Source organism: Triplophysa rosa, linkage group LG2 (genome assembly GCF_024868665.1).
Source record: "Triplophysa rosa linkage group LG2, Trosa_1v2, whole genome shotgun sequence".
Taxonomy (NCBI): Eukaryota; Metazoa; Chordata; class Actinopteri; order Cypriniformes; family Nemacheilidae; genus Triplophysa; species Triplophysa rosa.
In genome coordinates this window covers 25,150,051-25,294,229 of record NC_079891.1, presented here as the reverse complement: position 1 = coordinate 25,294,229, position 144,179 = coordinate 25,150,051, and the positions used below count along the sequence as shown (strand labels likewise).

General features: G+C 37.9%; 8 protein-coding genes across 11 annotated transcripts; 2 read left to right on the top strand and 6 right to left on the bottom strand.

Annotated features, from left to right (window-relative positions):
- Positions 1-11,225: 11,225 nt before the first annotated feature.
- tcima (transcriptional and immune response regulator a) lies at positions 11,226-12,609 on the bottom strand. Its single transcript, XM_057324032.1, has one exon. It carries the CDS (start codon positions 12,101-12,103, stop codon positions 11,801-11,803), a length of 303 nt encoding a protein of 100 aa, XP_057180015.1. The 5' UTR covers positions 12,104-12,609; the 3' UTR covers positions 11,226-11,800.
- A 13,189-nt stretch (positions 12,610-25,798) lies between these two features.
- adam28 (ADAM metallopeptidase domain 28) lies at positions 25,799-38,336 on the top strand. Its single transcript, XM_057323988.1, has 22 exons — positions 25,799-26,021; positions 27,316-27,404; positions 27,599-27,672; positions 27,848-27,926; positions 28,064-28,140; positions 28,655-28,850; positions 29,181-29,243; positions 29,393-29,464; positions 29,579-29,748; positions 30,048-30,129; positions 30,530-30,660; positions 31,152-31,329; positions 32,300-32,389; positions 32,480-32,675; positions 32,762-32,867; positions 32,963-33,125; positions 33,285-33,365; positions 34,425-34,512; positions 34,591-34,699; positions 34,785-34,872; positions 35,357-35,437; positions 35,998-38,336. The coding sequence occupies exons 1-22, from the start codon at positions 25,961-25,963 to the stop codon at positions 36,028-36,030; spliced, it is 2,307 nt and encodes a 768-aa protein (XP_057179971.1). The 5' UTR covers positions 25,799-25,960; the 3' UTR covers positions 36,031-38,336.
- A 126-nt stretch (positions 38,337-38,462) lies between these two features.
- Positions 38,463-75,657, bottom strand: ppp3cca (protein phosphatase 3, catalytic subunit, gamma isozyme, a). 2 transcript variants are annotated; one of them, XM_057323996.1, is made up of 14 exons: positions 74,944-75,657; positions 69,269-69,466; positions 66,970-67,094; positions 61,619-61,730; positions 50,036-50,181; positions 49,800-49,939; positions 48,668-48,745; positions 48,117-48,211; positions 47,719-47,844; positions 47,318-47,395; positions 46,004-46,088; positions 45,324-45,421; positions 41,284-41,310; positions 38,463-39,614 (listed from the first exon to the last, which is right to left on the bottom strand). In XM_057323996.1, exons 1-14 carry the CDS (start codon positions 74,996-74,998, stop codon positions 39,460-39,462), a joined length of 1,518 nt encoding a protein of 505 aa, XP_057179979.1. In that variant the 5' UTR covers positions 74,999-75,657; the 3' UTR covers positions 38,463-39,459. The 2 variants fall into 2 exon arrangements, with proteins under 2 accessions (XP_057179979.1, XP_057179988.1); XM_057324005.1 differs by lacking the exon at positions 41,284-41,310.
- Positions 75,658-76,582: 925 nt separating this feature from the next.
- vps37ba (VPS37B subunit of ESCRT-I a) lies at positions 76,583-95,234 on the bottom strand. The gene is made up of 4 exons (XM_057324018.1): positions 95,057-95,234; positions 89,458-89,629; positions 79,016-79,098; positions 76,583-78,852 (listed from the first exon to the last, which is right to left on the bottom strand). The coding sequence occupies exons 1-4, from the start codon at positions 95,159-95,161 to the stop codon at positions 78,352-78,354; spliced, it is 861 nt and encodes a 286-aa protein (XP_057180001.1). The 5' UTR covers positions 95,162-95,234; the 3' UTR covers positions 76,583-78,351.
- A 433-nt stretch (positions 95,235-95,667) lies between these two features.
- abcb9 (ATP-binding cassette, sub-family B (MDR/TAP), member 9) lies at positions 95,668-104,265 on the bottom strand. 2 transcript variants are annotated; one of them, XM_057327347.1, is made up of 12 exons: positions 103,863-104,265; positions 103,153-103,793; positions 102,343-102,457; positions 101,908-102,038; positions 101,552-101,757; positions 100,916-101,113; positions 100,622-100,750; positions 100,351-100,539; positions 100,056-100,229; positions 99,710-99,869; positions 98,479-98,615; positions 95,668-96,256 (listed from the first exon to the last, which is right to left on the bottom strand). In XM_057327347.1, the coding sequence occupies exons 2-12, from the start codon at positions 103,781-103,783 to the stop codon at positions 95,954-95,956; spliced, it is 2,373 nt and encodes a 790-aa protein (XP_057183330.1). In that variant the 5' UTR covers positions 103,784-103,793; positions 103,863-104,265; the 3' UTR covers positions 95,668-95,953. The 2 variants fall into 2 exon arrangements, with proteins under 2 accessions (XP_057183330.1, XP_057183323.1); XM_057327340.1 differs by having other exon boundaries at positions 103,969-104,265.
- A 117-nt stretch (positions 104,266-104,382) lies between these two features.
- Positions 104,383-109,140, bottom strand: zgc:113436 (uncharacterized protein LOC503528 homolog). 2 transcript variants are annotated; one of them, XM_057356605.1, is made up of 8 exons: positions 108,641-109,140; positions 108,302-108,495; positions 108,095-108,206; positions 107,874-108,015; positions 107,733-107,787; positions 107,390-107,647; positions 107,174-107,284; positions 104,384-107,012 (listed from the first exon to the last, which is right to left on the bottom strand). In XM_057356605.1, exons 1-8 carry the CDS (start codon positions 108,807-108,809, stop codon positions 106,758-106,760), a joined length of 1,296 nt encoding a protein of 431 aa, XP_057212588.1. In that variant the 5' UTR covers positions 108,810-109,140; the 3' UTR covers positions 104,384-106,757. The 2 variants fall into 2 exon arrangements, with proteins under 2 accessions (XP_057212596.1, XP_057212588.1); XM_057356613.1 differs by lacking the exon at positions 107,733-107,787 and having other exon boundaries at positions 104,383-107,012; positions 107,390-107,624; positions 108,641-109,139.
- A 77-nt stretch (positions 109,141-109,217) lies between these two features.
- ogfod2 (2-oxoglutarate and iron-dependent oxygenase domain containing 2) lies at positions 109,218-111,486 on the top strand. The gene is made up of 7 exons (XM_057356626.1): positions 109,218-109,468; positions 109,553-109,609; positions 109,704-109,814; positions 109,897-109,996; positions 110,090-110,214; positions 110,343-110,600; positions 110,982-111,486. The coding sequence occupies exons 1-7, from the start codon at positions 109,355-109,357 to the stop codon at positions 111,249-111,251; spliced, it is 1,035 nt and encodes a 344-aa protein (XP_057212609.1). The 5' UTR covers positions 109,218-109,354; the 3' UTR covers positions 111,252-111,486.
- A 94-nt stretch (positions 111,487-111,580) lies between these two features.
- On the bottom strand, positions 111,581-140,571 carry slc4a5a (solute carrier family 4 member 5a). Its single transcript, XM_057356592.1, has 26 exons — positions 140,523-140,571; positions 138,460-138,515; positions 136,443-136,664; positions 133,228-133,360; positions 131,763-131,923; positions 130,854-131,006; positions 130,477-130,572; positions 128,772-128,827; positions 127,059-127,216; positions 126,825-126,912; positions 125,882-126,036; positions 125,669-125,797; positions 122,369-122,543; positions 120,960-121,093; positions 120,512-120,783; positions 119,228-119,262; positions 118,768-118,959; positions 118,402-118,515; positions 118,150-118,311; positions 117,624-117,802; positions 116,488-116,560; positions 115,565-115,633; positions 114,761-114,934; positions 114,326-114,496; positions 113,994-114,049; positions 111,581-112,672 (listed from the first exon to the last, which is right to left on the bottom strand). Exons 2-26 carry the CDS (start codon positions 138,512-138,514, stop codon positions 112,483-112,485), a joined length of 3,402 nt encoding a protein of 1,133 aa, XP_057212575.1. The 5' UTR covers position 138,515; positions 140,523-140,571; the 3' UTR covers positions 111,581-112,482.
- Between the last annotated feature and the right edge of the window lie 3,608 nt (positions 140,572-144,179).

The following is a 144,179-nucleotide window of genomic DNA, read 5'->3' as shown; positions in this document are numbered from 1 at the left end:
TATTGTGTATGATAAAAGAGTAAGGTTCTGTTTATTATCAAAAAACTTTTTATTTTTAGTTTTGGCTAGAAATTATATATCTGTGGCCAAAACTTTGACATTATTCGAACAATGATAGCAAAGGAAAGGAAGGAAATGATAGCAATTTGTGGGTGCACTTGTTAGTGCGGTGGAAAAAAACTTTTCAAAAACTTTTGATTTAAATGGATTTTTAATAGACACTGTAGTTGCTTATGACATTATCTATGCAGTTCTGTTTCCAGAAGTTGGACTTTCATCAGAACAGCTGTAACTGTAAATATAAAATGATTTTAAGAGTCAAATAAAAAAATCAGTTCCTCTGATTTGACCTGATTCACTTTTCATTCTCACCATCCTAATCCACCACTCCCCCAAGCTGCAGTGGTCATACTTTCATCATGTGGCCCTCGTGCCCTGCGAGATGCCTTACCCGACATACCACTACATTCATCGCTCTTTTCCCTTATAATCTCTTGCTCACTTTGTCTTTGATTTCTCTCTAGTCTAGACAATACACATGAAGATAAAACGAGAGAGAGATTAATAATAAAAGAACCCCTAACCTTATCCCAAAATAAATCACAGATTTGTAAAAGACTGTTCTAAAATAAGACAGAGGATTTTGGTAACTAAAGGGAGTGTGAGTTTATAGTGAGGAGTGACTTAGCAACACCGATTGCATCGTTTCGAGGACACATGGAGGAAGCGGCCACGCACTTCACAAAGGGAAGCTCACAATAGCAGACATAATTAATGATAGCTGTTCCTTGTGATGTTATCATAATGGCTTCAGCTGTGAACGCCTTGAGTCTACAACAATGTGATTCAGAGTGATAGCATCTTGTAGAGGAAGTTAAGAGCATTTGCAGTCTCACTATGGTGCAAGACCAAACTGGAAAAAGGTGCCGGCGCCTGGTCACCATATCCTTTCACTTCCTGCTGTTGGTATCTGTAAGTTCTTATATGGTTTAAACTACACAGAGCATCAGAAACATGAATGCCTGTCATGTGCTGATGCACAGCAAACTATTCTATAGAGCTGACAACGCTGTTAAAACTAGCTCAAAAATTTGCATTTGCCAACATCTCAAATTTGTGGTTAGTGTAAAGAATTATTTGCGGAGCTAAAAATATACGGTTTTTGAACATCTTCAAAAAAACATTTAATAGTTGTGTTGTGCAATGAAATGACTTCGTTTAAGTTAAATGTGCATTTGGACAACAATAATCAAGTTTTGCATAAAATAGTGCAAGAGTCTGTTGCTAAGATGTGGAAAACATTTTACATGGATTTGATCACTTGATCAATACCTACAGAAGGTAAAGGATTGCAGAAATCTAGGCAAAGTCAAGTACAAATGTTAAACACATACACTGTAAAACTTTGCTGTAATTTTGCAGCAGATTTGCCAGTAACGTACTGTAGATTTAATGTACAATTTTGTTTTAAGCATACACCTGCCTAGTTTATATAGTTTTCTTTCATAAAACAACTCTCTCCTTGCTCATTTTGAATCTCAAAAGTCAAAGTGTTGTAATTTTGATTAAAGTAATGGAAAACAGTACTAATTGGAAAGTAGTAATTAAATCTACAGTAGGTTACTGGCAAACCTGCTGCAAAAACTACAGCAAAGTTTTACAGTGTACATAAGTGAATACGACTTAGAAAACCATTTCCTTGGCCAATGACATGGTCAAGATGGATAATCTACCACTGGAATGCTGATGGGATTCCGTTACACATGCCACATCTAAAAAGTGACCACTGAAATGCAGTGGATGTATTACAATATTATCTACAGGAGGTAAACAAGTAGCATTTACCAGGTTCCCCAGGCAACACTCTATGAGTCACAGAACACACATAAGAAAGGGGCAAAAGGGCAGCTCAGATTTGTGTAACACTAATATGTGGTGTCATCTGATTTCCTAGAATCCCAGTTTTTGTGTTACTTTGATGAGACCCCCTGACTAACAATGTCTGTTCAATAAATAGTGCATTTCTTTCTCTCTCCCCCACCCCAAATCCCTCCAAATCTCATTGCTTCCCATCCCATAAATCCAACTCTCTCTCTCTTAAGAAGGGGAAGTTTAAAAAATGTTACCATACTGGAAAGAGAAAATATAGACAGACAGAGATCAGGCATCTCCCTTATGAGCTTTAAAACGTTTAGATCTACACCAATACAACTGCAAACAATCAGTACTTTAGATATTCTCATCTGTTCATGATAAGTGAGAAGAGACTAGTCAACCATTGAGAGATTGTTCAGGTCTGTCACTGCATAACACACCTACAGGTATACCTCCAATGACTAATATCAGCAGGATTACTAAAGACTTCGTTTTCATATTTTTGGGTTTAGTATCAAGTTTTGAAATCAACAAGCAGATGCCCATTCAAACAGAGGGGAAGTGCACCCTCAGATTTTTGAACAGTCACTTTTGCATGCAACATCCAAATGACGAGTTAGGCATCTATGAATCAGTTGCGCGATTAGAAAGAATCCGTATCAGTTATGTGCTGCACCCTTCTTCATCTTTTGGACATTTTCGCCGTTTTGATCACGTACAGGAGCTTAACATTAATCATTCCGGCTACAGAAGCAATAGCGCTGGCTAATGATGCTAATCAGCGTCTGCGCGCGATCAGGAGCTCGGCTCACGGAAACACCCGCATTCCCGAAACCATAACAAGATTATCAGACTCGTTATACGCTAGTAAGCGCCGTCGTTTAGGCAAAGCGACCAAACGCTGGTGCAAGATCTGGACCCATGAAATGGGTTTTTGACTTAAAGCGGTGCTGCCCAAACCGATCCCTGTATGTCAGAAGCTACTGTGAGAACATGCTGCCTCGTATGCTTTTGAACGGCTCGTTGGTTTAGTCTGCACAGTCAAACACACCTCTTGGCAGTTGGCATGCAGGTAGCATCGTTTAAAGTGAATAACTTTTATGTTACAGTATCAACACTTCAATTTCATGGTGCAAAGACTGACAATCTTAAAGAAAATATATTTTCCTCTAAAGAATCAATAATTTATAAAATCAATACATAGTGGTAAAATAATATATTAAATAATTCATACAGAGTTGACACTTTTCATTATGTAATATATTGCATTATATATTTTTGTTTCATAATAGAAGGAATTTTATAATCGACAATAGATTTGTATTAAAGGCAGTTTAACAAAGGGTAATTGCTTCATTTTTTTTTTTTGCTTTTACTTTTGTGCTCTGTTCATTTGTATGCAAACAATAACTCTTTTACTACTAGCACAAAATTGCATACAAGATATTTGTTCTCAAAATACACCAGACTTTACCTTAAAAGGTACATAATTTTTTTTACAATCAGATGGTTTGTGCGATGTTTTGAATACGCTTAAGAGATGTTCTCAATAACATTGCTTTAAATGTATGTATTTGTACGTACAGGACATGTTTCTGTGTGTCGTGCACACTGTGCCCCTTCAAAAAAATAGGTGCATGACGCCCCTGCCAACAAGCAATGCCTTTTGCCTCATTCAGCCTGATGTATGTGGCTACACACCAACATTTGTTTTAATGCAGGTTGGAGTCTCAAGCTCACCCAAGTTATCTTACACCAGAGTGTTTAGATTTCCATGAAGTATGACTGAATCACAGGCCCACACAAGATATGTGCTTGCTGAACTACAAATTTTCAGAATTTCAACTATCATTCAATTTTCAATAAATGAATATAAACTGAAATTGTTTCTAAAATGTACAACTTTTTAAAGTTTTAACTAATTACTCAAATAAAATGAATTTGTAAAAATAACATTTTATGTAGTGATTGAAGTACCAGGTGAGCTAAAAAAAACATGGGTGTCAGTTTTAGTTTTGTACATAAAATCTTTTTGTTAAACAAATTTACTTAAGTTAAAATATTAGAAACATTTAAATTAAAATAACATAGATTAAAATAGCCTTATAAAATTGAGGAATAGCATACAGTACATAAAACACTTTACACTATGGCAACAAATGTAAATAGCACAGAAACCAGTCAAATACACATGAAATATCACATAATCAGATGTGTTCATGTGCCGTTTGACATTCCCAGGCAGTATATTTCAAGAGAGTGTTGATTGTGTATGTATGGTAATAATTTTACTCTTCCAGCTTATTTCTAACTGTTAAACTTGATAGTGTTAATCCATGGTCTCCCTTATAACCATCAATAAAAGTTATTTGTCTCTATAGACTGTTTCATTGGACGCACTCGCCTGGCCCGAAGTTAACTTTCGGTCTGTGTTTGGTTATAATATAACCATTTATTTTATTTATACTAATATTAATTTAAATTCATATTTTATTGTGTTAAATTAAATTAAAACTACTCTACAGTATAGATTCTTTTCAGAGGTCTACCGGAAGTTACGTTTGGGCCACATAATGTTTGTTTATGTTGTTGCTGCTGAAACGTCTATAAATGAAACAATTATACAGCATTACCCCATTATTATTAAATCACCTCTCCTCTGCACAATCAGCAACGCTCTAAAATTACCCAGGAGAATAAATAAATAAGCAGAGAAATGGATATATAAATAGGTGGCGTGTAGTGCCATTGTGTGCTACGAAAGGGCTTCCTCCTCAACACCTGCAGAGAGAAAGAGGACATATAGGGAGTAGGGAGAGAGGCGAACAGGACAAAGGAGAGAAGGGTCTGAACAATGGCAAGGCCGGTCGGTGGAACTGCTGTGAGACAGAGTGTCTGCAGACCGCGACAGCCGCCCTGCCCCGGGAGGCAGCCAAAAGAGCCACACAGGAAGAAGCTTCACTCGGTTGTTCACAACAGACATGACAAGCCAAAAACAATAGAGAGGAGATCCCCTCCAGAGAGAATTCTGTTGAAGTCTGTCGGGTCTATCCGAGGTCCAAGAGCAACATGGTGTTAAAATGTCAAGGTCACTAATAATGCAGGACAATAAATGTACAATATTGTGTGCCGTAAATGACTTCCCTGTTCTTATAGGATCATGTATGCATTTAGCAGATGCGTCTATCCAAAGCGACTTAAGGTCATTCAAACCTTTTATGAGTACATGTATTTCCATGCAATCCTGAAATTGGCATATTGAGTAATACTGTATTTAGTTATATACTTCACTTTTAAGTTTTTGTTCACATTGCATTTCATATTTTCCATGAGGCACTATTTGTATCATTACCTTAAAAACATGACATTGTACACTTGTTTTCGATCCTCACTCATTTTTACCAAGCACAATCGTTACCTCATCACTTGTGGAGCTGTGCCTACAGGAAGAAAAACTGCAGGAGTATGGCTGAAATTTCCCAAATATTTTGCCTGGGATGTGAACTTTGCGTCTGTGAGTCAGCATAGCAGCTCTCGAGTGACGCCAGGGCTGCAGAGGTCAACTCCATCGCATGGTACTGACGTACCACATATACGCACATGCACATACAAACAGACACAAAGAATTGATTCATCCATGGTAACAATGAGCTTTTATCAACAATATCTCTCACTCAATTCCATACAGACCTGTACAATGTTGCAATGACGTCCCAAAAAAATATGTGGCTTTGAAAAACAAAAAAAATAATGTCCGCATGTGTAGCGGAAAAGAGTCTGAACATACCACTTAACGCATAATCCCTTCTTTCCTGTAAAAGCGGCCATTTCTCATCCTGTCTCGCCTGACGTCTGTTCTATGGTCACAGTGTTGTGGTGGGAAACCTCCACAAAGTGGAGGTTTCCCAGGCAGATCTGATCTGAAATCAGCCAATTCAATTCAATTCAATTTTATTTTATTTATATAGCGCTTTTCACAATGTGCATTGTTCCAAAGCAGCTTTACAGGAGCAAATAAGAAAAACACAGAAAGGTAAAACACAGCACAGTGCATGGTGTTTATAGACCAAGCAAGATCATTATAATAAATAATATCTAATAAATAAATGAATAAATAAATAAATAAATGCAGTCTCCCGGTGAGCAAGCCAACACTGCACTGCTCTGCTGTGGCGAGGAACCCAAACTCCAATGCTGAATAATGGAGAAAAAAAAAACTTGGGAGAAACCAGGCTCAGCCGGGAGGGCCAGATCTCCTCTGACGTGTCATAGCTGCATTCAGTGACCCCGACCAAAGCCACCGAGCAACGTCCACGAAGAACAGGGAGAGCCCACGAGCCGCGACCCAGGAAGCCCCACCTGCCGAAACCGTGCAGGTCCAACCCGGTCCCATTCCGCGATCAACAACAGACAACAGAGGAACAACCAGGGAAAAGTAGTAATGGCATAATTAACTTTATTCCTCTGTTGTCCGACATTGACCACAAAACAAGACCAACCAGACCAGACCCACACAGTCCCAACAAATGAAACGCCCCGAACCACAACCAACAAGCCCCCCCACTCCCTACAACACCCACCCAGCTACCGCCAATCAAAGTCACTGAGTGCAGCCATAACTTCAAACTGCTGTCGTGTGATGTAAGTTTAGCATTAAATACCAAGTATTGTAAATTTAGCATTTATGTGACAGGTAGTCCGTCTTTGCTCTCGGTTGGGGATGGAATTGTCTGAGCTGGGCCGGCCAGATGGTCGCCTTTTTTTTCGGTGGTGATGGAATTGCCTTGGATGGAGCTGGATGGTCAGTCAGTCCGCAGGCTCTCGCAGGAGGATGGCACGGGATTTTCCGATGTAGCTGGCGTAATCTCTAGTTGTGGATGGGCATATGACGTTCATCTGGGCCTGGCGGAATCTCTCCCTACCTCGGGATGGGCATCCCGAGGCGAGGGCAGAAACAGAAAGAGAATAATTAGCGTAGCTGCTGTTCATTAGCTATGTATTAGTGAATGCTTGGCTGAAAAGATGTGTCTTTAATCTAGATTTAAATTGGGAGAGTGTGTCTGACCCTCGAATAGTATCGGGGAGGCTATTCCAGAGTTTAGGTGCTATGTATGTGAAAGCTCTACCCCCTTTGGTGGATTTAGTTATTCTAGGTGTTATCAAAAGTCTGGAGTTTTGAGATCTTAGAGAGCGTGATGGGTTGTAGTGTGGTAGAAGCTCTGTTATGTAGGTAGGGGCTAAACCGTTTAAGGCTTTATAAGTAATTAAAAGAACTTTAAAGTCAATACGATACTTAATGGGTAACCAGTGAAGGGTTGATAACATTGGGGTTATGTGATCGTATTTTCTGGACCTGGTTAGAACTCTGGCAGCTGCATTCTGAACTAACTGTAGTTTGTTTATTGATGCTGCAGGACAACCACTAAGCAGTGCATTACAGTAGTCAAGTCTTGATGTCACAAATGCATGAATAAGCTTCTCTGCATCAGCCACACATAAAATATTTCGCAATTTGGCAACATTTCTAAGGTGGAAGAAGGCTGTTTTTGTGACATTTGAGATGTGATTTTTAAATGACAGGTTGCTGTCTAATATAACGCCGAGGTCTTTAACTGTATTTGTTGGAGTAACAGTGCAGCCTTCAATTTGCAGGTCATAATCCGAAATATTCTGCTCACGTGTCTTTGGTCCGATAAGTAATATTTCTGTTTTATTAGAATTTAAAAGAAGGAAATTACAAGTCATCCAATGCTTTATATCGTCGATGCACTCTGCCAATTTGGATAGTTGGAAGGAATCATCTGGTCTTGATGAGATATATAGCTGAGTATCATCTGCATAACAGTGGAAGCTAATTCCATGTTTTCTAATAATGTTTCCAAGGGGCAGCATGTATATGGAGAATAGCAAGGGTCCTAAAACCGATCCCTGAGGTAATCCATAATTTACTTGCGTTAGATTTGATGATTCCCCATTTAAATGGACAAATTGATGTCTGTCTGATAAGTAAGATCTGAACCATTGTAGTGCCTGTCCCTGAATACCGGTATAATTGTGTAAGCGATCTAGAAGTATTTTATGGTCTACAGTATCGAACGCAGCACTAAGGTCGAGCAGGACTAGGAGTGAGATGTTACCTTTATCTGATGCTATAAGCAGGTCGTTTGTAATTTTAACGAGCGCAGTTTCAGTACTATGATGCGGTCTAAAGCCTGACTGGAATTTTTCGTGTATGTCATTATTTTGTAAGAAAGAGCACAACTGAGTGGACACTACTTTTTCTAGTATTTTAGACAGGTAAGGGAGATTTGAAATCGGTCTATAGTTTCCTAGTTCATTGGGGTCTAAGTTTGGTTTCTTGATAAGAGGCTTAATGACGGCCAGTTTAAAGGGTCCTGGGACATGGCCTAGATTAATTGACGAGTTGATAATGTTATAAATGGGCTCAATTGCAACGGGTAATAACTCTTTTAATAATTTAGTTGGTATGGGGTCTAATAAGCAAGTTGTAGGTTTAGATGTTGCAATAAGTTTAATTAAATCTTCCTGTTTTATAGGTGAAAAACACTGTAGCCTTTCTTTTGGGGCGATGGTTGGTACTAATTTATAGGACAGACTTGGAGGTTGAGTTTTTACTATTTTGTCTCGTATGTTTTCGATTTTCTCTGTAAAAAAATTCATGAAATCATTGCTACCAAGGTGCGGCGGAATACCCAGGTCAGGTGAAGTCTGTTTATTTGTTAGTTTAGCAACTGTACTAAATAAAAACCTTGGATTGTTTTTGTTAGTTTCTATGAGGTTACGGAGGTGCTCAGCCTTTGCTGCTTTTAGTGCCTTTTTATAACAGTTTGCACTCTCTTTCCACGCAATTTTAAAGACCTCTAATTGGGTTTGTTTCCATTTGCGCTCCAGTTTACGTGTTTCTCTTTTAAGGGCGCGAGTGGTGCTATTGTACCATGGTGCTGCGTTTTTCTCATTAATCTTTTTTGACTTCATAGGTGCGACAGCTTCTAATGTATTAGAGAAAATAGTGCCCAATTTGCTGGTCATGTCATCGAGCGATTCTGTATTTATTGGTATGGTTATTAAAGGAGTCAGATCTGGCAAGCTCTTTGCGAAACTATCTTTAGTAGTCGAGGTAATTGTTCTACCCTGTCGATAACGAGTTAAACGGCTGATTTCTGCAGTGCGCAGTGTACATGTTATAAGATAGTGATCAGTGACATCGTCGCTTTGAGGTATAATATCTATATTGGTTAGATCGGCTCCGTGAGATATAATCAAGTCTAGTGTATGATTAAATCGATGAGTGGGTCCATTGATGTGTTGTGTTACTCCAAAAGAGTGTAATAGCTCTGTAAACGCCACTGCTAATGCATCGTTAGCACTATCTACGTGGATATTAAAGTCTCCGACAATTAGTACTTTATCAACGTTAACCAATAGGTCGAGATACATTAAGTATATTTATCGTCATAATTAAATATAAATGAACATTTGAGAATGACTTAGTTTGCCATTTCTTTTAACACATTAGTGGTCAGACGGATTGGTAAAAGAAAATGCAGTGTGTTGTATATGGTATAGTATAGAAATATCTGTTGAACTATTAAAAGCAGTCTTTGCGTGTGAGAACTCAACGCCTTCGTCAGCTGGTTTACTGGCTGACGTTGGAAAGTCTGTCTCACCACAATGAAAATCGGTCTGGTTCTGCTTTAATGGAAATCACATTTCTGTAGCTGAGGAAACGAATAACAGTTAATTGGAATTATGTTTCTGTTTCATATTGCTTAATAGCTGATGGCATTTCAGGTTAAGAGTCCATTTCAGTGTTACACCCAGTTTGAAGAAATAACACAAAAACACCTCTGCTAAAAAGATGCGTGCAAAACTCTCTTGATCTACGACTGAAAACAATAGATTTGCATGATTGCACTCCTTTAAATGTTCTCTGAGTCATTTGCGTGAGTGTAAGTTGTTTCCTCGTTCGACTAAATTAACATTTTCCTTTTTACTGACTAACCCTAATCCAACACCAGAAGTTGTCTTAGTTCCTCTATTTTCTTGTCACATACTGAACCAGTTGGTACTGGACTGGACGGAGTGCACATGTAAATTGATAGAATCAGCTTGCGGTCAATTCCGCCCTGTTCTCTCTGTTACTAGACACACACACCTGAAAGTTCACTGTCCTGAACTCAGTAAAATACAGGAAATGGGTGGGTGAGAGAGAGGACAATCCTAAATCAAGCATATCATACAACACACAGGACAGACCAGACAATTGGCTTAAATATTTAGCTGCAGCAGAGCTAAACAACCATTTTACCGTAAAAGGAAATCAAAAATGGGAATGACAGACGCGTTGAAAAGAGGAGTTTGGTTCGATGGAAAATTGGATCCTGTCAATGAGTTAAATTCGCTCAACATTAAACATATTTCTGTGTCTGTTTTTCACAAAATCGTGTTTCATATCATTGTTATTAAACTCCCACAGCTTCTCTAGATCAAAAGGTTTCAATAATAGCTCACACTTTAAACAGACTGTGGCTGTCACGTTAAAGCGTGTGTGCGTCTTTCTCCACCACACACACACGTTCACCTTTTGTCAGGTGAGCATTTACATTGGAAATTCCCTCCCAAAGGCTATAAAGAAGGGAAAGCCAGACCTCACACGACAACCAGGTAATCAGATGTCAAATGACGCATTCCCAACCCATCCAAACTGGTTTGAGCCAGTACAGAGCATTAAGATTAACTTCCACTGATCTTCCCCTCTTACTGCCCTAATACTGAACCCACGCCAAATATCTGATTAAACACCTGCATGAATGTATAAATGCCCGTATTGTTTTATCAAAAGATAAAACTGGAAAAAATCAAGAGCACCAACAGACACACACAGAAGATGATCGAAAACGATTGGCCTTTAAGCGGCATCTGATAATACCTTCTTAAGAAGACAGCATAGTAATACAATACACCTTACACAAACACGGCTGAATCAAACTGGTTCACTCCGGTCTGGTATATAGCAGACAGGTCTGACTCTGAATAAAAGCTAGTAACAGAAATGACCCTCATGCAACACAAGTTAAATTTTTGATGATATTATTCTTGTTCTAGATCTTATTGTTGTCAGAGACGGCTACTTAAATTTATAGATTGTTTCCTTTTTTAATGAATCTTGCTGTTTTACTGTTACTTTGACAGCCTACTTTGGTCAAAAACCTACGATTTGTACAAGATGGACCTCATCTGCTGACCTCATTTTACTGTAGGCTACTGTACATTAACCTGCGTTTTAAACTAATTCCAAAGCAAAATAAAAGTCAAGAGAACAGACAAACTTTTTAGTTAATAATTTATTATACAAATAGTAATGCAACATAATTTTGGAAACAAGTGCATGGTGTTATCAAAACACTGTGACAAATAAATGAGTGGCCATTGAGTGTTAAAACAAGCATCACGACGTCAAACTGGAATAGAGACAAGGCATTTCAATGTTTGTAGGCATTTTTCGGGCAGTGTTCTTGTAACTTCATCACCGGTCTCCGATCACAGTTCTTTTGCACCATTAAACACACCTGTAAGGTGCAGTAGCACGTGATAAAGTCCTTCTTCAAAATACATGTATAGTTCATGAGACAAGTTTTCGCGCGTCTTCATGATGCACGAGGGGATTCCTTCACACGAGCGTCATCGCGCCCCTCTCGCGCACACAGCACCAGTCCAGTCCTTCATGTTCTGTATCAAAGAGCACTCGGCGCTGTGTGCGTTGTAATACTGCCATTTGTTGGCTTTACTGGGCTTTCCTTCATCCGTTTTGTTCCTTCTCGTCCATTCTGGACGCTTCATCGCCATGTGTCACTGGCGTGTCACTGTCTGAATCAACGACCATTTCGTCATCGCGTGTAGACAGTCAACGCAGTTTGAGAAAGTGTCGAACCACCCCCACGATCTGCAGGAACTTATCCTTCTTCCTCTGCTTGAGGGCCATCAAAGCTCTGGCCGTCTCTTCGGGATCCTGCGCGAAGGAGAAGATGCTCCTCACCCTCTCCTCGGCTTTCATGTCTCCCGTTTTCTGGAAGAGCCTCATGAGCGCGTCCTGGTTCACGTTCTCGAAGATGTTCGCCGCCGCCCGTTTGCGGTGCGCCGTGTCAAACTTGTTGCCGCGGAGTGAAGGGCAGACCCGGCGAGATTCCGTGTACATGTCGGTCGACATCTTGCGGCTTTTATTCGGTTTTGTAGCGTTGGAGTTGCCAACTCGAAAAGCTGAGCCGCTTTGATGGCCGTGAGAGGAGTGAGGAGTTTAGATGGACGGCTCGCTCTTTATAGAGCCCGCATACGATATGACGTCATCGCGCTGCCTCCGGACGGGAACGCCTCCCCGTTCTGATAACCTATTTGACTTGATGGAAATGCCAGTAATTATGGATGAGAGGAGAGCTCTCTGACACAATACACGAGGATGATGACACAGTGAGCAAGACATAAACATATGTAAAGGCCTAGCTATGTATATAATGTATAGTGAGGTATGCACGTAGCCTATATAGTAGTCTATTAGTAGCCTATAATGCAGCGATTTGTACTAGAAACTATGGAAACTATTGTAACTAAAACATCCTATAAATTAAAACATTATGCGAAGTACTTATTTGCTGACATATTTTTTGACTTAAAAAGTGTTGTTGATCACATAAAGCACATTTTTACACATTCAAATTTCTAAATAGTTTTAGTGTAATAAAACTAGGCACCGGTGAAACATCTTCAGTAATATAATAAATATTTGTGATTTATGTTGTTTGCAAAGATATGTATTTTGTAAACAGAAACAAAATACAGCAGCTTCAAGAATGTGTTACTGAATGGTTATTTGATACACAATGTAGTGTCATTACTTTTCAGACAAAAACTCCCTTCACTCTCGTCATAGGACTCTTCATAATTAGTGTCATCACAATGCTATTGTAATAGGTGTCGTTAACCTTATTACCCATTATTTCAACTGTACTGCACACAAACATAAATATGACAACCATCCCAGACATGGTTTCAACTGTACAGTCTTCCACTCTAGCTCAAGAGTTCAAAGTTTGACATTGATGAAATCTCTTCTATTGTGAGATTTTAGCAAACAGCACAGGAGATAGGAGCTATTCCATCAATACATTGTGACGATGTCTACAACAGTAAAAATCGAAAAGTTAATTCAGTTCTTTACATGACATGGTATGCATTTTTACACGCAAACATACTTTTATTTCAGAACTTAGTATTGTTTCTTAATCAATATAGATGTATGGATTATCTATAGACAGTATTATTGGACGCACACCCATGGCCCGAAGACTTCCGGTTTGCATTTGTTGATCGGTCAGGGCTGCGTTTCTCAAAAGCATGGTTAGGTAACTATGGTCACAAGTTTCGTCATACCTGTATAGTTCAACGATTTAAGTGTTTCCCGAAACCATCTTTATAACGAAGTTGCTTAGTTGGAACTACAGCCCTTATGACAAAGTTACTATGTTTTCAGGAAACAGTCGTGAGTTAGTTTCTCCAACGATGCATTGTAGTATGGTGGTTAACCAGCGAGTTATGTCATTGTTCGGGAAACGCACCCCTGGCTAGTGCCTAGTAATATTAAATAATAACTGTTTTTATTTTATATTTAAATTAATAATTTATATTATTTTTTATTGAATAATAATTGTATTAAATTAACAATTTGTTGATTTTATTGTATATACATTTTTTAATAAACAATTTGTTGAATGGGTCGTGTAACTTCGTCGCATTTCAGTTTAGCCAAGTATGGGTTCTTCTACTGATAACTCAAAATAATGCTGGCTCAACATACTTTTGACTTGCAAGCTAATGTAATTCAAGCTAATGTAAATAACATGCAAGCTAAGTTTTTTTTTGCTTGTTATCAGAAATAATCCACAATGGACTCTACCGGAAGTTACGTTTGGGCCACAAAAGCGTGCATACACAGTAACGTTTGTTTATGTTGTTGCTTTGAAACCGTCTATGTAGATTAAAGAACATAAATGATTACATTTCTGTTTCTACATTACAACATTTATATCATAAAACACGTTTATGTATTCTAGAGTCTTTCTAATGATATATAGTTTGTCATGATTTGATTTGAATGTTATTGTAAAATATTTAAGCAAACTTAAGTGTCCCGCCGACGGGACAGCGACAGAACGCTCCAAATCTGCTTGTTTACTTGATGTGTGACGGTTAGATAAGTTAAGAAATTTTGAAAATAGAAAGGCATTCCAGTAAGACTATAAATGTTGACTTTCTCAGCTGGCGGCAAATGAGTTATTACAGGAAATTTACTTTAGTAATTGCTAAATCTGCTGTTTTGCCAGATAACAGATGTAAGCACTCGTTTTAACTTGCTGTGAGTAACTGCATATAAACAAAACTCACCACTAACATCTCAAGCACACGCACACTTTTTGTTTATTGCTGGTTTAGTTTAGACATTTTATTTCAGTCTTCACTGAACTACAGTCCTGGTGCTGAAAAGTCTAACAAAGGAATTTCATAAAACCAAGTTCTGTAGTGAGATATTATTTTCCCCACTGAGACCCCCCAAAAATGCGCCATTGTTGCAAAGCATGTTGTGGAATGCCCGTTACATGGAATCCATTGTGAGTCTATCTTGGTTTTGTTTCGAGACAGGATACCTGTCTTTCTTAGGCTGGCACAACAGTTATGACTGGAGTCAAGAAGGATGGGGGAATGGGGAGAAACAGACGCCAGGAACATGTCATAAATATAAGCAGTGAGCGCGCTGGAGTTTTGACCTCTTGACAGAGAAGAGGAAGCTGGACTGAGCGTCTTGCCCCGCCTTCTCAAACACAAGCTGAGTGTACTCTATTAATCCTAACAATGGGAACACTAAATTTATCCTGGGTCAAAGGTCGTGTCAGCTGGTCTGCCTGAAGGAGAGGGAGTTCCCTCCTCGGCACACGCCTGGAGCCAGTAGCTGTTGTTCAGAAAGAAAGGCAGACGCAGGCAGATTTCAACCACTTGACTTCAAAAAGATGCACTGAGACATACCTTCTGATATTTACTGTATTATTTTTCTCTAAAGAATTAGTTTGATTTATTCTGGATTTATGTGCTTCCATGATATAGTACAAGCTGTGTTTCGTTTTCCAAATAATAAGTTAAATATTAAATATTTTAAACACACTCTGTTCAAATCTGTCTGTTGTTGGCACCTGTTTTATTAACTCTAGCAGTTCTCAAGGCCATAAAACTTCAAATAGGACAAGAAGTAAACACTCTGTGCAATAAAGAAGATGAAAACTAAGCAGTTTTACACATGAACACATTTAATGGCTGTGCTGTTTGCACTGACCTTAATGTGATCTACAGACAAACACAATAAACTTGAATGGAGAATGTTAAAATGGCAAAAGATAATCACATGTATTGTGGCTAAATTGCACAGATTTATTGTGTGCATTATCACTTATACACACGGAATCATTTAGCGTTGGTTTTTAAAAAGAATGATGTCATACAACAAAACAGTGTCATAATGTTCACTATATGGAAGCCACATCAGAGTTACTGAAATACCCTCTAATTCTTTTCACAAAAATGAAAGGAAGCAGCTGTGAAGATGTTTGAAGCATTTACCTCAGTATGCTGTATGAAGTAAAGAATGTTTTTCTTTGTTGTCTTGACTTCCTGCATGCATTGCTTAACTCAGCACCGTGGGGCCAGAGTCCTCAGCTTGTCGGATATGACAACACTTGTACCTGGAGCAGATGACATAAATCCCTGCAGTGGACCAACACAGCACATCAGCTTCATGTAACTTTTACATTTAGTCATTTAGCAGACGCTTTTATCCAAAGCGACTTACAAAGAGTTCAGGGAGCAATAAGCGATATGTCATACAGGAGCAATAATACAATAGGTGATAATACAAAGTTACTAGTTTCAACAAAAGCTAGACCACTACCTGTTGAGAGAAAGAGAGAGGGTTAGTGTTTTTTTTCTCATTTTTCTGTCAAGTATTCACAGAAGAGAGGTTTTAAGTAGTTTTTTGAATGTTGTGAGAGATGTGGTTGACCGGACTGAGTTAGGAAGAATGTTCCACCAGGAAGGAGTTGCAAAGGAGAACTTTTAAACTCGGACATCGAATTATAGTGGTTTAATGCAGCCCTCAACAGTTTATTTTGGATTATGACCAAGGTCTGGGACATAATTACAGTTTCTATAAAAAAAACACGTTGTTTTAAATTATTGTAAAAGTCATAGTATATCGCTGTCGTAAAAAGACAAATCTTAGGCATTTTTAAAAAATGAGGTGATACATGGAAATAATATTTGGTAAAATAGCTATTGGTTGACATAATGCAGAAATGTTTCCTTTAATTAGATAACACTAAAAATGTGAATATTTCTTTATCTAATTAAATAAAACATCAGAATTGTCAGACATTCCTTCCAATTAGCACGTTTTATCCGTTATTTAGCACAAATTATTCATTTGTTTGCTTTGGTTGAATGGCTGGAAAAATTCAATTTCATTGCCATGTCAATGAAGGCATTTCATTGATAATGAAATACAAATAAAACGACAAAATGTGATATGCATGTGTCTTAATGGATGTTAAAAGTTAATGTTTTCATAACTGTTTGCATGAAAAATGCCTAAAACTGTGTTGTCTGATTTAAACAAATTCAAAATTTGGAAACTGTTAAATGCACACATTATATTTACCTTAATAATCTCCTTTAATATTTTGCTCTTCCTTCTCACAAGTATGTCTCTAACTGTTGAAACATTATACTGTAGCACGTCTCATTCGGTTGCGTCCTTAAGATGACTTCATTATTTTCCATACTTTTGTAAATTGCTTAGGAAAAAAAGTTCAGCTAAATGTAAATGTACTGAAAAACAAACAGAATACATTGGGATTGACATTTCCACACAATATATTCTGCCCCTCAATCAACCGTTTAAAGAGCAGAACCTATCACCCTAACAATAAGCTTTGTGCATACAGTTTTTGACTAATACATTTGTTATTTTAGAGACTTACTAAAAACACCTGTTATGGTGCCTACTGGAGACCCTTTACAGGAAGATGTGAGGGGTTAGCAGTAATAATCATTTATGACAGCCTGATTCCGGGACACAATGCTGTGTTAATCAGAGGTTTGGCATCGGACTTCACAGGCTCACAAAAAGTCCACTAGGCATATAGTAATTTCTAAATCTTGGCTCAGATACTACACGCATTCCTCTGCTGTCTTTGTCTGGCACAAATTCAGGCCAAGTAAGTATACAACTGAAGATCTTGCCTGTGTTGAAAAAGAAAAGTCACTGGAGGCAATATTCCTCAGATATGAAAAAGTCCTGTTTTGACAAAAACATGAGTAATTCGAATTTTCTATGCCGAACTAACATGCTCCAGGTTTGCATAGATGCCGTATAATTGGTCAACAAGGGTACAGCAAAGCCACTGGCACACTATCAAGACTGACAGCTTGTGTTTCCTCACATTTATACGCACACAGTTACACAGTCAGCGTCCGGAGATAGGCCTGAGCGTGCAGATTACATGAGTCATCCTCACTGCTCCCACCAAACCAGCCAGAACCGGATAAGGCACCACCCCTTCTCTATCTCACACTGTCTCCATCTCTTTCTTTCTTTTCATGAGCATTATACCTTTACGTCAGATGACAGCAAGTGGTGTATTCTCACAACTGATCTCTGATCTGTGTTAACACCATGAGCCACGGCTAACCAAGGTCACGGCACAGACTGCTCTCTCTCTCTCTTATTCCTTGGCAGTCTCGTCTTGTTTCACAAAGCCCTTCAATGACCCCTTCACTTTCTTGTTCAACTGTTTGCTCTGTACTGGCTGTTCTAATCTCATGGAGTTTGGGAGGAGGGACAGTTTAGTTTGAAATAATCAAATAAAAGGTCTCACCTTTGTAATTGTAATAGTGGTTATGGGGGATAGCTTTTTGAGAATACTGACAGCACAGCCACTGGCTGCTAGAAAAAAACATAAAGATGTACATGAACTGTCCAGTAACATCTTGTTTGAATTTTTTTCTAATATTTGATGTTTTATTCTATGTTCCAAGGTAATTATACTAAAGCTAAAACTGTATACTAAAACTAAAAACATTTATGTTAATTAAAATGAAAAAATATTTTTAAAACCTAAACTACACGAAACCACACTACACTGAAAATAAATAGAAACATAAACATTATTGACAGAAAATAAATAGAAAGGTAAAAAACTGTAATAAAACAAATTAAACGTGTATAGCAATATAAAAATATAAACAAATAAAAATATGAAAAAATAAAAAAATAAATGGCACAAAATGGCAGCGGCTATTTGCACATAGTGCAACAAAATAGCTAAAAATGTAACTACAATTAACATTAAAACAAAAAATATATAATATAAATAAAAAATAAAATATATAATAATATAATAAAACTACAATAACTCTGTTGTGCGCATATTCTTCATAAGATGTTTTTATTATATTTTTTGTCATTGTTAAGTACTAGTATACACAAAGACTAGACTTTGCACATGTACACCCACGGTATTGGCAATAAAGTTAATTCTAAATCTGACAAGTAAATGTAGAACATGGAAAATAACAGCATTTTTTTTATTTTGTCTTTTTTAATGTAGACATTTAGCAATAACATTGTACATTTCAAGTAAAATTCAGACTAAATGCAATTAAAGCTGTATCTACACCATCTGTGACTTTACTCTCTATTACCAGGGAAAATAATCTCTATGTTGGAGGTTAAGAGGCCCTGAGTTATTATCAGGATGGAAACTGTCAAACTATCTGTCTGCATATCTGCATCTCTGAGCTACTGACTGATTACTGCTTGTCTGGGTCATGACCACTTTAACTTGGTAAACTTCCATATGATGCACACAAAAATACCAGACAGGGACATGACATAACTCTCTGCAAAGATCTGTTTACGCCCACAACAATTACATTGGTAATGCATAACCAGATATTCATTCACGAAAAGTAGTATATGATTTAGTCAGCTTTACAAATGAAATCATATGATCTACTTAATAGTTCATGTATGTCCTACTATCTTACCTCATTGGCCTTCCACTGCAAAAAAACGAATGTTTTTGCATTACTGCACTGTTTTGGGGTTACAGGAATGGAACAGCATTATTCATGAAATTCAACTATTTATTAAAATGAGCAAAAGTTGAATTTAACTGGTTCTAGTGTATACTGTATGTCATTGCTTTGGAGAGCATTGTTGTGTAAACAGTGCTGGTTGTGTACAAGAGATTGTTGTCACAGTATCTGACTGTGTATAAACGCGGGAGAACGGAAGTGTCCAGCTACTTTATACAGCAAACAACAAGTGAGCAAAAGCACGTGCTGGTAATAACTTATCTTTACTTTTAAATATTGCTTTGAAAGCCGTTTGGCATACTTTTCCAAAATTAATTTTAAATCCGGTCTCTCCAAATGGGAAATTCACAAACCTAACACAGTATGTCACTGTGGCAAACATAAACAGAGCATGTTTAAAGGCAAGTACTGGCTGTTTATCTGAGCATATGTGGCCAACCTGACAAACATTCTCCAAAAATCATCATTAGTGATGAGTCAACCATGACTCTTGGCCGAGCATGATCATTCCTCCATCTACGACGAACATGAGATTATCACTGACCAATCACTGACGTCCCTAACATTGTATATGGGCAGAGTAAATCTTTTTAAAACCATGTAGCACTGTTTGCTGTATTTGCGTAAGGGTGTGATGATACTTGTTACAGTGTCAGTGTTACAAATATAGCATGTAACTATAATTAAATACCATAGTGATAACAACAGTGATAAACAACAGTGTGTACTTACATAGTTCTACACAGTGATTATACAGTATGTACATGTACATGTAGTTCAACAAAATATTAACACAACATGTACAAGTAGTTCATCATGCTCAATAAGTACTTTTGTATAATATACAGAACACAGTTATAACAGTGGCCCTTTATTGGTGGCTCATGGGTAATTTCCCATAGCCTGACATTCTCTCTCATTTTCTGTCTGTGTGTCTCTTGCATGGTGACCTGACCATGACGGGCGGGATCTCTCTGGAGTCTGCATGTCAGCATGTTATTGTTCAGCCTGGTCATGGAACAAGGTCACGAAAGGCTTCAATTGGTTGTCTGCCAAAAGGCTGTAACCAGTAACCCCCCACGCCCCTTCCTCTGTAACAGACCTTTGCCAAGACACTACTTCGGACAAACAGACAACAGGGCTTGTGTATAACCTGATCCACATAATCTTACTATATAGGCAGTAGGTCAAAAGCTGTCACATGTGATTTGAATATATCCGATTTATATTTAAAAAAAGAAAGAATAATGTAGAAACTTGAATTGAATGACTTCTTAACACATTTGCTGATATGCTTTTATTATGTCTTTAGAAAAAAGCTTTTTCAAGAATAAATAATTGAACACATATCCCCTTTGTACCATCTCTGCGTTCCGCAGTTGTGCTGTGGCTAAAGTAAAAAAAAAATCTAGAACTTGAGTAACGTCTACATCAGCAGAAGCTTGTAAAGCAGAAGTCCAACCACATGCAAGAACATCAAAAAAGCACATTAAGTCAATGACATATGAGAGACAGATATGAGGGCAGCACTCCTTGAGTTCCACTCAACTGAAAAGGGAATAAAGAAATGAATCAAGTGACCTGTCTAGCTTGGACAGGTCTATGGTGTGCCCTGCTCACATTAGCTTAAGAGAGTGTGTTAATTGGGTTTAATGTGGGTGCTTGGAGGGGGCACTGTGCAGTGAGTAGAAAGCCAAAGCCTGGTAACAATCTCAGCAGATTTAGTCCAGATATTAAAAAAAGAAATCAATCTTGCAGATGACTCAACTCGCTAGAAGATGTCCATATAAAGCACAAGGGGAAACAGGTCATGGAATTAATATCAGCTGTACAAAGCAAGAAATGCACACGATATAGCTATATTTCTCAATAAAGCATAATCTAAAGAAATGCTATATTTATTAAAATTTAGAGCACAGCCAATTATGTCATTGCTTAAGCATGACCAACCGTCACCATTTGGACTTGATGTTTAGTTTTAGGCACAGTTTTCTTGTATGCAAACTTCCTTGTGGCGTGTCATATTTGAATACAAACTCGTGGCCTCACGTGCAGGCGCAGAACACACACTGACGATTGGCCGTGTTAAAAACAAAACAAAAAGCCGCAAATGTCATGTTAACGAATTTAAGAGAAATGACTTCATTCAAAAGCTGACATCTCCATCAGATAATCTCTATAAAACTTGAAAGAACAAAGAAAATTAAACAAATGGCATAAAACTGCTTTATGTGTGTTCTTTATATTAGTTTCATTATTTCATCTGTGACTGGGGTAAGAGACAAGGCAAGGCAAGAAGACAAAAACAGATCAAACTGTAAACTGGCCAAATTAAACATAAATTTAATACACTTCCTATGCTGTGATATATTTATTTCATGGGTGGAAAAATGTGCTGATCAATATTTGAAAATATTAAAATATCAGAATTTAAACTTCTGATGGGGCATATAAGAGCCCGCACAGTCAATTACTGTCTGTAATATAGTTATATGCTATAAATAGCTTTGACCTCAAAAGAGTAGTTATTGTTCAGTTTTTGCCTACATAATCCAATGCCCACGTGGTTATGCAAAAAGATGGCAGCAAATTGATCATGAGTCATAAGTGGAGAGAACATGCAAGTACTGAAATGTCAGTGAGATCAGTATGTAAAGTGGTCATGGTAAGCCCTCTTGTGGCCGTTATTATTTGAGTTTCTAAAATGTTATCAACATTCACACATAATCACACAGAAACATCATAAACAGTGAAAAAAGGAGAAGAAAAAAGTAAGAGGTTAATTCTGTGATTCAACTTATTTTTTAGGGGGCGAGCACCAACATTCATAGCTCCTAAAACAGCCTAAGTGTGTTAATGTGATGATGAAAATTACTCTGAAATGAATGGTCATCATACCACATACAGTACCACACGTTGTCTGCTGGCCCAAACAATATAAAATAACAACATTAAAACTTTATCCTGTCTTTCCTGAGTAGCCCTACTCTGCACTTTTTAAAATCAGTGTTACAATAACTGATGTCATTGATTTAATGTCCAGTAGAGTGCGGTCGATAGTTTGCGTTTGTTATATCGTGTCATTTTGAAGGATGTAAAAAGAAAATTGAGATGTACCCTTCAACAGTTTATAACAACAACCAAGAGAGAATTCGGCTTGAATTCAGTACTTTATAATGCTAAAAGACAGAAACTTTAAAGAAAGGAAAAATAGTAGTTAAATATATATATTTTTTGCATTGCAAAATAGATGAGACGAATGATAATTGTTTTACTAAGTTACTGGAGTACTTTAACCTTTCCTTAATATGCAACTAATAAGTATAGAATGCAAAATAGAATGCAAAGTATCTGAGGTCTCTACTGTCAAGTCATTTTTATCTTTATGCATGAAACAACACCATCTAAAACTGAACATAATCTGCATGCAACTAACAGAAAAAATGTGGCCACATGCTCCAGATAGATCTCAGGCTAGCCTATACACGTCTTCTGAGATGGATAAAGATTTGTCTGTACTTTTAATGATGAACTTTACTGGATGACTCAAAAGGTTGTATAAACAGAGTCCTTAAACGTACCAAGACTTTTTATTAGTGTTAGGGGTTTTGTTGGATAGTATGAAGATCTGATATCTGCAGTTCCAGATATTTATGCATCTGGCAGGTGGTTTTATCCTGAATGAATTGAAGTGACTTCTAGTAATATATTTTATGGGTATTACCATTCCTTGTATCATATGATTCTGTGTAATATTCAACCTACCTATTACCTATTCCAGTTCCAGTTTAAAATTGACAAATCTAAACCATATAATCAACATATATAGTTATTTAAAATATAATAATATGCCCCCAGCTGGATTTCCACCACTGCATTTAATCTTTCAGAATACATCAAGCTACTGCAATGTCTGTTGAAATCTTTTTTAGGGTTTTTAAGTCTGTTTGGATCTCCAAAATGATATAATAACAGCGTGGCACTGACTCAGTGCTTACAAAACCTCTCACGGTAATTACATTGTGTCACAATACATCCTAATTTGTGTTTTACTTTAACCTATTGTAATCTCCCAAATTTCGAGACTCTTCTGACAGTCTGCATGTGTCTTGTTGAATTTAAATAATCTCACTTATTTTACTTAAAGTGGCAGTCCGTATGTTTTTTTGATGAACTAAAACCAATTATTGAGCAAGTACATGAAAGAACGGCGTTTAAAACTGTGTCATTACCGTTGCTGGATTCACCACGGAAAGCTTGTAATAATGGTTTGTAATTTTCCTTGTCGGGTAGTGTTTCTCAGGAAAGCCTTATTTGGTGTCTTTCGTCTATGCGTCATTTCGTCACATTGGTGAACAGACCGAAGAGGATCCTGCTGCTAGCCCGCGTCACGTGTGGATGCTGCGGGTGAAGGGTAGCATTGTACACAGATTTGTTTTCTTGGAAACTTTTAGTATTATTTGTGGCGGCGTTTAGTACTTTTACTTTTAAACGCCAAGCAGCGCTGACATCTGGGGATTCATCAGTTGTGAAAACCAAGAAAGTGCGAACTGATGAGAGTTTACAAAGAAAACGGGATTGTGATAGGACTCCGTGCGAAAACAAGAATTAATTTTGGCAAGGGATTTCAAAGGTGGCGTGAACTCCGTGATCTGAAAGGATTGAAAACGGATGCAGACTAGGGCTGTGCAAAAATTGTGATACCTCTACTATCGATAATCTTTTTTGAAATCATGTCATATACATACGGCCAAAAGTAAGTGGAAGCGAGCATGGCGAAAAATATAAGAACGCTTTTAGCTCTCAGAGCTGATGTGTGGGTGTGCTTTGGTTTTCAAAATAAGTAATGGAGTAATGAGTTATATAATTTAATGCTGTTTGTTGGCTTCCCAAGTCATGACACAAGTCACTTGGCTACTGCAGTGCATTAGACAAAAAGTTTATTAAGAAAAGTAACAATGACATTTATTGTGCTTTCACGGATGTGACACCAGCGCATTTACAGCACAGATGAAGCAGGGGTTTTATACTGCCCATGTTCATTGTTTTAACTGTAATGCACCACCTTAAGGTGAGCCACCTTATTCCCCTGTGCTACCCACTTGAGGGGCGCAATCCACAGTTTGAGAACCCAAACCTCTGATCTAAAGGTTCATGCATGTCACATCATGGCCACTCTGCAGAGGTAAGGGATGTTTTTACACTTATCCTTACAGAAAACCCCCGGTGGTGCACAGCATGTTGTATTTCTAGCTCTACTTTTTACATTTTCTGCCACTTTAACAGAATTTTAGAACACCACCAGGCACATTTCTGCTATACATGTACTGTACAGTATGTATAGTGTGTTCAGTTATGCAGAACTGTAAAACAACGTGTAGTTTCAGCTAATTTAATGTGTAACCTAAGTACATACAAACAATTACAATGATTATCATATGTACAGTTTGGGTATTTTATTATAATTCATAATTTAGTGAACAAGACTAATCTAACATATCTAAGACTGTTCTCATCTACACATGTTTAGATCTATGGCAAAACAGAAGACTGTGAGAAATAATAAAGGTCACAGAAGGACAGTAGGAAGCAGTAGGCAAAAGAGGAGAGAAGAGGCTCAGTTTGGGATGCTTAAAGCCATAAAGGACACTGCAAGCTTTCTCCATTCCAACTGAACAATAGCGTTGTTTGAGGATTCAGGAAAAAGGACAACAACTGCATTATTGTTCTTTACACGACCTTGTGTTTTAGAAGAAAGTCAAGAATGTAGTTTAGTGGGTCTGATCCCTGTTCTGGCTCACATGTCTGTTTTTTATGGCTTGACATCTTGACATAGTCAAAATGTGTGGAAATTCAAAGACCGAAGAAAAAGACAGTGAATGATGAGAATTCACTGGATTATACAACAATGTCCACCCCTGGATGCCTTATAGTGAGTATGTCTACATAGAAACAACATCAGCAATTAAAAGGATCCTCTTAAAGGTGAGGTCAGATATGTTTGCTTATTCTATGGTATACAAATGGTTTCTAAGCTTTCTAAATGCACTTTCTCATTCAGTGTATTTATAAATGCAGAAGTGGACACAATTGTACTTGTAAAGCTTTAATATGGATGTGTCTGATTACGTGTTTATCAGTTTCCTCAGAAATGTACTTGGTCTCTTTTAAAATAAATAATACCAACCACATAAATGATCATTTAGGAAGCATTTATTATACTGTGAATGCATACAGGAACTATTAACTGTGAATTACTATTTGTACTCACTTTTTTTCGTACAGTACATTGTGCAATTTAAAAAGTCTTTACACTTCCTAAATACGCCATTTCATTCAGAGCTGAAACTGTTTGATTGGCTTGATGATTAAAATACATACAATAAAATATACAAGTAAAAATAACTATTTCTGCTTGTTGTCAATCAACGATAAAAGTTATTTTAATAAAACGTACATGAAACATAAGTGATTTTTTTTAAAAGACATGCAAAGTATGCAAGATAATTCAGTGGGGCGGAATATTAGATCTATGACTATATATGAGCCAATCTTCACATGACCACTGCTTACATCACTGTTTTTGCACCAGTAAATAAAGTCACTGAAAACTCACACATGACTCTCCGCATAAGACATACAGCACTAAGCGAGTATCATTACGTCACAGGCTGTCTGCATGTTTCCTGTTTCGCTTGACACTCTCAGGGGCGTGTTCAAACAGGTCACAAACACTTTAAACCTCTGTCTCATTTCCTGAAAGTCCATGTGTAGATCTTAGACTGCCCTGCTTAAGGTGTGGCCTAAACCACAGGTGATCTACAAAACTTTGCCTAACCAACGGCATTCTTTTTCAGGCATTCTTGTGACAATGGCAGGAAAACATCTCATGTTGTGGATCTTCACTCTGAGCGTTTCATTTGATCCCTCAGGTAAGATACTGGATACACCAGTTGCCTCCCTTAACAATGACTGACCGACTGATCTCTGCACTGCCTTCAACAGTATTACTGCACTGCACTGACAGTCTAAAGTGTTATGTTTTTAAAGTGTAACGTTTCCATTTAAAAATGCAACTTTAGTATAGTTGCAGATTGTAAAATGATAACTATAACTTAAATTGTGTTTTAGAATTTGTTTGTTGGACTGAATCAGATTTGAAGATGGTTACATATATTGAACGCAGATTACTGCACACAAGTTGCTGTTTCGTATCGCAGCAGATTCTCTGCTGTGTTTCATTTTAGTATCAACTTAGTCTCAGATGTTTCTTTTAAAATGGCTAGGAGAAATAAAAGAGAAACAAATTAGAATTGTTAAAATACATTAAGAGTATTAATGCGTAAAATGAATATTTGTTTCTTTTGAAACGCTAATGATGACATTTGTGAGATTTCAGCGTAGTTTTTCTCAGAACAAAAAGAGGCAAACGTTTCCATTTTAACGCTTCTCTTCACTTACAATTTTAAGTTTTTGATCACAGCAATCTCTGTAATTTTGAATATGTGTAATAATTTTAAATAATCTTAATGGTAAATAACAAAGAAATGAAGCACTGGTAACACTTAAGAGCGGGGGTGCTCAATCCATGAGGCAGTTGAAAACCAATGAGCACGCCTTTCTGCGATGTCATTGTGAAAGTTCTGAGAGTAAATCTGTGTTATTGTTATACTGATGCATGCTACACCCCAACTCATATTGAACATGCTTGCACCTGTGGAGTTCAGAATATGAATTCTTTTCCGAAGTTTCAGTTGTTATAAATCATTTCGATTAGTATCTCTTTAATCTTAACTGTCAGTTGTTGCTGTTAGCAGCAGTAAACTAGGGCATGTTGAGCTATTGTTTGGCTTGGATTAAAATTTAACTACAATGTTCATTTTTTTGTTTACCGAATAGCACCCTTTTTAAATCACAGTAAGACAAACAGATCATGTGCTGTTTTGTTAAACTAAGTGAAACAATTTCCGCAAAAGCTTTGTGCAAAAATATCCATTTATGTTTACTGTATGTTGCGCATACATCTCACAAAGACAGAATTTTATATGTATGAAAGTTCATAGGACAACTAAATTAATAAATGTGTATCCACTGGAAATATTGGATAACAATGATAAGTACATCCAGTGCACTTGCATCAATGTCTCATTGTATTTTTGCACTTTGATAAGCTGTGTGAGTCAGTGTCTGTAAATTTCTCTTTGTTCTTTACCTGCTATACTGTAGCTGGTCACATTTCTGAGATCGATGGAAAAAGGGTCTATGATGTAGTTCGACCAATCAGGTTACATGACCTGCAAAAAAGAGATTTAACGGTGAGTTCTCTTTCTCTCTTGCTTTAAGGGTGCTTTATTGGCATGACAAAATGTACAGTACATTCATATTGCCAAAGCATTTGCAGCGGGGATCTGCATCTCTCTCTCTCTCTCTCTCTCTCTCTCTCTCTCTCTCTCTCTCTTTCTCTCCTGTATATTATTCATTATACTAAATCAATTTCTGGTCCCCGCAGTCAAGACCTGACACAGTCCAATATGCTATGACGCTGGGTGGAAGAGACATTGAAATGCATCTTCAGAAAAATGAGTAAGTTTATCTCTCCTTATAGTCATCATTTTTTTATAAATTCAAAGCATATGATACTCAGATTTGCTAAGTCTGCGAATGCTGCAACCCAAAAACTTCCTTATTGTCACATGCAAGGCAACGTGCGTCACACAAAAACTTTGGCTGTCTGTTACTTATGTGTGTTTATCAACAGTGATATACTGACAGACGATTACAGTGAGACCCACTATACTGAAGATGGGGTTCTTGTCACAACCACACCTGAGGATCTGGTAGGTGATATATAGTATTATACAGACTTGCAAAGGATGTGCTTTTATTATGCTCATTATCTTGACTACAGCTGATACACATCATTATTCTGATATATTGTGGAAGATGATGGTTTCATTGTCTTTTCCTTTCACAGGACTTATGTTACTACCATGGGAAAATTGTGAATGATAGCGAATCGACAGTTAGCATGAGCACTTGTGATGGACTCCGGTAAATTACATAAATGTTTTTTTGCAAAACATCACAGTATATTTTTATATATATCAGTGTTTTTTTTGTAATTACATTACAGGAAGTTACAATGTAACTTGTTTTACTACATAGATGAACGTAACAATAAACATGCAATTCTGTTGATTCCTCTGGTACACTTACTGTAACCAAACCTTAAAGGAACTGTTCACCCAAAAATAAAAATCATTTACTCACCTTCGAGTTGTTCCAAATCTGAATAAATGTTTTTGTTCTGATGAACACAGAGAAAGATTTCAGAAGAATATTCAGAATATTCAGAAGAAGGCTTGCAACCAAACAGTTCCTGGCCACCATTGACTACCATAGTAGGAAAAATTACAATGGTAGTCAATGGTGGCTAAGAGCTGGTTACAAGCATCAATACATTTTTACAGATTTAACTCGAGGGTGAGTAAAGACAGAATTTTCATTTTTGGGTGAACTGTTCCTTTAAGATCATAGTAAAACCACTGTGGTCTTGTCTTTGCAGAGGCTATTTCCAGACAGCAGAGCAGAGGTTTCTGATCGAGCCGTTATCTGAAAACGCTGATGGCGACCACGCTGTCTTCAAATATGGAGACATAAATGAGGATAAACCTGCGGTGTGTGGAGTCACCAACACTAGCTGGGATGAGAGTGGGGACGGTGTCCCTCCACGCTTAAGCAAATCCCGCTCTCGTTTTTCAGTACGTTTGCATGTGCATTTTTCATTATCTTACTTTTGACCATTTTTAGCCAAATGCAAACACACAAAAAATGTTTTACAATTCAGTTTAACATAGCGTGAATTAGGGAATCCGGGACATTGGGTAATGTTGGCTGCATACTGTAAACTTTGACTTGACAAGCAAGTCATTGGTAACATAACCAAGTTATCAGTTATCATTTGATAATGTGATGTAAAATATGACATTTGTTGGTGTGTAATTTTCCAGTGAGACTACAAATGAAGTACAAAATGTACTGAAGGATACTAACATATTCTGTTTTCTGTCCATTCATTTACTTCTGATTAGGGGCCAACTTTGTTTCAGCAACAAAAATACATTGAGTTGTTCCTTGTGGCTGACCACAGAGAGGTAAGAACTGAAAGCACACCATTCGAGCCAAACCAATTGCATCAAAGTACATTTAAAACCCTAATGTGTGAGATAATGTCCTGTGTGAACAAGTGGTGCAATGTTTAGAAACCCTTGACTAATACATCCTGTGACTGATGTTCCCACAGTACGTGAAAATGGACAGAGACCTCAACAAGCTGAGAAGCAGGATATTTGAAATCATGAATTATATTAATAATGTGAGTCACTGATAACATACTGTACAGTTGAAAGTCCAGCGCAACAACATTACTGACCACAAAAAAACGTAATCTGCATAAACAAATCAAATTCTCTTTCTATCGGGTGTGCAGGCATATAAGGAAATCCACACATTTGTCGCTCTGACTGGTTTAGAAGTATGGTCGGACAGCGATAAAATAACCGTGTCCTCTGCTTCTGGAGCAACCTTGGATGGCTTCAGCAAATGGAGGAACAGTGAACTCATTAAAAGACAACGCCATGACAACGCCCAACTTCTCAGGTCAGCTCCATAACTTCATACAGATTAAATTAGCTATAGCGATCTGCCATCATTAACTGAATGTAATCTAGCAGGACTGGTTGCAAGATTAAATTAAAACAATATTGCTTTTATAAAACGGTTATTCCATATGCGTAGCAAGGTTTCATAAAATAAAGTAAATAAAGTGATATTTAGGCTATGTAAGGCAGTCAGCCGTTATATATCGGGGTATTTATTATGGCTTAGAACTCGGCTCAGCCAATCAGAATCAAGGACTAGAACTGACCATTTTATAAATCGATTTTTTTGCCCCTCAGTGCAATTGACTTTGATGGAGCAACTGTGGGCCTGGCTTACATCGCAACCGCATGTGGAGGTCTTTCAACGGGGATTGTGCAGGTGACTAAAAATCTCTTGAATAATTCAAAAGTTATAAACTTGGAAAAAATCACTCCACGAATCATGGAAATGCAATGTTAGCAAAAATATAAGTGAACAGAAAATAAAGATTTCACAATAGTGGAAGACGTGTAGGAACATTTTACATGTAGCACCACAACAATCCACCACATTTTCTCCATGGTGTGTCTGCATATAAAGACTCAAACTACTTTGAACTGTGTATATTGGTTTATTGTTGCACTTCCTTATTCTGTTCTTTTCATTTTGAATTAATTTTAATACTTGATTGCACTATACAGAAAACAATATTTCTCTGTAAACCCACAGTCAGTCACACTTTTGATGAAAAAAAAAACTCTTCATTTTTGTCATGAATTGTTACTTTCCAAACTCACAGGATCACAATTCAAGGGCCATAGCAGTGGGAGCCACAATGGCCCATGAGATGGGACACAATCTTGGCATGAATCATGACAGCAACACTTGCACTTGTTCTCACAGCAGCTGCATTATGACACCGGCTCTCAGGTATTTATATGACAGTTTTTCCAACTTTATCAGCTTATTAAAATGATGCATTCAAACACATTAATTACACGATGTATAGGCAAATATGTCACAATTCATCAAGGCAATCCCATCTGTCTTCGCTCTTTATTCTTTACATGTCTTTATACTGTATGAAGAGTTCATTTGCAAAAACAGATAACTTTCAAAAACATGTTTTTTATTGTGCATTCCAAGTAAAAGCAAATACTGTACAAATTTTGGCACTATTGTAAATATTAAATAAATATTAATATTTGATCTCTAATCGGTGTCGATGGCCTCATGGTTAGTGCGCTAATATATACAGTAGTGTCACGTTGACGCTAGTTTGATTCCTGTCTCAGCAGGTCCTTTGCCGATCCCACTCCCCTATCTCCACCCAAAAGCTTTCCTGTCAGCTCTCTACTGTCCTATCATAATAAAGGCATACAAAGCCTGTAAATAAAATTTCATTTTTCCTCTCTCTCCAGCTATAACATCCCTCAGCACTTCAGCAGCTGCAGTACTGGTAACTACGAGCAGTTCTTGAACACCAAAAACCCAGAATGTCTTCTGAATGTGCCTAAAGCTAAAGATTTGATTCAGCCTGCCGTGTGTGGAAATGGCTTTGTGGAGACGGGAGAAGAATGTGATTGTGGAACAGTGCAGGTAAACTGAGGTTAATAAGTTTACGAATTGAACAGCAAGTGATTTCTATAGAAATACATTTGTTATTGTTTTATATTATAGCTATGTAGTTTATTTAGACTTTCCTTATTTTGTTAAAATTGTTCTATGACCCAAAATGAAAAAAATGCTGTTTCAAAATGATATGGAAAACAATGAATTCTCTAAACCAGTGGTTCTCAAACTTTTTCATTGCAAGGCCCCTTTTGTGTAGGGTGCATTGCTTTGTGGCCCCCCCAAATGAAGACGAATTTAATTAAACTTAGGATTTAATTAATTCAAAAACATATTCAGTTACACAATGCAGGAACATGAATTATTGTTGTTGGTGGTCTTATTTTTCTGATATTTGATTGCATAAAATGAATGATAAGTTTCTATATTTCATAAAATGCCACAAAATCTATGTCCCCCCTTTTTGAGAACCACTGCTCTAATAATAACATGTTTTATTTTGGACATGTTAGTTCAGTAAAAGTACAATAGTAACATTCTCGCAGAAAAAAGTACAGGCAACTCCTGGCAGGAATGTTTATAGCTTCCATTCTTTGACGGTAAATTATTTTAGACAAAGTGTAGCCTTGAGATTTTGTTTACCCCATTTATTCAATACGCAATATCTGAATTCTGGCAGCTCTCTGAAGTGAGAAATCCAGCATTTAGAGATGGAATGCATGTAATATTGCTGCAGATGTGTGTATACATGCACTCCATTAGTTTAGCGCTCCTTATTTGGTTCAAATAAAGCAGGACACAATGCCTGCAGCATGCTTTACTGAGCCCTTGTGTTCTTTCATTCATTGCATGCTTTAACACGTGAACTATTTTCCTTAAACTTCTCTAGTGCAGCAGAACACTTTTATGTTTAATTTATTATGGGTGCATGCAATGTGTTGACAAAACTAAACTATTCTAATATTTTTAAGACAACTACTCCAATATTTTTTAATAGGAGTGTACAAATCCATGCTGCAATGCAACCACCTGCAAACTGTCAGAGGGCTCACAATGTGCAGCAGGGGAGTGTTGTGAGAAGTGTAAGGTAAGATTCAAAGACATCTCAAGTTATTTAAAAGAATCCATGTATTGCATAAAGTAAAACATGAACTATATATATATTTCTCGCCATCAGATCATGTCACCATCACATGTGTGTCGTCCTAAAAACGATGAGTGCGATCTGCAGGAGTACTGCACTGGAAAATCAGCGGAATGTCCTGAAGACGTCTTTACAGTCAATGGACTCCCTTGCAAGAATGGAAATGGCTACTGCTACAACGGCCAGTGCCCATTAAGAGAAGACCAGTGCTTTAAAATGTGGGGTCCAAGTGAGTATGCCAGTACATCAGTCCTGCACTGAAATTTGTTTGTTTGTTTTTTGATAAAAATATTGTGTTTGTTTTCTACAATAAAGCTGCCGATTTGGCTCAACAATTCTGCTTTAATCAAAACACAAGAGGACTGTACTATGCCTACTGCAAGCGTATTGCCGGCGATAAATTTATTGCATGCCAGAAACAGTAAGACTTCATGTCCATCTTTCCATGTTAATGTATATATTAGTTATGTTCAAATATTAATAATACAATTTCGACGATCAATAATTCTCCTTCAGAGATGTGATGTGTGGAAAACTGTTCTGTGAAAATGGTAATGGAAGTCCCAATTACGGAAGGCTGGTACAATTCAACGACAACAAATGTAAAGCCACTTTCTACAGTAATCCTGAAGAAGATTACGGCCAAGTCGACAGTGGCACCAAATGCGGGGAGGGGAGGGTAAGATTGATTTTAAGATGCACACTAGATCTAGTTCACACAAAATTCTTACTGCGGGTGAATTGCAGACCTTAGAATGTATATTTATTTACAATTGAAAGCTTGTTATTCAAGCATCAAGTATATTATTATTCTCTGTCCATGTTTCCCTTATCTCAGGTTTGTAGCCAGAACGAGTGTGTTGACCTAGAGACAGCTTACAAAGCAACCAACTGTTCAGCCAAGTGCAAAGGACATGGGGTAATACTCTAAATACTTTTAAACATTCGCTTCTCCTTTTCCCACAAAATGAGATAAATAGGCCTAAACTTCTAACGCTCAGTGGCTTCCCATTCAGAATTCAGATAAATTGCCTTGTGTAAACTTTAAAATGTATACTTTGTGCTTTACAAATAAATTAGCATATTTCTCATGACACTATTTGTAATAAAGTAAATATGCAAACATAAAAGCAGAGAACTTGGTATTGCACTTTATACTGTAGGCCTATTGATACCCAAGTTCTACATTTTCAGGTAGTTCATGTGTCATAAATTTGTTACATAAGATAAAACAGCCAGTTATGTCGTATTCTGAAATAAAGCCCAGAAAAAAATTAAGAAACCATTTCAAAGACCATTTTCCATTTTTTTGAATTTACTATTTATAGGTATGTGCTTATGTAAAATGATCATCTTTGTTTCTTTCTATGAACTACTAAAAATATTGTTTCCCTTTGCATTTATTTGCAGAAAATGAAATAACAGAAAATATGTTTTGTATTTTTTCAGACATAAAATACCGCAAAGAAAATAAGTTCATATTCACTTTTAAGCAATATAACAGTAATATTTGTAGCCTACATGTATTTAGGAAAAGTAACCTATGATAATGATATATGATAACCTACATTTTTATCACAGTTTTCATAATGTCTTGTCATGCTGTCAGTCTTTCACATTGCTGTTGGATGACTTTATGTCACTCCTGAGGATTAATTTTGTTGAAATTCAAGAGACACTGGACTGGAATGGCCACAATACATCTAAAAATGCTACGTATATTCAAATTTGGAATGGTCCCTTAATTTTTTCTGCGGCTGTATGTTGCATATCTGATTTATTTTATGAATCCATGAAATTCCTCAGAATAAGCTTTTTATTTCAGATTTCTGTATGGGTTATGACTATTTAAAGTCTACTAATGTAACTTTCCTTTACAATTTTGTCCTTTTATGTGTTTTTGATATTGTCAGTATAAGTACTGGTGTAACTTTCTGTGTTACAAGCAATAGTCTAAGTGTAAGTGAATATGTTACAGGTGTGTGATCACAGACTGCAGTGCAGATGTGAGCCTGGATGGCTGCCACCAGACTGTGAAACACAAACAGAGAGTGGTTTGTCTCAAGGTAAAACTACAGCTAATGCATTCAAACTAGTCCGACATTAGTGCAGCTGTTTTACACTGACCTGGACACCATTTTCAGGTGTAAGTATAGCCATCGCTGTGATTGTCTGCGTCCTGGTTGGGATTATTTTAATTGGACTGGGCATCTTCCTGTTGAAACGGAGACAGAGAGGATCACAACCACCTGGGTATGAGTGCAGTAACACCAACTCGTACACACTGGGAAAAGTCAATAAAACAAATTAAATGAATGTTGTTGGTTTTTTACAATAGACGTCCAAGCCAAGGGAAAACTCATGTAGTTGACATTCCTGACCTCAGGCAACAGAGACTGATGACGCCTCACCAGAAACCTTCCCCGGTAACGTACAAGCATTAAAACTAATGTAAAACATGCTCAAAACGTTTGCGGATTTAAATTCATGCGTGTAAGCTTTGAAGTCATTCATATGCAGTGTATTATGAACCTTGAGTAAATTCTTTCTACATCATAGGTGAACAAACATTCAAGTCACATGACAATGAAAACATGCCGTGTCTAGAATGACCCAAATGTAGTCAAACTATACTCACATGCTATAGAATCTACATTTTCTAAGTCAAGACAGTCTAGGTCAAAAGTCAACAGGCAGATACTTCATTTAATTCAGTATGTATTCTATTGTCACAGTATGCTATTTCGGATGCAGGGACATGGGCTTTGAAAAGTGCCACCCAAATTTCCTGTTTCAGTAGGAAAGCATTGCCACAAAAAGCGAAGGGTCTTCTAAATATTTTTCTGCTTAGATGATCTTTAGTCAATGGGAAATTTGATCATAACAGCATTATATTGACATCTTTTCTAGGTAATCAAGCCTTCAGCTCCTCCTCCGCCTCCGCCTGTCCAGTCAAAACCTCTACATAATGACTTCAGAACAGCACCACAGGTAACACATTAAACTCCACAGCATGTTTTAAAGGTGTATGAAATTTAGCAGCATCTAGCAGTGAGGTTGCAAATAGGCCCTTTTCACATGACGCCACGTATCTTCTGAAGCAGTGTTTGTTTACTACCGCCAGCGGGAGATGTAATGTTATCTCTTTTACTTGTTTATTAGTGAAGGTTCAGCGGGTATTTTTTCCTCACGACACGACCAAAACTTCTTCTTGGTTTTTACCGGCAACTTGCATCCATGCACTTCTGCCATCTGCTGGTGATCGCCAACTTCTCTATTTAGTCAAGTCATATTCTTGCTATAAGTCCTGGTAGCTAGATTCCAGTTGTTTTTGTTAAACATACCTGCATTTTACTGAGAAATCTCCGGTATGATGGCGAACCGGAACTTGGAATACACTGCTTTGCGAAACGCGGAAGTTAACTGACGTCATTGTGAAAACGGTCTATTGCAACCAACAGCTCACCCCACCCCTCTCAGCACTGCAGTGGCTGACACGGGAAGATGTTAATTTTTCTGGCATTAAAAATGTTATCTTTTTTTATTCTTAGGCTCTCAGACCACCTCCTCCTCCAAGAGTGTGACGTCCAACAACTGTGAAACATTTAAGCAGAAGCACTATGGGATGGTCAGTCATTCCAAAACTTGCAGTAAAGATTACAAGTGTTTGAAACAGACACACAGAGGTTTATTGAACTCTTCAGGAAAACATGTCTGTAAACAATATGCTTTTACAGTGTCCTTATTATACTTATTTATTTGATGGTGCAAAGGCAGTGAATGTGTGTTAATGTATGTAAATATGTACAGTTTTTTGTAAATGAGCCATCCTTTTAAATAATGAATTGTAATGAATTGTATGATCTGCCAGCAATATAACTGATCCTATTAATCTTTTCAGTTTATTCCTCGTGACATCTTGTGGCCAACTGTAAAGTCACAACCTCTTATAAATGTTTTTGTCTATAAAAAGTCAATATGATTTTATTTTATAGCAATATGAACCAATGATATAAATGACCCCGTCCTTTGTAACAAATACACATTCATTTCACATCATCGTAATAAAATGTTTACAAAGATTAATACGAAAATGTATCACTGTTGTGATTGTATTATTTATTAAAACTTACAAATGCAATACTATTGTAAGATACACACACACACACACACACACACACACACACACACACACACACACACACACACACACACACACACACACACACACACACACAGCCTAAATTACATTCAGCTTCTTTTCAAAAGAAAAATATGACCAACCGTGTGGTCTTGAATATTCCATTGTTTTTTTTCTAAAATTATACCCCGTAATATAAAACATTAATGGTGGCTTTGCATTACATGATGTGTTCAACAAAAAGACAGCTCAATTAAATCCCAATATTTTATTTTTCAGTATTACATGATTGTGCATGAATGTCTATACATTCTGACAGAGCAACTGAGCCTTGGAGTCTGTCAAGGCCCTGAGACTCTTCATTTTAGAAAGAGAAAACAGAGCAGAATGCAAACAAAAATATTGTGACCAGAACATAAAGGAATTTTGAGATCTGAGCCGCCTCTTAAAATGTCCATAGACCACACAATCTCTTACACCATTAGAAAAAAAGTAGGATCTCTGATCAGCTGATTAATCTCAGTACACCACATTTTATTTGACTTCCAGTTGGAATACATGCAAATAAATGTAACATAATTTGTGACATCTAGATGACTGGCATTTATAGTGTACACAAATGTTCCCTTTAGAGTCCTTAGACATACTGCATCAATTCGATCTTGCAAAATGCACACAAACTTTAGGAAATGTTGGTAGGCTGCACTGTAATCACATCTTTGTTTCGCTCTGTTAAAAGCTGTGAGTACAACAAACATCTAAAGATTCGGCTGGATATGAGCATTAACAAATTGGTCACATTACTGGATTTGAATTTGCCTTTCATGAAATGAAAAATCACAATTTTAAATCTGTCTCAAGTAAAGAACTGGTCCAATGAAAAACGTAAATGTTCTAAATAACCCACAAAAAGTCATTAAACATCTAAAACTTTTGTCTAAAATTCTACACCTGACATTTAAAAATCACTCTAGAAATCCGGCTTGTGGGGATGACCCTGCAAATTGGGTGCATGCTTGTGTGCATATAAAATTAGACTTTCAACAACCTGGCAAATCATGATCTGCTTTAAAATCAGACTGTTGTTTGGTCAAATTAATAGACATTCCATGTGATGCTTTATGCTATTCGTTCCTACTTTCCTCAAAGAAGCAAAAAGTAGTTATTAAACTCAACAGAAGGTGGCGGCATAACACAACCTTCTGTAAATCGTAAAACCATCCGCCACATAAAAAACCGCACCCCAATACCTCACGTAGTGTTACAACTGAAACCACTTTGTTAAACATATATTAAGTTCAACATGCTTTGTTAATGTCTCAAGCACAAACCAGATACAGTACAGAATAATGGTCTGTGTGAACAACCAATGGCAGTTAATCCCGTGCTCTCCATCTCTGTGAAATACGTTTACAGGGACAGTGGGACTTCCACGTTCGCAACGTCTCGATCGGTGAAGCATTACCCCTAGTTCACACTGCACGCGTGAGCTGCGCCGTCAGCATAACTACATTATCACTGCACCTGCAGATTCGCGAAGGTATTCACACGCAGTCGCGATTGTCCAGTTCATTTTCAAAGGGAAACGTAAGCGGCAAAAGGCGGGCCGCTTCGTTGGCGGTGCGCAAGCGGTGTTCGTGCATCCAAAATCCTAAAATTTCCACGGGCACGGCTCTTTGCGACAGGCGCAGCTTAAGATACAGATATTTTCTTTTTGTGAACGGCAGTGGCAGCCACATCGGCTTAAAGGCGGCTGCCACACGGCAATTTCACCGTGCACCGCGTACCGTGTGAATGGCCCATTAGACTTTGGCTTCTGATCAAGTTGATCAAACAATTTCAAGTTTCCAAAAACGTCCTTGGCTGTCATATACGATGTTATGAGCTTATAGACATGCTAACAGCTCTTACTGTATAGTCTATTAACAAATACGACTTTTTGTTGCATGAATGAAAGAACTCATTTAACATCTTTTCACTAAATATAGCAAAAAGAGGTGTGGCAGAACATAAGAAATCTGGGTCTTGACGTCTCTAGAAATCTGTCAAGTGATTGCTTCACAGATACCAAAAATAACTTGCAGTGGTTTTCAGAAGTTGAATGCATTTTGATAGGGCTTTCATCATTCTTATTTTAAGTTTTTCACAAGCATAAAAAAACAAATTCTATGTAGAAGTGCTGTCATGGCTACTTACATGTGATCTGTCACCAGGTAAAACCCAATTGCTGTTTTACGAAAACAAATGCAAATGCTAGTTTTTACTGTAGAAACAAACACATTAAACCCAAATCAGATATTTTCATGTCTGAATCTTAGTCAAAATTGAAGAGATAAGGAAATAAAATTAAAGTTTTTTTATATAAAAACATTTAAAATGAACTGTTTTCCCTTCGCTTTGTTTTCTTCTAAATCCCTTTCAGGCTTATTTAATGACACAAATCAGTACAGTATATTTAGTCAAACAATCCCTTTCCAAATACATGACATAAAATATTAGAAAAATGGGATTAACTAGATCTGATCAGCATCTGAAACCCACACATCTTACCTCAAGTTACAAAACTGTCATTGCAGTTTAAAAGTTGACACATTGTGATTTGTTCTGCACACTTTCGAATGTTCGTCTTTAACATGTTGCTATCAAATACATCTAATACATGTCATGTAATAAATAAAATCTCATGTTTGTAGTTAGTTGTAAATGAATTGTCAGATTCATGTATTCAAATGAATTGTCAGATACAATTGTCATTCCTCTCCACATCCCAGGACCTCATCCGCAGGGTCGGGCAGTTGAGGAGACTCTCATGGAGAACATGGCAGAAAAAGAGAAAATGCTATGGAGTAGAGGAAAAGTGCAAAATCTCCCCTTACGCGTTCCCATCTGTGCCGTTTTTCTCGTTGACAGCGGTACCGTCGGGTTGCTGGCCGGCCTTCCGAGGAGGCATCCTTTCATTTATGCGGTCCAAGCCACGGGCTTCTTCGAAGTTGCGGATCTTCCGTTTAGGAGAGAAGCCTTGGATGGCTACCGGGAAGAAAATCAACTGATTTAAGTATGGGATTGTTAACAAACAGTGCTAAACTTTCCCTCACAAAGTTAACTTTAAAAAAGCATGTCTTATACGGACATTTCTGGGGACATTAAAGGAACAGTTCACCCAAAAGTGAAAATTCTGTCTTCATTTACTCACCTTTAAGTTATTCCAAATTTAGAAATTCTTTGTTCTGATGAACACAGAGAAAGATATTTGGAAGAATGCTTGTAACCAAACAGTTCTTTTCCAAACTTTTCCAAATATCTTTCTCTGTGTTCATCGGAACAAAGAATTTTATACAGATTTGGAAGAACTCGAGGGTGAGTAAATGATGACAGATTTTTATTTTTGTGTGAACTGCATACGACACAAAACGTCTACTGTCTACCTCATGTCATACTGTGTGTGTCCAGTAAATTAGTACTACTGCCACGGAAAATAAAACAACATTAACATAACATGACAGTCAAAACAATCAATGGTCTACAGGAACAGGAAATACAGTGTACAAAGAGGGCGGCAATGACTGTAAAGCAAGCATATTCCAGACAGCTGCCAAACGATGTGCCGCACCTGCCAAATTTGGCTACAAGTTCATTTAAAAAGTGTACACCTTAAAATATACTCGTAACAAACTAAAATAATATAAATGCGTATTTAAAGATTATTTATCTGATTTACAAGTATATAAAAATGGAATGTCACACATATACATTTTTTGAATATCTCCAGGAAAGAAAAAAATGCTGAAACTGAAACCCTTATTCAAACAAATAACAAGCAAACACACGAAAGCTGATTCTTGCACAACCAGCAGGCTTATTATGTCCACAGAGCCACTGCCAAGGTGAATCCAGTTGACGGAGCAAACACAAGATGCACATTCACTCCAAGTAAAAGAAAAATGGAGATGCAGCGTTCTGCTAAATTTGCAGGATTTTGTTATATTGTATAACAGGTATACACCTGGTATAAAACTTTGAAATCAGGTCAGTGACTTAACAGTAAGAGTGTCTTGCTCTGGCACACTTAACATTCTATGCCCGAGTGCATGTGTGTACACAATAGTTCAGAGTCGCAATGCATTACAGCAGCGGGTGAGAGGCCTCAGGCAAGAGTTTTATGCGTGAACAGGAACAAACAGTCTTAGGAAAGCACAGTAATAACAAGATTAGAATCTGAAAATACACAGCAGAGAGAGGTCTTGGCCTCTCCACCAATCAGATTGCAGCATGGGAATTAGCGAGCTCTAGCCGGGCCCGGGACTAACCAGCAAACCCCTCCGGTCAACAGGCAACAGCAAATTAATAAGATGGAGCAGAGCTGGAAACTACGCAGGAGCTCATTCCCTCACTTGATGCCTTTGAGTGTCTGCATCCATCATTTATCATTAAAAGTTCTGGCTGCAGGTTACTTTGCAAAATTTCATTAAGGAAACAAATGGCTTTGAAAAGGGAGGACCCCTTTTGTTATGTTGCTTTCATTACAATAAAAAAAACGATGGTAGTGCAAGAATGCAGATTTTCTGTCACCAGTTTGACACACAAACAAGAGATGCTGAAGTGAATGCAAATGCACAAAAAGACACGGGGGAAAAGAGTACAGCATGGGGTGGGATGTGACACACAGGACTGCTTTGCCAACAAAAGGTGAGCATACCTTGACCCTCCTTTGCTTCTATGGCGGCTGTATTAGCAAGCACAGCAGGAAGTAGCCCAAAATGAATGGAGAAAAAGGTTATATCAGTAAGGTTACACCCAATGCACATTACCCCACACACACAGTATAGTAACATAGTAATATTAGTAGTTAAAGAATTAAAAAGCAGAACACACATTAAGAGCAGAGATCAGTCACAGAAATTAAAAAGCAGATTTATAGAATTTGGAGGCTTGTTAGAGCTTATGAAAAGAAATCAAAACTATCTATCTATCTATCTATCTATCTATCTATAATGTATACACAGTATATTATGTATGTATTTTTATACTGCGTCACTCTGAAGAAGCTAGGCAGCTAGCTCACTAAAAAAAACAAAAAAACAAAGAGCAGTTTATCCTTTATAGAATGTTTACTTCTGTGATGCTTTCTCATTTTTTGAAAAAGTGACATATAATACACAATACATGTAATTACAAACTGCACATTAATTTGTTTGGTATACATATAAATGCTTGCACTGCAATCTGCACATGGGTGTACATGTGATAGGACTTTCTTTCATTATCATATTATATCGATCACAGTTTAACTTCAAAGAATCAGTATTATGTTAACACATACTGTATTATTACACGGCTCGTTGGAATGTTTGATTCTGATTGGCCAGTCGCGACATTTGCAGGTTCGTTATTCCCAGATAACAACCTCTCAAAACTAATAACACATGGTAAACCTGATGCAGCAAATCATTTTGACAGGTTTTTTTTGACAAATTAAAGCGCCACGAAACCTAAGCGTTATTTTTGCGTTCCGGGTTTAAAATACTCATCACGTCAGAAGATGTGACGTGGCGATGTACTATAGTACATCAATGACACACTATAGTACATCTATGACACGTCGGTGTCTCATTATTATTCATGAGACTGTGTTTTCTTGACCAATGAGAAGACATTTCTCCTAATTATTCATGACAGCGCCTTGTGATTGGAGCGCCCGTCTCCCATGCCGGAAGCTTCGCCGGTTTTAACGGCGCTTCTTCTCACAGCGTTCACGCCCATTTTAATTGCATTTTTCAAAAACGACAGTGAGGTAGAATGTAGCTGAAAGGGGAGGTTTCGTGACACTTTAAAATGTAAATATATGAAGAGTTTGGTTCCAAAATGAGATAACTCCGTTTTTCACATTTTTCAAAAATTGAGTTTTTTACTATGTTAACATGTTTTATTGTGTTGGTTAGCTGTATTTTTTTAGTTATTATGGCTCAATGGTTAACCAATGGACCGACTTTATGGAGATGCAGATTTCATTTTCCAACAGGACTTGGCACCTGCACACAGTGCCAAAGCTACCAGTACCTGGTTTAAGGACCATGGTATCCCTGTTCTTAATTGGCCAGCAAACTCGCCTGACCTTAACCCCATAGAATATCTATGGGGTATTGTGAAGAGGAAGATGCGATATGCCAGACCCAACAATGCAGAAGAGCTGAAGGCCACTATCAGAGCAACCTGGGCTCTCATAACACCTGAGCAGTGCCACAGACTGATCGACTCCATGCCACGCCGCATTGCTGCAGTAATTCAGGCAAAAGGAGCCCCAACTAAGTACTGAGTGCTGTACATGCTCATACTTTTCATGTTCATACTTTTCAGTTGGCCAAGATTTCTAAAAATCCTTTCTTTGTATTGGTCTTAAGTAATATTCTAATTTTCTGAGATACTGAATTTGGGATTTTCATTAGCTGTCAGTTATAATCATCAAATTAAAAGAAATAAACATTTGAAATATATCAGTCTGTGTGTAATGAATGAATATAATATACAAGTTTCACTTTTTGAATGGAATTAGTGAAATAAATCAACTTTTTGATGATATTCTAATTATATGACCAGCACCTGTATATCAGGGGCTGTGATGGCCTCCTGTGGCCTATTCACAGCCATCCTGATATAGAGCCCCATCACACTCCTACTCAAGCAATACTGCCTTAATAAATTATATATATATATACTGTATATATATAATTTTTTAAAAGAAGACATTTTCTGTTATATTTTCTAGTATAACTTTTGTCAACATAAGTCATTTCACATATTTAAACATACACATTTCATTTACACGTTCACATTTTTTTTTAATCATAAGAAACATTGATATGAGTATATGAGGGGCTTCATAAGAAATACTCCAAAAAAGTCCCCCTGTGGTCAGTAATTTTAAAACTCAAAATGTCATATTTAAACACTTAAAATTTAAAATCATTTTTCCTGCCTTAAAATTGCTAGAATGTAACTCTACACCTCAGCTTCATTAAATATATGCAGACACATGAATATGAAAATTAGCCCCGCCTCCACTCAATCTCGCTCCGCAGTTCAGGCTCTACTAAAACTGAAAGTGAAACTGAGAGCTGACTCAGCAGTGCTGTGATCATTTTAGCCCAAATCTATGCATCATCTTTGCATATTTATTCCTCAAACTGCTGATCCACAGGTTTCAAATGAGTTGAGTTGATTTGATTGGTTACAGGTTTATGACATCATTAACCGGAGCAGTGTCAAACTGCATTTTTTAAACTGCCTTTGGTAGAAAATTCTCAGCAATGGTTTAAAATGATAAATTTGCACATGGTTCGTCTTAAAGCATACTAAAAACATCACATAAAACTTGATTTTCACCACAAGGGGTCTTCTGATCCTCCCAATAGCTTCTCAGATTCTTTAATATTCCTCTCAGTTCTTCAGGTCTGGCTGGCTTTATGCCAACCCACACAGACAATGAAGCCGGTCTTTTAAAGGTCACTGAGTTTCCTATATGTACTTCAAAAAGTGACACCCACCCACTGTCTCCTTTGATTTTCCTCTCTCTGTCCATCACTTCACACCCACACAAAGTTCTAAACGCTATCGACCTTCAACGACCTTTATAACCCAACGGTCTCGCCCACTCAGAGAGGACAGGTCAATCTAGAGTCATGATGCTGCTCTAATGCCCGCCTCTGATTGGCTCTTAGATCACTCTGCAGAGCAGGTGGCTAAATCACCTGGCTTGAAATGAGCCTAGAGGGGAGAGGCTTTGTAAAGCAAATAGGCAAATAAACAGTGTAAACATTAAAGAGTTTGTAGGAGGACTGCAGGATGTAATAGGTGTTACAGGGCAAGAATTACAATAAGCGCTGCTGTGTTGTTTTCTTTATGAGTGGTAAAATGTTGTTGTACGTTATAACTATTTTTAAAGATTCAAATTATGATTATTATAAATGATTAAATTGTTGATTCAACACTATTTCAAGAACATGCCTGGGTTTTTCACCCCAAAATCAAAAAGCAGAAAATCAAGCCTATTTTTGTTGTCATGCCCTTATATTTGTGCTGATTTAAGAAACTACAGTTTTTTACTGCAGTAAATTAAAATATTACAGTAATGTAAATCTAATGAAAAATCACTAATGAGAAAATGGAAATTAAAGATGCATTATGGTAATAAGAATTTAGGGGGGAAATGACTATGCAAAGTCATGGAAAAATATCGCAATGCAAAAGATCCTAATGGATTCTATCTGATGGAAAACAATCCACCCTAACTGTCCTGAAATTAGGCCTCATCTGAATGGAAAATATAATTTAATGTGTTGATGAGATTTCTCCATTTACAGTACATTAGCAGCAAGAATGATCTGACCAGGCCAATTTTCCTGCGATTTTAAAGTTGCTAAAAAGTTAAATAAGTAGCCGTTTAGATCCAGCCCAGAAAAGCTGCGTGATGGAGGCGGACAGCTCTGACCTCGCTGATATCTGCTGCTAAAAGCACAGATGGGGCTCATAATGAGGGAGAAAGATCAATAAAATCATCAGCAACTCATTCTATGCTGCCTTGTGTGATGAGCGTAGCGCTGGGCGTCTACATGTGTCACATTATGATGACACGGTCCGGCTCGAGCATTCAGATGCTCAAGGATACGGCACGACTGAAAACGTGCATCAGCAAATCCTCACGCAACGTACCATTACAAACCACAAACATGCACCACTTACCATTCTGTAAAGTCTGTTTGCCTCCAGATAATACTCCTAGTGGTAGCGTTCCAGTTGGGGTGAGCCCTTTGAGGGTCAGCACGCTCTCGCTCTCTTCCCTGATTTACACACAGTGTATTAGAAGTGTATTAAAAAAACGATTTAAGCACATGATCAGTTAGCATGGAGTGGGAAAGAAAGTGGAATCATATGGTAATTTGAAACTCTGCTGCATTGCTGACCTAATCTGAATATTATACAGAACACCAGAGACAAAAGACTGTCCTCTATTCCTCCATTATCTACGGCATTGTTCATCTGGAATAATGTCTAATATAATTAGATTGCTACTCCACACGATGACTCACTGACGGCAGCTCATTAATCCTAATGGAGGAAAGAGAGCGTCTGTGTGTGTGGCATTAAAACAAAACTTCGCTGAAGCTTTGCCTGCTTTATACACAAACAAAATTGGGAACAAACATATCTTAAATAAAATCCTGTTTACCCAATTACATACAAAAAGAACATGATGTTATTTTAAAGCATTTAGTGTCTGTCCTGCAGGTGGTTGGTGAAGAAGATTCTGGTTTCAGTTTGCACTTTTTATTTGGTAATTGTAACAACCTCACAGAAACCACAAAGGCACAGAAAGTGCAGTGACGATGAAATGTTTAAAATCACAGAGTGTGCAGACTGACCTGAGCACAGAGAAAACTCTGGCCATTTTCCCGATGGCACGAATCTTATTTCTAATCACCTCCTTACGGACAGCTGGAACTCCACCTGCAACACAAAGCCAGCATCACTATCACCCTACCGGACCTTTAACCCACAAACCCGCTGTGAGAAAAATGTTGAGATGCTGAGAATCAGATTGAGGTTTTGGTATGGTTTGGCAATTGGCACACACAGATATAAACCAATGTGTTAAGCATCTGATGCATCTGACTGCCTTTCAATGACAAATTTAATTGAGTGTGCATGCACAAATACACACACAGACACCTGTATTTGTGTCTTAAAGTGACACCATAATGATATCTATTTAATGGCATATACATTCTTTGTATTGAACAAAATTTAGTTCAAAACGGGTTGTCTTGAGAAGTATCATGGGGCGGCATAAACAGACATCAGACCTCCAGGGAGAGAATCTCAGACAGCCAGATTGACAGCTGGACACTTCTGATGTCTGTCTACACTGATTTTTACCAGACACAAATACACACAAACGCACACACACACTAATGGCGCTTTTCCACTGCATAGTCACTTTTGGGGGGTTTTCCACTGGGTACAGTACCTAGTACCTGATCCTTTTTTTTAGTACCACCTCAGTTGAGGTTCCAAGCTTACTGTACCAATACCAAAATGTGACGTGTTTACACACAGATCACTGATTGGGCAGAGAGAATCATTACCAGCGTCATTGGATTTGCAACACATGAATACGCATTTTAATACGTAACATTGGTATTTCATTATATGCTTCGTGACAGTAAAATAGAGATTGAGACCCTTAATGCAATGCTAACTGCTACATTAGCTTACCCTCGTGCGCCGTTCGAGCAAACCAAATGATTGTTGTCTGCTCTTTGCTTTAAGATTTCCCAATACCATTTCTGATATATTTTTAGCTGTATTTTGTTTTGCTGCCATCCTCCATTGATACGCTCTATTACTCCTGTGTTGTGCGTGTGTTTGTCGCGTTCACAATGATGCTACGGCAGTAGAGGCGGCGCAACTATGACTATAATTTTATAATCCCCACCCACTTTGAAGCGGTACTAAACTGCTGTAGAAAAGCAAACTGAGCCGAAGTGAAATGAGCTGTACCGAGCGAGTCGTACTAAACCTGACGGTACCATGCAGTGGAAAAGCGCCATAACTGTGAGCCCATTCCAGCTGTGCAGCTATAGATTCACTAAATGTGAACCAACAGGAACCTTGAAAAGCGCAGAAGTCCTAATAAAACATGTAAACCCAACATGAGCGTGTGTGTTCATACTTACCTTCACACAAGTCATCTCCCTCTGACATGAGTTCATCATCAGAGCAGATGTTTAGAACATTTACCAACATCTCTGTCACTGTGAATACAGAACAACCTGCATTAGTAGATCTGATAAGCTTCCCAACTATTACATGTAAAACATATGTAAAATAGAAGAATTTGATCATTTCATAAAGGTGCCTTTGAACACACTGGCACAAATCTGTGAGCATAACGCTTCGGGTTTTGACTTTTCTTGCATTCTTCTTTCGAGCGAACAAAGTCAGACACCACAGACACGTCATCAACAAGGTCCTTCTTGTCTCCCTCTACACAAGCTGTCAAATATCAGCATCTGTTTTTTTCCTACTGGGTACTACTGAGTCCATGAAAATCTCCAGGTCTGGGGTTCGCGCTTACCTTTCTCTCCCACGAAGGGCAGAGACCATGTAAACACGTCCATAAAGTTGGGTAACCAGTACGGGTGAGGAGAGCAGTTGAACTGTCTAATGTTCATAACGTTGTTTTCATATTTCAATACCGCCGCTGGAGAGAAAAAAAGCAGGGCAGAGAGAGTTTAAAGTCATGCACATAAATCAGATTTGCATTTATAAAACAAAGCGCTCAACCAGTAGAAAGCTCAATAGGAAAGTAACTTGATAGGCGGCTATACAGGTTCACAAACAGACAAAAATCTGATACTTTGACAGTCAACTGGTGAGACAGAGAGGAAACTGATAGAACCAAAATAGCCCAGAAGCACCGAATTACCATAATGTAATTGATGTCTATTATCGTGTTGATGGATGCAAACATACCTTTGTTGTTATAGACATCTAGATAATTGGGTGCGGAGAAAATGGTAATTAATGAAGGGAAGCCTGTTGTCTGACTTTTCCTGTACATTCTGTACCTGAAACACAAACACAAACAATAGCCTATTCAGCTGTAGATTAATACAGCACATCTATGAGATGCTTTCAAAAGGGCAAGTGAGGTAGATCAATACAAAAGTTCTCTCTCAAATGTTTACAATTTCCGAGCTGCTCTCTTCCATACAATGAAAATGGATGGGGACTAGAGGCTCTCAAGCTCCAAGAAGGACAGAAAGAGCTATAAAAAGCCGTAAAATAGCATTCCACCTATAATTCAAGATTTGTGCAAGAAATAAACTCAACTTTATGAAATCGTTTTTCAGTTAAATCTTTTTGAGTGACAGCCATAGTCACCATGTTGATTTTACAGAATAAGCAGCTTGGATATTCTAATATAAATCATTTATTATGCGTTCTACAAAACAAGGCATGGTTTATTTGGCAATTTCAAACTTGTGTGTACTATTCCTTTAAAAAATAGCATAAATACTTACCCTGCATCTTGTGCTTCGTGTGCTCTAATTACTGACAACAAGTTATTGTTTGTCAAAAAGTCACAGACTGCTGCATAACTGTAAAAAAAATAACACATTGTGAGTTGAAAAGTCTTTTTATTCTCTCTAAAACACTAGCTTTTAATGGGCTTTTGTGTCAGCCCCAGACGCATGGGCCAATGTACTGGAAGTTTCTTAATACGGCTTTGTGTTCTCCTCAGGCCCACCCTGCCTCAACACACTGAATGTTAAGCAATTAGACCACCACCTGCATTTAGTTAGCAAGTTAGCATTCAGTTGGCGTGGTACAAACAAATGCCAGCTGGACAAGCAAACAGTGAACGAACACACTTATATATACAGCCGAACGAAACCAGCTGGGTGACATCGGTCAGGTTATTTCCAAGAGTCAGGATAAATCAGACGGGCTTTCCATAGCAGTTCACAGATGTCTGAAAGACATTTATGCGTTGATGAATCAGTACAGACTTTGCTCAAAACAAGCAGCTCTCATAATACACATGAGCTCATGTGTGAAAAGGGTTTTACAAATACCTTTCAAATTGTGTATTTCTATAAAAATGTTACCTACTGTATATATGTTCTGTGAAATAGTTGGTTAGTTAGTTGTTAGTAATGGCGTTACAATTAGTAAAGCCCAGGTTTCTCTCTTGTTTTGATATATTTCGTATTAGAAATATGTTTAGATGTGACATCAAAGCACTAAAACAGCCAATAGCTTTTGGTTCACGGTTTTGTAATTGCTGGCAAAAGCTTTAATTCAAAGTGACCTACAGAGAATTCGAAGCACATTTTATCAGTATGTGTGTTCCCTGGGGCTTTAGGAACTTCGCATTTACCGTTTTAAATGAGTTGGTGCAAGATGAGTCATCAATATTTCTGTTTGCTTTTTCAGACAAGTAAGAGAAGAGTATATCTTAAAGCTGCAATCCGTAATTTTTGAGTTGAGCTTTTGTTCACAATTTCAATTTCAAAGTCATCTGACTTCAACCCACATAAAGTTAAGCACGTAAAGTAATTTTTTTGTTTCAAACATAGATAATATATAGGCAAACGCTACAAATGGCAGCTTTCAGTAAAAGTATGTGGTAGATGTAGTCCACTATGTTACCTGAAGAAATAGGAGCAGCCTCTGACTGAGTTGTGGTTAAAGTGCTCTACTGTCTTTTCACTGCCGTAGTCTTCCCCCGGGTCAGCCCAGATCAAATCACACATAGGCCCAAACGCCGGGGGCTCCTTAAACCTATCTAACTGCACAGCACAGAGGAAGAAAAACAGACATTAGCAGGTTTGGCTTTCCAATACAATAGCTGGAAAAAAGAAAAGAGAACGTGAACAGATGCTTACTTTTCTAATGTCATCTAAGCAGTTGATTTCTGGTGAGAGACCTCCGTGGACACAGAGGAACTGCTGGTTCAGAAGAGCTGCAAGGGGCAAGCAGTCAAAAGCCTCCATGCATGCATCATAAACTCTCTCCGAATACTTTATTTTACCTGAGGAGGAACGCAAACAGATATGTAAGACTGGACTAGAGGGAGTACACTGAATGCAAGAAAACCTTAAACACGCGACTGCTTCTTTCAGTGTATCAATGGAAACCACTGATATACCCTATAGCAGAGGCATATGCGGTATGTCCTCATTGATCCTACAGCTCTAATGAGTGACGAACCATTGCTGGAATTTGCTATTTTTAATGTTTTTCTGTATGTACACAATGTTCTCATCAGCACACAGCTCTCGCACACGCACACGAATCCATCGCTGCTCCTCTGGGCGTTATCTGTTAATGTGGCACACAAAAGTGTGTCCCCATTCCAGATTTACATTCATTGGCATACAACTGCAAACAAAATTACCTATAACAAAAGAGAAAACCTCACAGTGAGTATGTTAATATTTCATATTGAATGAGGGGTTAGCTTTAGACAGAAGAGTAGAATGTGCTATTGAAATTTATGACTTTGAAAATAAAAAAATATTGGATGTCCAGATTAATAAAGCTCATTTATTTTTCAAAATCATAACTTATTATGTTTATAATCTAATTTACATTCACAAACAGGGTCATTCCGAAACATCACGGCCGTAAATGACCCTGTGCACTAACCCAGCTGTCCCCACCGCTTTTCAAAACAAAGTGACGCCATGAGCAAAGGTTTACACAAGAGAGAACTTCAACTTAAAGCAATCATTAACCCAACCCTTTTAACAACAAATGACATCATCTCCAACCTCCACTCGAACATGAGTACTATATCACTCAACCATGTTTTTATCAAAGGCTGACCTTGATATTTTGGTAAACAACTGATGAAAGAAAAGAAAAGCGCTTATCTTGTGCTATTACGTTAATAACATCACCTTTGATAGGACAAGCTGTCTTGGTAATTTGGGCTATCCATCTAAAATCAGCCATGGATCTATTACAGTTAAAGTATAGTAACCATGTTTTGGGGGAATTTATTACCATTTGTTTTACCACAGTTTTACTTCATATGTTATTTTTGAATTATGATTCCTGTGAGACCATGGGAACTTTGTGGTTACTGTGGTTTTACTACAAATACTATCATTAAAATATGGTAACTTTAGTAAAGTATTGTCATAATTTATTGTCACGGAACGAGAGGACAGAACCCAAATGCAGGCAGGTGAAGGGTTTAAACAAAGAAGACTTTAATAGACAGAAACAAAACACCCACGATGGGGAAAACTCACAGAAACTAAAACAAGAATCAAAACTAAAAACTTTCCCACAAGGGGACAAATCAAAACAAGGTCCTTTGAATAATAAATAATAAGTCCACAGGAACAAGGAATCCAGAACACGAAGGCAAGGTAAGGTGAGGTACAAGGAACACGCATACAATAACACAATGAACCGACAAGGACTGGGAATAAAGACAGGACTTATAAAGGGGAAACACTGACTAGGGATAATTACACAGGGAGGGTGACGGGCAGGTGACAATACTCAAACAATAATGGGACAGGTGAGAGGGATGAAACACAAACAGAGAAACAAGGGGGCGGAGTTAGACAAAAGACAGGAGGACACGCGGCGAAATGTCAAAACAAACCGCCACGTGTCTCCACACAAGACGAAACACACACACAAGACATGGTACTGTCACGACCCTGTCCACAAGACACGAAAACTCCGAATAGGAAGGACAGGACCCTGACAATTTATAGTGTTGTATATTGTTTTTACCATAATGATAGCTCAGATGTCAATATTTAGTGGTTTAAATACCCCTTTGAAGTTTCTCTTTTTAATCCATTTAAGCATGATGATCCATAGTCAGGTAAATGCCTCTTTCAGAATTGTCACATACATAACAGCCCATGAAAATTTAAATATTAACACAAGTTTCCCATTTGTTGGGTATTATTGCTTGTTTGTGCATTTTAATTCACACAACTTATACAAAGTATGTCTTTTTTCAGAAACGCTTCGCAGCAAACAATGACCTGGCGATCCACCGGCAGTGCTTGGGCGGCACAGATTCAGCAGCTTGACACAGTCGGACCATCGTCGGCACACTGTCGACAAGGCGATCAATGTAAAAATGCTGTCAGCCTGTCAGCTTTTTTTGGGTGGCACGCCACTTGGTACAGCAGTGGCAAACTGGGCGGCACAGATTCAGCTGCTTGACAAAGACGGACCACCGTCAGGACACTGTCGGCAAGCCGACCAATGTAAAAATGCTGTCGGTCTGCCAGCTTTTTTTGGGTGGCAAGCCACCAGCGGCTTGCCTCTGTTGGGCCTCTGTTGGCACAGCAGTGGCAAACTGATAGTTTTTTCTGAGCTCTTACAGAACATTTTAATCAATATTTCTTCATTTATTTACAGTCAGGGAATCTTAAGGATGGAATGTACTGGCTAAATAGTTATTTAATATAATAGTAGGCTAATAGTTATTTAACAAAAGCAAATTTTAGTATAAAAAGCATTTTTTTTCAGTTAAATAAATAGGCTATTAATTCGCAATTTAATGATAATTTAATAAGATTTAATTGTTTATGTAGTTTATGTAGTATTTTAATCCCATATGTAGCCTAAATGCTGCATGACTTTGACCTGTACTGGGTGTGCGTTGCGAGCTGAACATTCGTGTGGCATTCAAACACTGGAGTGGATGGAGTTACCATGGAAACAGGGCAGCACAAGGACCTGACAAGTGGCAAGCTTTGTTTCTCAGGGTTTTATTCAGTGTTTTCAGATAAGTTTAGTCACTCAAATCACACAAATAATACACACAACTAGTGTGTTGACACGATTCTTTCTTGTAATTGACACGTTTCTGTTGAATATTTACTTATTTATTTACTTCGAAATGGTTTTATGTCATCAAGAAAAGTCTGTTAGTATCTCAACCGTTTTCAGAAGGGGTAGGCTAACTCTATAGCTTGAGCGGCTGTTTATGAAAGTTTGGGTTTTTAATAACGTCTTTATTTGTAGATGAGAGGTTTTGATAGCTTTGTAAATGTTGTTAAGGGATTATTGGATGTATTTAACCTAAAATATGCGATGTACTGTTAATCAGTGACGTACTGTAACTTACATGGAGCACAGAAATTTGCTGCAACTAATTCAAGCGTGTTTTGATGTATTATCGTAAACAGATATGGTCAAAATGTTGTTCTCTGATTTCAGGAGTGTCAAAATTACACCTATAGTAGAGGAGAACGTCGAGAATTTTTTATTCGAGTTACTGACAGAGAGGTAGAACTTAGGTGAGTTGAGAAAGCTCATTAAATCACCTCATATGCACCTTTTTCACAACATATCACCATGCATCTATTTACCATACGTTTTTTCCTTTGAAAAAAATATACTTTTTATGAGTTATTTTAAGGTTTTGACATCCAAATGTGAGTGGCATTGTATGAGCAACATTAAATGAAACCTAAAAAAATTCTGTTATTTTAAGAAATACTGTATGTTTTGTATACTTTGTACTTTTTTGTACTATCCTTTTTGTTTTCAGTGTTTTGCCTCTACTCTGCATGTTATGTTTGTAGATTCTTCCATGCTGATGGCGTGCAGCAGAGGTGGAGCAGACCACCTGTTATAAACAATATGACTAGTATGTAAAACCACAAACAAACACTACTTTTTAAATGTTTTAGGTAATGATTTTAGTTTAGTTTAGTTAGTCCAAAAATACAGTAAAAACAGAAATATTGTTAAATATTATTACAATTTAAATGAGCTGTTTTCTATGTGAATATATAGTAAGTGTCATTTATTTCTGTGATGTAAGGCTGAATTTTCAGCATCATCAGTCGATTCTTAAGTGTCATATGAATGTTTCTTGAGCAGCAAATCAGCATATCAGAATGATTTGTGATAAATAAGATAAGTAAAGTCATAAAAATCTGGACTTTGGTAGTACCCAGGATATCACACTAAAAGCATTTTAATCCTAAACTCTCCCAGTTTAAATCTAGATTAAAATGCATTTTTTTAGTCAAGTATTCACATAACACATCTTGTAACCTTGTTCTCCAGTAATGAAATAGTAAAAAAATGCACATGATCATCATTTGCTTGAAATAATATAAACAGCAGCTATGCTAATCCTTCTCCTTTTGTTTTCCTGTTTCTCTCTCTGAGGATGCACATCCTAAAGTAACTAGAGATTACAGTAGCTCCAGTTTGGATCCAGAATCACTTGTGAAGACTTCCGATGGAACCAACACTCATGAAGACTTCAGATGATGGCAAATATAGATGGACATAAAAAACTGCCAAATATTATATATCGTAATCACTTTGTAAGTTTGCAGATTTTCAACCTACTTTGTATTGTTACAATAATGGCAATATATGTGAACAGACAATGTTTACTCTTTTTTTAGAGTTACTCGTAATCGTATTGAGATATCCACATTTATTTGTCCACAAAACTCTGCTGGATAATGTGTTAATAATACATATATTACAGACATTTTACCAATACAAAGTGGGTTGAAAATCTGCAAACTTACCCTATAATAATATTTGTTATTTTTTACTGAACATGACTTTAAACACATGACTAGTATTATCTTAGCGCTATTGCTATATGAACATTATTTGTTGCCAAAAGATGTTTCTCAGTGAGTCGTAGCTCCTTCTGGCTGATTTAAGGAGTCAAGGAGTACCTTTGGTGTGTTACAAGTTGTTCATGCATATATTAGACACGTAAAATTGAAAAATTAAAGTCTCAAACCAAAAGAGATGTTTTATTTAAAAGCGGAGACTCATCCAAACCTGCCTAGAACGCCTTGTTTAAACACGCCCTCACATTTCTACATCAGTTCGTGAGAAGCATTGAAGTTCATCGCCCAAAATGTATAAACAAAGAAAGATGTCGTGTCTATTCCCGCTGTAGTGTAGTGTTGTTGTTGCTGCCGCCATGTCGTAGAGACGCTGTGTGTTTCATTACAATTGAAAAACTACTAAGTTGGATCTTCCAAACGAGGACACAATTAAAAATCGGTGGTTAAGTTTTATTCTCCAAAATCTGAGTGTGTGCAGCACAATAACACCTGGTTATTCACAAAGGCAGTTTCTAAAAAAGTGGGGCAAATCCAACTTTGTAATTATGTTTTCATTATTAAAGAATTTGCAACTGACTATTCAAACGTAAGATTGTTGTCGGTCCTACGATCACAAATGCAGATTTACGAGGCTGAATCCATCGGGAGCTGGATTCAGCGTCGTATCTGGCTGTTCTTCTCCCCTGCAGTGTGATGCTAAAAGTCAATATAAGTCATTATATTCAATGTCCCCACTGGATGCAACAAATGCCTCTTTATAATATGTTTTATTGACTTTGTCGCGTTGCGTCGAGACACAGCATCAAAGACAGCTCAAGAAGTTAGCTATAGTTAGCTAATTGTTAAACCTAATAAATATATAAAACCTAAAAATAAATCCTTACCGATCTGTTACGCTCTGCTGGCAAAGTCGCGCTGGCAAAGTTGATTAATCCGCTTGGTCAAATGCATTTTCTGGATCATATTCGGGTTTGAACTCACATGGTACCGGTGACATTATCAGCTGTCAATATGCTTTGAAGGCTAATGTTCTAAATATGGTAAGGGGCGTTACTTTCCGCCACATGCTTGAGGTATTCGGCCAATCACAACGCACTGGGTAGCTGGCCAATCAGAGCACACATCGCTTTTCCCAACGATGAGCTTTGTTAAAAATCGAGGCGTTTCAGAAAGGTGGAGCAAAGAGGAGCAACAGTAATGCATGGTATGTGAAAACATACCGCGTAAACGCACTGTATTACACCAAATACACACAATAATGTTTGACCCCTTTAAAGTATCTTTTTGATTGTAACATGTATTTTCTATAAAGCTGCTTTTAAATTATTTGCATTTAAAAAATGTTTAAACCCTTAAAACAGTTAACCTGGGATCCCCTGTGGTAAAACCATCATGTCACGTTGCCATCAAATCATGTTTTTTTTTCTTTTTTTCAAACTAAGGCTTTGATAAAAAGGTTCTACTAGTAATATAATATGAATGCTGGAGTGCTGTGGTAAGCTATAGTTTTTGAAAACCATGGGAAAAGTTTAAACTAAATTAAGTTATTATTATTGTAGCATTAATCTGTTATGTCATGTTTATGACAGGTTATGTTGTCTTTGTAATGTCAAGTTGTCCTGACAAAGACACTGACATGTTATGATGTTATAAATGAGCGAATGACACTTAATGACAGTTGTAATAAACATGCATAAAATCTCCTTCATATTCATGACATGCGTCATGTCATGATAATGAAGGTGTCATGTCAGTCTTATGAACACCCCTTCGAGTAAAGTGTTACCGATAAATGTAATGCATTTGTGTATTTGATCTGTTAAAATATTGATAAATTTGCAGTTGCTATTGAACATTGGTTTTGATCTATTATTGTGTTTAAGGACATTTTGGTTAGCGGGATTGAACGATTATAAACCGCGGACCGACCGTGGACTGCAAGCAAACATTGGAAAAATGATGATCAAAAAGCCGGTGGACCGCCACTGGTCCACTGGCCTTCTGTTAGCTGGGTTGTCTTTTTTTGTCACATCCACACACGTCTTCTTCATCTTAAATAAAAAAACATTTGTTTAGACTGATATTTTCCTATTGTCTGGACCCCTTCAACAGGACTTTCAACAGAAAATATAAACATATGGTTCAATATATTTTTAATAAAGACAGTTGATATTTTTAGTTTTGAGTGCAAATGTCACATCCATAACTCTGTTGTCCATATGTCTATTATATACACTATTATTTTGGAAATGAGAAAACAATGCACTTCTTGGGCTGTTCCTGACCTGTGCAACACCTTTAATGTAACACCGAACCTTAAGTACCAAGTACACCTAAAGCAACAAAACCTGCCAGTAAGCAGACACAAAAGCATCAGGGGACTATTCAATTAAATTCAAATGAGTCTAATTAGTGCTATGTGAATACTAAATTCAGCTTCTGATTAAGCTTATTAATACTTCAGTATCTGGACTAAAGTCTCATTAGTCTTGTCTTGGTTTCCACTAAATGCAGCTGGCTTATTCACCGAACTGAATTACACATTCACTCTGTGGTCGAGGTCTCATGGAGAGCCCTTAGGCTTCCGCTGAACGGTCTACATTAAAACCACGTCAACCTTTGTTATGCTGAGTGCAGTAGCCTCCGTTCTACTGTATGGGCTTAACAGCAAACAGTATTCATTTCGACACAATGGGTTTGTGCCAAAACAGGGATTTAATGAGACCTTCGAAAGAGCCTTCATTTAATTTCAATTCGATATTCAACCACGAAACAAAGACACGCAATGTGCAAGCAAACTACAGAAGCAGACAACAAAGGTATTACAGCAAACTAGTACATTATAGACAAACTGGTTTGTTTCCTAAAAAGCAGTTCCTGCTATGACAAAGGACTTCAGGTGTCAACAGCTGAAAATTGTCCAGGTTGGTCATGTGATCTAGCACTGACTTTAAGAGCCCTGTAATAACCTCCTGACAGATGGGTTCCTGGCTAAATCGATGGGTTTACAAGCCCAGGTAAACCACACAGAATTGGATAAGTCAAGAAATCCCTGAGTAGACATAATGAATATTGCTTCGAATAACAAATTAAGTGAGAATAAACACTAAACAGCTTCTTGCGTTTCTATTCTTGGCTGATCATACAACAATGAATTAGGCGTTAAATAAATGAATGTTAAAGAATGCTAATGCAAGGCTTCACGTTGAAAAGACACCGCTCTCTCATCAAGTATGAGAGGTTAGAGTACAGCGGCTCTTTGTGAGATGCCAGATGAGGTCCAGCCTCTTCACTGTCCAGCATACTAATATCTTACACCTGGACACATTCTGGCAGCTGACATCCAGCTTTACAAACCTTGTTCTAATAGAGCTGTCTGCCCAGCCAGTTCTCTCAGAGGAACATAGTGCTCTCGAAGACAAAGTGCTGTTTGCTGAAAACAGAGCGGGTATAGCACCAAAACAGAGACAAACCTTTTTATGGGCTGCCTCTCACAGCAGCGGGAATATAAAACCATTCTGTTCAATAAAGGTTGCTATGTTTGTCAAAGGGGCCATCTGACAGAACTGGACACTGAGGGATGGAAGGCAGATGCTGTGTTGTCCGTTTAGGTCACGGGTAAATTTCATAACCTGTTTTACCTGTTTCTGGAGTTTCAACATGGTAACACATACTGCTGCAAACAACACTTATGTACAAAACCGTACAAAATACTGTAAAATATTGTACTTCTGGGGGTCTGAGGGTTAACAGCAACAAAGTAATGATGAAGATTTACAACAACAAAGCAATATGTTGTCCACACAATATGGTAGAAATGTATGCAAAAAATAGGTTGTGTGCATGTGCACTGCAGTAATACAAACTCTAGTGTTAAATAATACAGTACTGTGCACAAGTCTCTGGCCACCAATTGATTCAAGAAATTGTGTTTAAACAATGGTATAATGACCATAGTTTATATTTATTTCTTAGTCTTTTTATTAGAATTCAATTCGTCTTTTTATTAGATTTTAAAATGCTGAAGAATAAAATAAAAAACAGCCTCTATTAGTTAAAGTGTGAAGTATGTAGTGTGACATCCCCTTGCTAAATACTAACTAAATAAATACTGACTTTAGACCCCAAAAACAAAACACATTTTGTTCTGTTTTTCCTGTATTCCTGTATTTTTGAAATAAATGGATGGCCAATAAAACAACATGATACACAACCAACTCTTTTTACATTAAATTTTTTTTTTTTTTTTTTTTTTTTTTTTTTTTTTTTTTTTTTTTTTTTTTTTTTTTTTTTATTTTTTTTTTTTTTGTTTTTTTTTTTTTTAAATTTTTTTTTTTTTTTTATTTTTTTTATTTTTTATTATTTTTTTATTAAAATTTTTTTTTTAATTTAAATTTAAATTTTTTTTAAATTGTAATTTTTTTAATTTGTTTAAATTATTTTAATTTTTTTTTTTCAGACCTCAAATATTCATGGTTTTTCCTGCATAGCAAAATTGGAGGCGGCCGCTTCCGTCAAATTTTGTGCCGCCTCGCCAAAATTATGTCGGGTGTCTTCACAAAAAGCACTGCATGTATTCTGTCAACAGACTGTCATTTGTAACTGCAGTTGCGGCATTACGTCACAAAGTAGGCGCAGAGAAGAGGTGCAGTACAAGAGCTAATAGGAGCTGTATTAGCTGTGTTTCACGGCTTTTAGGTGAATATTGTTTGTTTTGCATCCAAGTAACATGGTGTATATCATTGTATAATGTTTTGAGCTGTGCAGTTGGCTGAATCAGCTTTATACTGTTATACACAGCAAGTTCGCCAGTATGAACGCACATTGCGATCAGAAAGACTCGCAAACAAATGACTCATTTGAACCGATTCGTTTAAACTGTTGAAACTTTTCAGTCACAAGCGAATATAACAAAATCAGAAAAAGTTTTATTTGATTTAAAAACATTTCCGTTTGGTTGAATAAAAGTTTTATATAACTTAATAATTGTCATTTTCATCTCATTTTTATGTTTTAATATGTAAAGTGTTTGGTTAAGCAACTTAAAGGTGCGGTAAGCCTACACATGCGTGTGTGTACAAGATAATGATGGCACCACCTCCGCCTCATTTTGAGCCAGGAAAACCCCTGATACTGCAAAGAAAACAAGCTCATATTCACTTTCAAGCACCACAACAGTAATATGTGTACGCTAGGGTTGGGCAAAAAAATCGGAAAATCGATTAATCTTTTTTTTTATGCAGTCGATTCAATATCGATTCTCAAAAGCTGTGAATCGTTTTTATTCTTTCAAATTTCCGCAAGCACTGAACATTCATTAACGTGAATGTTATTGCTACTACTTTCCACTAGATATCACTTTTCTTTTTACAACGGGTGGATGTTACAACAGGGAGCATATCCTTCATTCATTGCTTAAAGGCGGGGTGTCCAATTTTTCATAGTCCTTGTTGATGTTCAAATCACCAAAACAAACACACTCCTACCTACCCCCATCTTTCACTTTCGTCATCGCTCGGCTCGGCTAATGTCTGTCCTGTGCACTGTACACCTTACTGCTGATTGGCTACAAGGTTGTTTTGCTACTCGGCCCGACTCAGTTGTCTAAAGCGTAATTCGGAAATCAGTTACCCCACCTTTACTTAACATGGCGGATGCGGGTGTGTTGTCGAATTTAACATCACCTTCACATAAAAGGCAGCGGTTCATATGATTGCAGCCCCACTTTACAGCTAATTTTGTGAAATTTTGTTTGTTATACTGTATCTTGAATGTAAAATAACCTGTTCTGTTTCAATATACCCAAGTGTGTTTAAAGTTTAATATACATGTTTGTGGCTCTTCATTTAATTTTTTAATTCACCATTGAAATGTGATATTAACTGATCTTTTTTAGAAATATCTATAGGATTTGTATTAAATCTATAATCATTGACTCGAATCGAGAATCAAATCGGAATCGAATCGGAACAAGAATTTCAAACAACCAATGGCATTAATAAGCACAAAAGCTGTGCAGCGGGAGCCTTATGCAATTGGTTTTCATGGCTAAGCAGCTGCCTGCAAGCCTCACACCGAATACCATGCCAACCCTTGGATGGAGTAGTGTATAGCTTTCTGCCACTGTACTCGTGCAGTGGAAACGTGTTTTATGAAGTGACAAATCACACGGTTTCGTTTGGCAAGTCTGGTGGCCAAGTCTGGGTTTGAATGATGCCAGGGTGAACTGTGCAAAGCACAAAGTCTGGTGAAGAAGGGCTAATTGTATGTGGCTGTTTTCAGGGGTTGGGCTAGGCCACTTACTTCCAGTCAAGGGAAATTTCTCTTACCAACACATTCTGGACAAAGCTTTGCTTCCAACTTTGTGGGAACTGTTTGGGGAAAGACCTTTTTTAACCCAGGATGACTGTGCCCCAGTGCACAATTCAACGTCAATAAAGACTTGGTCAGATAGGTTTGTTCTGGAAGAATTTGACAGCCCTGACCTCAACCCCATCGAAGACCTTTGGGATGAACTGGAATGGAGATTGTGAGCCAGGCCTTCTCATCCGACATCAGGATGAACAGGCAAAATCTTGTGGAAAACCATCCCTAAAGAGTAAAAGCTGTATTCTATACGAATGTCTTCGTATTTAGAGTACAATCTCATTCAAGTCTGGTTGGTGTAGAGGTCCCAATGTGTGTGTGTGTGTGTGTGTGTGTGCGTGCATGCATGTAGCTAGCACTTTCAAAGTGAGTGAAGTGGTAGCTGGTTACAGTAGTGGCAAAGTGCAGCTTTTCAGACATCAAAGACATAATTTTTGTAGACAAGAAAAGGCTGGTGTATAGTTTGAGTTCACATCACTCAGCACTCAGACAGTTCATCATAGCACTCACATTCCTGCTTGAAGGTGAAGTATTCTGTGAGGTGCCGACACTCGTGGTTGCCTCTGAGGAGGAAGAGAGTGTTGGGGTGGTTGATCTTCAGTGTCCACAGGAAGAGCACACACTAAAGAGAGAAAGAGATACACATTTGTAATCCTGAGGAGTCTTCGCTATTAATATCAGTCAGCAAAGCAATGGGAGGGATATGGAATAGGTGTTAAATTGATAAACTCTCATTTAGGTACGTACATAACGTGTCCATGGATTTGTCATCAACATAAATCTATTAAGGACAGTGTACAGCACAATGCAAAAATTATTTTCTCAATCTTTACCTTACTGGCAAATACTTTTTTCTTGTTTTATGTTAAGCCTTTTAAAATGAATAATTACATTTTGTAATTCTGAAAGCAAGACTTATTTGATGTCATCTTGTTTTTCAAGTTTGAGTTCTTTTTAGATACTGTAACTGGTCTCCATGGATTTTTCTCTCATTTACACTAACACAGATTATTTTAAATGATGCTGTGATGACAAATGATTTTAATGAAGAGTTTGGTTCCAAAATTAGATTAAAAATGTTCAAAAATCATGTTTTTTTATTGTGCATTCCAATTACTATCAATCAAACTGCAGTTGGTTTGTTTTTATTTAAGCCATAATAACTCAAAAAAATACAGCTAACTAACACAATAAAACAGAATAAAAACATGATAACAATAAAAAACATGATTTTTGAAAAATTTAAAGAACAGAGTTATCTCATTTTGAAACCAAACTCTTCAAATATTGAATGTATTAGGGCTGTCACGACATAGACATTTCCCAACATGGTTATCGTGGTCAAACGAATACACGGTAACAGGTGTCTGTCGCAATATATATATTTAAAAACAGATGATGCAAATTCATCTTCAATTTTGTCAAATTTACGAAGGGTGAGAAAGAGTTTAACCATTGCGTTTCTTACGGTTTACAGTATTACGATGTGTGCAATGTCAAGGTTGATATCACGGTTATTGACAATACTGGTATATTGTGACACCCATAGCATGTATAAAATCTGGCCTAGTATTTAATCAGGAAAAAAGCTAAATGTTAGTTTGAGATACAGCATCATACAAACAAGACAGCAAACGCATTTCTTATCAGCTACCCATTTACAAGCAACCTTAATATTGTCTTAAAGAATACAACACAACCAATGTCGTTTCACTGTTCAGTGCTCAACAGATGGTTGCATGAGGGAATGTAAAAGTGGGTGTAAATTGGTCTCATGACAATTATTTCCAATGATACATTATTGCAGTTCTGTTTGGTTATTTAAACATCTAAAACTCACGCTAAACTATAGAATTTATTTGGCAGCAGATGCAAAAGCTGGCAATATGCAGAGCGCTCGATTGAGGCGCTTGATATTCTGTACAATACAGAGTGTGCGAGCACACTCACGCTCGTTTCAGCCTCATTAAAACCCATTTATCCTAACCCCCTTTCATTTGCATGCAAAATCACAGACACCACTCAACGTGGGGAGATCGGGACACCAAGGTAACCAAGGACGACAGGTGTGCATTTAAATGGCATGTGAAATAATAGAAACGGAGGAGGGTGCTAGCAGGGGGTGGGATGCGACAGCTCAGAGAGCGGCGACCAGAGCCTACGCAAGAGAAATAATGAACAGAAAATTACAGGTAATAGTGGCCATGAGAGGAGCTACTCAACGAAGGCTATTACAGTTGAATGGCAGACGGCACAGAGAATAAGAAAAAAGAATAAGAGCCCGAGAGATAGAATGAGACAATTTGACAGGCGACAAGAGACAGAGAGATAGAATGAGAATATGACACAGAGATTAAAAGGTAGAACGATAGAATGAGAAAGATGGAATGAGAATATGAGACAAAATAAGCGACAGCTCATGAGAGAAAACAAAACAGAGATGGTGTAAGAGAGAGAATAAGAATATGAGAAATCGAATGAGACAAAGTATATGAGAGAGACACAGACACTTGAAAATACAGGTTTCTAAAACGTTTTTATACTACTTTTCATACTAAGCTCTATGATTCCACGAAGAACCTTCCACTTCCACAGAACAAAAGGTTTTTTGTAGTGGAAAAGTTTCCTCAGAAATAAAAACAACGCGAAAGCAATGGTTCTTTAAAGAATCTTTGGGGAACAAAAATGGCAAAAAAAAGGCATCACTGCAAAGAACCTTTTATAGTACATTTATTTTTAAGAGTGTATAACAAAGGAGGGAATGAGAATGAGAATAAGAGAGAATAATAAATACAGAATAGGATAGGGAATAAGAATGCGAGAGACAGATAGAATGAGAGAAGAATATGAGACCGAGAAATATTAGAAAATGATAGAGAAAATAAAAGACAGACAGACAAAATGAGGTAAAGACAGACAGGGATAGATGGATGGGAACACGGGCAGACAGTTAGGTAGACGGACAGCTAGACAGATCAATCTTAAAATAGTAGTTCACCTTCAAATGAAAATTCTGTCATCATTTACATTCCCTCTTTTCATTTCAAACCTGTATGACTTACTTTCTTCCGCAGAACACAAAAGAAGATATTTTGAAACATGTTGTTAACAGCCCCCCATTTACTTGCATTGGTTACAATAGAAGTGAATGGAGTGCTGTGCTGTTCTGTTACCAACATTTTACAAATATCTTCGTTTGTGTTCTGCAGAAGAAAGAAAGTCATACAGGTTTGAAGAGAGAAGACAAAAGGGCAGACAGACCTTTATGCCAGACAAGTGGAGTCTGAACATGATGATGGTATTGCTGCTCGCACCGAGACCTTCCACTCATATGTGAGTGCTTATGTGTGCAGTCATGGTGGTGGGAGGCTGAGGACGCATTAATAACAAACTCTCTCGGATCAAAGAAAAATAGCCCAACATAATGTTAGCGATGGATGATGACAGGCTTAATGAACAGGATTGCTCATACTTGCTCATTTGAACACATGTATATAACCACCTGCGTGACTGAACACATCCCGCATTATGGAAAATCAAACAGCTTTATATATTTATCAACAAATCGAGAGAATGTGAGAGCTATCAGGAAATTATAAGGAAATAATGGGCAAAATATTTAGTTGTATTTATGAGCTCTTCAGATGCCAAAAGCTCAAGATGTGTATAAACTAAAAGCATGACTAAACCCACAAGTGTTGTGCGAATAGACAACTGTATTCATGATCCTATCATTAAAAGAAGCGCCATAAGCAAACATGACATCACTCATGCAAATACAGTGAAAACAGAAATAGCTCAAGTAAATTATAAGGTGACAATTTGTTTTTCTTTTTGTGGTGCATGCTGGGAAACAGATTTAAGAAAATTATTCACTGATTTGTGGTTAATGTTACATAATGAAAAGGTTTGTCAAATGACATCAAAAGGTTTTTGACACCTGCTGGTATACAAGACAAAAATAACATGTTGCGATTAAGTTTAAGACAATGCTAAATAATGACCTCCCGGCTAATAAACTCCTCACAGGATCAAAGTACGAGACATCAGTAATTCAATGGAGACGTACGACAAGCAAAGCAGTCCACGCTTTAATGTTCTATGACTCAGCTCTTATGAAAGGGTAATGCGTCTGACAGCTTATCAAATAACACCGCTCAGAAAACTCCCCCTGCGACTCTTTCAAATGAGACACAGAGAAAGGGCATATAACCGTATGGCTTAACAAAGTCTCTTAGCTTTTGGTCTCTTGAACTGTTTACATATTTCACATGGTAGTGTTATTCAAAGGTGGATTTAAAAAATCGTTAAAGTTTAAAATAATAACACAGGAGTCAAAACAATTCCCCCCCCTAAAAAATGTAGTGCAACAGTATATGAGATATGCGTAAGAGATATGTAGTATTTTTTTATTGAAAAGTAATTTGCACATCAAAAAATTAAATCAGGCACATGATACCCATTAACGGACACAGACAAAATGGTGTCTCGATGTCTAGGTTGACATGGAGGTAATTGTGGTGTCAGTGTCAATATTTTCTGAAAAAAAGGTGATACATGGGACCCAGGTCTCATAATGGTACTAATAACTATTTCACACCATTAAGCCTGTTTTTTATTTCTGCCTCTGACCTACGCTATAGCCTCTAGCTGTAGGCAACGCGCCGGTTTTTGTTTATACTTGTGCGTCGTTATCCGCGTCAACAGGCAATGGCCACTAGGCATCAGTGTCCACAGGCGTGTTGCTTGTGTAACCAAGTCAAGAGCCAAAGAAGAAGCGGTTCCTTGTATAAGCTGTAGAAGCATTTAGCAGTGATAAGTAAACAGTCACTTTTGCAGCTCGAGTTGTTAAATACAGAAAAACACATAATTTATTAAGATAATTTATTCGGAAATGCGTATGAGTAAACCCGACGCTATTGCAGAGTTTTTTTACCTGAAGGTAGGGGATTCAAGCAGACCAATCACAGCGCTTGCGGGCCGCGTCGCATTGACACGCTGTTACATTTTTGGAGAGGTGCGCGTCAGGCTACGGCATAGGGTACGTGTCTCTGCGTAGGCTATGGCGTAGGTCCGATGCAGAAGTGAAAAACAGGCTTAAGTGAATGAGAGCTGCACAGATGGGAACTTTGAGAAGTTGGCTGATAAAATATCAGAAAAATAAATTGTAGGCGACTACACTAAACATGATTTATTTTGGAAATTGTCCCTTAATTCCCACAGGTACATTTGTGTTATTCCATAGTTTTGATCACAAGTTTATTATTTTAATAAGTGGAAAAGTATTAAAGGTGCTGTGTGTAATTTTTTAATGATTTATTGACAGAAATGCAATATAATATACATAACTATATCTTGAGATGTCAAAACCTGTATGACTTTAATACATCTACAGAACACAAAAGAAGATATTTTAAAGAATGTTGGTAACCAAACAACACTGCCCCCCCCCCTTGACATCCAATGTATGAACAAAACTACTGAGACATTTCTCAAAAAATCTTTTGTTGTGTTCCAAACAGTCATATACTGATTTTGAATGACTTTTTATTTTTTCGGTGAGCTATCCCTTTCATGAATCATAAAAAGACCCATACTGCACATTTTCCTTTTCTGGTTCAGATGGAAAAACTGTGGAAAGGATTTAAATGTGGTAGACTGTGTTTAATGGAGCTAAGGGCACTGCGCTTCTATTGGTAACTACACGCATAATCAAATTAACCAAAATATGTAATAAACAAACACGCAAGGAGTGCGGTAAAGGTAGCACTGTGACTGACAGGTGTTTTGAATCTGTGACGCTTTCAGCAGAGCTCTGCGTGGGTTTTACTGATGGCTACAGCTGAAGAAGATGCACTCACCTCTATACTGAAGTACCCTCTGTCAACATAATCGCCCAGGAAGAGATAGCGTGTGTTGTCAGGGGAACCACCGACTTCAAAGAGTTTCATGAGGTCAAAAAACTGCCCGTGGACATCGCCACACACTAGAAAGAAAAGAAAGCAAAAAAAAATCTTAACATGGCATATCGTGGGTAGTGAGAGGTACACGATGCCCGCAACTGAGAAAGGATTTAGGGTGTTAAAATGGCAGTAAATGTAGCGTTTTCTGTTTTGGTCAAAAGAAACGAATCAAATTTAAGTCTGAACACACCCTTAACGTACGAAAATTTCAGAGATCAGTGGGTAAGCAGAAGCAATGGTTTTCTGTTTCAAAAGGAACGGATGAAGCATAAAGAAGCATCTGACCTAGAAGAGACCAAACACTTGAATCCATCCCACTTGCATCAGCCAGCAACGGCCACATGTACAAGACTTTTCTGTCACTTAGCAACACCGTCACTATATCTGAAAATACAGGGACTGGATCCATTTATAAAACGGAATGAATCTAGAGCCAGAGGGGTTTGTGACATCTATTAATTCATGCTCACAGGTATGATATCTATAGAGGACAGATGAGCTCTGTTAACGGATAATTCATCGACATCAAAACATACTGCGGCATGAAGAATATAATGCCTAAAACAATTAAACCTTCAAGCACAACATCTTCATTCTCATTACTGAGTGGGTGGTTTGTCACTCATAGGGTCCTAACAATTTCAGGATTACTCTGATGTAAAACAGACGGTACAATTGTCATTCTGGCATGCAGTCTCTGCATTTCCACTATATGATTTCCAGTCACTCTCATCTATGTGTTTGACAAACAGAAGAAGCCTAAACGTTTGTTTCAGAATTTCCTATGATGCAGTTTCTCTCTAGCGACCATTAAAGCTTCGCTGACCACATTCTGGTGTGGCATCTGTGACAGGCTGTGCTCCACTGATTTCCAGTATCTGTCAGTAAAAAACTAACAGCGCTTGTGTCTTATTCTGCTTCCTAGTTCCCTAGCCTGTCAATCACTATATAGTAAACACAAATTTGCCACTAGAAAGGGCCTTGATCCTCTTAATACCGGGAAACTGAGAGCACAATTACCTGCTGCTCAATGACTAGGTCACATATTAAAATGAATTTATCAACAACTTGATATTCATTAAACATTTTGGTTGCTGACGGTTTCAGTGGCAACAACATAAACAAATGTTATGTGGCCCAAACTTAACTTCCGGTAGACCTCTTCATAGAATCAATATACTTAACTTCATTCAATAAATATTAAATGAAATATTAAACTAAATGAATATTAATATAAATTTAATATAAAATAAATTGTTAGATTATAACCAAACACAGCCTGGAAGTTAACTTCGGGCCAGGCGTATGTGTCCGATAGAACAGTCTAGAAATGTTTTGTTGGTTGTATTCTGTTCAAACATTTGTGCCGTGTTAAAAAACTGAAACACAAAGTTTTTTTGGAAAAGCACTGGACCAGCGTTGTTTACGTTTTCTGAAGTGGTCTATATAACATACCAACACAAATCTTTACTAACTTAAATTAAATTTAAACAAATAAAAATACGTAATTTCAGGTAAAGGGAAAAATGTTGCTTATTTCTAATAAGCAACATTTTAGTTTACTAAAATCATTTTGACAATAGAACTACATGTCCAAAAAAAACAACTTCCCGGGCAGTGCACTTACTACTTAGGAACAAGGGAGTGGATTGAGACACACCCAGTACTGACATTGACCATCCTACGAGCCATTTTACAAATAATTCCGAAGTAGGGGTGAGTGGTACGACCAAAAACCAGTTTCATTATATAAGTTATTTTATTCCACGGCAACGATATATATAATAAATACTGTATATATAATCCAAATGATGTCCACACTGCAGATGTTGCACCTCTAAGCGCCACCTCCTGCTCTGGATTCAGTTGCGGGTCCGCTTGAGCCACTGATTCAATTATTCACAACATATACCCCGCTAAACACGAAAGAGAAAGATTTGCTGCAGTTGACATTTTATTCTGCCACAATGACTGTTTGTAGCAACAATTCACAAAATCAAGAAAAAAAAACGTTACAATATGATGCACCTGATTAAACAGATGTTTGTACAGATGGAACACAAATCTATTTCCTTCTTAAGCAAACCAAATATGTTATGATTTAGTATTTGATTGTTTATTGGACCCACTGGTAAAAGGAGCGCACACTGATGGCAACGATGCACAACACTAAATTTCAGAGCTCTTGCTTTCTCACCTGTGATTGGTGCCTCCACCTCCACCATGCACTTCTCCTGTCTCAGGATGTTGGCGCCCTCGTTTATGATGCGCAGGGCTACATCCTCCTCCACACGACCCTCTTTGATCAAATGGTTTTTCAGGATTTCAGCATTGGGCTTGCCATCCACAAACAGGTCCTTAATTGTCAGCCGTTGGTGGGGGGGCAGTGGCACGGCTGTAGGTACAAGAGCAAATCATCAGTTGTGGATGCATTTTTAACATTAAATCAGGAAGGGTTGGTAAGGCATATGCAAATACGGTTCCACAACCACATGCTGTGGTTGTGGGTTCAGCACATAATTAAAATATTGCATACCCTGAAAACCATCAAATGTAATTTGATTTGAATAAAATTGTCTGCTAAATGAATTAATGCAAATGTCATGCTAATTTATCATAAAAAGAATATAAAAACAGATCAAGCTTATTCACTACATCATATCTGATTTTTTTCAATTTTCCAATCCACAAACAGGTATGAGAAGTACTAATCTGATGTGACATGATGAGTAAAAAGATTTTGGAAGAAAGCTTAATACACATTTGTCACAGTCACTTAACATTTTGCACATCATTCAGTGATTCTCACTGCCAAAGATGCCTCTTTGAATAAACAAGACAGTAGACGGTGTATTTTCATATCTGCTCTTTATTAGTTTGTGTTTCTCTCTTGAGCATCATGACATTTGCTGTTGCAGAGGCTAATAATAAAGTTATGGTATCATGGGGATTCTATTGATATAAAAGTCTTACCCTTCACGGGCATGAAAGGATCTTGAGACGGCGAGCAATAATCCCTCACCTGCACTAAACTTCCTGGTGATCTAGCTTCACCAAATCCTCTAGAAGAAGTGGCTATATGGAGGGCTATGACTCAAAACATAATCAATAATGAAAAGTAAATTGTGAGTCAGTCAAAGTTTCTTTAAAGTCACTATGAAATCAAACAGGAAAATTCTAAGTGTTTTACACAGTGTTGCAGTGACTATTATAAATGATTTATCCGTGCACACCATTATTATTTTTAATTCATTTGCACTTGTAATCTTTAATCAAAAACACTAAGCTCCTCTCCCCCGCTCAACAACAACTCTTCAACACATGACGTAAGCAACAAAAAAAGAGGTTGTACTATACTGACTGTCCAATGGCCAGGCTTTTTTAGCCCTCCCCTCCAGGCCCAATTTACAACAAACCAATCAAAGAGGGAAGGGCAAAACAAAGCCCCGCCCTACATTTTTATCTGACTGTGATATATGTCACGATACGGAAAATAAGTCAATCGCAACTTCCGTTTCATGGTGACTTTAAAATCCAAACTTGTAAATGATCTAATAGTAATTCGCTACAGAGTTTTAATCAACTCTGTAAAAGTTGAGGAGTGAGGAGTTCATTACTGTAAATTAATTGTGTTTAACGTGTCTGTGACCCGATGTGACTGAGGTTTCCAAACATCGTGAAGAAAACAGGAAGCAGAGCAGATTGCCAAGGTCTCTGCTTTGGGTTGGCACGGTCTTCCCCACAGACTGTCACAAAAGCCAGAACAGACTGCCGCTTCCTTCGCGACCTCATTTGCATGCATCCGCCATAGCATGTCTTGGCAGCTCAGCCTCCCGTGCAGAGTATCCGCTTGATCGATAGCCAGCACAAGCCCCATATATTTCAGAACGAGTCACAATTTTACGGAATGCAAGTTCAAACTGAGAGACACGTAACTGAAGACATCTGTAACTTTAGAGTTCAGAGGGAACAACCAGCTGTCTAACGAGAGGACGAATTCTCTTGTTAATCTGTCGGTTCTATTAAACGTGCCTTGAATGGAAGAGTAAATGACACGTGGTCCCTTAACGGTTCCTCCAATTTAAGCCACTGCCAATCTGCTGTCTGTACAGAGAGAGCAACTGATGGTCTCGTTATAATATGTCAATAAAATCAAACAAACATGGGAAAGTCACTGTTTGTTTAAGGATCAAGTCGAATAGCTTAAAGGAACACTCCACTTTTTTTGGAAATAGGCTCATTCTCCAACTCGGCCTAGAAAATCACAACCTTTTCATTTTCCGCCGTTTTAGCACACGATATAAGTACAGAAGAGTCAAGTTTTAAATAGGAAAAATGTCGAAACTCTTTGGTCATTTTTGAACGCGATGCTACTGGTCTAATTGGATTCAATGATCTATGCTAAGCTATGCTAAAAGTGCTATCGCCAGACCCGGAGATCGCGGGGAGTTGGAGAATGAGCCTATTTCCAAAAAAAGTGGAGTGTTCCTTTAAATCCTGACTTCATAACAGAATTTTTTACAAGATTACAGAAAAAAATCCCAAACAATTTTTGAACATTGTGGCTGCCAATGCATTACCATTTAGATTGTTGTACGTGCCATGGCTTTCAATTACAGTAAGTTTCTATGAGGCCACGCCCTTGTGTATATCGATAAACACGTACAGAGAACTTCAGTTCAAGATGTACCTCGCATCTGACACATAAATTGAAGACAATACAATGAAGTTCTTTTTGTCTAAGGTAAAATGAGCCAATTCTGTGCAGCTGCGGCTTTTCTTTTAGTGACTAACAATGCAACAATGCAAGTTGCACAATAGCTATTGACTGGTTTCTGACACCTGAAATAAAATAGCCACAACAGAAAGCGCAGATCTGAAAACTCAAACAACTGAGCCAAAATAAAAAATGTGTGTCATATTAAATATGATATGTCATAGATATCTGTTACATAATTGGATCCATCACACATTTAACCAGCATTTTTATGCAAAGTACAGTGCATTAAAGGAATTGATCAATTTGTGTGGGATTTAAATGTGTTTTTTTTCTTTCTTAATGCAATTCATGGCTATATTGACGATGAGAATCAGTGTATGATTGGTTATGACCATAGTTTCATCCACACTCATGTCTTAGGACAATTTATCATCTCAAAATCACCTAACCTGTACATCCTTGGACTGTGGGAGGAAACCCACGCTGACACATTGAAAACATGCCAACTCCATCCTTTATCTCTTATTACCAAACACTTTGTAGATTAAGAAAACAATGAATGTTTTTTGGATAAAAGATGGCTTAACATACTTCAGCTTTAATAGAAACAGAATCTATTAAGAATACATAACTTTAAGATTTAATTTATAAGTCACAGGAGTGACCGAGCAATTGTTGGGTTTTTGAACATCAGATTCTTGAAGTCATTTTATATTACAAAAGCATAAACAGTGGTAATCTTAGCGGAACACAATGCAAGTACAATGCAGAAATGTTCTATATGGTCATACTTAACAACTAGTCCTTTTGCTCACTACATTAAATATATAAGCAGTTGCAGTATGATAATATTAAGAATGGAGAGAGTGACAAAATTCCACCTCAGTTAAAAGGGGTCAACCTACTAAGCAAAACTCAAATTTGAGCTAAATCTACACAGCATACTCTGTCGATGAGTATAAATAAACCATAAGCACCCCCAGGTTTACAGTGCAGGCTGGGAATAGGGACTGTAAACTGGGTACGAGCACTAAGAACAGATTATGCAAAGCCTTTATTAGCCAGGGACTCCAGGTCCAGCAGTCTGTTTACTTAGGAACTTCTTCCACCGCATACAAGGTCCTGACCTAAAGTTCAGATTGGTGAAATAAATCATCATAACTCTTACAGGCAGCAAACAGGTTCATTTCTTTCATAACTGGATTGTAAACATACAGACAGAAATGCACATGCAAGGCCTTCAAAGTGCGAGTTGGGTTTGACACGCAGATCCTCATTTTTCACATTTGCATTTAACATAGTTCCGAACCAAGCATTTTGCATTGCAATATTAACACGGAAAGGTACCTGCGAACACACATTTGCACTATGCAGATTCATCCAGGGCATTTCCAACCCTGTATACATCTAGGGAGGCTACAAGTGTCCACTCAAAACATTGACATTTGAAAGGCAAATGGGCTCCTGTGCTGACCTAATAATGTACTATTAGTGTGGTGCGTGCTTCCCCACTCACCAAAATAATCTTTTTAGACCTTTGGAAGTGTGCTCAGGTTGTGTGAAGCAAAAGTAGATGCAGACATCCTACAGCATGTACCACTACCCTATTTTAAAAAAATTGCAGAGGTGGACAATGAAAAGCACATTGTGTATTAAAACACGCTCACTGAAAATCACGTTGTTTGTGGCTTTTGTGATAGTGTCACTATACATATGAAGATAAATAAATAGCAAAAATCCAACCGTAAACTGACAGTTCTCAGGTCACATCGACTGTATTTCGTCCAGGTTTACCTTATTGGGTACACTAAACTTAACACCATAGCCAAAATCAAGAGTAAAAAATACATCTATTTAGAGCATTAAAGGGATAGTTCACCCGAAAATGAAAATTCTGTCATCATTTACTGACACCCTCAAGTTGTTCCAGATCTGTATAAATTTCTTTGTTCTGCTGAACACGGAGAAAGATATTTGGTAGAATGCTTACACCAAACAGTTCTGGGGCACCATTGACAACCAAAGTGGAAAAAATTACAATGGTTGTCAAAGGTGCCCCAGAACAGTTTGCTTCCCTACATTAACCAAAATATCTTCTTTTGTGTTCAACACAACGAAGAAATGTAAAAATCAATTTTTCCTACTATGGTAGTCAATGGTGACCAATAACTGTTTGGTTACAAACATTCTTCCATATATCTATCTTTGTGTTCAACAGAATAAAGACATTTATACAGATCAGATTTGGAACAACTTAAAGGTAAGTGAACGATGACATTATTTTCCTTTTTGGGTAAACTATTTCTTTAATTTGAGAAAAACCCTTATTGATTGTTTTTGCGAAGAACACCAACAACCAACATATAATAATAACCATTACAGTAACATAAAAAGTATAAAGCATCTGTGGTTTTAGATTAAAACCACGCTTTCCTCATCTCCTCATACACTCTACCTCGTAAACCTTCCAAAACTTAGATGTACTTCATGGAGACCTGAATGAAAAAAACAAAAGGCCTTTGTTGGGCATCTTTACTTTTTTTGTTTGACCACTTATTACCAAAACGTAACCAAACCTACTGTGTGTGCAGTTCACACAGAAATACAAATATTTTACATCTTGAATCAGGTGTGACTGGAACCTTAATTTATCTTCAGTCCAATCTAGCTTCATCCAGACGCAAGTTACTGTGAATACAAAAGACTTTAACCAGCAATCTGCCCCATCAGTTGAATGAAAATCACTTCATACTGCAGATTGCAGCGGTTTTATTCTGAAGATAAAACGTATTTTAGCATTTGGAGTGCAGGCACTTAGGAAAATCAACTAAACAAAAATGGGACAAAAATGTCAATACAGTGGGGGAAGCTTACTTTAAAGCTCATCATTTAATAAAGTTGCTTTTTATTATAAAGGAATAGTAGCCTATGTGAAATGCGTTACGTCTAATTTCTCTTTTTCCCTGATTTGCAATGAAAGAGCTGACATGAAAGGATCTAACGTTAACAGTTACTTTGGAGACCATACACCAGCTAATCGGCTGTATAAAAATACTGTAACTCTGGCAAGCGCGCTGTCTAGACATCCGTCTGTCTACCACCAAAGACAACACATTCACAGAGATGAAGTTCGTGATCTGAAACAAACTTACTTTTAACGATTCGCTCAGTGGTCGACAGCTTTTCGTTTGGTTCTTTAGTCGACATCTTCTCACAGTTCGGTCAGGATTTATTATCCAGTAAACGAGGAGTCCAAACAAGGGATCGCAAAGTGGCCAGCTACTCTGTATGGTCCGAGAAATTCAGCTTTAATTCTTTAACGTAGCTAATTTAGTCAACACTGAACAACAGTTGGGTACACGGGTCACAGGGCAGCATAATAACATGAAGATCTGCCCATGACCAGCAGACACAAATCTCATTGCTTTCCTCCGCGAACAGAAATACAATCGCCGATCAACCGCTACAATCGGGTCCGTTCTTGGTCTTTTCCAGCTGACATTGACCACTCGAGCTATCAGGCTTCCTCTCTTCGACTCTTACCAGCGAGAGCCAGCGACACAAAATGATTAGGGTTTGGTGCGTATCTTGAACGATAATCCGATTTCCCACTTTTCAGAGTCAGAATGTCAACTCGTCAATCCAGCATCACACTCATAAGAGAGCCGAAAATAATAATAACGTCCATTAGACCTCTGATTAGTCTTAATAAACATATGTCCTGTCGTGTGACAACTAGCGATTGTGAGATTTACCCGCCCACTCGAGCTAACCATATGGCTAGCAGTAACTTCCAATCACACTCCCGTTCCCAGCGCCTCAGATTAAACACTAATCTCTAGACCTCTAGACGGATTTCCTGCAATATGGCGGAGCTGTGGCGCTCGACGCGATGGCGCAGGCATGACGTAGCACGTACAGTTCGACACGTGCGAAGCGGATGGTTACATTCAGCATTTCTTTACATTGGAGAATAACAGGTCTCCATACCAAAGTAATGAAATGCTGAATGTAACCATGTTGGTAACCATTTGTCGAATTGCTAATTATCCTGCATTTATCTCATTTTCTTTCTTTTTTTCTATATATTGTCAAAACATTGCTTTAGTTTTGAGCATTAATAAAAAACGGTTAAATGGGTTGTCATGTACGCCCCCCACTCACTGTTTATATAATTTTGTGTGCGTGCGTGACGTAAATTGGTGATACTTTCAATACTTTGGAAAGCAAAAAGACCATAAAAAGGAACGTGTTCGATACATTTGTTGAGACGCAATGCCGATAATGTGGATTGATGGAGATATATCAGATATGTCTATTAAACGCTTAGGGAAGAAAATAATGTGTGCATTGGTACATCATATAATTTAAATAGTGTTTGGTCATTTAACGTCATTCCTCGACGCATGGCTGTTTATATAATGTGACGCAGTCTGTAAAAAAATACTGTTTTCTACATATAATGATCCTACATAATGTAAAGAACATTCTTTGACAATATAACCTTGATATCTTTAATAGCATATTGACTAACGCCATGTCAATACTTAAAATCTTGGTGAAATAAATGGTTGAAATCAAACTTTGATGCTCGTTAGCCTGGTTTTCGCAAATGGGACACAGCCTAAACATACACTTTTGTAACCACATCTGATTTTAATTCAAGCACTTCCACTTGCTTCCACTAGGGGGAGTTAAATCCTTTGTTAGGGCCCACCTAAGATACACACGATCCACATAACCAGAAAAGTGCCTAAAGGAACTGAATGAAAAGGTTCACTCGGAGAAGAATGATGGGATACAATTTATTACATTTAAAATATAAATGTCAGTTCAATTGACTATTTATATAACTTTCAATTAACAATGCCTAGTTTAGGGTCTGCATATTTTACATTATAAGAATGCAAAACACTATTTAGATCACCAACAGCATTCAGCCAAGCAACCAGTTACAAATCTAGGCATTAAAATAATTTCTAGCACAAAAAAAACATCTCTAAAAAAGGGGAAAAGCTGTTTTACCAGATGGTTGGTAAGCCCATTAGTACACAGTGCTCACAGGTATTAAGTCACTGTTTAGACATTATACAACATACAACCTCATCCATGGAGTACTCAAATGTTTCTACCACTAGATCTGGTGCATTTAAACAAAACAGATACCCAAGCTCGCCAAGCGTGACATGATTATTTTCAAACTGAGCCTGTTTATTGATGTATTGCAAGAGATCTTCTGGCTCAAGTCATTAAATGAATGTTAATGACAGATAAATGTTGCAGCACCAATGATTAAAGAGAAGACAACATTTAAAGCAAGTTCTTCTCTTCCTGTTTCTATGATGTCAACCACCTGAATGTGTGAGAACGTAATTACGAGAACAGAATTATCTACAACATACACCAATCACTGAGGAAAAGGACACTTGTAAAATGTACCTGGAAGAAACAGCATATTTTTTTTAAAGACAGGACTTTATGCAATTCTGGAGATTTGGGTGATTTGTTATTGCGTGGGAAGGCAAGGAAAAAACACACTGGTCACCACAGCAACCAAGTCCTAATCTTACCCAACGTAGGCACAAAGTGGCTATTTCAGACACGTGCACAGACAATGCCAACCATAATATACATATATACAGAAAAGATGGACATACCTGATGATCCAAGAAAGTCCAAATAAAACAGATTCATGGGAAATGTTTGAAAATGTTATTGCTGTTATGTAAAGATTATTGTCAATGTCAATTTAGATACAGTGTTTATAGAAAGGAAGCCCTTCTTCAATTGTCCTCTTCACACCAGACGGCAAAAATAAGCCCAAGAATGAATAATGTGTTGGATATAAACAGTAAATGGTATATTATGCATAGAGCATCAGTTTAAGTATGCAGGATAATAAGATATGCCTCACAAATGTTCACTCACATGACTCATTTACTAAAAATAACTGTAATGCGTTCTGTCCAATTGCATCCCATCCTCCCCCCAAAAATGTGGCACAGTTCAGTCTCGGTCTGTTTGCATAAGAATCACCTGTGTCAATGTTAAAGCAGCTTTTGCAGGTATGAAATGTCAGACGATATTAAAGTGGATGAACTGACATATTAGTTTGAATAATTTTTCATTTGCATTCGGATTGTAGGTCTTCATATTTAACCGAATAACCAAGATGCCTTGCATCACTGAACAGATCTAGTTCAGGAATTTTAGTATCTTCACTATTTGTAGAAAACCTTTGCAGCAAAACTTAAATTGACTATGCAATTAGTTGACTTGATCTACCTCTACTGAAGAGAGGACCGAGCAGGAAAAGATTGACTCTGCAACCAGCCGTGACTGATCAAATACAAAAGTCTAAAGTGCAAACTGAAGGTCCTGTGGTAGATGGGCCTTAAGATTGGAGAATTGTCATGTTAATTTATTACATATGACAAAACTCCATCTCGGCATCCTGGTGCACAATATTATATAACATGCAGCTTGAAGGACCTACAAACGGCTTGAACGAAAGTCCAGTGTACATATTGTTTCTTCTCCACAGACTGTAATCCCTCCCCTCACTGCATTATGAAGCCTGGCTGGGGTGCCATGCGTGGTGGCGTTCTCTGGGGCAAAGGTGGGGGGTATTGCTGCATGTATATGCTGGGGTATCCCTGATTAAGACTTGATGGTGGATTTCCGACCCTGGGAGGGATAGGGGGGTATGGAGAGGTGGGGGGGAACGGGGAGACGGGTTGGTAGGAGACGGGTTGGTAGGAGACAGCTGCAGGTTGCTGGATAGTGGGAGATTGGGGAACTTTAGAAGGGGGAAGAGGAGGTGCCCGGCGGGGCATCGGCATGGGGGAACCATTGACCTGGAGAACAGCTGGTGTGCAGGGAAGGTCCTGAGAACGAGAAGGCTGAGGTGCAGCCAGGGCCATCTGGGGTCCTTTCAGCACCATTTCCTGGAGCTTCTCGATCTTCACTCTGCGCAGGTGCGCGAGCTTCCTCTTACTCTGGTACTCATCAATGAATGTGTCCAGGGGGGCAGCACCATCAAGGAAAGAATCGGCCATGTTCTGATTTGAAAAAAGGAAAGAAATATTAGCACAGTCATTCTCTAATGAGTGGTTGATCAATTGTTGAGTTAGCCTACGCTAACATTCTGCAGCAGAGTGAGTCAGAGCAACTTCAAAGTGTTGAAACATTTGAGGTTTTGTGGTACAACTGGAAAAAAGTTACCTCAGTTTCTTCCTCGATTTTGGCCCCTTCCGCTTGTAGGAGTGCAAGTAATGTGTCCAAAGGAGTGTTTCCAGACATGTGGTCTAATAGAAAAAAAGACCAAAAAGCTTTACATTTTATATTTAACAAGTCTCAGATATTATGGCAATTCTTCGCCTTAGAATTATAAGGTTCTATCTGACATTTTTGTCAAAATTGAGTTATTCACATATTCTTATTCTGTGACAACTTATTTACATTATCCCATGTTTGCTTTTTTAAATGTGTACATTTTGGGACTTTTTTTAAGAAAACAAAAAGGTTCTATGTACAAATCTGCGAGCAAGGTTGACTGTTTCATTGATACTCTTGTCAAGGAGAGCAACTCAAACTACAGTATTTTTTCAGTTTTGTTTAAGGTTTTGTTGAAGAGTTTATTTTTATATTTATAGAAACAACACTAGCCAGCAGCGCTAGCTTCCTAATTCCTGTGTTTACATGAACTCTCAGAAAGTAATTTGACCTGTCCCACCCTCTGTGGAATAAAGTCTATAGGTCGGATTACAGTAGCTGCTTTTTGTCTTAACCAACGGAAACTTAAAGGGGTGATATGACACGGCTAAAACAAATATTATGGTTTGTTTTAGATGTAAGGCAATGTGTATACACGATTTAAGGTTCAAAAACGCTGTATTTTCCACATACCGTGCATGTTTGTATCTTCTCTTTGCCCCGCCTCTTGATTTTTTACAAAGCTCATCGCTCTGAAAAGCGAGGTGTGCTATGATTGGCCAGTTAACCAGTGCGTAGTGATTGGTCGAATACTGCAAGCGTGTGACGGAAATGTAACGCCTCTTACCATATTTGGAACATCAGGTTCCAAAGCAATTGTACTGACAGGTACTCCCATCTTTCTTGCGTATACATTTTGGCGGTCTTAGTCAAATCATTCCACAAACATTCCACACGGGGGGTGTGGTTACACGGGGTGTTTCTGGCAGGTCTGGGTGAGCGTTCACTTTTAGATAGAATGCATCTTTTGTTTCCGACACTTTCATTTTTTGCAATTTTATGTGTCTAATACATGCATGGGCAACTTATAACACACCAAAGACACAAAGACCTTTAATGGTGCCTGTAATAATGTATTGAAATGCCCATCATATACCTAACTGAAATTAACATCTGCACTATAGGTAAAACATTTAGTACTGCCTTTTATGCTTAACTTGAACAAAAGGTTATGCGTCCTAAAGTATGAAATACATGTCATAAAAGCATGTAAATATAAACTAATTTCATGTTTTAACAACAACTATAAGTAAATACGTTACAAGTAGTGCTGGGCGGTATGACTAAAAATACAAATAACGGTGTTTTCCAGATTTATACCGGTTTCCCGGTACATGGCGGTATTTTTTAACCACTTTTTTTACTGATTGAGAGAGGAAATAGTGCTGTTGATTGACTTAAAATGCCCTTTTATACTGTCATGGTGACAGTATCCCCTATAATAACTGCAATGTTTAGAATTCTTTAACAACTGAATAGCATGTGAAGGTAACTTGCATACATAATATTTAAGCAAATAAATAGAGAACAGGGCTCGAAATGAACTTTTTTCCTTGGAAGCACTGGTGCTCCCAACTTCAAGAGTTAAGTGCGATTTTTACTTCTGCGTAGGACCTACGTACGTAGACGACGCCGTCGTGAACATTTATGGTTCTGCGTTGAGAGTATGCGTCGTACTGCAATTACACCGCCGAAACGCTAGTTGGCTCTTTGTGTTTTCACGGGTTTCACGTTAGAGGAAATCTCTATCCAGGAATTCACCGCCATCTGACAGTCTTTATAGTCCGCCGAAGAGGAGTCATACAGATGCATGTATTTCCGAACCTCTTCAATCAGACGCTCAGTAACTTGGTCGATGTCGATGCTCTCCATGTTGTTCTTTTGTGGACTCTGAACTTGCCGGAAGAAGACACCAGAGAAGAAGACGCCAGAAATGTGTAGAATGAAGTACGATGCTGCCAAACCGACCAATCACAGCGCTTGCGGTCCGCGTAGGGTCCGCGTTGAGTTGGCACGTTGTTACATTTTTGGAGAGGTGCACGTCAGGCTACGGCGTAGGGCACGCGGCTCTGCGTAGGCTACGTATGGCAAGCCGATGGTGTCAGAATTACGCCATAGATTAAACGCGTTTATATCCGAACGCCGTTTTTGACGGCGTTTTAAACAGTATTTGCGCCGCAAAATACGGCGTCGCGATTCCAAACGCTGTAAAAACGCGCGAAAAGTCGTCCATAACGCCGTATTTAACGGCGTTCTAAGGTGCTTGAAAAGCGCCGCCTTTTGCGCCGCTGTCTTGCCATATGACGCCGTAAAAAACGCCGTTTTGGTTGCACAGAGCGCGCGTTATTTACGGCGTTTTGTGTGTTGTATAATGAGCCCCTCCCGCTGATTTCCGCAGCCAGTAACTTTGAACTGTTCTCACCCAATCATTGATGAACTGAGCCAGACCAGAGCAATTTACCACTGATCATTTTACAGGATTTTATTATGTGCGCAGTGTTACCTTTACTAACATTAAACAAACCATTGCTTGCTTTCCGAAGAAGCGACTTCTTCTCTTTGGAAATGTAAAGTTACACAACGTGGTCAGCAATTGTATAAAGGCCAACCAATCCCATTGTAATGTATCCTGCTTATTACATATAGCGCGCGAGATTGCCTACTTGAAAAGCAAAAAAGCAATCGGTTGAAATACTGTATTCGCTCATTTCCAACACCAGACATCACTCCTGGTATAAGCGAGGTCAGCCAGAGTAAAAAGTAAATTGCATTCTCTTTAAGCAGAGGCTTAGGACTGTGAGTGGTAGTCTGCTGGTTAGCGTGATTGACTCGCAATCGCTGACAGCATCAAAGGCCGGTTCGAGGCCCGCTCGAAACACCAGCCATTTTTTACGTTGTTGGTCTTGTTCTGTTTATCTGTATCGCTGGGTAGTTTTTAGATGTATTTTTCAGTACTTAATGCGTGGTCAATATGAAAAGAAAGTCTGGAATGGGAGATCTTTTTATAAACCGTATCGGCACTTGAGCAGTGCAAAAGGCGGCGCTTTTTAAGCGCCTTAGAACGCCATTAAATATGGCGTTATGGACGACTTTTCACGCGTTTTTTACGGCGTTTGGAATCGCGACGCCATATTTTGCAGCGCAAATACTGTTTAAAACGCCGTCAAAAAACGGTATTCGGATATAAACACGTTTAATCTATGGCGTAATTCTGACACCATCGGCTTGCCATAGGCGGCGTAGGTCCTACGCAGAAGTAAAAATCGCACTTAAGAGCATCCACCCAAAAATGAATAGTTGAAAACAAAATGGTAACAATTATACCATTAAAACATGCATGTGATGTCTGTTGTGTTTTACATAGTCACAATGGCATCATGATTTCCTGAAATCATATTTTTTAATCATAAAACAAAGGCTTAAATTAGATATGTGAGAGGAAAGCGATCGCATCACGCTGTCAATTCTCCTTCCTCTACTGATCTTATTTCTCATCATAGCATATAGAGAAACAGTTCAAACTAAAAACACATCATATTATACGCTTATATTGAGCAGATATGAGGGGAACACGATCGTTTTTTGAAAATGTTTGTTCGTGAGTATATTTAACATAACGTAATGTGAACTTGCAATTGTTACACTTGTGCTGCTGTTCAGCCACGAGGTGCGCGCTCCCATTGCGAAGGGAAATAAATATGTAACGTTACCGCTCATGCGCGAGACGCACGCAAACATCCAAACGACTCCGTTCAGCCCATGTTTATATAGAAAAAATATGATAAAGTAGTGCCGTGGCATACAAAGACGCATTCTGTGTGAATGGCCGGTCACAGTGCAACAGTGAAAAGGGACCCCACTGAAACAGTGTCACGCTGCGCCGCATTCCGCACGTTGTTTAAGCGACATACACTGGTAATGCGGTATATTAAAAATTCATATCATAACAAAAATACACACCAGTATTCGGTATGAACCGGTATATCGCCCAGCACTAGTTACAAGCATACATTCATGTTTTATTTGGTGTCAATTAAGCAATCGAATGAACCAAATAAATCGACCAAACAACAAAGCAAGCACAGAGAAATCAATTTCATGTTTTGGCAAATCTACCAGTAAAACAACAACCAATACAAGATTTCAGACATATAACTTTTGACTGCTTAACTTTCAAACCTTTTCCTTTCTTATCTGCCTATTTACCCATCCAGCTCCCTTTACGGATTTACATCTATTTACATTTATTTTCCAGTGCTGTGGTGACCAGAAGAGACGGCAGACGGCCACACCCACACGAAGCCAGAGCTCATCTTTTTTTTTCCTTTTCACGGTGTCGCCTCAAGAAATATCTGCGTACACACAAACCGCTAAACTGCGGAGCCCGTCTGGTCACCCCTCGGAGAAAAAAAAACAAGACCCGCAAATCCGTGGCCACAGATTTTAAAACTGTTCCCACAGTTTACAAAACCAACGCGCTCGTGTGTAAACACATTAAGACAATTTATAATATAATCTAAAATAAAACAGTATACAATATTCGTTAATGTTCCTGTAGGAGCTTGTTCTGTTGACAGACAGAGGCTTCAATTCCGCGAGTAGGCTACAGTTTGCAAAACTGTGCGAAAGGATTGCGAAAGCGTGGGCACAGATTATGAATTTGTGGGTACAGATTTCAAAAACTGAGAGCACGGATTGTAAACTCGTGGGTACAGTTTATTAATCCGAGAGCACGGTTTTGTAAACTGTGGGAACAGTTTTAGAATCTGTGAGTACGGATTTTTAAACTGAGGGAACGAATTACAAAACTGTGGCCACGGATTTGCGGGTCTTGTTTTTTTTTCTTCGAGGGGTGACGAGACGGGCTCCGTACTAAACCGACTCAAAATGATGTAGTATACACGCCAAATCAGTATGTGGTGCTGTAATTCAGCCACAAAGATACAGTAAAAACAGATTTGGAGCATGCGCATAAACTTTACGTGCTGGGGTGATGACATCATCGTTGCAGCCAGGTCTACACGGTACTGTAAATGACAAGATGCTGAGATACCAAAACCATCCCTAGTATTGTAATAGTGCAATAATTATTTTTAGGGCTGACACTGGATGTTAAAAGTAAAATCTGGTTCCCGAAACAAAAACACTTTCCTTCATCTGTCCCTTGCGGTTCAATGTCAAAAAATAAGAATGGAGGCGGGTTCTGTTGTTGCTATAATAAGTCGAGCTATAGAATAGGAACTGACTGTGGTGTTGGTTGGGACAAGTGTGTGAAAAACCACCGCATTGTGAACAAGCCAAAGTTAACCACATAATTCTCAACTACATAATCTTCAGCAGCCAGACAAGGGGAAGAAAAATGTGTGACATGTTATGCTAGTCAGTTATCTCACCATGTTCTCCAATTTCAGTTACAACTGTTGCTTTGTTTACAACGATACTAAATCAGTAATTCTGAAGTCAACATAAATTAAATGCTGTACACTGTGATTTAAGGGATGGCAAATGTTCATATGAGAATTATAGTATGCAGTTGTCGAGTAGCAAGCTACTTGTAAAATAACTTTATGACAGGAAAGCTGGTTATTGCCGAGCAATTGCTTCAAGATCTAGATGGTGGCAGTTGATAGAACTGTATGTATCATAAGCTATTACGAAATACTAAAAACAAACAAACCAAACTAACCTTAGATAAGCAAAACGTGTCCAACACTGGATTTCATGCCTGTTACAATTTTGTACATGACAAATTCCTAAAGTGCATAATGTGCTACAATTGTGAGCTAATATCAAATAAATTCTACAATAAATGTGACAGGGCCAAACATCTAGTCCAATTTTTCCACACTTTTCCAAAAACACCTTACTTATGCCTACTTCAAACCTGAATTGCAAGGTAAATTAAACCTTTCCCCAGAAGAAAAACAGCTTTGAGCGCATCTTTTCTCATTCACTTCTGGAGAGATTGTGTTCATTACAATCTCTCCATTCAACTGGGCTCATCAACCTTCACATCTTCCAGAACGGCCAGAAACCTGGGAGTGGTGATCGATGATCAGCTAAACTTCACGGATCATGTTTCCAGCACCTCCCGTTCCTGTAGATTCATCCTCTACAATATTAGGAAAATTAGACCTTTTCTATCCGAGCATGCTACGCAAGTCCTAGTCCAGGCTCTTGTTCTGTCCAGACTGGACTATTGCAATGCGCTACTGGCTGGACTTCCAGCTTGAAAAACCAAACCCTATACAGATGATCCAGAATGCAGCGGCAAGAGCGGTCTTCAATGAACCGAAGAGAGCACACGTCACTCCTCTCTTCATTAAGTTACATTGGCTCCCTATAGTCGCTCGCATCAAATTCAAAGCTCTGCTCTTGGCCTACAAGACCACCACTGATTCGGCACCCCCTTATCTTCACTCGCTAATGCAGACTTATGTACCCGCCGGATCCCTACGCTCTGCAAATGATTGACATCTTGTAGTGCCATCCCAAAAAGGTAAAAAATCACTCTCACGTACCTTCTCTGGATGAGTTCCCAATTTGTGGAATGATCTGCCCGCTGCTACAAGATCAGCAGATTCTGTAGCAATCTTTAAGAATCGGCTGAAAACACATCTCTTCCGTCAGCACCTGACCGATCAGTTCTGACTTCTATCTCTTTTCTACTCTTTCTATCAAAAAAAGTTAAAAAACTCCTTAGCTTTGTATACTGTGGTACGCTATATGAGACCAGTTCTATTGCACTTATGCTTTTTGTTGTCCTTATGTTGTTCCAATTGCTTCCTAAATGACTAAATGTAAATGTACTTCTCAGTCAGACTTTGCTGAACGACACAAGATGTTTATACTATTTCTCCAGTAGCTATTATGCTAAATATGCAGTATAATTTTACAGTATACATCAACAAATATCACAATGTTCCTCCACATTTGTCTAAAAGCACACTGTTTAAGATACAATGTCCCATAATGAATTAGCTAGAAACAATGACTATTTTTGGAAACTCACACTACAATACTACTATTTTGACAGGGCACAGTATGCAAATTTTACAGGTACATAGAGTTCCAGGATCATAGTATTGCCTTTGCCAAAATATGCAGTTACAACGATAATAGAGACTGTAAAAGCTAGCGCTTCAAATGTTTATTGCATGCATGCTGCTTCACACAGAGGTCACGCTAACAAAAATTGCGTGTTGCCCATTGATTACTTATAAACGCCTCATCTGTTTTGAAAAAACACAGAGTAAACATGAGTACGATGCAATGACGTTACGGACATGCTAATTAGCACATAACGTCACCTTGCACCATACTGTAGTGATGGGTAATAATGGATTATGACATATTTTTTACGAGCCTGTCCGTCAAAATGACAGACAATGAAAAAGTCTAGCGTAACCTCTGGCTTCACATACTACTTAAAAACAAAATGAGACAAATTCCATTATAAACACAGGCACTCTCTTCTTCACTAATGTCGGGCAGATCATGAGACTGCAGTCTGTCAACATCCAGCCCAGCTTCCTTTGTGCTGAACGCAAGGGTGTGAGATGGAGGACAAAAAGGGAAAATCCAGCGAATGGGTGTGCATATGTGTGCGAGTCCATGTTCGTTTGTGTGTGTGTATGCGTTCCCGCTCTCCATCCCAGACACTGTTCAAGGCACAAAGCCACACTGTTACTCAATGACACCCCCACAGAGCTGTTCTGTTGTCATGGCTCGGCATTAGAAATGGGGGTGACTGCGGGTTAATGTACACACAGGAACCTCACCACACAATTTAGCATGAAAAGACCGGCCTTTTGTTTATCTGGGTCACGTGAACAGCTGACTGGCCTGGTCGGCAACCCCGTCCAGATGCTCTTCCACTACCACTGATGTCTGCTGCTGCTGCTTTGAGCCAGTAAATCCTTATCTGGGACAAATAACGACCCAGCCTGAAAAAGTGGGTAACCTACATTCTTCCAAAGCCGCTAATATTCTCTTCAACTGTATACAGATGACAATTTACTGTTTGCTTCCTCTGTGCTAAAAAACAAGCAAGATAGCTGCGCCTCACTGGACCACAAGTTTGTAGGTTATAAGTAAGGGGTAACTAAATACACAAAAGAAAGTTTCATGGAGGAAAATCTGAGTATTATATTTAAATCATATATAAATAAGGCCAAGTGGCAGCTGATGATATTATGTCACAGTATGTATCAGTTTTTCACTATGCAATTATTGTGGCCAAAAGAATCCATGATAACAATACTATTTCAACATATCTATTACAATTAAATAAATAATGCTATCAGTCAAATTCACATTTTATTTATTTCGTAATAATCTTTTCTCTTTTTTTCAATGACTCACACAAAAAATATGAGTGTAAGGAGGCAGAGACAACAGAACCTAAGGTGTAAACAACCAACTTTTGTTTTAGTCATAATGAAAACCCGCATTTTAAAAACAGGAAATTGTAGAGTGAACCCATGGAACGGAAATCTCTTCTGCGTTTAAGGGCTACAAACTAAACATCCTGTTTAAATAATGGTAAACTACTGTCTATCTGGGTGACATAACTTAAAAAAATGTTGAATTTCTGAATCAGACAACTGAATGAATTCAATGACATTAGTCTTAAATTGATCAAATTTAGTTTTGTCTGTTTAGGGCTACTGTAGAAACAACTTGGCAAATTCTCTGTAAGGGGACCCACGGTGCATGTAGATAGAAATAGCTCGGTCTAAGGTAATAAAAACATAACGCTTCACTATGTAAGGTCTTTATACAACTCTGAAGATATAGTTATGTATATTATATTGCATTTCTGTCAATAGATCGGACCTTTAATGCTCTTATACATGCGAGACTTTGGAAATATTCTCAGTGGTGCTCAGTAGGGATGTAACGATTCACCGTGAGCTGGTTGAAAATCGATTATAATGTGTGACGATTCAAATCGGTTGAGGTGTGAACTGAATCTCAATACATTTTTTGAACAGCAGGGGCCGCCATGTTCACTGCAAACCTAAACGTGGACATGCTGATATTTCTTAAATGCAAAAAAATCCAAGAAAAGCACAGAGAGTATAAGTTTGTTTATATTAAAGATACTTTTTCTATTATTAATTTGGTATAAAATTGCAGTTAAGTTTTGTTATTTGAAATAAAACATAATTTTATTATACAAAGAAACGTGAAGCATTTAAGAAATAATGCAAGGGAAGTTGTTCATTTCTAATTTGTTTCAACTCATTTTGTAAAAATAAATCGTGAATAAATCGCATCGTGAGATCAGAATCGTGAATCGCATCGCATCGTGAGCTGAATGAATCGTTACATCCCTAGTGCTCAGTTGTATTTTGCCAGGAAAGTAACCACAGATCACAGAGTGAATATTAGACTTCTGCCCAGCCCTATGCTTCATAAATTAAATACCGTATCCAGCATACAGTGTGGGAGATGGCAAGACTACATCATAACTCCAACACTGTACAGATGGTAAAAAGAAACTGTTATGTTGTTTGCCTGTTTCCAGGCAACCGCTGCGTCACAAAGGGCAATCAATGACAGCATTTCATTTATGATACCGACACACACAGCACATGGGTGTGGAAGGTCACTAAATACAGTTCCCTGTTCTCTTTAAAGTCACAGATCCGTCTCGGATGTGACACGCTGATCTGCAACACAACATTGTTCTGCCTCCATGAGGAAGACACAAATAAAGTGAGGCACAAAGATCTAGTTGTACAAGACTTCATGAAAATTGTGCAAACCAGAAAAACAGGCCTTAGATGACTAAGTTAATATGGTCACATGCTACAACAATACTAGGGCTGCTTGATTATGACAAAAATCATAATCACGGTTATTTTGGCCAATATTGAGATCCCGATTATTTAACATGATAACTCACTAAGTTTTAAAACAACATAGAAAAATAAAAAACTTGGCTTTTAAACTGTGAATTCAACTGAAAAATAAATGTAAAGAAATAGCACAGCTGAACAACTGTAAAGGAAGGGGGTGCGCTGTGGATTTATACCACAAGAAAAGAGAGGATCCTTGCAAAATGGAATGCGGCACAATAATCGTTTTACATCAATTATTTTGTTTCTGTAATTGTTGAAGGCCAAAATTGACGATTACAATTATTTTCGATTAATTGCACAGCCCTAAACAATACCATCATGTGTTGAAGCCCAGAGGGCTGTTTCACAAATATACCTTTTCTCCACTGCAGCTTCACAAGCTTTAGAAATTACGTATGGAAAAAAACAGTCCACATGGCAAATAAGTACATTACAACATAGTTTTGTAAGTACAGATATGCAAGCATGGTGGACACATGTTACATAAGAAGGCAAAGGGGGTTTTCATCCCACGTTTCTTACCCAGAGTGGACTTGCGCAGCTGATATGCCTCAAACTGCTCCTGTAGGCACCGGTAGCGTTTGGTAAGCTCATTTTTTTGGTGGTCTAGCCTGGGCTGGAGTTCAAGGTTCTGTTCAGCCAGAATACGGTTAGTAGCCAATGTCATCTCCTTGTTCTGTTGTACACCTTTAATCTGAGAATACACAACAAAGACGGTACCTCTCAATACAAACAGATATGATTGTATTTAAGGAGCTGCATGTATGCTCTTTCATGTCTTGTGTGGTTTAAATGTTTGCGACATCACTGAATCATGTTAAAGAGAAATATTTTTACTTTCTGCAAAGTGCATAACTCTCTCACAGCATCATGTTGCAGATACAGGTAATAGAGTGAACGTCCAGGAACATTTTAAGGCAACCGTCAGGACATTTCCTACATGAACTACAAATTTAGCCAATTGAGACCATTCAGAAAGATACATTGAGCACAGGACTACAGTTTTGGGTTTATGAAACAGTTTACCACTGAGGTAGCCTACTGAGATTTTAAGTCATCTACCTGGAAATATATCTACCCAATGTTGAAGAAAAAGTTGATAACTTGCTAAATAATGCAATATGTGATACAATGCTTTGAACGACATTACATTTCTGAAAGTGACCAGCCATTTAACTGTTGCAGTATAAAGACAATGTTATTGCAAACAACTGTGATATGCATATAAATATACGCATATTTGTGATATTTTAATCATTTTGATATATTGTGCAGCCTTAAGCCTGGCTCAGATTACAGGATTCTCGGCCAGATTTTACCCCGATTTCCCCTCCCGAGAATCTTTGAAAAAATCGGGTCCAGAATCTCGATCGGGTCCGAGGTTCGGCCCAGATTATCACGTAATGTGAGGCGTTCACAGATCGAATTTTACACCTCCCGATCTGCTCCGAGAGAAATCGGGGCTGCCCCGATCATATCAAACATGTTTGATATTTAGGATTTTAAATCGGGGTGATGACGTTGGTACTTTCGCAACAGCCAATGAGAGGCACATCTGCAAGGTGACGGAGGTGACTGACAGACCTTTAAAAATGTCGACCGCGAAAGCTCCTGCAAGGTTATGTTGGACAGCGGAGATGGATGAACAACTTGTGGCAACATCATGATTGTCTATATAATGTATCCTCCAAAACATACCACAACCGCACAGATAAGGAAAAGAGCTGGGGAGAAGTCGCGTCGGTTTTAAATGTACCGGGTAAGTTAACTGCTAATGCGCAGCTTGTAGTTTCGTTCAACAGATTGTTATTTGGCTATAGGCATACAGATAACATGCGTTTATGTGTTTGTTTTTATGCTGTATCTTATAATCACATTGGCATTCATCTTTATTCTCGGCAGCGAGAAAGCGATTTTTTTTCTTCCGTTATTTATTAACATTAAACTTAAGTGGCTTGCCCAAAGCACAGTCATAACTTCAGCCCTAGAAAAAAGCATTATAGCACCCCCTGCTCAAAATACGTTCCCGCGGCTTTGGACAGACAGACAGCGAATCGTTCAGAGAGCGACAAAGACGTTACACAACCGTTGCCAGGTGAGATCACGTGAAATTAACTTTGCGATGTCCCTTTGTTTACTTTTGTTTCCCGGTGAGATGACGTAAGAGGCGTCCTCTGGTATGATAATCTTAATATTATCCTGTAGTTTGGGTGTCTTAGAATGTCTTTTGATGTGCAATTATGAAATAAAAAAACTTCCAATCAAACTTTCTAAATTTTTATTTTTGCACTTGCTACCTTTAGTCTTATATATAAACACAACTTTACGCCCCAACGTTTTCTTATCTGGACATTTCACATTCATAAATGCAAGTTTACAACGGGCAAACCTATTTTTGTAGTGCTTGAAAAAGAGATTCAAATGTAGATGTGATGTCAACATCTAAAAATAGTAAACCCATTAAAACGGTTACTATTAGCTCCTTTTACAAAACTGGATATCCTATGGATATGTAAAATATGTGTAATTTAGTTCTACACTGATGAGTGTGAGCTTGTTTAAGAATTTAAATAAAATAATCTGTCAAGATTCTTTTTATGTGTGTGCTGCAACCAGATTTTTAATCTTTCTGGATTTTAAAACTCCTGTAGTCTGAGCCAGGCTTTAGCGGAGAATACGTTCAGAGCCTAAAAAACGTATTCAGATGTAGAAGGAAAGATCAAACAAAGTGCAGCATCCTTCACAACTTTCAAAAACAGCTCAAAACATACCTGTTCTGCATTTATTTGACTAACCAATAACTGTCTAGAAAAAGAAGAATGTGTTCATTCTCTCCCTTGCTTACTCCCGCTTTAATCCTAATAAATGTAAATGTAATATAATGTTAAACCTACAAACTTATGTCATTTGTTGACAAAGCAGAGATCAAAGAAATGATATTGGGATCATTGACGACATGCCTTAAAGGCGCAGTTCTTGAAAATCAGCGGCCACTAGCTTTGTATTATAGTTTTGCAAGAATCTCTGAGTCATTTGCCCACCCCTCCCTTTCGAATTACGATGGAGGCCGCAACAGTAAAAAAAGATGTCGTCTACTGAGACAGCGGATAGTAGTGATACAAGCATGTAAGGCAATATATTAACGTAATTAATCATTTAACATGTATTCTATTGCGAAAGTTACTGTTACAATTCTATAATTAGATATATTTCTTGCGTGCTATCTAGTACACGCTGAGAGTAGTGAAGTAACTAAAGTTAGCTAATCATAAATAGCACAATGCTGTTCAAAGCGTTTGATCTGACAGCGACATAGGCAGTTAGGTGTAAGTTAGTAGACGTTTGTCTCCCCCTTTGTAAAGTCAGGAACAACCGGAGTACGTACCGCAGGGACGGAAAAACATTTGTATTCGGAGGTTATATGGCCATTTGTATAAAATGCTAACGTTACCGTTTCAACAAAACAGTTGTTTGGTAAACATTGAAAAAGTGGAAACATTGAAAATGTTGAATTATCTTACCAGTCTAGCAGAAAACAGGCAACTTCGGCGTCGCCTTGAAAACATTTGTCTCTCAACAGTGCCTTCCATCTGGTAATTGATACACCGATGTTTATCCTGGATTTCTGCCGCCGTTTGTCTCTAATTCGTTTGGCAGCATCACGTTTGCGCTTCTTTGACGACGGAGATTCACGCTCTGTCGGCGTTTGTGCACAATACGCATGGTCCTCCATTTTATCAAAACTTCTAAGACAGAACAATCAATTGCTTCAGCTAGACGACGACGACTACTCCTCCTCCTCTCCGTACTACGACTTACTACTTTGTGCATCTTCAACTCAGTGATGTCTAAAAACACACACGAAGACCAACATATACGAAACGCGCTGTGTAGAGCTGTTTGTCCGTTAGAGCTTACTGTACAAAACATGGCTGCGCAACATAACAAATTCGATGTAGATAGGCCCGCTCCCTATGTAGATACAACTGGTTTATTCTAAGGTAATAAAAACATAACTTTTCATTACGTAAGGTTTTTATACACATCTGAAGACACAGTTTTGTATGTTATATTGCATTTCTGTTAATAGATCATACAAAACATCCCGCACTGTACCTTTAATCTATGCATAAAAACAAACTCCCCATTGAGAATCAGTTAAGAAGCTTAAAATTAGTTATGCACAAATTGATTAGACATGAATCAGCTAGTTTTTGATATCTATGGTCACCCCACCTTAAGCCTCTCTTTGTACCGGATGATCACAATGAATGCACTTTGCACTGCATCAGAGGCAAAGCTGTACTGCCCAAAATATATCACTGAGGTCATTAGCAAAAGATTTTTGTTGTATATGCTTAGTCACACATAGTCACATATTAGAAATGTCTTTAGAAATAATATCACATGCAAGCAGTTCACAAAAGAACAGGTATTTATTGCCACTAATGACTCATCAACCTGAGATTTCCATTAGGAACATTCAACCACATTAGCTGGTAGCCTCCTCCCATCCCAATTCTCCTGTTAATACACCAAGCCCTTGCTTGTGAAATGCAAATCATTTTGTTCTGCGGATTACATAAGACTACACAGCAAAATCTCCAGTGTTAAAATAGGTCAAATTAACTCTCACAGTGTATATATAATCCACACTTGGATAGTGTGGATTATATATACACTATGAGTGTTAATTTGACATTTTTTAACACTCGGGATTTTGCTGTGTATTTTTCTTCACGTCTGATTTTGGACGGCTCTATAATGTTTAAATAGGCCTTCACAGACATGCAGGCCTATGTGTAAGTCTGTAGTAAATATACGTGGTAAGTAAATATACGTGGTAAGTAAATATATGTGGTAAGTAACATTCCGTTTATGTGGTAAGTAACATTTTGCTTATGTTAGCATTAACCCATGTTTGTCATTTTTATCAAACACTGATGTATAAGAGGGGTGTTTATTTAAACAAGGAATGTGGAAAATCTATTTCTGGACTAACTTACTCTTTTATTAGCCTGGTATATTCTAAACCCTTAGTTTAGAGTTAAGGTCACTAAATATCAAACCTTATGGCAATAAAGTTAAGTTGCCACTTAAAGTTGCCAAATTAAACATGTTCCCAGGACACAGCAAAATCAAGGCCAACCATCATTTCATGAATTTGAAGGTTAAATCAACTCAAAGCTGTGAACACATGCACCATACACCATCTAATCGATGATCTGCAAACACAACCGAGCTTTGAACTTACACAGTGAGTGATGATGTGTGAGCTACATGTTTTTGCCTCAGCAATTATAAAGAACATAAAAATCACATTAAAACCTTATTATGGCATGGGCAAATCTGTATATCATGGATCCAGAATTAATGTCACATAAAATCAACAGTGAATTCAGTTGTTTTGTTGGTATCATATGAGCAGTGAAGTTGTTGATATCAAATCCACTGTGGAGTTTGTCAGCTTTAACAATAGAAGACATTAAAAACCGATTGTCTTTGAAAAACAACTTAATATAATTTATAAAAACAAACAAAGAAACAAACAATAATAACATGAAATTAAATATCTTATGACGTTATGCAAAATGTTCTTATTCTCAATACATGAGATATTGCACTTATGACATGGCATGCTATATTTTCATCGCAAGCTAAACTAAGAAAAAACACGATTAATAAAAACAGAAATTGCATGTGGCAGATTCGTATGTAACTGTTACATAACTCCACTTATATTATGGGTATGTCTGAAATGTACTGTAAAAGATAATTACTGAAAAGCCACTGAGGAGTGTTGGTTTGAGAACACGTTTTTATGTAAGTTACGGTGGGTCTGTGACAAGGCCACTTTGCCTTACAGGAAAATACACAGTTTAATGAATGACATTTAAAACACAGTCAGCGACGTCAAAAACTAAATCAACAGAATTCACACGCAATCACATGTAAGTAGTTCTCTATGAACTCTAATGACACGATAATAGAGAAACAAACGACTTAAAAAATAAACACGGCCCGACAAGGAGCCCCTCTGAATAAAGTGCTTGCAGTTGAATCCAAGAAACGTTAAACACGGTAACTTTCGCGACGCTGTTTACAAGGAAAAGAAACTTACCTCCTCCATGTCGCTGATAATTTTGTTGAGCTTCTCGTCGTCTTCGAGAAGTTCGTTCAACTGAACGATAGGGTAAGAGCTCAACTTGTTCGCAAAGCCTGCCATGTCTGGCACAGCAGCGTCGTTCACACTCCGGACTCAAGTCTGGATCACTCGATTGCTCTGAGCTTCTGTTCCGAGCCGGAAGAGTCAGCGGGAGGAGGTGCGTGACGTCATCTGCTTCTGCACGTCTCTTCATGTATACATTTTTACTAAAATAATAATTCTGCTGTGTTCAACAAAATATGTATACATGTGTATATAATATGTATAATGCATTTATGTATTAAATAAATAAATGTGAATTGTGCAGAAATAAAATACATAAAATAAAGCATTTTCAAAACTTTAAGGTACTTAAAATGTTTCTCCTGACCTTACAAACCCTTTGATCTGAAGGCATATCCTTTGTTGTATGCAATTAGTTTTGTTGGCAAAATATATTATTATATATTCATTATAAAAACGAACATTTTATTTGATAAAAATGTATTTGAAATGTAATTTTAATGTACAGACTAACTATGTTCTGTTTGAACCTGTTTTAATAAAGAAAAAACAATTGCTTTGGATCAATTCACTTTATTGCTTAATTTGCCCTAATGATGGATTAAATTATTTAAGGCAGTCATATTTGCAAAAAAATATATACAGTACAGTACATCAAGCATTTTAAGTGCTTATTGCATAAAGCTTTATTCAAAGTACCGTAGTACCCTAGTAACAGCACCCTACAGTACTCTAGCAAACATACTCTTTGACATGCACACTTAAAATATATCCAAACGTACTATAAAATATCATATAGAGTTAAGGCCTTCACATCAACAATTAAATAAAACAGCTATCAACCTTCTCTTAGTATCTTGGTTCATACTCAGTGTCCTTACAGTCATCTTCACTCTCCTTATCTCCTTTCTTCAGTACTGGGGCAGGGGATGGGCTGAGATCCTCCGCCTCTAATTCAGTCCCCTGAATCTGCCTCTGAACCAGCTTGCAGTAGAGGCCTCCTCTGGCCATGAGTTCAGCATGAGGACCCTGCTCCACCACAGAGCCTTTGTCAATCACCAGGATGTTGTCTGCTCTCTCCACTGTGCTCAACCGGTGAGCTATCACTAAAACCGTGTGCTCTCGCATTAAGTTATTCAAAGCCTGCTGAAACTGAAACAAAGCAAAGGCAAAATAAAAGATTTAACTGTCAAATGTACAACACCACAACAAACAGCAGCACAGCGCAATACATCTTAGTATAAGCTCCACTTAAAGTAAATATTTATATATAAAAAATAACTTGATAAAAATAATAATTCAATAAAAGAACAAGTGATATTTGCCCGGTTTCAAAAACAAGGCTTAAGGCCAGTCCCAGACTAAAATGAATGTTTGAGCTGTCTTAACTGAAAATACCTCGCCCTAAAACATCTTAAATGTTAGTTACATATGTTAAATATGTCAGTGCCATTGCTTTGTCTGAAGATGCACACCAGTAATGTTTTTTACTAGGGCGTTTCTAATTTAGTAACTTATATTTCCTAATTAGTGATGCTTTGAAAAAGCATAACTATTGTTATTCGAACATACATACTTCTTATAATTACTCTAGTTCAGCCAAAAGTTTGGCACGCTACTTGTCCCGCAGCTTTTGACGTAGACCCATAAATGAATACATCACATCGACGGGCCTATTCGGGAATGGTGTGCTATGACTTTTATAAGCGATCGGGTGGGGGGGTGCGATAGGGGGGGCGAAAAACCACCCGAAAAATCCCATTGACTTAACATTGTGCCGAACTTTGACGGGTCGTAGCCCCGAGCGAGGATATCGTAGAAACATGAAAATAATACACGATTTGAAGGGGTTATCAGGCTCTATAAGAACATCACTCACAATGGGGTGTAAGTTGCACCCCTGGGGTGTGAGAGCCTCCCAAAATTTCTGTATACTTATAATGGCGCCCCTAGACTCCCATTCAAAACCTAGATACCTATATATTCACGCGTTATTTTTTCGCTTTGGGCCCATGAATGACTATATCAAATCGAGCGGCCCATTGAGGAATAGTGTGTGATGACTTTTGGAAAGCGATCGTGTGGAGGGGGTGCGATAGGGGGGCGAATAAAAACCCGAAAAATCCCATTGACTTAACATTGCGCCCAACTTTGACGGGTCGTAGCTCCGAGTGAGGATATCGTAGAAACATGAAAATAATACACGATTTGAAGGGGTTATCAGGCTCTATAAGAACATCACTCACAATGGGGTGTAAGTTGTCCCCCTGGGGTGTAAGAGCCTCCCAAAATTTCCCAATCACAGGAAGCATGCCCATATAAGGCGTAAAACGTCCCGTGTTGAATATCTTAGCAGTACAACCACTTAGAGACAAGGGGGTGGGCTCATTTTACTCAGGCTACCAATCAGTGTGACATGATCATTATGAAGTTATTAAGCCACGCCCATAGTAACCATTTACAGTAACCTAGCAACCGATCCCATAGACTCCCATTATAAAAAGTCCATGTGGATATCTTTGCAACTCAGTGTCGTAGAGACAAGGGGGTGGGCTCATTTGACTCACACAACAAATCAGTGTCACAGGATCATCTTGAAGCTATTAAGCCACGCCCATAGCAACCATTTACAGCAACCTAGCAACCGATCCCATAGACTCCCATTATAAAAGGTTCAGGTGGATATCTTTGCAACACAGTGTCATAGAGACAAGGGGGTGGGCTCGTTTTACTCAGGCAACCAATCAGTGTCCCAGGATCATCATGAAGCTTCGAAGCCACGCCCATAGCAACAAAACATGTGAGCCTAGCAACCATTTAGCAATACCTATATCTCTGCATCGGAACATCGTAGAGAGACGGGGGTTGGTTCTTTACACTCATAGCTTAGAGCATCATCAATTGGCAGATGCTAAGCCACGCCCATAGCAACCAAACAGGTTAGCCTAGCAACCGTTTAGCAAAACCTATATCTCTGCATAGGAACTTCGTAGAGACACGGGGGTTGGTTTGTTTCACTCGCAGGTTAGAGCATTATCAAGTGCAGATGCCAAGCCACGCCCATAGCAACCAAACATATTAGCCTAGCAACAGTTTAGCAATATGTATATCTCTGCATCAGAACATCATAGAGACATGGGGATTGGTTAGATTCATTCGTGGCTTAATGTGCTATCACTCTAGTGCCCAGTTCCGCGGTTTGCCACAAAGCATCACTCACATTTTCTTCAGAAAATGTACCTATCTAGTTGACATGGTACTGCTGACTAAAAACAATCATCGTAGAGCTACTGTACGCTTTAGAGCTATTCGTGTTCGTTTTAAATAAATCAGCAAATGATTTTCAATGTTATACTGAATGCAACATCTCTTACTATGTATTCACTTTCTGAATCTAGTGCACTGGTGGCTTCATCCAAAATAAGAACCCGAGGGTTTCTGATGAGAGCCCGAGCAATAGCAACTCTCTGCTTTTGGCCTCCAGACAGCTGAGTGCCCTTCTCCCCAACGCCTGAAACAGAAAAAAATGCAGGAGGATAAAAGGAGGTAAAAAAGAAATTGATAACAAAAAAAAACATTATATAACATATGATTATATATTATATTATATTATATTATATAATACATAATGGGGCAGTTGTCCAGACAGGGTTTAAGCCTAGTCCCAGACTAAAATGAATGTTTGAGTTGTCTTAACTGAAAATAACTGGCCCTGTCATAAAACATATCAATGCCATTGTTTTGCCTCAAAATGCACACCAGGCATATTTGTTAAAGGGGTCATATGGCGCGAATACGTGTTTTTCTGTGTCTTTGGTGCGTTATAAGTTGCCCATGCATGTATAAGACACGTAAAATTGCAAAAATGAAAGTGTCAGAGCAAAAGATGCATTCTATCTAGAAGGGAATGCTCACCCAGACCTGCCTGAAACGCCTCGTGTAACCGCACCCCCACAAATCTACATCAGTTCGTGGTATGATTTGACTAAGACCGCCGAAATGTATACGCAAGTAAGGTGGGTATACCTGTCAGTACAATTGCTTTGGAACCTGACATTCCAAATATGGTAAGGGGCGTTACATCCGGGTGTACGTGTGTTCACCACTTGCTGTGCGTGTGTTCACTACTCTCTGGATGGGTTAAAAGCAGAGGTCACATTTCGGGTATGGGTCACCATATCTGACTAATAGGTCACTTTTCATTTTCTTGCAGTATTCGACCAATCACTACGCACTGGTGAACTGGCCAATCATAGCACACCTCGCTTTTCAGAGCGATGACCTTCGTAAAAAATCTGCGCGTTTCAGAGAGGCAGGGCAAAGAGGAGATACAAACATGCACGGTATGTGGAAAATACAGCGTTTTTGAACCTTAAATCGTGTATACACACTGCATTGCATCTAAAACAAACCATAATATTTGTTTTAGAAGTGTCATATCACCCCTTTGTTAAAACTACTAAATGTCTTCATTTAATTAAGGCCTAGTCCTGACTTAATCTAACACCTGTCCGGGAAAACACCTCATATGTTAAAATAAGAATGATAAAGTCTTAAGTTATAAAATATGTTATACAGTTAACATCTGCTGTGAAATGAACTCACCAGTATCATAACCATTGGAGAGGCCAGTTATAAAGTCATGTGCATTGGCATTAATAGCAGCTTTGATGACGGTCTCCATGGGAACGTCAGGCAAACCATAAGAAATGTTCATCTGAACAGTGCGAGCAAACAAAACAGGTTCCTGAGCCACTAGTGCTACCTATAACAAAAAAAGCATATCTTATTTGACTGCAGCCTAGTATGTACAGTATATACAGCGTAAAAATACTGCCCTCTTAAGGTAATATAATTTACTACAATTTGTTTGAAAAACGAACATAAACAACAAAAACTGGCAAGTGACAGACAACATGAGAGATAAACTAGGATGTAAGATTGATCACACCTGAGAGTGATAATACTTGTGCTGGTAAGTGTTTACAGGTCGCCCATCCACTAGCACGTGACCTTGCTGAGGGGCATAGAAGTTCTCCAGCAAGCACACACATGAGCTCTTACCACCACCAGAGGGCCCTACCAGAGCAGTTATTTGCCCAGGGCATAGACTGAAGGACACGTTCTGGGAACAAAATGTGGGTTTAGTTTCCTTCTTACATCCAGGAACATAAACACTGATTCATTCATCATAAGTAAGACAAACAAACTTAGTTATATATCAAGCATTTTTCAGTATAAAGTACCTTTAATATATGCATTTCTGGCCGTGCTGGATAGGCAAATGTCACGTTTTTAAATTCCACCTTCCCTTCAAATGCCTCCGGAGCTTCTTGGCCATCAAGAACATGTTTAGGTTTTCTGTCAATATATTCAAACACTTTCTCTGCAGCGCCGACACCCTGCATCAGACCCGTGTACACCGATGATATATTCTGCAAGATAAAAGACCAGCGCGTGAGAACCAGTGTCTTCAGATTCATCAGCTGTCATGTTCATTAAAATAAAAGCACAAACCTCCAGGGCCTCTCCGAGCTCCAGCTCATAGATGATAAAGGAAATGAGGGTGCCTCCACTCATCTGATTTGTCACTACCAGGTGACCTCCATAAAACAGGATTGCTATTTGTAAGGCCAACTCGGAGATCTAAAGACAGATGGAAATTAGAAAAGAGCTAGCGTAAAGATCATTATTTAGATCATTCAGATGTCTCGAAAATAAAAATAAGAAGAAAAAGGAAATCATTATATTGCGTAACTGAAGGTTGGGTGCAGATAAAGATTAAAAGCTTTGTTAAACTTGGATACCTACATAGCTGGACCACATGTAGCAGGCATAGGCAACCGCTTGCTTTTTGTTGAGACTGAACATCTCTTGTAGCCTGTTGTAGTACGAATCACACTCTTGTTCCTCATTTGCAAAACTTCGTACTGTTCTCATTGCTGATATTGTCTCTTCTGCAACTTTATTGGCCTGAGCAAGTGCTGTCTGAACTTCTTTGGTTAGTTTCTATTGGATGTCAAGAATGTACAATGTTTATGTATAGCATCTTTTGTTTTGATACATTAATAAAATGCTGCATTAATATACATATGATACAGATATATAACACAAATATATAATAACGAACCAACAAAAAAACATTATTGTTGAGAGTATTATTGTTGTATATATACAGTATATGACAATGCTTTTCATTTCTACACTGTAAAAACTGATTAAGTTAATTAAGTTACCCAGCTACTCAAAAATGTTAGCTGGTGCATGAATTTGGTGCAAAATTGTTATATTAACTAATATTTTTAAGTTAAATTAACTAAAACTTTTAAGGCAGCCAGGTAACTTAATTTTTCAAGTTAAAACAACAAATCATTTTTTTAATTATTGTCTACATTGTGTTGTAGGAATGAACGTTTCCATTCGGAGCGAATCTAAAGCACAACTTGCCTTGTAATACTCTCCGTAAAGCTTGGAGACGACACCAATGTATGGGAAACCCATGAGGGTAACTAGAGACAACTTCCAGGACATCCCAAACATGAATATGAACATGCCCATACCCTTCACGAAGCTACGCAGGAACAGGTTCACGTTCTGTGAGATCAGATCGCTCACCTGAGTAGTGTCTGATGTAAGTCTAGAGGTGATGTCACCTGTAAAGCAAACCATCGAGACCCAAATAATTTATGTCTACTGCATTTCATGTCTGCCTTTGTCATGCAGATGGAAAGTAGCATACATATAGTGGTACAAATGTACGCAATGATATAGCCATGTTTGGTGTAAACTAGGATTTATTTTACCTGTATGGTTTGCATCAAAGAAACCAATTTCTTGATTCATTAGTGATCTGAAGAGAACATTTCGCAGTCGAATGTTCAACCTGGCAAATGTTAAAGAAAAGACTCCTCCACGAAACCCACTGGCTACGGAGCTAAAAGAAAACAAGTGATAAATGGCCAATCAGAGAACAAGACAGATCAAAATGTCCATTTAAGAGTGAAATTATACAATGCAATCCCATTTGCAAAGTCACAATGCAGTTTTAGAGCAAAGGTTTTGGATACAGTTTTACAATAGATGTGTTTTCATAATGTAATCTGATTTGGTCATTATATTGGGTTTAGGGCTTTAACTCTTTACACCACTTCCTGTCCTGAAACTGTTGATCTGCTAGTCTAAAACAGCCACTGTGACATTGCAAAAGGAAGAATGTTTGAAAGACTAGAAAGCCTCACCTGACCAAAGCCAACACAGTGAGAGTAATTATTGGTTTGGTAAAACTATCCATGCTTTTATGAATAACTATGCCATCTATTGCCTTTCCTGTGTAATACGGTATAAAAGCTTCACCTGTGGGGTAGAAAACATCAAAAGTATTAACAACATTTCAAAAAAGACATTAAGTAAAAAAAATCTTGTTAAACAGTCTCATGGGGCTGTAATAGGGGGTGCAATATACCACCCTGAAATTGTGACAAATCAAGAACAAAGACAAGAGCAATCACCGGACGGTACTGCACAACACTGAAATGATGTGCAATCTACAGTAACAGTCCTTAGACCGTTGGGTTTTGAAACCTACAAGTTCTCTTGTGAATAAGATTCAATGGTTTGAATAATGGTCAACCATTACTAAAGACAACAAAGAATAAAGCATCATGAATGTAAACACACATTATTAAATTATTACTAATAGGGTGATGATTGCTTTTTAATGAAACAGTGAGTTTCATTTAATGAAATGTTCGATACTCACTACAAACATTAAAATCTATCAGCATCTACCACATTTTTTTTTTTATTTTAGTTCCAGTCCCTATTTTAAAGATGAGGTACATAATATAGTTAGAAAAAAAACTTTCATTTGTTTAATAATGACAACTCTGCTACAGCAGTTTACCCTTAAAATAGATAATTAGGAAACAGATACTCTTAAAATAGGAAATAGCTCAATTATAATTTAGTTATAACTGAACATGAATTTATGACATTTGTTAGAATATTCAGGTCACATTATAGAAATGAGCTGTTGGAGGATAACTTACACACAGCAGACAGGAGAAGAAAGAAAAAAGCTATGCCCAGCAATGCAGAGTCCTTCTTACAGTACGATAACAGACGGCCAATCGTGGCCCCTGAATGGGAACGTTCATTCTTTGATTTACTACTCTTCTCACTGGATTCGTCCTCTGTCTCAATGCTATCCACCAATCTCTCCCTCTCCTCATTATCTTCCCTGTCAGATACAACACTGGAAGCCTGGGCCATCTGATTCCATGAGATCATGGTGCCTATTGCTGACAAACAAGTCCAGGAGAATAAACTCAAGAACCAGGGGTCATACATGAGATCCCCCTCCTCAGAAAGCATCAACATCTTGGCCAGAGCGTAAGTCATATTGGTGAGGCAGATGAGAGCCACCAGTGTGCCCAGGTTGGATACTCTGCGTGGGCCATCGCTCCTGTTGAAGAACACACCAATAGAGGCACCCAGAAGAAGAACGGCCCGTATAAGGACCATTCCCCACAAGTCCAGCGTTGAGCGGTGTATGTCAAAGTCTTCTAATTCATCTGCAAATATATCAAGGCTTGATCCATGGGCATACAGAACTGTGGTGACCACAATATCCACCAGCGTGAACACCAGGTTGAAGCCTATGATTACTGCAACCTTCATCTTCCAACACCTGTTAGAGAGTTAAATGTAACAAACGTGGATTCAGATAATTACATTATTAGAAATATAAAATGTACACCTTTAGTTCGTGAATAACTTTAACATTCGATCTTTCTTTTTATTCTGTGTTGTTAAGTGACCTCAATAAAGTTAACACAATAATGACACGGCGAAGTGAAACCTGCCTGTCAAATCTGCACTACAAGGTCTTGGTAAAAGAATCATTTCAACGTGATGCGCATTTCACGTTCATTCGCTGGCCTGCGCAACTTCACACCCGGCAAAATATAGTATGATTTTTTCGTTTATCTATTTATCTTCACGACTACGCTATCGCCTCGATATTTCTAAGGCAGACATCTCCTCCATCATCCTAAATAAACATTCCTGGCCGAAAGTAAAAGTCATCTCAGTCTCCTAATTCCCAAACGAAATCCTCCGCCTCTACACACTACCGCGGTGCAATGACAGGAAGAGAAACAAATACAGTACTGAAGCCCCGCCTCCATGAAAACTGACCAATCAGAAAGACAGGAAGGATGCCTCAGTAACGAACTGCTCTGCTGCGTAATCTGTACGAAATTTCCAACCTATGTACAAATACATCGGTGTTTTTTATTTCATATTTCACCTTGTGTTGTTTAAGTCATGTTAAAGTCCATTTTTTATACTTCTTTATTTTATTTTACATTTGGCAATAGTGCAAGTACAAACAATCAGAGTACGTAAAATAAGTTTTGAAAAGACAAACCTTTAGATCTCGAAATTTACAAGTACAGACGGGTTTATTAGATAAAAATAGATGTTTAAAAGTCTAGAGCCTGCACTGTTTCCCGAGTCCCGACCAACCCAATTTACAGCGCATAGCCTACCCTATATAACTTTTGACCCTACTCCCTGCCCACCTGTTTGATACCCACTTTACATTATAGCGTAATTAAACCTGGACTACATAAAATTAGCAAATTAAGCAAAAGCTGCGCTTGAGACGAGATAGCGCCCTTTTTGATGTGACGTACGTGACGTGGTTTTTCCAAAACGTATGATTGAATAAACTCAATTTTGAAAGCGAAGTATCAAAAACTTCTAAACGGCTTCGCTTTATAGACAAATAACGAATTTGAGGCAGGTTGCCCTAATGATGAAGCAAGTAATAAGTTGAGGTCACACTTATTGAGAAATATTCTGCAATCAATGACCGCATTCTTGCACCTTATTTACACCAACTTCTGTTCTTTATTAACAGGAAGTTGCACATGTTTGCAATAACACTTGCGTTCTTGTTCAAAGTTCAAGTCATGTTCAAATCGATCCATTACATTATATATGGATATCGATATCGTATACAACTAAACTGCAACCTAAAGGACATCTCGTTGAAACACTGCTCAGATATACTGTACGTGTTTAACTTTAGAATGTTGTTAAAATGTTTTGTTATTATCATTAATAAAAATATCCCGTGTTATTTAATATAATTAATTGATCAGTTTGACAAAAACAATAAGACCATACGTACAAATGAGCATATAAACATCATTCATGTATCAAAATTCTGATGCAAGTTTTTACTTATACTCAGAATGCCTGATCTAAGGTGATACAAACAAAAAGTATTTTGAATAGACATTCAAAATATAAATGTCTTTTTGGTGTGCAGTTCAATAACAGTCTAACAAATGCCATCACTTCATAAAAAAAATACTTTATCCTGGAACCCAAAAGCAAGCAAAACTTGAGACCTTCATTAGTTTGATTGAAGGCTTAAATTCGAGAAACATTTGTTTAATCTTGCTACATTTTGTGTTAGAAAAGGCATTTTTCCACCATAGGAACTAATTCAAGTTTTACCAGGAATTGATTTTAGTTCATGTAATAGTTCCAAAGTTATGTGGAAAAACGTTTAAGGTGACCACTTGTACATCCACTTGTTATGTGAACATGCAGACATCTGAAGAAAACTGGAGACTATAGACCCCTTTTTTGTTAGTAAACATAGTGACGCGTTTTCGTGGGCGGAGGCGAAAGGTGGAGGCAGAAAGATTCCCCTGGCCGCTTTACTAATGCTAGCGAGCACGTTTTGATAACTTTTTTTAACAATAACTGGAGAGAATCCAATTTAATTTGAATATGTAAGGTCAGTCACAGCCCGGAACTGTGACTGTTGTTGAAAAAGTGAACTTTAACGGAAGGAATCAGATTGGCCGACCTATACACGCTCACTCACTGGATGGATGAACTGTCAGGATTACGTTACCTCCAGTTAAGTGGTCTGACATCCACACATACCCCATAGAGAAAGAACCCAAGCGTGTATAGTCAAGACAAACTGAGAGAGAATAACGTTACATCTTTAGATGCCTATATGTACTAACAGTGGCCAACGTTAGCAAATGCAGCTTGAACACACACCTGACACATGAGCCATTCTCACTGTTCCCTCTCCCGGGTTTCTATACACTTATGAATACTGTAGAAACAGCGACGACAAACAGTTTTCTTTATATTTAATCTCCGGTGGTTGGCCAACAAAGATAGCTTGCATATGCGCAAAAAAAGTTTTAACGTTACCTGAAAAATAACTTCACTTGTTAATACAACTATAAACCAAACCAACAAAAGACAGTTTATTAAGTGATATGTGTGAGCTGTAAATGCAAGCATCTTTGGTGATCGTTTCTGTGAAGTCCGCTAGTTTTATTGTTTAACTACAACTGTCGTTGTTTTTTCTGGCAATAGTATGTGTTATAATGTCAGATTAAAGCCTTCACTCTGTCGATTCTGGCACTCAAAAACACAGCAAGATGATATTTTAAACTCCTTATGTAGCCGACCCTGAGCTGATTTGTATTGGCCGCCTCCAGTTTTCCCATTGTTTTGCCTCCAGCTAAGGCCGTGACGTAATCGAGAGGTTGGCTCAAAAGGGGTCTATACATATACACTTTCTGAACCTGAAAATAAGTGCTTTATAAAATCAGTGCGGGTCAGAGTCTGTTAGAGGATATTCTAAGCCATTTTTCTTGTCTTCTGCTACATTCTGGACTGTGGTTAGGACCGTCTCGACTGGAAAAGAGAGATACAGGCTTTCCTTAAGTTTTTTTGCTGAGGGCGAGTCCTCTGTGCTGTACAATGGGTCAGTCACAGTTAAAGTGATGGAGGGCATGTTTCTAGCTTTGCGTTTTGCATTCTTCTTTTCCTGTCTGTAGGCAACATTCATATTTGTAATTACCTGTAGAGACAAAATAAACGTTCTTAGAAAACATTTATTTCATTTAAAAATGTTCGTTTTTTTAATAACTGCTAGTGCAACTGCTTGCTTAAATAACTTAAAGCACTAGTTCTAACTCATGTCTACAGAAGATCTTGGCCATACAAGTGCTCAGACCTTACCATCTGTTTGACATTATTCTGTTGTTCCTGAATTGAGGACATAAAAGAGTTTGTGTCCTCTTCATTAAGGGTATATCCCTCCTGGTCCTGATTGTAACTTAGAGGATTAAACTTTATCATAAAAAAGATAAGAAATAACACCAATGAAATTCTTGCATCATAAACCGAGTCATTCATTCACTGAATTGCCATTAGTTTAAAAGTTATCAGTCTTACCTCACTGGACATGCTGACTTTTCTGTTAAACATTAAAAAGTGAGGTGCGAATTTTGTCGTAGGGTTGACTGATGTTCTAAAGATCGCCAAAACTGGATCAAGAAAATCATCCCACTCCACCTGTTTCTCTACCACCATCTGTTTTATGGCGTCCCTCAGTAGATGACCGCTGCGATCAAACAGAGCATTCCGCTGGAGCTGGTCTACTGACAACAACCTTGCCGCTATGTTCCACCTGTCACACAGATGCTTAGTAACCTAAAATAATGAATGAAAATGCTGTTAAAACACAAAAATGTTTTAGTTTCGTTTAAAAGGATGGCATTAGGACCAAAGCCTTTACCTCTTCACAGAAGTCAGTGCTTTGAGAGCAAAATATTGTCTTTGCAGGGCCAAATCTGGAAAAGCTCATATTTCGGTAAATAAGACATGTTGCATTTTACATCATTTTTGTTATAGCATTAATAGTGTTTTAATGACTAACCTGTAAAAAGATGATGAAATGCATCTGGCAACACAAAGCCCATCTTTCTTTTGTATGGGAAAGGCCTCTACCCATTTACTATAGTAATCTGTAATGATAACAATGTGTGTATTCCCTCCATGTATGGTTCCTGGGAATGGACCTGTTTAAAAATCAAATCAATTGCAGGATTATGTTTATTGTAAGTGAATGTGTCAAGCCAGCAGATGAGGGTCCCTTACCCATTATTTCAATGGCCATAATCTCCCACGGACCATCCACCTTGATAGGTCGTATTGTTCTTGCCAAGTTTTTATTTCTCTCTGTGTGCTGACATGTTTCACAAACTTTTATCTGCAACAGATAACAAAAGGATATCTGGATAAAGTTAAGAACAAATAATAGAACAGTTATTCTAGGGATTTAGGATAGTGACATCCACTGCATACCCAATCCACAACATCTTTGACAATGCCAAGCCAGTAGTATTTATTCTGAATCCTGTGAACGGTCTTCTTCTGTCCCAGGTGATGGCCCATGTCATTAAAATGACACTCCAGGAATATATGTCTCTTCCGCTCAGCTTCAATAACTACTTCACGCTTTTCTTCTTTCTTTGGCCCAACATAATACAACCGGCCATCTGTACAATTTATGATACAGAGGTTAAGCAAGACCAAATATCTCTAAACATAAAATAAAACCAACCTCTAACCAATCAGTGGTGCCTTTTTCTGTGGTATGGTAAAATAGAAATACTGGACATAATAAAACATGCAGGCTCTCACCTTCAATCATAAATTTTTGAGCATATCTTCTTAGATTTTTCTTGCGAATAGGATTCATCGTTTGTGGAAAACAGCCATCGGCGACAAAAGCGTAAATGTCCCCCAGTCTGTTTGAACTGGACTCCACCACCTCCTCCTCGGCAACTTGCAACGAGTCCACACTCAACATTTTGCCGCACCGTCCCGGGCATTAAATGCATAACAAATCGTACACCCAAATAACCATCCAACTATGTCATTTAAAACTCTACGTTAAATGCACTATCATGGAGAAATCATAATACATTTCTAAACAATTCGAGTTGTGTCTTGAACTTGCAGCACACAATACCCGCCGGACGTCTTGAGCGATGTACCAGGAAGTACAAATCTATTTGGTTTATCTTTCTCTAGGTCTTTGTCTATAGTTCTCATTTTATGCATTAGAGTTCATATTATATCTAGCTAAAGTATAACATGTTATAAAACATCTACGAATAATTATTTGTGTAAAAAGCACGCTTTTATTCAAGCAAACCCTGCCTTTGTTTCCTCACGGATGTATTTCTTGTTGAACCACAACAATCCTTCAGGGGGCGTGTCTGTACGGGCGGATTCCCAGCAAATTTACAGTCAAAGTTACTTCTAGTAATGTTATTCTAGTAAAGTAATGTTTTTTAAGGTCTAAATATTGATGTCACTCTTGTAAATTTTAAGACGTAATATAACGGCATCATGAATAGATTTTACAAGTGCAGTTGCTTTTTCACAGATAATATTTTTCTCGAAGACTACAAACTGCACGTCCGATTTGTCTCAGAGACACAGTTCAGGGAGGACTATCAAAATGTAAGTGATCAACAACAGTGCTGATGTCTTAATGTTTAATGCATTGCCATTTCTGTTTGAACAACGTGCCATTTGCGTTACAAGACCCTGAGAACCTCAGGATGCGAGTCTGAATCTCAATTCAGCGACGTGCTGAAAAAGGTGAGTAAGGCCTCGAGAGCAAAAAACACCCTTGCATAAAAAATGGTCTTAAATCTGGCAGCCGGTGGTTATTTATTTTGTTGTGCGACCATAGATTCATGTAGAAATCGCGAGACGGCAAGATCATAAATTGAAGACGGCAGAGAGGACTGCTACCATCAAAGTGATTTATAAGCCTCTGCATCAACATGTTTATAATCTACAGGTAAGTACAGTACAGCACAGCAGTACAGATGAGTCTGTCCTTCACAATCATTATACTTAATATATCAATATGATGTCTTCAGGAATCATTTCTGGCCCCAGAGTTCTTAGAGATGGTGAACTACACCTCTTCAAGTGATGCTACAGTAGATGGACTGATTAAAATCATCCGGACTGAGGCAGGTGGGCTGGGTCTTCGCAAATTTTGCAGTATAAATCTGCTAACCATCAGGTAGATGGTGATTATGTTGTTGTCAAATGAATGATCTTTTTCAGCACCAAGAGTCTACAGGTTTCCAGTGTTCACAAGAGAATTCTGCAAGGACTTTATAAATGAGCTGGAGAATTTTGAACAGTCTGATGCACCAAAGGGCAGACCGAACACTATGAACAATTATGGGGTAAAGGTTTTCATGTATACCTATACCAGTCACATAATCGTTTTATGGATGAACAATGAATGTGCTTTATACACTTAAATGCAGCATATACCATAATATGAATTTCAGATGTTTTTAACTGAAAACAGATTCTTCTTAATGAACTGGGCTTTGATGAGAGCTTCCTCACCCTATTGAGAGAGCTCTATCTGCGTCCGCTCACGGCTCTGCTTTACAGTGACTGTGGAGGAAGCTGTCTCGACAGTCACAAGGCTTTCGTGGTGAAGTATTCAATGGGAGAAGACTTGGACCTTAGTTATCATTACGACAATGCTGAAGTCACTCTGAATGTATCGCTGGGGAAAGAGTTTACGGAGGGAAACCTGTTCTTTGGAGACATGAGACAGGTGCTGCGAGTAACAGTTTGCAATAGATTATGATGATAATGATTTAGATGATAAAGGCAGTGGTTTGGCAAAACATTTGGTAATCGGTTTGGACCATTTTTCTAGATTTTCTTGTTAATATCTAAGAAAGTTCCTTGGAAATATGCATAGAATGCTGCCTTTATATATTTAAATATCTTTATTTTAGCACATAAACAAATCTTTTTAGATTAAGTCGAGATTTTATGATTATACAACACAGTTCCCATAGCAAAGACGCTGACACTTTTGGTTAAACAGTGGAAAGATGGCCAGCACAAGCGTTTAACTTAGTATTGCAAGATAAATGTGCATTTACACTGTCCTGAAAGTTCCCTCAGCATGTCTTTGTGCGTTTTTCAGGTGCCTCTAAGTGAGGCTGAGTGTGTGGAAGTGGAGCATCACGTAACCGAGGGTCTGCTTCACAGGGGCCAGCACATGCATGGAGTTTTGCCCATCTCCTCAGGCACACGATGGAACCTGATTATATGGATGCGAGCCTCACCTGAGAGGAATAAACTCTGCCCCATGTGTGGTAGGAGACCCACGCTAGTTGAGAGCGATGGATACAGTGATGGCTTCACCACAGACCCTGATGATACAAGTGGCAACATGTCATGCACTTTAACATGATGTTATGTACTGTAGTAAATATCGTGGGTGCTGTTTTTCAGATAGTTAATTCTAATGTATCATCCATGGTAGAACATGCTTTTGGCCCATTGTGCCTTTTATTAAATCAGTACCAAAAGTGTATCGTTAGCTTAATGTTCTTGGGAAATAATAATATGTTGTGTAAATCACCAGATTTTAATATTTATTTGATTGTAAATCTTTTTATGGATGTATTAAAGTTATTTTAATTATGGTACAGTATCTCTTCATTTTGGAGTGTTATATTTGGATAAATGATTTAATATACAATATACAAACAATGTATGATGTACACACACAACAAATTTTACACAACCTAAGGTATACAGCATATGTACATGGAAAGTTAAATAAATAAATATCGTCCATCGAATTTCCATAACCAGAATTCAACCTGTCAGGTGATGGAATTAGTGCATCTCAAAACTCTTTTTCTCAAATTTTTCCATTAACAACCCTGCAAGTGTCAATATATGCCCACACAGCACAAAAAAACCAGACATTTCACTTTTACATAAGCATTCTTAAACTAAAGAAAAATCAAGGCTTTCATTTGTTATTTCAAAGCAAATTTTTTGGTTGTTTCTTTTCCCCAACTTTGAGTTTTGAGTGTCAAAAGCAGGAAAAGAAAGGGAAAGGAAGGAAAAGCTGACTGTTTCAACACTGAAAGACAACACTAATGGACCCACAGGTATAAACAATATTCATCATTTCAAGATATTTTTGGTATCTTGAATAGTTTTAGAACTTGGTGGTGGTTGAGGAGATTCCCCCTTTCCATGTAAAAGCGCTTTGAGTGCCCAGGCAGAAAAGCGCTATATAAATGTAATGAATTATTAACTACAAAGTGCAAGAAACATTCAATATCTACAGTATATTATTCTAAACAAAATTCACATTTGTATTACGAAAATAATCTTTCTTCCGTCACATTTTTCTCTTGCATGGTTTTACAATAACATCTGTTATATTGAATTGACACTTGTGTAGCATACATCATACATTTCGGCCTAGCCTTTACCCTTCCGCATCACAACATTATAGTTTCCACTGATGCATCTTAAAGTGATGTCTGATCCACATTTTATCCTCATAAGTTGAATGAACTTGTGTTTTGGCAACATGGGAGCTTGAATAAAGCTGAGACAGGATGCATCACATTCCACATTGCTCAAAGTTCCAGAAGAACTGACAATCTTCATCTTTTTCATTATAGCGTCGTTTCACTGCTCATGTCCCTGTGTTCCCTGTGTTCCCTGTGTCTGCCTCTAGGGTTCATATCTGTGTCGTCATAGTCCGATTCCATCTCAATCTTCACCTGGGGCACGGTGCAAGTCATCCCTCTGGCCACTGGCATCGCCGGGGATGACGGACAGGAGATCTTCAAGTGTAGAGTGATGCTGTGGAACGGCAACCTCCAGTTACAAGAGTGAGGAAGAGTAGTGGAGAGAGGAGAGGGCTGTGAGCGGGGGTGTGGAACGGTTGAGGATTTGGATGATGAAGCAGTATATGTATTTTATAAAATGGATGTTAGAAGGTGGGACTGCACACATGCTCCACAGGAAAAATCTGGGATCAGGACACCCAAATCAGGAAAGAAGATGCTTGTGCTAGACATTACAGCAGCTATATTTCTTAAATGTGTAAATACTATGCAACATAAAATCATCCAAACCATGCCCCCTGAACAGCAATGCAGACATGAAACTCAACAGATATGACTTCTTAAAGTGATAAAGGTACACATGAGGAGATGGGTTGTGGGTATATTATAAGAGACCAGACAGGGAACCCTTCAAAAAGGCAAAAACAACTGGCCACATCACATGTTATTTTAGTACAAGCACTCGTAATGGAAGCACAATCACACAGGAGAAAGAAACAACCAAAAGTCCTTGAAAGAACTAATGTATTTACATTACACACACGCATATGAATAATAACTACTTTGTGGAAAAAGTACACAAGTAATATATATTTTAACTACTAAAAACTAATTTTGCAATGCTTGCACAAAAAGTAAACCAAGTGGGGTACATATACTGTATATGTATGTTCAGTTCTGGGGTCATGTGTGAATGTGAAAATGTAAAACATAAAACACATGCAAAACTCAAATATTTACACAAATTCATGTGAGAGGCATGCAGAGTGAAAAAACTGGTGGTTGAAAACAAATCTATCTGCATTGCTTCAAAGCGCATGGCAAGGGCACAGATGTAAAAAATCTATAGATGGTAAATACTCAAAGTATATATTGTAGCTGTCGGACTGAAAGCTTGATAATACACAACATTTTTTTCAATAATCAAACATTGTGTTGTCAAAGTTGACAAACCAATACTTTTTATTGGTTAATGCAAAACCCACAAACGAACACGAAGAGTGACCAACAGTAATGATTCATGAAAAAATTGAAATCATGAAAAATGGAGATACAAGGTTTCAGTCTGACATTGAAAATTTTTACACGTTTTGAGCTGTTTCGTATCTCTACCATAGCATCGACTTTAATGTAAATGTTAGTGCAGTCTAGTTCTAATAAATGCCGGTTAGTAGTGATTCGGTTGAAGTGTCATGCTTTTACATTTTATAATGGGATGACCATGTGTTTATCAGTGGTAGTAACTGCCTGGTTGGCATCTTGCCGCCCACTCTGAGCTGGAGTCTGGCGCCTGTAAGAGGTCACGGTAGGGAACGTGTAGTTTGAGCACACAGTACCTGCGATCCATGTCCGAATCACCGGGGGAGCAGTTTGTATACTGGTGATACTTGTCCTGTAAGCCAAAGAGCACATAAACCTTATTACACTTTTAGACTTATTATGCCCCTTTCTACCAAAAGGGGGCACCAGTGGAACATAAAGCCATAATGTAGATCACTATCTCAAAGTCAGCTCATTGAGACCAGTATTGATTTCAGTCAAGCCTGTTCTTTAATAAACCCAAATATTTTTTTTCTCTGGAATTCCAGCATAGCGAGTCTTTCATTGAAGGAAGCATCAGTCAATTACATCAGACATTCATACAGTACATATGCTTGAAAACACTTACATCATCTTCACTGTCGTCCCCTCCTTTGGGTTTCTTTTTGTCCTTCTTGTTCTTCTTTTCATCGTCCTTTTTCTTCTTTTCTTTCTCGGGTAGTATATCATCCACCCATGCCAGATCGTGCTGAGAGAAAACCATGTCCAACATCTTACGCACCACCATGAGACCAAGAATCTGAGGGATGGAGAGTCAGAAACTGTTTGTGTGTATCTTCAATGCAATGTTTATTGTCCTCAAGAAACTTCTGAAGCGCATGCTCTGAAAAATATCAGAGCATGTGTGATTCACTATGTGCTTCTGAAAATGAAGACGATACAAAGTGAAACTAATGGTCCTACAAAAGAGATCCAGGGAGCTTTATTGAAAGTAATATCATTTTACTAATGGCAATATACGTGGAATTATTTGTGCTATAAAAAGGTGCTCATGCTCTCGTACCATGATAGGGAAGATAATAGCCAGGAATGTGGATTTAAGGGTCCAGAGCACAGCTAAACACACAATCTGCACCAATGTAAACAGGTGGACCCTCCTCAGCGGTACGTGACGCAGGTAAGCAAAGTCTGGCTGGTGCTTCGCCGGCATCATGATCAGTTTAATCCTGTCCCAGAACTACGGGAGACAAAATGTGTGAGAGGCTACCAGTGCTCATTACTGTTTCTCGGACACCTTTTAATTCAATTGCTTTACCTAGATAATACATCACAATGACAAATCGATGTGCCAAACAGAAAGGAACTCCATTTACAAAACTCAACACTTCAAAGCGACTTGCTCTTAAGTGCATTTGTATTCATTCTGTACGTTCTAAAGGTCCCAGCTCAAAGCCCATCACTGCTTTCGGCCTCTCATTGTTCTCTAGCTGACATTAAAGTAGATCACTAGAACACAGAAAACCAGTACCTGGACTGCGCTAAGCTACACAAGAAGCTGGGTTCCCACCGCAGGCTGACAGCCTGATCAAAATGCAGCTGAAATTGCTTCGATAAACCCAGCCAGCATGCAAATATCCCTTCTCACAACGGCACGCTCTTCCATCCTTTCACTGTCAAAGTGCGGAGAAATCACTCATTTTTTAACCACTAAACACGCAGACATAGCACGCATGCAAATGACTGTACCACACGTGATGTTTTTCCTGCATAGATAAAAGGGTGATATAAAAACTTCAAATGTCAAAAACCATAAATGTTGCTGAGCAAAGGCAGGTTGGAAAAAGGTTACATCTCTGAAGACACTAACCTGGATGCCGCCGAGAGAGGCAACACCCATGTAGAGGAAGACTCCATACAAGACCGGCATAGGAATGAACTGCAGGCAGAAAACACAGCGTACACTTTAGTCTTCAAAGCAACACTTCATAGCTTTGCTGGTGCTGATGTAGCTTGACTTGCTTTGATTTTAAATAGGTCTGTTAAACGATTAATCTTGATTAATCCATTCCAGAATAAAAGTTTGTGCTTCTATGTGATTATATGTCTGTGTACTGTGCATTTTTATTTTGTATTTATAAACACATACATATTTAGGAAATATTTACATTACCAAAAAAATGTAATTATATTTAAATTTTCATGATTTTTGATATTTTTCTTAAATATATGCATGTATATGTTTTTATAAACACCAACTTTTATTCTGGATGCGATTAATGTAAACCTAACACCATGTCTCCACCGGACGCAGTGCGACGCGACAAGACAATAGAACGTATTAGAACCCATTATCATTTGAAATTTTGTCCACACTGGATGAGGCGCGACGCGACATTCCCATTAGAACAAGCCGTGTGTCATGTCATGTTATTTTAAATAATTGCACATCTTCCGTTGTTGCAAGAAGGACCCCTTTTCCAAAAATGTTTGACCTTTAAAACACATAACCACATTTCATCACAAGTTTCATGAAAAGAAACAACGACAATGAATGTCATAGCGGTAAGTCTGATCACATTCAAATTTATCTTCAGCTTTCTATGACTGCATTTTAGTACATACTGTATGAAATTTAATATGAACATTACCATTTGTTACCTTTTCACATATTTGAAATAATCAGAGTACACCATACAGACATATTAGAACATTATTATTGTAGTAATTACTGTACCTTTCTACCGTGAATTATAAATTGCTTTTAATGATCTGTCATTTTAGGAAGCTCACCTGCAGGATGGGGGCGAGGAAGATAGACACTCCTGTCAGCACAAAGACCAGGATTCCTGTCAATCTCTGCTCTCTGTAATTGCAGGAGAAACAGTCAGATTGATGGAAAGGGAACAGAGATAACAGAATTATGATATAAGCACAGATTTGTAATATGTGTATGAAAACAGCCACAGTTTTGTTCTGTGTACAGTGAGATCCAAAAGTCCAGTTGCTTCTACTGTGCAAAATCTGTAGAGCATTTATTTATGCTGTGTTTAACATTTTATGTTAGTTGTCTGTGCTTTTCCACAAAGCAGCTGACTTAGTCAATTACACAAAGTTTATTTGGTTAGCGGCCTAAACATTTTTTTATATATACATTATATACTATACTACATTATGTAGCTGGGAAAAAAATAGGTGACCATTTTGAAATGGTTTTACAGTTTTTCTAAATGTACTATCTATAGGTACACTGTAAAACTTTGCTGTAGTTTTTGCAGCAGGTTTGCCAGTAACTTACTGTAGATTTACTGTAATTACTACTTAATATACTTTCCAATTATAGTACTGTTTTCCATTACTTTAATCAAAATTAAAACACTTTGACTTTTGAGATTCAAAATGAGCAAGAAGAGACTGGCATTACCACAGCAACACTGTAAAAAAATGAAAAGTATTTTTCTCTTGTTTTCTGTAAAAATATTTCAAACTTCTTAAATTACGATACAATTACATAACAAGAAAAGTGACCCAAGATATTTAGTCTTGTTTTATGAAAGAAAAATATATCAACTAGGTAAGTTTATGCTTAAAACAAAATTATACATTAAATCTACAGTAAGTTACTGGCAAACCTGCTGCGAAATTACAGCAAAGTTTTACAGTGTATGTGTTTAGGTAAAATTATCGTTTTTTCATTCTGTGAACTACTAACAATATTTCTCTAAAATTTCTAAAAAATATATTGTTTCTATTTGCCTATCACAGTTTCTATGTGTCTTGTCATGCTCCTGAGGTTTGATTTTATTTTTATTTTTATTCACAATATTCAATTCAATACAATACATTCACAATACCTCTAGAAATGCTGATTAAAGTGATAGAAAGTGAATTAAAGAAAGCTATACATACGGTTGCTCATTCTGTCTCACCTCACACCCAGAAACTGCGGCTGCTCTCCAGGAGCACTGGATTCACTTTCCATCTTTAGTGAATCGATGTGGGCGATTGAGATGACAGTGGCAGCCACATACCACGGCAGACCCAAAAAAGAGCAGGCTGCCATCAAAATGCCCACCCATATCAGGTCCAAATGATACCCACATCCTTTCTATAACAGACAGACAGAATGGAAAGAAATCAATGATAATGAATAGAACAAATGTCACCACATTGGTGGTGGTGACCACCAGATACGATCCATTATAACTGAACTCTGGAGCAAGACATCTAATCGCTGGCTTCCCTTTAACAAACAAAGTGTTTTGCTTAACAAAAAAAATGTCTTAGACCACCATGAATTTTCATTCTGATTTGAGTGTTGGTCCAGCTGTTGGACCAGCATAACCATCAGTCAAAATGCAGGAACACCAGTACAAGGACTAGATGAAGATTGTATAGGAATAAACTGATCAGATGTGAAATCTATCATGTTTAATGAACTCTTTGAATAAATACCTTCAGCTTGTTTTCCTTGCGGTTGACGATGACAGCGCTGATCTGCTGATCCATGAAGATGAGGATGGTGACGAGGAGAGCAGGAACAAAGCTTCCCAGATAAACCCACCAGGGATTCTTTCCGAAGGGTATCACGAACCAACCCCGGTCAGGACGAGTGGGCTGCAGGAATTAGAAGGAACATAAACATTACACAACCAAGAAAACGTGAATAAAGACGCACGTGTGATATGTGATTTGATCTGCATGTACCTTAAACTCTGTGGGCACAATGAGTTTGGGTGTTTTTAGACCAACAAGCATATCCAAGCCCACAAACGTCATGATGGACATGAAGATGGAGAAGTCACTAATCAACTTTCTCAGCTGAATAGAAAAGAGTACTAAAATGAATATGAATAAAGTAAGAAACAGCAATATGCAAAGATTAGTTTCCCACTAACATGTCACTGGGAATTAAAAATCTCTTAATTACTCTGAAGTCACAGAGTATTTATTGAACCTTTAAGAGAAAGGAACAAATCTAACAAAACAGATCCAAGATAATGGGGAAACTGCAACAGGAAGAAACGTGTGTTTGAGAAGTAAAAAGTTTCTTTCTTCCTCCACCTGTCTTACCTTTGTGGGAAAGTAGCGGCTAAACTTAAACTTCTTCAGCGTGACTGTCATGGAGTACGTCCCGAAGAACAAAATGAAGGACATGAGAGCGAGATCTGGGACGAATTTGCAGGTTTTCCCTACCAGAGAGCCACCATATTTCACACACTCCTTTTTGCTCAACTGAGTCCAGTCCAGAGCTGTTATATTTAACTGATAGACAGGAGGCATAGAGAAAGAAATCAGGGCCAGAAGGAGAACATGTAGACAAGGGAAAGAACGGAGGGGTTGGATGTGTTGTGGATGAATTGCAAAATGTGAAGAAAGAAGAAAAGAGAGAAAATAAAACAGGACAGGGCCAAAAACATAATGCGACAATATAGAGAGCAAGGCATGTAATATTTGATCTATTTGTAATAAAACCATTAAATTTAATTTATGATCAGGGTATGAGTGAGATGGCGATATAAAAGGCACTTACACCAAAGAGAGCAGAGCTATTATCTGGCGCTGGGACTACAACAGCGAATATCATTGGTGCCACTGAGAAAGAAACAGACAGGAGAATGAGAAAACAAATGCAAATCTGAATTATACTTTGTTGGCAGAATTTTTTCAGGATTAACGGCAATTGCATGTGTGACCACAATGTAATTTCCATATGGTTTTTGGAAACCATTTTAAAAGCTCAGGATGTGAAATTCAACCTAAAAATGCCTCTGTGCACAACTTCAAGTCCATCTGACTTAATAGTTCAAGTTCAAGTGGTTTTTATTGTTGTTTCAACAATATACAGTGCAGTACACAGTGAAACGAAACAACGTTCCCCCAGGACCAGGGTGCTATACATACTTAAGACATAAACACACAGATTACATAAAGTGCACAAATCTGTACAAGTACAACATTTAGTGTAAAAGAAAAACGTGACACAATATAATAAATCAAGACACATCAGTTGTCTAGTTAAACTCATGTACAGTATATTAAAAAGTACTCACATCAATAAGCAGCCATGTTTGGGGTTTGCAGCAAAAACAAACAAATAACAAATAAGTTACAGTAATCACATATAAACTCATCCAGTTCTCTTCATACACTTACATTAAAGTGATAGTTCACCCAAAAATGAAAATTCAGTCATCATTTACTCACCCTCTTGTCCTTTCAAACCTTTATGATTTTCTTTCTTCTGCAGAACACAAAAGAAGATATTTTGAAGAATGCTGTTAACTGGACCCCATTCACTTGCATTGGTTTTGTGTCCATACAATAGAACTGAATGGGGTCCAGTGCTGTTCGGTTACCAACTTTCTTCAAAATATCTTCATGGGTGTTCTGCGGAAGAAAGAAATTTATACAATGACATGAGGGTGAGTAAATGATGACAGAACTTTCATTTTTGGGTAAACTACTGTATCACTTTAACTTTGTTTAATCATAAAAGAATAAATATCATCGCTGTCTTTCTGAAACCTTGTATGTCCAAATTGCTGTTTTCAGGAAATGGAAAAAAGTTTTTACTTTTTATTGGTTAGATATTTGCAAAATCCAGTGACAAACATAACTAATAATAATGATTTATGGCAAAAAAAATCACGAAATATGGAGATAAGAGGTTTTAGAAGGACATCAGTGACATGAATTTCATACTGTTACTCCAAAGAAATATTTTGTGCATACAGTAAATCTTATCACACTCATTGTAATTCATTTCACAAGCAGCTCTCCAGCTTTCCATACTGTATCCCAAGAACGGACTTACTCGGGTCTGGAGCCACACACTCGCATTTGTAAGCAGTAACGTAATCCGGTTTGAAGTCGGTGTTGATGGGATAATATTTGAAAGCTCCTGCCATCTTCTTGATAGCATCAGAGATGAAGATAAAAGAGATGAGGCTAGAGAAACCTTCCTCCGTAAAGCGGGTCATGTATTTTATGATGTAACTTGCATCTGTGGCAACCAGCAGTAAACACTGAACACAAGAGTGCATGCCGATCCACAGCCGAAGCTCCATGTAATCAATCCCATTATTTCTAACGAGAGAGAAAGTTTAAAGGAAAAATAAACGCAATGAATGATGAGATGAATACAGAAGTCTTTGGTTTGCATCTTTTAAAGGTCTGATGAAGTGAGCAATCAAAGGTTTTCTTTATTGACCACAATAATGGAGTTTGAAATTGTGATTGATTGATGCGGATTGCTCTCTCACTTGCTGAATTCATAAAGCAGCTTCTCAAAGATGAGGATGGGGCCTGTTGAGCTGAGAATAATGAGAGGCTGACCACTGAACAAACAGAAGACGGTTCCTGCCAAAGCAGTGCCCAAAAAACTCTCCATCACTCCCTGAGAGAGACAGAGAGAGAGATCAGAGGAAGAGAATCAGCGAGCGAGGAAGACAAGGCAAAAGACAAAGAAGATAAGGTTACTTAGGTCCTATTTGGACTGGAAAATCTTTCACTTGGCAATATCATAAAATGTATTTAGAGGTGTTACTTTATTATTAATATGAGTAAATGTATTTCTTGAAATATGAGGAGGATATGCATTTCTGGTGCAGTATGACACAGAACTAGTGACTTTAGTGAATGTGCAATCGTATATTGCATTTTTTATTTAAAAATGGATAATCCTATTTTTTCATACAGAAAAAAAAGTTTATAAACACATTCTGCTCCACTCAAAAAATAATAATCAGATTCTAATACACATGCTAAAAAGTACAAATATCTAAAAAAAAATTAAATCACGATCAACAAGCAAAATGACCTAAAATATGAAGTCTTGAGAAGAATCATTAAAATTGTGAATTTTTCACAAATTCACCTCTTTATTAAGTAGCCTACTTAATTCAGGGTTTATTTTTTTACTCTATTGGCAGATGTTTTTGCTTGTTTTAAGAATAAACGTGCCTCTAGAATACACATTTGACTAGTTTGTTACAATGTAAATTATGTAGATAAAGTAATTGATCTAGAATAACATACTATTTAAGTGATTTTTTGGTCACCAATAATCTGCCAAGTGTCTTCTTTCATAAGAGACCAACTTTAGGTCTATGTTTCAAGCATTCAGGAATGACAACCATTTCAATGGACAGTTCACCCAACAATGAAAATTCTGTCATCATTTTCTATCAAAATTCTCTTGCCATTTCAAACCTGTATGACTTTCACAAAAGAAGATAATTTGAAGAATGTTGATAACTGAACCCACTCAATTCTCTTGTATGGACACAAAACCAATGCATGGGTGCCGGTAAACAACATTTTTCAAAATATCTTCCTTTGAGTTCTGCGGAAAAAAGAAAGTCATAAAGGTTTGAAATGACAAGAGGGTGAGCAAATGATGACAACAATTTTCATTTTTGGGTGAACTATCACTTTAAGTTTGGATTGTGCATCTTTATGTGCATTTTTGAAACATTTAGTGACACTTAAAAGGTTAATAAGAACTTTTAGATGTTTGTTCTGGAAAACAAGACAAAAATACCAAGTAAGATTTTGTGTAAGATGAAGCTTGTTCAATAGCCTACTCGTAAACTGCTAAATAAAACATTATGGCATTCAACTTTAATCAAAGTGTCAAATCCTGAGTCAAGCGGAAAATTGCAGAATGTACCTGGTAGTTGTCCGTGGCATCCCCTAGAAGGCCCCCGAAGGTTATCGCATTGGTTATGCAGCCCAGGTAGATGAAGAGCACTGCAGAGATGGACTGGAGGTGGAAGCCTTCATAGAAGTCACTCGGGTACCAGGGAAGCTTCCTCTTGATGTCAAGGAAAAGGCCGCCGCAGAACCTGCTCCACAAACACAGATACATTATTCAACAGCAAACTACTCTTTAGTCTATATTAAAAAGACAGGCAGAGGCTAGCCCTATCTTGCTTATTATCACAGAGTACTGGCAGAACACAGCAATTTTCTGATTCTGTTCTCACATACCCGCTAGCAGAACTGCCATTTATTAAACTTTCCTTTTATTGGAGTATTGATCAAGATTTGAACTCTCCTGAGTGAACCTTTAGTTCTGAAGTATCTTTCAATTATGTGAAAAGACAGATAAGACAAGGCTGCTTTGAGCTCTCATATACCCCAATCTACTCAAAGTCAGGCATTTTAAACTTACAACCAAAGCGCTTTCGAGGCATTACAAGGCATAGTCAGTATTAAAGGAATAGTTCACCCCAAAAAGAAAACGGAGTGTCTATTTACACGGAGTACAAATAGCCCGCCCAATTGGGCAGAGACTATTTGCACTAGCTCCGCCCACCAATATGTGATTGGAAAAGAGAAAGTGTAATAACGATGCTATTTCAAGCAGCAACTCCAGTGGCTTAAGGCGTAAAGTTCCTCAGTACTTGAGTGAACTCTTCTTGTATTATAGTCCTTCACGTGCATTACGCTCTCAGGTGTCCTGTCAGTTGGTAATACCTAGAATTTGAAAATCAAGTGCAGGTGGTAGATCCTTTTCGTATCTAGCGCCTAAACTTTGGAATAGTCTTCCCTGCAATGTCCGGGAGGCAGACACACTCTGTCAGTTTAAATCTAGACTAAAGGTGCATCTTTTTAATCTTGCATACACTACTCTTCCATAATATAAATCCTCTGAGGGTTTAGGCTGCATTAGTTTATTTATTTTTATTTTTATTTAGCCTTGTTGTGCAAGCACTTTCGAGCTTTTGCAGAGGCAGCAGCTTTTGCCAGAGGGGAACTGGAATCCCCTGGTTGTACCTGGGTTCTCCTGAGGGTTTTTTATCGATTGGAGTTTTGGGTTCCTCGCCACCGTTTGCATACTGTTTTGCTCTATTTGCCTGGCCGGGGGGGCTGCTTCAGAATTTAAGTTTTACATAATTAATATTGCATAGAGGAATTTATAGTCTGTTTAATATTTGACTTGTGTTTCTCTCTTCTTTATCTTAAACATGTGTGTAGAAAGTTCAATGAAACGGAAGGAAGGAGGCGGGAACCGGCGAACATTTAACAATCTTTAATCAAAATAAATAAACAATAGCAAAACAGGCCGGCAGCCCCTCACGGTCGACTGCCGGCCACACAAACATAAACACAAACTTAACTAATGTCCGGGCCTGGTCCTCTCTCCCCGTACTCTCCTGCCATTCGTCCTTTTATGCTTCCGCTCCTCCGTGAGAGATACGAGGCCGGAATGACGCCCAGCTGACACTCATTATCAATCGCGTCCCGGCCTCGCTTCTTCCTCCCACGGCTCTCTTCACGCCTCCCTCGTCACATACCCCCATCGCCCCTCACAGGCCGGGGGGCACCCACGAGACTGTGCTTACTCCCCCCCGGGGGGCCAGTCTCAATGGCCCCAGTGCCTGGGGGTATGGACAGACGAGACGAGAGAACGGAGACGGAAGCACCAGGAACGACAGGGGCGAGAGAGGGGAGAGAGGAAACAGAAAAAAAAAAAAATTGGTCCGGTTCCCCGACACGCTGCCACTCGGTCCTCAGCCAGCCGAGAGGCTCTTCCTCGCGGTGCCATGCGGTGGTACTGGAAGCTCGGTGGACGGCTTGCGCCACCTCCACCCCCTGGTGGCCGGCAATGGCTCTTCCGGCTGAGGGCAGCCAGTAGCGAGTCCCCCGCTTCCTGCTCCTCCCCTTTCCGGCGGACGGCAGCAGGATCCGGCCCACGGCAAGCGGGGCTGACTCCTCCGCTCCCTCCCGGACCATACCACCTCGACCCAGGGGCGCGGCAGCGAGGCCCTAGTGTCCTGACGGCCGGCGGTGGCTCCTCCAACTGTAGGTGGCAGCCACCCCACCTCGACCCAGGCACACGGCAGCGAGCTCCTCGTCCCATCCGGGCACACGCTCCAGCACCACCGCCTCGGGCAGCCGTTGGCGGACATCCCTCCCCTTTAAGCTACCTCTTGCTGAAAACGTTCTTTCCCTTTTTCTATTACATTACAGATCATAAAGGCATTGATTTTCAATAAAATTGATGTATTTTTATTAATAAAGTCTAGGTTCAGGGTAAGGTTAGGGGAAAGCGTAGGGCTTTAATATCTTAATAAGTTGCCATCATTTTTATATTTTTTATAAATATAATGATTTACACTCTGTTATTATTGCATAATGTTTAATGCACAACAATACTGAGGTGCAAATAGTGACGTTTTCTGCCACTATTTATAAGTACCAAGAGCATATAACTATTTCTACTTAATCCAAAGAAAATACAGCTATTTTCGGTTAGTGTAAATAGCATATGGCTAAGAACCTACTGCTATTTAAACTTAGTGTAGCATCTGTCGCTATTTTCACTTAGTGCAAATAGCAGCTGCCAAAAGAAAATTCTATCATGAATTACCTTCAAGTTGTTCAAAACCTGTATACATTTCTTTGTTTGGTTGAACACAAAGAAAGGTATTTGGAAGAATGTTAGCAACTGAGATTTCTGGGGTACTACTGACTACCATAGAACAAATTTTTGTATTTTGTGGAACACAAAAGAAAATATCTTGAAAAATTTAGGAGAAAAAAAACAGTTCTGTAATCAATGGTGCACCAAAAATCTCTGTTGCTAACATCCTTCCGAATATATTTCTTTGTGTTTAACAGAACAAAGAAATTTAAACAGATTGGAACAACTTGGTTGATTAATTCATGACAGAATTTGAACTTTTGGGTGAACTGTACCTTTAAAGCTGAGTCCGTAACTTGACTATATATCACTGACAATGTTTGAAACATAAAATACTTTAGAGTCTTACTTCTACTTGGGCTGAAGTCAAATGACTTAAAACAGACATTTCCAGTGGTATTGTACTTGTCACCTTTAAATTATACATAATTATTATATAGCTTATTAGGTAAGAAGACAGAAAACAGAATTTTATGTTACAGATTGCTGCTTAAAAACTGAAGATCAAAAGGCTCACGGCCTTTTCTCATTTACACACACCTCCCAGTATACGCCAGCTCTTCTCCAAGCTCGTGTGGAACAGGCATCTCCTCATCCTCACCAACGGGTCCTCCACCGCCTGCCGTTCCATTCGTTTGGCCCAACTCATTGAGCGAAAACACAGACTTTCTTTATCAGTGAAACAAATAGAAACGTTAAAGGTGCAAAGGATACGTTTTTTAGAAAAAATTGCTGAAGAAAAACGAGGTTAACCTTTTGTCAGCAGAGGGAGTTTTTTTGGGAGGTTCTATGCGAATTTTGGGATCCCATTCACCAGGTGGAAGTACAATCACCTCATCCAGGAACTCATCAATGCCTGCAATCAGATCTTCCCGGTCCCTGGCTTTATATGCTACATCACTGAAGAGCTGCAGATATAATAGACTTTTCTGTCAGGAAATGTTGGACCAGGTTCACTTGTCCAATTTTACCCCAAGAATCGGACATTAAAGGGATAGCTCACCCAAAAAAATCGTCATTTACTTAACCTCTTGTCATTTCGACCTGTATGACTTTCTTCTGCAGAAAACAAAAAAAAGTTATTTTGAAGTATGTTGGTAACCGGGCAACAGAGTTACCCATTCACTTTTGGACACAAAACCAGTTCAAGTCAATGGGTACTGATGTTCGGTTACCAACATTCTTCACTGTTCTGCAGAGAAAAAGTCATACAAGTTTGAAATGACATGATGGTGAGTAAATGATGACAGAATTTTCATTTTTGGGTGAACTAGTCCTTTAAGGATGTTAAGCACATACCAATGGGGTATACAGTACAGTATGCGCACGGTACAATGACGTACTTCCGCTAAAATCTCAGCCAGCTAGGTCCCGGCTTCCGCTGTCATAGCACTAAGGGGCTTTTTCAACAAGTGATAACGACGTGTTTAGTAAGAAAACGTTCAAATTTCGATGAACCGACAGCACTACGGGTGATTATTGTTAAGTGCCTCTGTAATCATGCATCTAGTAAGTGAAAAAGTTCATTTTGCTTTTTTTCATATTTGTTGATGCACCATGAAATGGATAGCCTGAAGTGCTTCTCCTTTTTGGTTGTCGACGTATAGCGTTTGAATAATTAGCCTGGCTGAGATTTTAGCGGTAATAGGTCATCCGTATGCATATACCCCATGAGATAAAATATATTAATTCTTACATCATCCACCATGAGCGTGGCAATGGCACGTCCAATCTCATTGTAAGACTTGGCTTTACCAGGAGGCCCAAGAAGCACAAACAAGAATCTGTTCAAACACATATGATAGGGTGAACACTTTCATTTTTATCCGTTCCATCGATAAAAGACAACATGGGGGTGAGCGAGAGAATTATTAGATAAGATATAGGATAAGTCAATGGATATTTACTCTAAAGAAAACAAAATTGTTACCTGGTGGGTACTGGGACTTCGGTCAGTCCCCCAAGAGTTGTGGCCTGAGCCAGGCGAATGAAAGCCACGAAGGGTTTGTCTAAGAAGTCCACTTCTCCCACCAGAACATTAGACGCCTCTGCATCTCTCGGGATTTTCTTCATGAATTTGTTCTTCAACTACAAATAAATGAAAAAATAACATGCTGTATAATCATATATTTCATGGTTTGATAATACAATCAACAATACAGTTATCCCAGTTTACATGAATTAGCCCATTAACCTCTTACTGTATTTTACTGTGAATTTTTGTTCTTTTGACAATTTGGGACAACAACAACCTGAAAAAAATATGCTTAAAAAACAAAAGCCTCAGTTACTGCTCCTGGCTGTTCGGATTACTTTATTCAGACTATTTCTGTGTTTTTTAACCAAACAGTCTGCACAGACAAATCGCCTTGTGGCGAGGGGAGCGTGGTTCAGCGAGGTCTGCAGCGGGAGGCAGAGGCGGTAGGTCAAGTGCGCATTATGAACACCTGTGTCTCGTTCCAGTGATTGGTGAGGAGACAGTAAAAGCCACCTGGAGGTGACGAACAAGGAGAGAGAGCGAACGGCTGGGAACTCGGCACCACTGCGGAGAGAAGCAGCGAGAGCGAACACGAAATCTATTCTGAGATATTGTTGAGTGATAGCGCAATGGCGCGTGTTTTGTTTGTTATTGAAATAAATCTAAGAGTCCCAGCCACGCGGACCCTGTCTCCTTCCTTCATTCCATTGAACCATATTACACCCCTCTTTTTCTGGATTTAGATGCAGCTTCTTCGCTCCAGTCCCGTCTACTCCTATTTTGAGCAAATTGTAAACCAAGCATATGTCCCCTTGTGTTTGTGAAGGGTATACATCTTCACATTGTGCTTGAGAAAAAGCACAAGAATGGAGTTAAGAAGCTATCTTGCTTTATGAGCCAGACAGAGCTCAGGCCTAGGCCATAAAACAAATCTTTTTGGCCAGCAGCAACATCTCATCTTTTTGCCCAGCTCAATAAACAACCTGAAATTGGAAGCCGGGGCATTGAAACATTGTGAAATTATTTTTCATTTTTATAACAAGACTCTAAGAAAGGACTTATTGATCGCGTATGCTCCAAATATTTTTTTCAAGTAAGATTTGTCTTACTGTATGTTACAAACCATGTCATTGATTTAAGTCCCGAATGATTGATAATGAAATAATGAAAACTTTCCTTACAGTATGTCTTCATGAACAAAAGCAGAACACTGTAAATGATTGCTGTACAGCAATTGGAGTTTTGCCCGTACATTGTGTCCCCATGAACAAAATGGAGACAGCGACACATTTTCCAAAGGGAGCAGCCTGCAGCTCTCTCTCTTTCATCTCTATGCATGTGAGGGCTTAGCACGAGGACCACACAGTGACACGGACACGTTTCCCCAATCACAGATCAATCCTGACCCAGACTACAGGCAACCGCAAACACACTTACACTCACCTCAGAATAACAAATCAAAACCTTAGGAAAAAACCTTTACTACAACTACCATGGTTAAACCATGTACACGTACAGTATATTGTGATGAGACCATAGTAAATTTGTGGTTCCTATGATTTTACTACAAATAAAAAAACATAGTTGCTATAGTTAAACCATAGTTAATTTTTCATGTAAATGAAAGATTTTCAATGTAAATACCAGAGATATCATGAATCTCACCTGGTCTGTGCTTGGGGTGTCTGCAATGTCATTCATACTCCTGCTTTGTGCATGGCCTAAAAATACAGAAGCACAACTAAACATACTTGCATGACAAGTTGAAGACATTCCAAGTCGGAGTCAATATTCCAAGTTGAAGACTGGAATATCATTGCAGATGTCTTCTAAATAGTGTTTTGTTTTCTAATACAAATATCTAAAAGCTTTTAAATCAAGTTACATTTACTTGACAAGAAAAAATATATAAGTTAAAGTTCACCCAACAATGAAAATTCTGTCATCATTTGCACACCTTCGTCAATTCAAACCTGTATGACTTTCTTTCTTCCGCAGAACACAAAAGAAGATATTTTGAAGAAAGTTGACCTAACAGCAGCGGCACCCATTCACTTCTATTGTATGGAGACAAAAACAATGCAAGTGTATGGGTTCGGTTAACAACATCCTTCAAAATATCTTCTTTTGTGTTCTGTGGAGGAAAGAGAAAAAAGTCATACAGGTTTGAAATGACAAGAGGGTCAGTAAATGTTGACAAAATTTTCATTTTTGGGTGAACTATCACTTTAAGTAGATTTATGTTTAAAAAAAGCAAAAAAATACCGCATTGGCAGATTTTTTTGCTTGTTTTAAACATATGACTACAGAGGACGTTTCGGACTGCTGAGAAGATCATTGGTGCTCCCCTGCCCACCCTCCAAGAACTGTACACATCCAGAGTGAGGAAAAGGGCTCAGAAAATCACCCTGGACCTCTCACATCCAAGCCATCATCTCTTCACAATGCTGCCGTCTGGTCGGCGCTACAGAGCACTGAGCACCAAAACAACCAGACACAAAAACAGCTTCTTCCCTCAGGCCATCTTCCTCTTGAACAGTTAAATGTTTTTACACACCGTGCAATTAATAACTCTGTGCAATAATAATTAAGTGCAATATTAATTATATCCTCCAGATAATACACTATCTATTTTTATACAACTTTTTCTGTAAATTATATTTCATTCATTCTGCTTTATATAGCACATACCTTGTACTACAATAGTCTATTCTTATTTTTTACTTGTACATATTTACATACACACATAGCTTTACACTCTCTATATCTTTATCTTATGCTTATTGTATTGTATTTCGTAATTTTTTTATACCCATAGGCCCTTATTTAAATCATTGTGTACTGTATTTTATTGTGTTATGGTCTCTGTGTACTGTTGTTGCTGTTGCTGTTTCTGTGTACTGGATGCTCCTGTCACCAAAACAAATTCCTTGTATGTGCAAACATACTTGGCAATAAAGCTCTTTCTGATTTCTGATTCTAATATTCTTACTTAATTCTTTTTTATTTATTTTCTTTGGTCACTTTCGTGAATATAAATATATTCTAGTACATATCTCTTGATTTAAGAGCTTTTATATATTTTTACAAGACAACAAGACAAATGTACTTAGTAAGAAATTCTTTAGTGACTATTTATTAATTATATTGCACATCGGTACTCGCTGAGGCAGCTTTATGCAAATGAATGAAAGTCTATAACAACAACAACAGACTTTTTTGAAAATTGCTATGTTTACAAAATTCAGAGCAAAATTAAGTCTTATACTGTTTAAAACTCTCAGCAAAACCAAAGTCGGTGAATGGAAGTCAGGATCCAGAAGAACACATACTGAGAAAAGGATTGCAGAACACAGGCACACAGACTTACGTAGCCGGCCATAGTTGGCTGCTTGTTTGCTACGCAGATCTTCCGTCGAGCGGTTGAAGTTCGCACCAGCGGCCGGGGTTTGCGCTGTACTCCGAGCTATGAGAAACAAGCAGCCATAAAACATTTTAAATTAACTCTTAAGCAGGCAATGTTCCTCTTATAATCAAATACTAATGAACTGTGGAAAATAGAGTCAGTGAAATGGCTACAGCAACCACTGAAACAGTTTAAAGTGATGGTTCATCCCCAAAATTTGATTTTTCTTTTTTTTTTAATGGAAAATCCGAAGAGAACAAATCACTACAAGCAATTTCACTACAGTACTGCAGGGAAGATCTTGCTCATTTATACATCCAAAGTGAAGACGGAAAACTCACTGCCTCCAGAGCCGGACTTTCCCAAGTCTGCAAAGGAGCGATGGATAGGCTTCTTTGTCTGGTGTCTGTGTTTTCTCAGCAAGACGAAGCTGATTTGATCTCTCAGTTCAGGACCAATTAACCCTTCCTCTATCTGACGCTCAATGATGTCATCTATAGGGGACAAAAGTTTAATGCACATGTTTCAAAGTGATTCAAAGTATGATGGCTAAACGTTTTTAGATCATGGCTAACACCGTGACCCTGAAGTAAATACAAAAGAATACAATAACATCTCTGAAATAAGCTTCACTATGTCACACTTAAAAGGTTAGTTTACCCCCAAATGAAAATTTTGTCATTATTTACTCACCTTAGTGTCAATTTTTTAAAAAGTGTTCCTTTGGGTTTTGAGGTTACAACCGGAGTGAATGGGGATAAAAATAAAATACATTATTTGATTTTATTTTTGATCTCTGTGTGTGTATTCATTCATCCAACTGTCTGTCTGTTGCCATAACAACCAGGATGCTTTAAGAAGACACAGAGAAAGTTTAAAACTCATCAAATAATGTATAATAATTATATTTTATTTTTCTACACCACACCCAATTGTATGTCTTAAGGACACTTAAAATGCACAGCATGAAATAATAATCTTTTGTCTTTTTGAAGCTTGAGAAGAGGATCCCCATTCACTCCCATTGTAACCAGACAACGCAATTTTCAATGCTTTGGTTCCAAAGACCAAAGAAAGCCATAGAGGACTGAACAACACAAGCATAAATAGTAAATAATGACAAAATGTTCATTTTCGTGGCAACTATCCTTTTGAGAACATAACGTGTTGAACTTAGATTTTTTGTTAAGAGGACGTCAGTAAGACTACTGCTGTTTGTTCACAGAATGTAGCTGAATCACACCACTCACCAACTATCTGTGGTAGTGAGTAACCGTCCAGATCTAGCAGCACAGTTCCTGTTTGTATACATGTACGTAGTTCAAACAGGCTGTGTAGAGAGAGCGTGGAAACGTGGGGTTTGCTCCATCTCTCACCTCCCTCCTCAACCTTCTCTTCAAACTTCACCCACCTACAGATATGCACAACCACACAGGCTTGTTTTGCTATATTAGTGAGGACATAGCATAGATTTCCATTGTTTTTACATCAGGCTACATTATATATTTTCTAACTTCTAACTTTCACACAAACCTGTTGACATTATTAATTTAAAACATTTTTTAAAGGGGTCATATGACAACGGTTAAAACGAATATTATCGTTTGTTTTAGATGTAATGTATTGTGTATACACGATTTAAGGTTCAAAAACGCTGTATTTTCCACATACCGTGCATGTTTGTATCTCCTCTTTGCCCCGCCTCTCTGAAACGCACAGATTTTTTACAAAACTCATCGCTCTGAAAAGCGAGGTGTGCTATGATTGGCCAGTTAACCAGTGTGTAGTGATTAGTCAAATACTGCAAGCGTGTGACGAAAATGTAACGCCTCTTACCATATTTGGAATATCAGGTTCCAAAGCAATTGTACTGACAGGTACGCCCACCTTACTTGCGTATACATTTGGGCGGTCTTAGTCAAATCATACCACGAACTGACTTAGATTTGTGGGGGTGTGGTTACACGAGGCGTTTCAGGCAGGTCTGGGTGAGCATTCACTTTTAGATAGAATGCATCTTTTGTTCTGACACTTTCATTTTTGCTATTTTACGTGTCTAATACATGCATGGGCAACTTATAACACACCAAAGACACAGAAAAACACGGATTCGTGCCATATGACCCCTTTAACAGACTTTTTAATAGTGAGCACCTCTGAAAACTATACAGTAGATCTGTGGTTGTCTTTCAACCCTGCTTTGGGTCAAAAAGGGACGAACCCAACCGTTGGGTTAAATTAACCCAGAAAATGTTTAGATTTGACCCAACAACTGGTTAAAACAACCCAGCATTTCAAGTTCAAACAACCCAGCATATATTAATTTTTGACCCAGTGTGTCCCGTTTTGACCCAAATTTGACCCGTTCTTCATGAACCACCTTTTAGGTGGTAAATAGGTTTCAGGACACCAAAATAATATGACACAGGTTCATTAAATACAGGTAACACACTTTTGCTTATGTCATAATGACAAAAGTGTGCATATTGTTGTGCATATGCAGTTCCCAGAAGGTCAAAATGAAATATAAATGTTTCATTTTTTAACAAAATGTTTGTTTACTTTTGTACGCTAAACAATTTTGGTTCTATGTTCATGGTTACCTCAATGTTCAACATATAATCTTTATCGTGATTCAAAACAACAGATGCAACTTGCAACAGATAATATACTGTATGTGATAACTGTCTGTTTTTACTCTAAATGTTTTCATACCTAGCCGATTCTCTCCACTCCAGCTCATCTCCCTCATGTTGTAGCGTGTCCATCTCAGTGAAGAGAGTGGGGGTGGGCATGGACTCCTCATCATCACCTAGTATGTATCGCAAACGCTCTGCTGCCGGGGACACTTTGAAATGAAGAGTGTTTGAGAAAAAAAATGAGAAAATGAAATGAGAAAAAAAAAACCCTCTCTCTTTCTCTCAACAGGTAGTGGTCTAGCTTTTGTTGAAACTAGTAACTTTGTATTAGCACCTATTGTATTATTGCTCCTGTATGACATATCGCTTATTGCTCCCTGAACTCTTTGTAAGTCGCTTTGGATAAAAGCGTCTGCTAAATGACTAAATGTAAATGTAAGAGAAAGAAATTGAAAACCATTTCTTAATGTTCCTCCGTTTTACAGATTTATAAATAAAGTTGCATGCATCACATTTTCTTAAGTGGTGGAGAAACCACACTTTAAAAAAAACTGGCTTTGACATGGTGTTGTGATGGCTGTCTGTGCTCTTACATGTACAGTGTAAGCCATCTTTCATTAATTTTTTGTGCTGTGACTCGGTACGAATTCACACTGTGCTCTGTGTTTTTGTGCATTGTTGGCATAGGAGCTTGAGGCAACCTCTCTTTCTGCTGCTTAGCATTTCTTGACTCTACACAGTACAGTACATCTTTATTTTCTATGGCATGACAATCGGGTTTATCTCTCATGAAATGCTCCCTAAAGACTCCTAAAGAACTAAAAGCTTCCAGAAGGCCCTGATGAAGTGTCAGTAAAGTATAATAAAAGGTTTGTGAAAATATATGTATTCAACCCAGTCTCAAGGCAGTTTGTGGCATAGACACGAAATTTGTCCTTGACACGAATTTCCCCATTTTTTCGTGTCACTCAGCACGACTTTCAAAACACAGACCTGATATCAAAAGAAGTCGTGAATATTTTAGGAGTTGGCTAACCAACACCTTACCTCACCCCAAACCCTAAAATCACAGCCGCAAAGGCTAATTTTGCTAAAAACGTCAGTTTCACGAGATGGCAAATCAACGATAAATGGCTACCTTAACCCCGCCCCTAAACCTAACGTCACAGGGGACAATTCACATGAATGAGCCACCTTGTAAAATAGGTATGAAATCCCATCAGATTGCTTTGATGTACTGTATATTATTTATACAAATGAAAGATATCGCATATTAAAATACTTTGGTTTGAAAGTCATGCTGACTGACACAAAAAAATGGTGGTGACTGACATGAAAAAAGGCTAAATTTGTGTCCTTGACAGTAATTTCACTAGTATTTTACAGCGTCTGTTATTGTAATTTAGTAAAAATTAGCAATTGATAGAACTGAGCAATAAATGAAAGTTTAAAGGTGCTGTGTGTAATTGTTTGAAGGATCTACTGACAGAAATGCAATATAATATACCTATATGTCTTCAGAGGTGTATAAAGACCTTACGTAATGAAGCGTTACGTTTTTGTTCCCTTAGAATTAGCTATTTCTATCTACATACAGTGTTCTGTTCTTTTCGTTTTTTTCAATTATATTTTTTATTTAGTACATATGTTTGATGCTTGTGTTATTTCAATTTAGTATACTAAATTTTCAATCACAACCAGAAGTTTGAGTGGTAGTTAAATTTCATGTAGAATGTAGTGTTACAGATGGTGTGTCTGTTTTCACAACACTGAGATGAACTGTACACAGAGCTCTGAGTAAGGCCAGGAAAAGATCAATAGCATTGACTTTCATGTCTACAAGAACAGAGGTTATACCCCATTTTATTAGCCCTTGTCAGAAGAATTAGTGTTGAAAAATGGGAGATTTTTTTGTATTTACAGATTACGGATGGAATTTATAAATCAGAGCCCCTAAAGAAAATAAACTTGTGTGGGTGTTTTTACACATTAGTCTATTGTATACGTGACTGACAAGCACAACATTTTTGGTGCAAATTTATCATTAACATGGAAAATTAAAGTGTCACATCTAAATGCATGTTATGTCATGATACTGTAACTCTATAGAACGTTTATGTTCCTTGTGTTGTTTACTCCCATGCAAGTGTTTGGCTATCATCATTCCATAACTGGCCACATCAATCCATCAATCCATACAGAGAGCATTTTAGGTCATTAAGTTGTGTGTGGCCTAATGGTTAGAGAGTCGGACTCGTGACCAGAAAAATTGGTTGCCGGTTCGATTCCCAGGGCCGGCGGGTAACAACTGAGGTTCCCTTGAGCAAGGCACCTTACCCCTACTTGCTCCCCGGGCGCTGCAGTGATAGCTGCCCACTGCTCCGGGTGTACGTGTGTTCACTACTCTCTGGATGGGTTAAATGCAGAGGTCACATTTCGTTGCCTTGTACTTGTACATGTGCAATGACAATAAAGTTGAATCTAATCTAAAGAGCACGTTACCGAAAAATAATCTGTTTTTGTCTTATTTCAAGATTTTACTCTTGGCAAATTGTTTTCTCTTGTCTAAACAAGAAAATATATCCTGGAAAAATCGCTTTTTACTTTTGATGTGGTTTAGGCAGACAAAATGACTGATTAAGAACATTATTTTTGCAGTGTCATTTAAAACACTTAACAAGCATGCTAATGTCACGGTCCTGCCTTCTTGTTCATGATTTTCTAGTCGTGTGGCAGGATCGTGACAGGTCCCTTAGGTTTTATGTGAGAAAGCCATGAGTTGTTTACGTTTTTACATCTCATGTGCTTTCTCTGTCTTGTCATTGGCCCCGCCCCTCTCGTTTCATGTATTGCTTCCCTGCCGTGTCTAATGTTCCCCACCTGCCCTCGTCAATTATCCTTCATTTGTCTTTCCTATTTAATGCCCTCATGTTTCATTGTCCTGTGCTCTTGCGTTGTATGTACCTGTACCGTGTGCTTATGTGCCTTTGTTCATATAGCCTCGTGTTCGTATCCTCGTCTTGCCTCATCCTGATATCTGTTCCCTAAAGTGAGTGTTAGTTTTGACTTAGTTCTGTTTTGCCCCATTGCGTGAAGTTTTTCTTTGTCATTTGTAGAAGTCTTTTGTTATCTGTGGTTGTTTCCCCCATCGAGGGTTTTTGTTTTGTGTTTTATTATTTAATAAACCATTGTGTTAACCCCTTCATCCCCGCTGCCTGCAATTGGGTTCTTCCGCCACGCCAGTCGAGGCAGCTAATCACTGCAAGTATTGTGAGCTGATTAGACACTCACTGTTTCTGTTTATGTCTTGTGGCAGGCTGTGTTCTGGTTGATCCAGGCCTCCCGCCTCGAGATCATAGCGGTCTCTCTCATTGCAATCATAGTGTTCGTGATGGTCATGACGGAGTCCTCGCTCTACATCTGCATCACGACTTGACATGGACGAACGTCTCCGTCTGCGTTTGCGACGGTAACCGCGGGGCACCGGCACACCAATGTAGACAGACTGATGATCTGAGTGAGGAGGAAGATCGAATCTTTTGATAAGAAAGCCTCTACAATATTTTTGGTCACCTAAAATATCAACAACTTCAGAAATTTTAACAGTGGTAAAAAAATAGAAATATTGTCTTAGACTTTTAAAAAGTGATTTCATGCTTAATAAAAAAATGCTCTGCTCATTCAAGCAAATATGATCAAGACCAGTTGATGCAGCAGAACATATTGTTCCTCCTGCTTTTATTGGCACAGTAGGTTCAATATATATATATATAAAAATAATTAAATATCAGCTCTACAATATTAAACCTCAAATAAAACCTCCCAGTGGTACCCACGGATAAAAACTTACTTGAAAACTTTAAAGTGGATTCTCAGCCATTAATTCAACTAAAAAACATTGACTGTTCAAAGATTCTATTTATCCAGCAATATATGAATCAATTGAGATATATACTATGTCGCATGTAATTTTTTAAAATTATTATGAAAGGGATGAGAAAAAATCTTTGAAAGTGTCTGCAAGTGTGAAATTATAAATAATAGCATGTAAGAGAGAATCTTACCATCTTCTGCAAGAATAAGACTTTAGGAGATAGTTCAACCAAAAATGAGAATAATTTTTTATCATTTACTCACCCTCATGTCATTCCTAACCAGTTTGACTTTCTTACTTCTGTAGAACACAGAAGAAGATATTTTGATGAATGCTGGTAACCAAACAACATTGGTTCCCATTGACAACCATTGTCTGGATACAAAACAACTGAGACTTTTCTCAAAATATCTTCTTTTGTTTTCCACAGAATATACATATACAGTTTTTGAGGATGAATGATTTTTTTTAATTTTTGGTCAATTATTTATTTAATGTTGTCTTATATTCATGTTAAGCTATTTAAGCTTAACATTGTTTTTTATAAAGCATCACATTTGCTGACATCCATATACTGTATACAGTTTGAGATGCATGAGAGGAGTTCCTCCATTTATTCATTCTCTCAGCAAATTTACAGAACAACCCCAATATTTACTTTTCCAGTCATTATGTCTCATACTGTTCATTTTTTTCTTATAGGAATGTGTGAATTCACCTACTGTGTGATTGTTTATTATTTAAAGTTTATTCAGGAGAAAAAATAAAGTCTGGTTAATTGTGAAAGCAATTTTTAGATGCCGTTCCAGTTATATTACCTTCACTAATTGGAACATATGTGCTTTACACTTACTTAACAATCTTTAATTGTCCATCTTATTATGATAGCCATTAACAGGAAGTGTTTGACTTTATTGCCTATTAGATTGATGAAGGATAATAAAGAGATAAAAGTGAAAAGGGTAAAATGGCTTAAACCGAAGACACTTTTGGATATTTAAAGGTGCATAACTCTCCAATTGAGAGGAATGAAAATGCAAAAAATTTTATTATCTCTAAAACTGTCAATGAACATTTTCTTCATGGCAAGTTAAATAATGTTTACGTCAAAAGAAGGATGTAACCAATTTTTCAAAACTGGGGGTGGGGGTACACTCTATTTGTGGACGGGAATAGATTATTGTTATTGTTTTTCACTTTAAATTTGTCTGTAGAATGTAATATTTTCTTCCATCTATCTCTTCTCATTGTGTTCACTCTAATGAGATCTCAAAACGAGATCAGGTTTCACTTTTAGTTCTAGGTTAAACAAATAAATTGAAAACAACGCTTAGAGCAATTTCAAACAAATTACACAGCCATTTCTGTTCTTGAACTGTTACTTCGCTGCGCAAAGTTGTGCATGTGTGTATTTTTGTGTTTTGGGTTTCCTACCCTCTTCCTCTTCATAACGGTAACGACTGTTGCCGCCCCCTCGATCATGGTCCATCCTAAAAAAACGTAAATAAGAGGGAATGTTAATATAGACATGAGACAAAGCAAGCATTGCATACTGAAACTACTACTGTCATTTTCTGAAAATAATCACATTTGTATATGTTCCCTTTTGGTATGACTTTGGTCGGGGCATGGCTGCGGGCAGTGGCACACACTGAGCATTGAGCTGCCTGCTGAATCGCTGCCAATCACTGATCAATAGTGAAATAATTAACAGAACAAATGGCCAACGGAAAGATGCATAATTAACCAGAGGAAAGCTCATGCGATCTAATAATAAAACCCAGTCTCTTCCTTTCAATATTAAGTCATCAAAAATTGCACACTGGATATAATTTTGCTAACATCATAAGATTATTTTACACAGTAATTTTGTTTTATTACATTATTGTTTTGCATATATTCTGGATGCATGGAAACGCTGTTTTGTCTCGATACAAGAAAACATAAGATAAGATCGATCTCTCTGGAAATTATACCAAGACTATTATTATGTTTCTGGAAGTCAAAAATAAAGATAAATTAATCTATTACGTATTAAAATGATCTTATTACTCTAAATGTTCCAGAGTGTAATACAGCTCTGTATTTTTGGCTCAGGTGAGAAATTAAATGTCACCTTTTATTAAAAAAAAGGCACGCTGCTGCATTTGATAAGCTCTGTTGGATACCAAACTGGATGACTATGTCACGTCTTTCACACCCAATGGCCAGCAGAAAGAGAGTGAACAATAGTGAAAGGGAAATGCTGTCGGCCGTCCTCATTCAGAGATCCAATCGATTTATCCCTTTAGCCATTTGTGCTTAGCCCACTTTTAACACTGGCACAGTGTTGACTCTTCATCCTGCATGGATCCCTCTCATTGTGAATGTCTCTTTATCTCTGCCGACCTCCCTGCTTCAAGCACTCTCATTCACTCGCTTCAGACATACACGCTCCGAAATCTTCCTTCACGCGGTTCAAACTGCACTTTAGTTCGACACTCCACCAGAAAAATATTTTCAAGTAGAATTTATATATAGCATCGCCAACTAATTCAACATGAACATAGTAGTTACTATTTCTAACAAGAGATGAAGCAATAAAACAAACATTAATCTAGATCTTACAGTGTCAGATAGTGATTAAAAAGCATGAAATAGGTCTTGCTCGCATAACCCTCGGATGAAAAATGGTATCCATTGACAAGAAACATGAATATATTCATTAAGGTAAATGAAAAGGTTTTAATCTTATTAGATCAGCAGATTATCTCATTGATAAATGATAGACAGTAAAATGTCATGAAACAGCTCATGAACTAATGATATTTTCTATACAAGAATTTTCCTTTTCAGCATTCCACTGGATACACTTAAATCATAATTTCTTCCAAATAAATGTATCATAAAAATGATTTGCCATAACATACATTTTGGATACTGACAATTATCCTCAGACAATATTTTCAGTTTTAGTCAATTTGCAATATTACCACAGCAATACCATTATATATTCTATATATTTCATAATTTCATGTATTTTCTACTTCTGTCACTATACTTTCTGTTATGTATTTACTGTAAACCTGCTTTGCAACAATGCGGAGTGATAATGAAAAAAAACTTGATTTGAATTTAATCCTTATTCTTTAATCCCAGTTTCTTGCTTAATTTCTATTTTCTTCTGCTGTCTGTCTTTTCAAAACTCTATAAGCTTTTTGCTTTTATCCACGACAAGATCCACTGAACCCATGACATCCTGCAAAATGACACTTCTGCACATAAGTCATTATGATTTGTACACTTTGAAAACACAAAAACAGACTAAAAGCGCAAACAATGCTTTATACCTTCACCAAAAAGCCAAACAACCAGAACCAGAAAAAAGTCAGTTACAAAGCAACATACCCATGCTCACTGGATGACCCCATATTCCTTCAGATCAAAGCCACAGTGAATTAAGTGCCACGCTGTTTTTAAATCAGTGTTATTTGCATGACTAAAAATAAACGTCTTACCTGATGTCAGTTGCAATGCACTGATGAAGAGTTGAGAAGGGATTTGCTAATCAAAAGGATTCATCAATACATGAAATGACAGAGGATCACAGCTCAATTGGGCATGGGACAAAAACTGAACATGTTATAGAATGAACATGCTACTCTCCCAATCACTGACACCCCTCTCTCTCTCACAAACACATACGAGTCAATTGTGTGATGGTGACAGGGTCAATATGGAAATATCTGGGACTAACAGAGTTATGGGCATTAGTGACTCCCTGTGCCCTCGTATGTCCATGCTTGTTTATTTAACCAGATGACTCCTGTCAATGGACAGGAATGTTTAAAATATTATCGTCAAAGTTTGTCCTATATTTCACTATTCAAAACACTGTCATCTCTCACTAATAGATTTTCCTATTAAACACTAAAATGTCAAAATATTAGCTTTTCTCTCTGTGTGATTCTAAAACCGAATAACACAATAGTTTGGCCTCTAGTTATTTTTTTACAAACACAAATGACAGAATTTTGTCAGGATATGTGCTTTGAAATTATTGACTACTGAGAAAAATCCAATTCAAAGCAGCACAGAGACCGCAGTTTCCTCGCACACTACGAAGCATCAAAAGCACACACAATCAATAACAAATACGGACTCGAGATAACCTTCAGCAACTCATTGTGATCTCATGCTTTGGGCTTTGCAGTTGGCATTAATCTGTGATTCAGGCTGACCTGAACTGTGGTATTAAAGAGTAAGAAGACCTTTATTTAGATCACTTTAATTGACACGATTCAACAAAAAGGACACAGAATGCAATCTCTGGCCTATGAGAAGGTCTCTTATTAACAGCATGATGGAAAACCTAGCATCATTTGGAGACCAATTAATAATAATTAATTAATAACTCTCACCAAGACAAGATTAAAAAAAACAATCACCTCAAATTTTCATCATTCACCACACAGGGTCACCGACACGTTCATTGGAAACCCATTTTACACCTGACAATCAAAAGAAAGCTCTCCAGCCTCCGCACAAACAGAATATTTCCTGCAAAAATGACATATGGATGAAAATAAAAACCCATTTTTATTGTGTGGCACACAGAAGCTTCATGACAGAATCCATTCCACATTTTGCATTGCATTTTTGTTGGTAATCAGGGACACTCAATGATATTCATTGCTGAGATTGGATTCATTCTGCGGTCCAGGAGCATGGACGTCCCAGGTCGATTCGTTTTTGATAACACCATATGGGTTTTTTTGTCAGGAGATGATGAGAGATGACTCTGCATATTACCTTAGGGATAATGGCAAGGCGAGGTAGAGTGAATACCTATTACACTTCAAGTAAACCTTAGAGAAGGGCATGCCAGCAAACTAATGTCTGAAGTACGAGAAGAAAACCCAACGCAACACAGGATGCAAAATATATTTAAATGTTGCTCAGAAAACAATTCATATAGTTCTGGGCAAACTGGTTGTAATCTTTCGACTAGTTGCATTTGGTTTTTAAAATGTGGGTTTTCAATAAAACAGTACAGTTGTACAGGTGATGGAAAGAGCAGAAATCAAATGAGCTCTACTGCAGGGCACAGGTGCTGGAAAACTAGCTCTGTCATTTTAAGCCCATTTGCAACCAGTTACAGTTCAAATTGTACCCCCATTATTTTATTTGGTTCATTTGTAAGCCTTATATTGAGCAATTTCCCCCATTTCCCTTTGTTCACTTAAATGCTCCCTTGTACTTACAGCTGTTGCCATGGAAAAAATATTGCAGCAAAAATCATGACAATATTTAGACTAATATGACTTGGTCACAGGCTGCAATCTAACAGTACAGTAAAGGATTCATGACACAACACACTATAAAGGGCCTTTCACACTACAACGATAATAACAACAAATACTAATTTCAGTAGAATTATAGACAATTTTGAACAATCCGCATTGGTTAAAATGCACTTCCTGTTTCAGTTTTAGAACAAAATACACAAACAGAACAATTAGAGCTGAACCTAAATGTTGAGCAAACATCTTTAAGATTTAATTATAAATGTGAAATAAAAAAGAAAAACTTGCAAAATTGTCTACATTAGTGTTAACACTAACGGATGATAACAGCAATGCTATGCTCATTCTAAGCTTGCATGCTGCAGTATAACAGACATGAAGGCAGATGACATGCTGTTGCTTTACCTCTTTGCAAAGGAACAAACTAAAAAAATTTGTGGTAACAAAATTAGACAAAAGGTGTTGGAAAAAGCTGTCACTCATTTTAAGATGAATTTTATTCATAGTTCTGTATGAGTGGGTTTCTACGCAATCTAAAATCAGCTGTGTTAAAAACAACACATTTGTGTTCAGTTAAGGACAACACATTAACACATTAACTGAACACATCTCCGTGTTATTTCGTGGTACAGCACGTTTTGTGTTACTTTCAACACAACTTGTGTTAGAAATCAACACAATATGTGTTGAAAGTAACACATGATGTGTTAAATAAATAACACAAAACAATCAATTTCCATTTTAAGAGTGCAGGAAAAGCCAATCAACATTTAGGAATGTAATCACCTTTTGGCAGTATTATCGTTCATCGGCTCTTGTGATTGTGACCGTTCCTCTGTATTTTTATCATTAGCTTTGGTCTGGTCTCCAATATTCTCTTACATTTATAACGATTTTTGCAACTTTATCTTATTACCTTATACGTGTAGACAGCAGTCAAACTAACATGTTTTCAGTGTCTAAGTTTTCTATTCGCTATGTCTGTGTACTATTAAATGTGACCCTTGACCACCAAACCAGTCATAAGGGTCAATTTTTGAAACTGAGATTCATACATCATCAAAATAAGCTGAATAAATAAGCTTTCCATTGATGTATGGTTTGTTAGGATAGGACAATGTTTGGCCGAGATCCAACTAGGCTATTTGAAAATCTGGAACCTGAGGGTTTGTTTTAAAACTCTCTATTGGCTTAGCGCTGTACGGACATTGTGGAGAGTAGATGAACCCGAAAGCAGAAATTCTAAGCTTTACATAGATATCAAACTTGAGTGGGTAATTATCAAAGAACGGGCAGCAGCCATTTTTGTTCGAGACTTTTCTGCATCCACTCACAAAAATAAAGTTTTGATATATTTACGGTAGGACATTTCCAAAAACTTCATGGAACGTGATCTTTGCTTTATATCCTAATGATTTTTGGCATAAAAGAAAAATCAATCATTTTGACCCATACAATATTGTTGGCTATTGCTACAAATATACCGTATAACTGGTTTTGTGGTTCAGGGTCACATAATACGTTTATTAATGACAGTTAATGATGATTAGATCTGAGATAAGTTCTGAAACTATTTACTATTTAGAAGTGTTAAAAATATAGAAATGTTGGGTTGGATTACTGCATCTTTGTTTGTGACTGGTGCAATAAACTCACTTTCCAGTGAAACAAAATTACATTTCATTTGCTCATAGTTCTTATCTACCGGTTCAAATTCTTCTGGCCCTGGGCCAAGTTCACCCATCAGTTGTACATTGGAATGTTACTAAAGAAGACCTCATCAAAAACACCTGCAGAATCCATTTGTATTACAAGCACTCCGCCACTGTTTCTAACTCTATCGTATCATCCTGTCAGTGACAGCAATGA

Excerpts from the sequence above, each read along its gene's own strand:
- adam28 (XM_057323988.1), top strand. The coding sequence starts at position 25,961 with ATGGCAGGAAAACATCTCATGTTGTGGATCTTCACTCTGAGCGTTTCA. Across the intron at positions 32,390-32,479 it reads AGTGTTGTGAGAAGTGTAAG|ATCATGTCACCATCACATGT; the intron begins GTAAGATTCAAA and ends TCTCGCCATCAG. Across the intron at positions 33,366-34,424 it reads CCAAGTGCAAAGGACATGGG|GTGTGTGATCACAGACTGCA; the intron begins GTAATACTCTAA and ends AATATGTTACAG.
- tcima (XM_057324032.1), bottom strand. The coding sequence starts at position 12,103 with ATGTCGACCGACATGTACACGGAATCTCGCCGGGTCTGCCCTTCACTC.
- abcb9 (XM_057327347.1), bottom strand. The coding sequence starts at position 103,783 with ATGAAGGTTGCAGTAATCATAGGCTTCAACCTGGTGTTCACGCTGGTG. Across the intron at positions 101,758-101,907 it reads CTTTGATGCAAACCATACAG|GTGACATCACCTCTAGACTT; the intron begins GTAAAATAAATC and ends TTTGCTTTACAG. Across the intron at positions 98,616-99,709 it reads CTCCAATGGTTATGATACTG|GCGTTGGGGAGAAGGGCACT; the intron begins GTGAGTTCATTT and ends TTTCTGTTTCAG.
- slc4a5a (XM_057356592.1), bottom strand. The coding sequence starts at position 138,514 with ATGGACCATGATCGAGGGGGCGGCAACAGTCGTTACCGTTATGAAGAG. Across the intron at positions 117,803-118,149 it reads GCAAGGAAAACAAGCTGAAG|AAAGGATGTGGGTATCATTT; the intron begins GTATTTATTCAA and ends TGTCTGTTATAG. Across the intron at positions 116,561-117,623 it reads CCGCAGTTTCTGGGTGTGAG|AGAGCAGAGATTGACAGGAA; the intron begins GTGAGACAGAAT and ends CTGCAATTACAG.
- vps37ba (XM_057324018.1), bottom strand. The coding sequence starts at position 95,161 with ATGGCAGGCTTTGCGAACAAGTTGAGCTCTTACCCTATCGTTCAGTTG. Across the intron at positions 89,630-95,056 it reads TTATCAGCGACATGGAGGAG|ATTAAAGGTGTACAACAGAA; the intron begins GTAAGTTTCTTT and ends GTGTATTCTCAG. Across the intron at positions 79,099-89,457 it reads GCTGCGCAAGTCCACTCTGG|ACCACATGTCTGGAAACACT; the intron begins GTAAGAAACGTG and ends TTTTTCTATTAG.
- zgc:113436 (XM_057356605.1), bottom strand. The coding sequence starts at position 108,809 with ATGTTGAGTGTGGACTCGTTGCAAGTTGCCGAGGAGGAGGTGGTGGAG. Across the intron at positions 108,496-108,640 it reads TCAAAAATTTATGATTGAAG|ATGGCCGGTTGTATTATGTT; the intron begins GTGAGAGCCTGC and ends TAAATTGTACAG. Across the intron at positions 107,285-107,389 it reads AAGTCAGCATGTCCAGTGAG|TTTAATCCTCTAAGTTACAA; the intron begins GTAAGACTGATA and ends TTTATGATAAAG.
- ogfod2 (XM_057356626.1), top strand. The coding sequence starts at position 109,355 with ATGAATAGATTTTACAAGTGCAGTTGCTTTTTCACAGATAATATTTTT. Across the intron at positions 109,469-109,552 it reads TCAGGGAGGACTATCAAAAT|ACCCTGAGAACCTCAGGATG; the intron begins GTAAGTGATCAA and ends TTGCGTTACAAG. Across the intron at positions 109,815-109,896 it reads AACATGTTTATAATCTACAG|GAATCATTTCTGGCCCCAGA; the intron begins GTAAGTACAGTA and ends TGATGTCTTCAG.
- ppp3cca (XM_057323996.1), bottom strand. The coding sequence starts at position 74,998 with ATGTCGACTAAAGAACCAAACGAAAAGCTGTCGACCACTGAGCGAATC. Across the intron at positions 69,467-74,943 it reads CACTGAGCGAATCGTTAAAA|CCGTGCCACTGCCCCCCCAC; the intron begins GTAAGTTTGTTT and ends TTGTACCTACAG. Across the intron at positions 61,731-66,969 it reads GAGGGTACTTCAGTATAGAG|TGTGTGCTCTTCCTGTGGAC; the intron begins GTGAGTGCATCT and ends TTCTCTCTTTAG.